Here is a 141,564-nt window from a genome sequence, read left to right on the forward strand (position 1 = left end):
AAGATATCTTCAGAATAAATTCGTATTCGTCGTCGATAGGCTTCACTTCTAAAATATTACTTTCAAAGTCAGTTCAGAACTAAATACATACATTGATATAAGAAGGTACTCTTTTAAATATTTTTTTTTTCATTTTTAACGAAGTACATTCAGTCAGCTGTAGCAAATTAATAAATTTGAGTATTAATTACTAGCCTTTGTGCTGAACGACGCGCCTAATTTAAATTATATTACTCGTAAAAGGGAAACAGTGGAATCGCATTAAATAAAGGATAATTAATTGCTTTATGACGTATCTTTTAAACAAGCATATTATGATTTGAGTTTTTTTTAATATATAGGTAAATATGCACTTTTACAAATTAAATTGATTAAAAAAAAGAAATATTTCGTCAGGCTTTGAATGTCATCTATCAAATCCAAATACTGCGTTTAGAATATTAAACCATGATTACAGCTGGATATCTTATAATAATTTTTTTTTTATAAATATTCACATTCACATGTTGACAAATGTACAGAAAGTATTCTCATTTTATTACACATCACAAAAGAGCTCCGTACTTCATATTACGACTCCGAAAGAAACTTTTTCAAATAGAAATCAAAGTTATTTCATAAAAACCCGGTTCGGGAGTGTTTTAAATCAACAGAGCAGGCAAAACTGTGCCCAAATCTATTACTAACTTATCACCGATTCGTGAATGAGTTTCACAAAGTTCCTGGAGCCAATCTTTTCTTATGATCAAATGAAGTTGAGGTCTACATTTTTATTCCAAGAAAGGGTATTGGCAGAATAAGACGCGAAAAATACCCAAAAATAAAAAAGTTTGAACAAGAGGCTTTTTATGTTAGTAGCTGTAGCTAGTTGGTAGCATTTAAAAAGAACATTTGTTGGCTAATTATTATCCATACTAATATTATAAATGCGAAAGTAACTCTGTCTGTCTGTCTGTTACTCAATCACGCCTTAACTACTGAACCAATTTGCATGAAATTTGGTATAGAGATATTTTGATATCCGAGAAAGGACATAGGCTACTTTTTATCCCGGGAAATAGGATAGGTTTAATCCCGGAAATCCCACGGGAACGGGAACTATGCGGGTTTTTCTTTGACTGCGCGGGCGAAGCTGCGGGTGGAAAGCTACTTAATTATAACATTAAAAACACATTATTTTTATAACATTCAAGTTTATAAAAAATATATGTTTCATCTTAAATGAACACAATTTAAAACAATATAACAATGTTACAACGCTTTAATGGGACACGTGATGAGCTCCATGGCTTTAAAAGCGTCGTTTATGTGAGAAACAGAATCAAGTGAGCATGTAATTGCTTTAGAAGCCTTTCTCGAGTTGCGAAGTTATCGTTTTTTATTCCTTACGCCCTTGTTTTGTACCAAAACATGGAAAAGGAGTGTAAAGGACAAGTCGTTATTTCTTTGCTACCAAGAATTTTGTAATTATAATTTTAACACGGATGGATGGATTAATGACGGACACATTTGAAGTGTAGATATATAAGTGTTTGTATAATGAGGTATAATATATTTTAGATCTTTTATTCCTCATGTTCTATTTTCATTTAAGACCTAACATAAATAACTGATTATAATTGCATGAAAAAACCAATCCTAGTAGAGATTGAGTGGGTATACTTTTTAGGTACCTATCTACTATAATTCTTCTAATAATAATAAGTACATACAATCTTCGAAAATTTCTTTCAACTCTATTTAAGAATACACTGACTACCACAACCATAAAAAGTAAACACGTAGGTATCCCAGTGAATATGTAACTAACCGGATTGCATTTTCGCTTACAGTATATCCCTTAGTATATCCCTTTCATTACTATTCAAAACAGTAGGTACTTGAAAATTCCGCTTGTAGGTATCCGAAACGCTCAGGTATCCATAACGCTCCATTTTCATACAAAATGCATACCTAAAGTAGGGAACACATTGACAATGTAATTCTATGCCTTTTTTAGGATAAAGTACGATATTGCTTGTGTTCAGCATATTGTTATTTTCAGGTCATTCGGGCAGGATACTGAAAATATGAGCACAAACCTTTCGTGGAAAAACAAACCTCAATTGAAATAATTCACAATCCGTGTTACCCTTAATTTATTTAGTTGTTGGAATTTTTGTTCATTCATCAAATCCTGCTTGCAGTTAATTAAGTTGCCGAGGTTTCATTACCCAGTAAGTTTCAGTTTATGTTCTTGAGCGGCGGGCGGCAGATCCCTTAGTCGGTTGTGGGCTCTGTAAATTTGCAAAACAAGGGTTATTCCAAGATTTCACATGTTCTGTATACCTACGTACCCCGTTAATGTATTTTAATTTAGCAACGCGGATTTGGGTCTGTTTACTCGACTGATGTGACATTTGGTGGCGCGTCCACCATTTTTATTTTTCTAATGTCCCATTTTTTGCCGCGGGAAGCGATGTGTTTGTTCAATGGCGACTTTCCCGGGAGACTTAAAAGAATAAATTTACATAATATTTTTATAACTTAGCCAGAGAAAGATTGTCTTTTGCAAATCGTTCGTTCAAACGGTTACTTTTATAATATTATTGTAAGGAGAACAAAAATGGATTTGAAATGAGGAGATATCTATACTTTTATATATTCGGCCTCATTTCGCCGGGTACTTAAACGGCCCTCCAATTATTTAGATGGTGGGATTAAATGCCGTTTCGCACACCTGCCGACTGAAATTGAAAATCGCTATTGTGATTGCTTTCTAGTAAAATAAGACTCTTAAGGTCATAATTTACATCAATAACAAGAAATTGCGTTCGGTTCTGACTACTAATACCACCTCTTTGTTAAATTAAATTTAAGTCTGTGCTTGTTCGTTTAAAGAATTTACTTTGTCTCGTATAAAGTAATTTTCCTTGATTTCTAAGCTCTTTCTAATAAAAAATACTAAACTTGAAAGAAACAAGAACTTGTAAAGTCAGTATCAATTTCCAAGATATCTTCAGAATAAATTCGTATTCGTCGTCGATAGGCTTCACTTCTAAAATATTACTTTCAAAGTCAGTTCAGAACTAAATACATACATTGATATAAGAAGGTACTCTTTTAAATATTTTTTTTTTCATTTTTAACGAAGTACATTCAGTCAGCTGTAGCAAATTAATAAATTTGAGTATTAATTACTAGCCTTTGTGCTGAACGACGCGCCTAATTTAAATTATATTACTCGTAAAAGGGAAACAGTGGAATCGCATTAAATAAAGGATAATTAATTGCTTTATGACGTATCTTTTAAACAAGCATATTATGATTTGAGTTTTTTTTAATATTATGGTATTTGAGGCTTAATTTATATTAAAACACAATGATGATGCAATCACTTTTATTTGACACAACAAACTGAGTTAACTGACACCCGATCGGTGACATTATTTTTATCTACCCTCACTCATATACTACAATCCCTCCACCTTTATTTACAACTTAATAACTAGGTATTACAGAAATTTACGTTTTTTACGTATACGCAAAGGATATCTACGAGGTGTCAACTGATCGTCACTCCGAGGGTCTATAGGGGCGGAAGGAGAACTCACGCCAGTAGTGACAGAGCTTCCTTCAGAATCTGAGCCAACTGGTACCGATTCACTCTCCTCCTCTACCTGCTCTTGTTGAGGAGCTGGCGATGACAAGACGTTTGAATCCTGAGGAACCCCATGCAATTGCGGTGGATCTTGTTCCGCATCATGCTCCACAGGAACTGAAGATTCAGTCAACTCATTAGAAGAGTAGTCCCCGAAACAACTCACATCATCAGTAACATGTTCATTGTATTTTTTTGAACCCTTATACATCAAAATTTGATCTATATGTTTGCGAACATAGACATTTTGTTCTGGTACATAAACCAAATACATTCTTGAGCCAATGTTTTTTTTAATTATACCAAATTTATATGTATGTTTGGTTCCATTTTTAAAAAAGTGTTTAAACAAAACTTCATCTCCGGTTTTAAATATAATTTTACGATGACCCCCATAGGCGTTACTTTGTGAAATCTGTTTAGCAAGAACATTATCCTTAATGACACTTGACAAAGACTCTGAGGTTGGTGAAGTGCCACCAGCCACCGTACTACGTTCACAAAGTAAATCTAAACGACAACGTAATTTACGGCCAAACATCAACTCTGCGGGAGAGACACCGGTAGTGCAGTGAGCCGAATTTCTATAATTAAATAAATATTCGTATAATTTATCAACCAACATTTTTGAGCTGCCTTCGTTTAAAATCACCTGAATGCTGCGTTTAAATGTTTTCACAGTATTTTCGGCCTGACCGTTAGACGCTGGGTGGTACGGTGCAATAGTTACATGTTTTACTCCATTGCGTTGACAAAAATTTTCAAAATAAGCTGAAAAATTAGTTCCATTATCCGTCACTATAACTTTAACTAAACCAAATCTACTAAACATTTCACTGACTCTCAATACCACCGCTTCACTATCTGTCGTTGACATAATAAAACATTCTACCCATTTAGAATATGCATCAACTGCTACTAAAAAATTTTTATTGTTCAACGAAAACATATCTAAATGAATGCGCTCCCAAGGACGCTCGGGGTAGGACCAATGAGCGAGGGGCGCGCGCGGGGGGCTGCTACGAAAAACATTGCAAATACTACATGAACCAATTTTCTGCTCAATATGCTTATCGATGTTAGGCCACCACATACGAGTGCGCGCTTCATTCTTAGTTTTAACGATTCCAAAATGAGAACTATGCAATTCATTCAATAAACGTTCACGTAAAATGGTAGGAATTACAATCTTATGGCCGCGCATAATGCAACCATCTTCATATGAAAGTTCATTTCTACACATAAAATACGGTTTTAAATCTACGTCCTCTAGCTTTTTAGGCCAACCGTGCTTAATAAAATTTATAATTTTAAGGAAAATATTATCATTTTCAGTGGCGCTCTTAATTTCGTTAAAAGATATAGGTTTTAAAAACAAATTCGCAATAAAATTAACTAGGGATGTAACGATACATGATTTTGCCGATACGATACCGATACCGATATTTGTAGTAATGTATCGGCGATACCGATACCGATACCGATATCGATGGCTTGGTAGAAAAATAAATAGTGAATTATGCATAAAAAGTTACCAACATTTAACAGAGACAACTGTTAATCGTATTCTTTTAAATAAAAATGCCAAATCAAAAAACAACAAAACCATTTATTTTAGTATTATTATTTTACGAAGTCAGTTAAACTTTAAGTAATACACATACAATCAGTACCTAATAAAAGTTTACTATTCTGCCGTCCTTTAACTAGAAAGCCGTTAAGCCCACGAAGTGAGTTTCGAGTGAATGGCAAAAAACACGGAAATCGTTATTTCTTAAAAATTATGACACTTACAATAATTATTGTGAGATACATCGATCGACATTTAATTATATATAAATATTAGTTTTTACCCAGAAACTGTTATAATTTATTTTTAAATTCACTTTTTCTCGTTTAGTTCAGCATAATAATCTGAAAATTTTAACTATTTACTGGACAAGACGGCCGTTCACATACCATAGCGACTTTTTAGCTAAGTAATTTAGTATTTTTATTTTCATTTTGTGATTTTTTTTTATTTAGTAATAAAATGCTTACCTAAAACGTCGTTAAGCTACTATAACTACTTTTAAGCTATGACTTTCGTTTTAATTTAAATTTCAAAAACTTTATAATCAGCGTTTAAGGGTTTTTGGATGCTTTTGTACTATGATTCTATATAGTTGTACTAAATTTTAATCTTACTAATGTTAAAAATTTGCTGCTGTCTGAGGCTTTGCTCTCGGGAATTACATCCTCTAGGTCAACCATCAACCAATGGAAAGGAAAAGGATCAAAAGCTTTTAGGTTTAAGTATTAAGGATTTAAACACTATCTAAATTAATGGTTTTAGCGTCTTATTGTGAGTAACAAGTATTTTAAACTCTTTTACTAAATGACTCTTTTAAGTTTTCGATAAAATTAACCTTTATTTCTCGTCATGTTCACGTTTATTTCATTACAGTGGCTCATTAAGGGGTTAAGATTGAGATAAATCTTCTCGCTTTTCTTTTTTGGAACCGTATATTCATTTAGAATTGCAATTTTAACGTTATTTTATAAATATTCTTCTGCAAAGTTAGTCTGCGAAGGGGTTAAGATTGAGATAAATCTTCTCGCTTTTCTTTTTTGGAACCGTATATTCATTTAGAATTGCAATTTTAACGTTATTTTATAAATATTCTTCTGCGAGTCACGGATATGTGAGTACATATAGAACCACAAACATATAAACATAAATCGTTTCCTGAAAAAAAAAATTAAGACTTGTGCACAAGGTTTTTGAAAAAATAAAACCCTGGTTTCAATAGGGCTTCAAGCTCTTACATGTGGGATGCTCTTAATAAATAATGTAGAACCGCTTATCAAATGATTAGAAGACTCTTTCATCCACATTCAGAAAATATAATATACCAGAATATGTGGAAAATAGCAGGAGGTAGAAAACTTTTTATTTGCTACTATGTAAAAAATACAAATCTTAATAATCTAATACATATAAAGATAAGAAAAAATAGCAATAGTTGCAAAATGGACTCCCCGTCAGCGGGTCAAAGGTAGTGTACTCCTAACAATTTTTGTATCACCATCTTTAGTACATTGCTTGACAGTCGATTACTAATTCCACCCAAGGGGTAAATTACATAATTAATAAATAGCTTTAAAAATTAAATAGTACAGACTGTCTTTCTTCTCTTTCTCGGTTACAGAGACAAATCAGAGTCTAACAGAGAAGTACGATTGAAAGTTCGCACTGTCGTAACCATTACCTACTAAATTTTCGTAACTTTGACTTGTTATATTTTCCGTAATTTAGCTGCTAGAGTGTTTAAAACTTAGTAAACCTGATCAGAAACAATACGTCTTGTAAAAGAAAATCAAAAACAATCGGTACTCTGCTTGGGAGCGACATTATTTCATCATCACTCTCATCCCCAAAACTGATGCATCACCAGAATCGGATAACTGCCTTTTAGCTTAAAAATGAGGGTTAGCTGCTTTGTAGCTAAGCAAAAAAGTGTTATTAGAATTTTTCCTAAATAAAATTACTTAACTAAAAAAGCGTTAAGGGCGAGTAACTGCAAATAAGGTATGGATTTCCATTGGAATCGTTATATGAAAGCATATCATAAAGCAGTTATAGTCCTTTTGCGTCCCTATAGTCAAGTATAATCTGATAACGTACTTTTAGTCAAGTAAAAAGCTAAAAAATAATTATTAAATCTGGCGGTTAAGGTACTTTTAAGGAAATTTAGCGAAGTAGTGTTGGTTAGACGCTTTCAAGTTATGGAATCGCTGAAAATTGTGTTACTTAACGGCTTACGATATTTTCATATATTTATAACTATTAATGCTAGAGAAATGATTCTTAGACAGAAAGATAGAGAATTCTGAACTCTATCACCCTACATTTAAAACTGAAAATTGACCATTTGAGGGTTAACGGCTTTTTAGTTAAAGGACGGCAGTATTGGTAGAGTTTTTTCAGAAAACAAAGTGCGCACGCGCGGGCGGCCTCCCGCATCGTTCATTGGGCGCGGATTTTTGAATTATTTGATATCAAAAAAATTGGATGTTTGTAAAGTAGGTTTACGATCGAGATGTTTACGTGATAACATAATGCAGTGGCAGCGCTCGAGATGAAACGGGAGATCGGTCCGTCTCTCTCTCGTTATACATGCGATCGCGCTCGTGAGGTTTTGGTGTGACACAAGTTTATGAACATGTCACCCGACTAAAACGATTTTAAAAACGTTATCACGTTAAAAATTAAAAAAATTCAAAATTATTTATTTCTTTCCTTTACATAAACAAATTTGTGATTGGAACACTCCTAGTAAGCAAATAAAATGCTTGTGTCAGGAGGTTCCGCTCTTCCTTAACACTATTACAGAAACAGAAATAAAACAATATGAATAAATACAATGCAAAAACATAAAAGAAAAGAAATAATTTAATAAAAAAATATCGGTATCGGTTGATTTATTATCGGCGATACCGATATATCGGCTTGCCGATATATCGGCCGATATATCGGTATCTGTATCGGTATCGTTACATCCCTAAAATTAACGTATGAACACGAGTCGGTTGTATTTAAATCACATTCAGATTCAGAAGGAGTTTCTAGAACCGATCGAGACAAAAAATCTGCAACATTGTTATTGCTTTTAATATATTCGATATTAAAATTGTATGCCGATAAAAACAACGCATAACGCTGCAAACGGTTCGCAGCGAGTTCGGGAATACCCTTTTTTGATGCAAATATCGACAACAAAGGCTTATGATCAGTTCGTAAAGTGAAAGGAACAGTACGACCGTACAAATAATGATGGAATTTTTTTATTGCAAAAACTATAGCAGATGCCTCTTTCTGAATCTGCGCATAATTACGCTCCGCGGGCGACAACGACCGCGACGCATACGCCACGACCCGCTCAGCGCCGTCCGGCTGCCGCTAATTATCCGGATAATTATCGATGTACAACACTTTGTTTAAAGTTACTGAAAAATCCCCACAAATTCTTATATTACCGTCGGGTTTTAAAACGGGAACGATAGGTGTTGCAAAATCAGAGTAATCAACCTTTTCCAAAATACCTAAATCAAGTAATCGATTTAATTCCGCCTCCACTTTAGTTTTCAATGGAATCGGCACCGGTCTAGGTTTAAAAAATTTTAATTGACTCCCTGGTTTGATTTTTAAAGTCACTTTATATTTATTAAACGTACCTAAGGTATCACTAAAAAGTACAGAATATTTATTTAAAATCTTATCTGCAAGTCCGTTTGATTCTAAACTGTTGTAGTTACACGAACTAAACTCCAAACTAAAAATAGAAATAAAATCACGGCCTAAAAGTATCGGTTGGTTTTTGTGTGTGTTTACAATAAAAAAATTAATCGGTTTAACGATATTATCATAGGTAACGTTCATACAAATATAACCCAATGGGTTAATTCTAGTCCCGTTATAACAATTAAACACCACACTACTCGGTTGTAACAACAGTTTACGTTTAAAATATTTTTCATAAATAAGATATGGCAAAACGGATACTGCACTACCGCTGTCGATTTCACAAATAAACTTTAACGAATCCAACAACACCGAAAGACGCATAGGTTCTCCATTTAAACATTTAATATTAAATAACTCACCAACTTCAGAGTCCTCGCCGTGCATTTCTACATAATTATTACGCTTAACATTAACGTTACAAACTCGTTGTAAATGCCCTTGTTTACCGCACTTATTACAACTATAACTTTTAAAACGACACTGCTCTTTTGAATGGCCTTTACCACCGCACACTACACATAACACTTTCTCACTGAAGCTGGGGCCCCGGGCCGCCCTCCCGGGGGCGCCGGGACGGACGGCGAACACACCAACCGGACCTCGTTCAACTCCCGGCTGCAAACTCGCCGATGATGCCGAATCAGCACTTTGCAATGCCAAGCGGGCACACTGCACGCTTAATGCCATCTCCAACGCCTTGTTGAAAGACAAATTATCGATATTCTCAGCGAATAACTTTTCTTTTTCTTTGGCATTTACTAGACCCAATACGAATCTATCACGTAGTGCTGTGTCCAATTCGCCCTTGAAGCCACAATGTTGCGCTAAATGTCGTACTCGCGCCGCCCATTCAGTTAAATCTTCCCCTGGTCTTTGTTTAGCCTTATAAAACAAATATCTTTCAGCAAAAGTACTTCTCTTCGAGATAAAATGATCGTTTAACTTCTGTACGAGTGTGGCGTACTCGATGTTTTCTAAATCCGAAGGAAATACTAAATCTTTAGCGACGCGATAAGTGTCTTCTACCAACGCTGTCAACAACAACGCGCGGTGCTTCACCCCGGCTTTGTCTGTATTTTCATCAATGCTGTTAGCCGTGCAATACTGCTTAAAACGACTAATGAATATACTCCATTCTTGCGCGCGGTGGTCGAACGTGAGATTGCTGCCAAATGATGCATTTCCAACAAAAGACATATTTCACTGTATTCTTTGTACTTTTTCACGTGTGAATTACTATATCCTCGTCGCCAATTATGGTATTTGAGGCTTAATTTATATTAAAACACAATGATGATGCAATCACTTTTATTTGACACAACAAACTGAGTTAACTGACACCCGATCGGTGACATTATTTTTATCTACCCTCACTCATATACTACAAATATATAGGTAAATATGCACTTTTACAAATTAAATTGATTTAAAAAAAAAGAAATATTTCGTCAGGCTTTAAATGTCATCTTTCAAATCCAAATACTGCGTTTAGAATATTTACCATGATTACAGCTGGATATCTTATAATAATTTTATTATTCATTTTTTATAAATATTCACATTCACATGTTGACAAATGTACAGAAAGTATTCTCATTTTATTACACATCACAAAAGAGCTCCGTACTTCATATTACGACTCCGAAAGAAACTTTTTCAAATAGAAATCAAAGTTATTTCATAAAAACCCGGTTCGGGAGTGTTTCAAATCAACAGAGCAGGCAAAACTGTGCCCAAATCTATTACTAACTTATCACCGATTCGTGAATGAGTTTCACAAAGTTCCTGGAGCCAATCTTTTCTTATGATCAAATGAAGTTGAGGTCTACATTTTTATTCCAAGAAAGGGTATTGGCAGAATAAGACGCGAAAAATACCCAAAAATAAAAAAGTATAAGAACAAGAGGCTTTTTATGTTAGTAGCTGTAGCTAGTTGGTAGCATTTAAAAAGAACATTTGTTGGCTAATTATTATTAATTATAACATTATAAACACATTATTTTTATAACATTCAAGTTAATAAAATATATTTTCATCTTAAATGAACACAATTTAAAACAATATAACAATGTTACAACGCTTTAATGGGACACGTGATGAGCTCCATGGCTTTAAAAGCGTCGTTTATGTGAGAAACAGAATCAAGTGAGCATGTAATTGCTTTAGAAGCCTTTCTCGAGTTGCGAAGTTATCGTTTTTTATTCCTTACGCCCTTGTTTTGTGTGAAACATGGAAAAGGAGTGTATAAGACAAGTCGTTATGTTTTTTTTTACTTACTCACAAGAATTTAGTAAGTAATTATAATTTTAATATTGATGGAGTTTAAAAAGTACCTATGTGAATGTTTCTAGATATATTTATCTCTTTATTCCTGATTATTTTTCCGATCCAAATATCGACCAATAGAATTGCACCATTCGACGTCACGTGGTACAACCTACATGGTATTATACTGATAATTTTTTGAAAATTTTCTCTGGTCGTTGACGTCAAACTGACAGGTTCAATTCAATTGTGAAATAATTGGCCGACATTTGGGACGGAAAAATAATCTCCCGAATACCACACGAGCTTCAAAATTATGTGGCATTTCCCTCAAGGTTCCCTGCAAACAAATAAAGTCGTCAAGTTTTTCAGGAAAAATCACTCGCGCTTCGCGCTCGTGATTTTTTAACCTTGACTAAAAACTTGACTCCTTCATTTGTTTGCAACGAACCTATCGGAAAATATCCGATAATTTTGAAGCTCTTGTGGTATTATAAGTGAATATTTTCAATGCTTAGATGATACATGAAAAAAAAAACTTATTCCATTTAAAGAAATGTATTTTTTCTATTTGTAATGTATTCTAAACCTTCTATTAGTTTCAAACAGCGTAAAAGCTATGTACCTACCTACCCAAAACATAAAAAGTTAACACGTATCCCGCGCCCGTGAATATGTAATAACCGGATTGCATATTCGCTTACAGTATATCCAGAGATGAATATTCACCCATACTAAGGTACATTATAACATTACTATTCAGAACAGTACTTGAAAATTCCGCTTGAAGGTATCCATAACGCTCCATTTTCATACAAAATACATACCAAAAGTAGGGAACACATTGACAATGTAATTCTATACCTTTTAACACGCTTTTATTAGCTTAGCCTGTATGTTTGTGTGTAGGCTCGATTTCGACCCACTATAGACGGATAGATTCAATTTAAACTTTGAATAAGTATTTATCAAGGATCGATGACAATACAATAATTTCATGAGTGTATGCGTGATTTTTTTAACAATATTATTTATTTAGGACAAGGAAATTTTGCTTGTGTTCAGCATATTGTTATTTTCAGGTCATTCGGGCAGGATACTATGTATGTGTGTAACTCGTGAATCTCAATATTTGCTGACTGGCTCCGAAGATACAAGCGTCATTGTGTGGGATTTACATACGCTTGCCATTAAGACGAAGATTTTGTAAGTATCTTTTAAATTGTATATTATGTAGGTACCTACGTTTGTAATATTTTTAATAGTTCATGCTTCTGGAGGAACAATTCTGAGTCTGACTGACTCTTCTCGATAGAAGTGACATTCGTAAAAGTTTACACGAATAAAAATCTGTTTTTCAAGCATATTGTATAAAATCCTTGTTGTTCAACAAAAAACAAGAAATATTTTGCTCAGATTTTTATTCAATAGAATAGGAATAAATTCGAAAACATACTGAGAATTCATTGAACACATCATATTATGAAAAAATGAAAACATTTTGAATGAAGATAACACATTTTTACGATCTCCTCTAGTGGCTAAAATAAAAGCTTTGCAAGCTGATGAGCTTCATAATTATATTGGCCCAATTCATCTTAACCTGAAGTGATTCGTCCAAAATTCTCAAGTTATTCTTTCTGATTATACTAATTAGTAATTATTACCGTACTAAAGACAATGTAAATTTGCATTGTTTTCAAAATAAAGGTTCCTTTATTTGCAAATTAAGTGTTGTTAATCATTAACAAGGCTACAAAGACGGTGTAATTGAATTTAGACTTCAAGAATGTTCCAGACTGTTTTAAAATCTAAAGTTAGAATAAGGTTATGTTGCTGACAGTTCAGACCCTCTTGTTTGCTGAGGGTACACAGCTGCTACGCTTTACTTTGCTGTTAGCCTTTAAAGTGTTTCAAGATGTATATTAATTAGAATCTTTCACAGTAATTTGTTATTTAATTTATCACTTATTTCCTATGTGTAATATTTTATAGCTATGATAATATTATTACACGTAATATTACATTATATTATTATAAATTAGTCTAAAATCCAATATTACCGCAATGTTTACTAAATTAAACCGTTCATGAGTTAAATTCTTAATCACATGTCACATTTGATTATGTATTATGTTGTAAATTCTTGATTATTATATCGTCTTTAATTTAATAACGATATTCTTAAATTAATAAACTATCAGCATCAAATGCAAATATACAGTTCTTTTGTATATTATAGATATTCTCGTATACTTACTGGTACTTACCTATCTATTGAAATTATTTGTAACACTCGTATTATAAATAATGTCTCATTTTTAATTAGAATCAAATAATTAAAAAAAATTGGTTGTCTGTAAAGTCGGTTTACTGACGATAGTTGAACGTGACAACGTCCGATTTTGCTTCTTTGTCGCTCGTTCCGCGCTCTCGCTTGCACTTCAAGCCTTACATGGAACGCCTCAGAGCGAGGTAACGCCGCATGAGTCATGTTTTCTCATGCGTGTAGCCGGCTCTATCGAATTATAAGACGTTGTCACGTCAAAGATCGTAGTAAAAAGTGGTACTTACCTATTATTTACTTGAAAAGTTAAAGTACCAATTTTTCTATAGAGAACACATCGCGCCAGTACTATGTGTCGCGGCCATCGTCAATAGATCGTTAGTGATCAGCGGTGGTGAAGATTCTGCCGTCATCATTACCTCATTGGTCGACGCGGCATTGGTAAGCTAACAATATATTAATTATATTATAATTTATGTGTTATATATTTAGTAATTTTATTTTCCTTGACTGATTCATAAATATTTATATTTTTTTTTCTCAAGTTTATATTTATATCGAGGATGAATGATGCTAAATATAACTCGTGAATGGTAACTATGATGTAATTTATGTAAATTTGCTGACGTAAATAAATTTAAGCCCTATGGCACCCGTTACACGCTCAATCCAGATCACGATCCAAGTCAGGTGACGGATTGACGAATCTTTATGTGGATCGTCGCGACATTAGATGGTCAATCCAGATCATATCAGTCCACTGTTCGACATTGTCAAATGCACACGCATTCACAACCACTAAATGGATCTGAATAAGAACAAAGCTTGTGCAGCAATAATTATGTTGCCTGTTCTTTGAAAAAACGCGTGTAGAGGAAACGCTGGGTTAAACCATGGCTACTAAAAACATCTACATATACACATTTGAACTTGTTAGATGAAATTTATAGTACGGAAGAGGAAGAGGATTACACAAATTACTACAGGATGAAGGAGGCATGTTTTGATCATCAAATTCAAATTATTTATTTATTTGTCAGAATTGTGGTAATACAAGGTCACATGATTTAATTAATAAAATAGTCCACACAATTCGCCAAAAAATTGGCATACAAATTTTTCACGATTACATTGCAGATTATATAAATATACATACATTGAATAACATTAAAATTAACACGTTTTTATTAATATCACGATTTAAAAAAATAATTTAAAGAATAGAAACATTTTTCCGCTAACCATATTTTCAATTTTCTATGCATTAAATTTTTTGGAAAAATATCCGGCGTTTTCGACGTTGATGGCACTTGCGGCCGGGCCATCGTCCGGGAATATCGTCGTTATTGTCGTCCGACTCCATCGCGCTCCGAACGCAGACTGACGTAATTTGACAGCATGTTACATTACACGATCAATCTGGATCTCGATCAAAGGATCGAGATCGTTGATTTCAAAAAATCTAGATATTTTCTGATCAGATTGTACGATCCGTCAATCAAATACATTACACAGTCAATCTGGATTGAGATCAATGATCATGATCAAGGATCACATTCTAGATTGAGCGTGTAACGGGTGCCTATGACCCTTCACAACAACTGTTTCACTCAACCGGCTTTATAAAGAAGTTAGTAAGTTTTGTTTCTTGTCAAACTGAGAAATTGCTTTTAATATTTCCTCTGAGGTTCGAACCCTCAATCCTTCGATCATATTCGACTTAGAAAGTTGTCTATTGAGTCTTTTTTACACGTATATATTTATTGTATTTTCCCCACCTTATTTTTGTCTAACCTACATAATCAACTAGAAGAGAAAAGTATTTACACTCATTTTCTATTTTCCAAGATAACAAAACTAGACCACCACCGCGGACCAGTGACGTCAGTTAAAGTGATACAAGATGGCGAGATCCTCGTCACGGGCTCCCAAGACGGCACCGTTTGTACCTGGAATGTGGACAATTTTACCCTCCTTTCCACTATATCTGCTGGAGTTCCAATACATGTGATGGATGTTACTGAAGATAATGTCTTCCTTATAACACTGCAAGGAGAAAATGAACTGCATTTGAGGACTTTTATTACGGGAACGTATCTCCACCCGCTCAAACGGCATAAGGCTAAGGTGAGTTGGATAATGGTATGAAGGATAATACAGTTTATGTCTTAGGGAATTTCATTTCATATAGATGGCTTTTTAAGTAATGTTCCACAAAGATGGTGGTTAAAATATAATGTTTTTTATAACAATATAATGTATTTTATATATGTATTGCGTTTTGATTGACGATCCACAAAAAGGTTGGTGATTCCATCGAGATATATGTACTAGAGGGGTTATTCCAAACAAAAACATTGCGCGCGGCCGATGTGGTGGGGTACGTGTGGAACGAGCGAGGCGTGGCTTCAAGTTCAAAGATTAAGCAATGCGCGCAGATGCGACACATTGTGCAATCTGTTTACTCGGTATTATCTGGTGGTACTGATACTAGGGAATTAATAAAAAGAGGATTATATATTAAACTATGTATTTTAATTTCCTTTAAATAATATCAATTTAGTAAGCTTTTGTCGTTTTGTGTAGTAATCAATAGTTTTATCAGTTTTTGCTTCATGATGTAATCGAATTTTGGAGTATTGGTTTATAATAGCCTTAATTAAATGGATACGATGATTCAATGTTGATGGCGTTTACGTATAAGAAACTCACATTTTGAAAAATCTCACGTGAGATTCGAGGATGGGGGAGGGGTTGAATAAATTCTCACGACATCTCACCAGGGGGGGAGGGAGGTGCAGAAAATTTTAAAAAACACCTCACGTAATTTATGGACGCCCCCTTACTCGATCACAATTTTTGTAACTTTACTATAAACGGAACTACATTTAAAAATATACTTTATTTATTGAGTTATAAGGTTGCTTCCATTCTGTTTATTTACATTCTCAAAAACATCAATCGCCTCAGAGGTGGCTTGCGACAAAGGCGGCTTGTGTCAAAGGCCTCGGCGATATCATTTAAGAACATAATATTATGTACTTTAGGCAAACTTGTAATAAGATCTATTTTACTTTCTTATTAGTCCATTTGACAAGGATATTGGGTAAGATACCTATTGGAATAATTTTATTATTATGTATCTACTTAATAAATCCGCGAATAAAAAAAATTTTTAGTCGTGAATATAGAAATTGGGTCGAATAGGAAGCGCGATTAAGGAACTTTTACTGTATTAGTTTCTGTGAATGTTGTGTTTATTTGTAATTGTTGTGCATAATAATTTATAAATCCTATTGGAACAACTGTTGATTAACCTTTTTTTAATAAATAAAAATAGGTAAATAAATAAATATTACTTAATATAACCTACCGTTTTACTTTGCGTAGTCGGGTAAAAGTATAAATATTTAGATACTACACCACGGTAATCTTTCCTAGTAGATATTGTATATACAGTTGAACCTCGATAACTTAAACCTCGGTAACATAAAAACCTCTGTAACTTCAAAAAAAAATGTGTTCCCTTCCCATCAGAACCCAAAACCTCTTTAACTTAAAATACGCAACTTCTATAACTTAAATAAATAATCTCTGTATTGGCCCTCAGTAACTTCAAGAAATGTTTCCACAACCTCTATAACATAAAATTATTTGTCAATGAGTCATTTTGAAAGAGTGTCAAAACAAAAGGTTTCGGTATTTATTGCTTGCACGTGTTTACTATGTATTGTTAACGTAAACAATACATTACCTATTGTTTGCTTTATCGAAATTCTTCAAAGCTTTGCGGCGGTTAGCTTTATGACAACAACTTACTTACATCTTAAGTTTTTGATTGTTGTCCTGGAAACATCACTTTACTTACTGTGTGATAAAACTAGCTTAAAATGAGTCCAAAAAAACTAACAACCCTCACCTATGCTGATAAATTAAAAGCTATAGAAGCAGTGAAAAATGGATAGACCCTTGATAACTTAAAACCTCTATAACTTAAAATATTTTGTGTTTCCCTTGGACTTTAACTTATCGAGGTTCTACTGTACATAGTTAAAAAAATCCAGTTACATTTTTTTAACAGACTCATCGATAGTGTCACGTCTGTGCTGTTAGTCTATGAAAAATGGCGCGAAACGCAGAACGCGTGGTGATTTTTCGCAAAATGATAACAATATTAGTAAAATGCATGACTTACTCATAATAAGGAAACTTACTGGTGAAAAGTCACTCCTCGGGCTTTGTTTGTATTATGGGAACTTTTAAAACAATATCTAAGCAAACACGAAGGCATTTTGAACAGAGCAATAACACGTGTTGACGCGGCAAGCGGGGGGCACAGTCCGACACAGACTAAAGAGACTTGTGATTCTTACCTCTAGCTCGTGTTAAAGAGAGTGTAGTAGCGATCGCCTCTCTAGTACGTAGTACATTCTATCTCGATGGGTGATTCACGATTAGGACTTGGTTTTGCAATACTATAAATAGACGTATTGTGAAGAGTCGGTACTTCTATTATTATTTTGTGTCTTCTATTTTATTAACGAAAAAAAGGAGGAGGTTATCAATTCGGCCGGTATGTTTTTTTATGTATGTACCTACACCGATTACTCCGAGGTTTCTGAACCGATTTACGTGATTCTTTTTTTGTTTGATGCGGAATAGTGTCGAATTGGTCCCATAAAAATTTTATTCGGATGGGCCCAGTAGTTTTTATTTTATGAGCATTTTTGTCTGATCTCGATGACTTAATTGAAATGTAGCAAATAACTTTGATTCACTAAAAAGTATTAAATAAAAATAACTATGTACTTTAAAAACAACCGACTTCAAAAAATAAAAAAAATGATATCATTAATTACTACATATTATTTAGATGTGCTATTTATTAAATAGGTTTGAAGTCGGTTTAACAACGAAGTTATTTTTAATTATCAAATCCTCGTAAACAAATTTTTAATGTGTTGTCAATCCGAATACGTGACTTCAAATGGTATGGTAATTTTGGAAATGGCCTTGAACTTTAGACAATAGGCCGATTTTTACATCACTCTAACTAAAAGTTTTCTCTTACGTAGTTACTTGATTTGTTTTTGTTAAGAGCCATTGTTCCATTTTTTTGGAAATTCAAATAAAATAAGTTTCCTAATTTACTTACACGTGACTTAGGCCTACTCGAATATTTTATGATTTAATGTATGTAAAATCAACGTTTAATTATTCACAATGCGCCATCTATTTATCTATTTCTAATTATATTAAACATAATTTAAACATGGCATTGTGCCATTTATATCTTTATATGTAAAAATGAATCGCAAAATGTGTTGGTAAGCGCATAACTCGAGAAGGGCTGAACCGATTTCGATAATTCTTTTTTTATTAAGTATATTCCTTGAAGTACGAGGATGGTTCTTATGTAGAGAAAACGTAAACATGTACCACGGGCGAAGCCGGGGCGGACCGCTAGTAGCAAATAATTAAGCATTTTCCTAAGTTTCATTAGCCTTATTCATTGACATTGTACAAATATAAAGGTGTCCCCGTTTATTGAATTAACGTGGTGTTGACGCTACCCAAAAGGAACGCTGGGGGAAAATGTTCTAATTGAACCGAACAATTTCCTCATTTCTATTGAAACAAAGTATATCATATACATTATAATAGATACGTTTACGAAGATAATGGTTTAATTAACCATAGGTCTTTTAACATAATAATATATCTAGGTAATCAATAAAAGGAGATTCCCATTCACAATTCACGTGTACAAAGTAATAAGGGTAGAATGTTACACGAATAAAGAAAATAAATTTATCTTTAAAATTCGACCCTTTGTGGCCGTGGTAATTGGGGATCACTGAACTGCTTTACCTCTTACTTACACATTGTTGGAAGAAATAAATTACTGTCGATTTTCAGTAAGTGCCCTGAAGCCTTTTGTTCTATTACATTTACCAATATACCGTTTACAGCTAAAGCTATCGACATTTCTGTCGCTACATTGATTTAAGACTTCTATTTTTTTAGGAAAAATGTACGATTGTTAAGTTTGATTGAGTGCCTCTCCATAATCCTGACTAAAACATTCCCTGTGACTGCCTAACTTTAACCAATAAAGTACTGTATGTATGATTAGTTCTTTGTTTCTTTTTGGGTCAGGGAAACCCGAGGCATGTAAATACGACTATAAAGAACTTGTTACAAAAATCCACTCACTTAGAATTAAAGGGTTCTTTTATTCCACGACTGTAATTTACATTTCAAATGTAAGGAGTTTTATTTAAGAAAGGTATTATTAAAAAGGGACCTAAGAGATGATAATCTGATAAATCGGAGTAATTTATCTTATTCAATTTTGAATGAGATTTAATTCAACATGATACCTACTAAAGCCTTATTCAAAAAACAGATTCTATTTATTTTTACGACAAAAATTTATACTAGCTATATGCCAGAAATTTTCATCACTAAATTTTTCCGAAAAAAAAAATGATATTCTTTTATCTAAGTACCTAATAAAAAATCATGATTAAAATAAATGCTTTGCATAACTGCTTTGCTTTCTTTAGCATAACTTTAAAAGAGTTTAATTGGCCTTAATTACGTAGATATCGCAGATGAGCAGGTATAGGTACTTTACGTAGTAACTAGAAGTCTGCGGTAAACTTTAATTAGCATCTGTCACTTCACCATTAAATATTTGAAAATATACATTTCTGACAGTTTGTTTTTAATGAAGAAATGTTTCTGATCTGAATAATATAGATTATAGGTTTAGTAAAGTTAAGGGTTTATTTACGGAAAGGAAAACATTTCCGGTCGAGGGATAATTTATGTATTGACATAAATTAAAGCTCTTAATATTGACATAATTCTAATTGACACATTGTATGTTGGTAACTTGACGTTTGATAGTTACCTAATTATTGTTAAGCTAACTCCAAGTTCGTAGAGTCGTGATCGGTGATCACAGCCGCACTTTTTGAAAAAGAGTTTCACGATATCTATATCTCCTAAACTTGAAATACTACAGAAAAAAATACAGGACATTATTTTTAGAAAATTGAATTGTCTACAATTTTGTTCCCATTGCCTTGCTTACTAAGGCGTTTCCAAGAATCGCTTGCTACTGAATACCAGTAATTTGTGAATTATTTGGAAAATGTATCTGTACCTACTCATAACTGTTCAAACATGCATTTGCGATTCTAATAAAATACGCATATAAAGATTGATTATAACGCTGCTCAGGTGAAATGTTTCTGCGTGGCGCACGATTCATCCCGCGCGGCAGTAGCTTGCGCAGACCAGCGTATATACGTGTACAGCCTGCACAGCGCACAGCTGCTGCGCACACTGGCCGCCGCGCACGACGTGGCCGCGCTCGCCATCGCCGACCAGGACCACTTCCTGCTGGCCGCCGGTGAGTGCACCTTGTGTGTATGGGGATAAGGTCGCTATTCGCACCACGTGTACAGCCTGCACATCGCACAGCTGCTGCGCATACGTATAATATGAATAAGGTCGCTATTCGCATCCACATAATTTGCCAATCTTCAGTTATTTTGGTGATTAGTAACTGAAATGTTGTGCATTTTCCAACTACCCTACTAATGCAAAACTTCCTAAAAGAGCCATGGCTATCAACACATGACTTAAAAATTACTCATTATTGTTTTGTCTGTCCTTTTATCACTGATATTTTTAACACAATAGAAACCATTATAAATCCTTGTATTATTTCATGCAATTTGAACAACAAAAAGCCGGATCTTGTATTGTCTTGAAAGGTTTTTACCTACTAATGGAAAACCACGGGCGCCGCCGGCGGCCGAAAAGCCCCCACAAAGGAAATACATATTACGATCCACATTAATAGAAAGAACATACATGATACTCCATTATACTTTTTTGTTAGCAAAAATTTCTTTTCAAAAACTTTGAAGAAATAATTATCAAAATATACGTCTTTCTTAACTGCAAAAGGCCATTGAATCTGCTGCATTGCAGAGAAATGTCCCGAATTGCTGACGGTATTATCTCCCTGGTTTCCGGTGCCAACTTATCGAAACATGCAATTTGTGTAATCGGCTTTTAATAGAGGCTTTATGCTACAATTGAGAAAACAAGATATTGAGGCTAAAATCCGAAGCATTATTGTTTTTAGATTCTTTTTGTTTGTTTATCTTTCAGGTCACATCGAATTTAGCCAGACAATGAAAAAGATTATTATAAAGAATTTTTTCTGAGTCTGTTATGAGTTATATTTTGTCTGAATGTTTTTTGTAAGACGTATATTTAATAATCCTGTGTTTCTAGGTGGCAATCGAGTGACAATATATTCATTCCACACCGAAGACAACCTAACTAACTTCAGGCCTACGAAACAAATGAAGAGGCGGCAGACTAAATCTACAACGAATATCTCACTATTGCAGGTACAGTAAAATATAATACAGTATGTTAAGATCCTAGTATACCTAAAGTCTAGATATTATAATTCTAGATCCTATCGTCTTTTGTTGGTTATTCGCTATTACGACTTATTATGTATCTGTATCTGCTATAATTATACTACAATCAGGTGAAATAAAATTAGGTTTATAATATTGTTTTTAGTTTATCTCTCAGACGTATAGTCTATATTCTATTGTCACTTATTTATAATATACTTAGTTCATTGTTCGCATACACTCTACAAGATTAAATTATGCATCGGGGTCAAGTGTCTAGCTTGAGACTACTTGATCTGACACTTGACCTCTTATTCCCTGGCATATTCATAAAGTTTGATATTCAGGCACAGACAACCCTTCTGTGGCTAAATGTAAATATACTTTTGTTTATGATTTATCAGTGGTAGTATAATTTATATCAATAATACCATTATCAATTTATGAAGAAAAAATACTCACTTATGAATTCTACCTAGTGTCGTGTTTCGTTTTCGTAGTGTACCTACTGTTGCTATTAAAAAATAAAAGGCCCTAGCCTTAGGTATACGTTATAATGAACTAGCAATTTGGACGTATTATACAGCCAAATTAATCGACGTCTCCAAAACCAACAGATTCTCGATTCATAGCATTTTTCTGCAATTGGAATATAGTCAGGTGAATTCCAATTTATAGGTGATTCCTTGCAATAAGTTTGCAACATAGAAATATCATCATAATATATGTATTTCTTACATAGCTTTCTTTATGATAAGGTTCAATTTACCCACTGGGTTTATTTTATTTTAGCTGATAATAATGAATAATAAATAATGTTGAAAGAAAACGGGAATTTTCTCATATTATTATGATATATTTTTGGGTTTTCTTGTCTCCGGGAGCTTAAGTATACCTGACATGTTATCCTAAATCATTTATTATAATATGAAAAGAGAAAAAATATTCATCCTTTGTTCTTGAGGCGGATTTGAGGCCGTAGATATCACATTTAAATCCTACCTATGATTCGACACTCGACGATACTATATTTTGTATTATTTTTTGAAGTTTAAGTATTTTTATCAAAGGATTCTTAAGAACCGCCTTATTTAGACCAAAGACTTTAAACAAGACCTAATTTTATAATTAAATTGATAATCTTCATTTCTTCTAAAATTGCAATATAAATGCGAAAGTTTGTTTCGTATGTATAATTTTTGTGTCTGGAGCGAAGGCTAGATGGCGTAATGAAAAAAGTGGCCTTTTTACCGCGTTAAAATGTCATTAGCCGGGTCCAAGCAAGCAGCCTCTGCACGAAGCAATTGCTGTGCGAAGCAGCTTCGTCTATTTAGTCAATGCGAGGCTGCTTGCTCTCTGTAAACCCGCCTAATGACATGGGAACTTTCTTTAGAAATCCGGTAGAAAAATTATTCAACTTTTCCGATACAAAGCTTACTAGCTTTGTAATTTTTATTGAAGTGAAAACTTCTTTAGCGGCGTTGAGCACTTTTTCTGTAATGGGTATAAAATATTAAACTCACGTCAGGACACGTGACCTGATCGAAAAAGCGTAAGACGGATACCATTCCAAAATATCAAACATGCTCAACGTTAATAATCAAGTTTTCACTTCTGCCGGCACTCCCGGAGTGCAACCCGTCTTTTTTTAGTATATTTAAGAGGTGCATATTTACAGGCGGAACAAAGTGAGCTGATCCCAATCAGTTGTCTCGAAGTATCCCGGGACGGACAACTCGCAGCAAGCGGTTGTGCGCGTGGTCTCGTGCGAGTCTGGCAACTCTCTACACACCGCTTACAAGCGACACTTAGCGCTCATATGGGACACGTTACTTGTGTGACGTTTTCGCCTAATAATCTGTTGGTGTTGAGTGGATCGGAAGATAGAACGGTGGTGGTCTGGCAATTAGCGGATAATTCGCCCTCGCTGACGTATAAGGTAAGAAATTTGCAGGAACACGGAAACTTGGCTCAACTTGCTAAGAGAAACTCCACGCACCGCTTACAAGCTACACTTTGCGCTCATATGGGGCATGTTACATTTGTCACGTTTTCGCCTAATAACTTGCTTGTACTAAGTGGATCAGATCAGATCAGATCGGACGTGGTAGTCTGGTAATTGGCGGATAACTAGCCCTCGCTGACTTATAAGATAAAAAGTTTGTAGGAACACAGAAAATTACCATAGTATAAAGAGAACAAGTAGGCCGCGTACATACAAATGGCGCGATGTACCTTTGTTCGAAGATAACTTACTTGTTTTCTTCATACTATGAAATTACCTTATCTTGGTGGGACAGTTTCTACTCATTATCTTTAAGTGACTTTTAGCCAAAAGAGCGTTTTTTAAAGATTACTTAAATATGTTATTAATTATTATTAACTACTACAGGAATAAAATTTTATTTTAATTTAAAATTGTCGCTTTGAAATCAAACTGATTAATTTCTTTTTATAATTCAACTCTAAAGTCCGATAATAAATCGTCATTAACGTGCGACGTTGTCTAAGCTTTTCAGTCTTAACTCTGAGCTTTAAAGCCACTGAATATTTAAAAGAATTCCGTAGTAAGTTCTTTCGCTAAAGTACCACTTTGCTAACAGCTTGGCTGCTTTTTAAATAGCTTAAATTTATTGTAGTAGGAAGTTTTAAGTCCTGTCGGAAAAACTATCTTCAGACAGTTCGCTCGTGGAACTTTACACAAGCGTAGTTCGCGCGTCACCGCAGGAAGGAGTTCTGACATTCAGAAAAGTTTGTTTAACTTCTTGAAAACAATTAAAATTTCAAAGGGAAATAAAAGTTAGTAAAACTGGAAAATATGCTGTCTTTTTAACTTTTGCGCCTTTGTAATGTTCTATTGTGAAAGTTACTTTGAATCATAAAAATGTATCAAAGTAACATTATATTCATTTAATGAGGTCACAAAGTTACTCTTAAGTATATATAAAAAACGCTTTCTTCTATTATTCAACAAAATAGAACCTCACCTCTTTATCACAGAATGTGGAGCATTTCAAAAATGCTTTATGTAAAGAATGATTCTTGGCGCTTTCGAAAGCCACAATAAAGGAAGGGCTTTTTCGGGTCGTTAAGTGTTCCTTTGTTGTAGCTTCTAGTGGCAGAAAAATCGTTTTAAAATATCCTTTTACCTTGCTTCTATAATACATCATTTAATGATTTTTAGTTGGTAGAGTTGAATCATTAATGTTTTCTATATATTATAAAAAAGTTTTTAATGTGATACAAGATGAGATTTTCGGGTTAATGTTACCACAGGGTTGTATATTACAAAGGCTTTTAATTCGACCGTAGCCGTAGGTCACTTGTTAATTACTATTACTGCAGTTGCGGGAACTCGTGCCTGTAATAACCGCCAATTTGAGCATTATTAAAGTTTGGAATTTCTGAATTACCTACCAGTTTGCTATCTATGTATTTGTAAATTAAATTACATGGTAAACTTTTAAATAAGTATGTAGGTACCTGAAGCTGAATTAGAAAATGTATGATCTCGAATTATTACATATCCGGAGCAAAATGAGGAAGGACAATTGGTATTTTATATAATACGGCAGAGTCGATTCCGAATGGGCATTACTGGTTATTTATAGGGAGTTTATAAGGATATTTTATGTAACTTATATACACGTGTTGCTTGCTCATTCTCTATAATTGCTGTACTCGTGTACATCACGGTCGAATAATCTCGAAGAGTCTGAACACTGGTAGGAACATGTGCCATGTAACTACAGTTTATGTCGTTTGGTTGTTTCATCAAACGCATCAATTTGTTACGCAGCCGCCTATGTGAATACCGACTAGTTTGTAATATCTAATCGTGTGTTTATTTTTATTGCATACTTCAACTGGTTCATAATTTCAACTATTTTCTTGTACGATGCTATGTTATAATTTTTAAATAAAGTATTTGGAAAATTTAAGTTAGGTACCTACATTATTAATGTGTATGGACTGGACTCTGGAGTCGACGATTCATGTTTCCATGTGACCCGCCGAGTGATGTTATACTTTAGGTTACTTAATTTTTTAGTAACTCCATGCAACTATTCATATCACAATACAACCAACTGTAATTTAAAAAAAAATGTGTGCGTGTACTAGTGTACACACGTAAGAAGTGAAACTTCTTTGTGACCTTATTTTTCAAAAAATAATTTACTATATGCAACTTTACAGAAATACGTTGAATCACGCGTGGTACGGATAAAAACAAGATGGCGCGTATCGAAAAAATGTTACACTAAATATTTTTCCAACCCCGATAAAGAAGTTTCACTTCAAAAAGTACAACAGTAATTTCGTGTTAAAATTACACGTAATTATAACACAGGGGCACACAGCAGCGCTCCAATCGCTCGTAATGATGTCGGACAACCGTCGCGCGATGTCGGGCGACCGCGCGCGGCGCGTGCACGTGTGGCTCGTGGACTCGGGCATCGTGCTGCTGTCCGCCGCCGCGCCCGCCGCACACGTGCACGTCACGCTCAACATGAAGTATGCGGTGAGTGACGTCACACACACACACACATACAGTAATATATCACACTAGGTACACTATGAAACACATCACATTGTACACATATAACATTCGTTAGCATTAAGTGCCACACTAGACACTATCTACACACTACACATGTTGCGTAGGACATCACATATCGCTTATAAAAAGCACTGCATGCCATGACAGACGGATCATTTATATTCGCCAAATAGCAGATATTACATATCTACTGTATTCCTCAGGCCACATGTTATACACCACACTCCGCATGCCATATGCTAAATGCCACAAGGCTAAATCCGTACGCCCCACACCTCATGCCAAACGCCACACTCCGCATGCCATATTATGCTAAATGCCACAAGGCTAAATCCGTACGCCCCACACCACATGCCAAACGCCACACTCCATACGCCATACGCCATAGCCACACATCACAATATATTTCACATGCCACTTCGCTAAACATGTAAGTATGTAACACGGTAACACCATAAGAAAAACATTACCAGCTAAGAAATACTGTTATATAGCACAATTATTACAGTTTAATTCCCGCGTGTGATAAAATTACACTAGGTATATCGTGTGTCAGGATTGTTGTGAAAGATTGTCGATAAAAAGATCATTCTTTTGTTAGAATCCGATCTCAATGTAATAAAGAACGAAAAACAATCTAAATATTTACACGCATATCTGCAGAGATAACGAAAGGGTGTTGAATAAATAGCAAAATACAAAAAAATCTCATTCTTTACTTCATTGGATATTGAATCGATTGAAACGTGCCTCTTTTGAGATTTCGTTAGGATTTGTTTTAAATCCCATCGCGTGAAAAAATGTTGTCACTAGCAAAACAATTTACGCTCCCCTAAATTCGTTATTTAGGGTTCAATCTTCGTTCTCGTGATAGCTAGATGCCCGAAGATGTAAAGAAATAATAAGCCCTTTCCCAGACAGGGAACAATTTGCTTCTCAAATATCTTTATCGACTTCTGAGAACAATAAGTAGATTTCTTTTGCAAGTTCCATCAATACATTGGATACCAATAAAGTTTTCTCTAGCAAAGATGCTCTTGGAGGGTACTTACGTTATTTTCAATAGCATCCTAGAGTACTATTAAATCTAATGATATCGTATTCTTGATGTTATTCAATTTAGATGTAGAAATTACGCTCTTGCAGTTTATATAGTTGTAGTGCGGGACTTTGTTATGAATAATATTTAGACTATACAGTTTACTGGCTCTCTATCATCTTGGACATACTCAACTTAAACCATAAATGTATAGATAAGTTCCTGCTTAACTTCCTGCTTTGTGAAATAATTTTTCGAGTGGTTCAATCAATTCACAGATTATATGTATTTTGGATATTGATATACATGTATAGATTATGATAAAAAACATTAATGCGATGCGATAAATATTGGAAAGCACGAGGATCCGACCCTGTTAGCCGTGTAGTGGTGTGGTATCGGTGTAGATGCTTGTCGACATTAATGACAAGTGTTACCATATGTATATTGCAAAGGAATATATATCGAACTCGTACATTGTTACTCTTATATCTCGTACATATATATTTAGAACTAGCAATCTTTATAACTAAAAAATTGGTTGTCTATAAAGTCAGTTTACTGACGATAGTTGAACGTGACAACGTCCGATTGTGCTTCTTTATCGCTCGTTCCGCGCTCTCGCTTACACTTCAAGCCTTACATGGAACGCCTCAGAGTGAGGTAACGCCGCATGAGTCATGTTTTTTCGTGCGTGCAGCCGGCTCTATCGAATTATAAGACGTTGTCACGTCAAAAACATAACTGTATACAGTTAAGTATCAGTATAATTTCTATCCAGGTGCTATCCGAAGGCGAGAACTCAGTCCGTATCTGGGCGCTCGCAGAGGGCGATAGTGGTGAGGAACGACGCGGGGTGTCCCACGCGGAGCGCGTCACGTGTGTCGCGCTCACTGCTGACTCGCAGCACGTGGTCACGGGCTCTATGGACATGTCGCTGAAGGTGTGGAAACTCGACGGGTGCAAGTTGTCACAGGTGAGTTATTGGCTCAGGATTGTACAGGTAATGTGTTCAGAAAGTCTGGGCGCTCGCGGAGGGAGACAGCTAGTAGATTGGGTCTTGACTCTTGGCAGAATATTACAAATTATTATTCTCCTTTTTCTTTTCGTTTATTTTCTTATCCTAATATTGAGTCGTTTGGTAAGATATTGATGGACAACGTTGCTTAGTAAATAAATGATGTTTATAAAAATTAAAAAAGTATCTACCCGAAGAGGAGTATGTGTTTAAAAGTCAAATTATTATAGCTTAAGCAGACTGACAGTTTGATTAGAATGGAACTTTTACAGAAAAGTAGAATGTAATAACGATACATGTCGAAAATCATGTCTTAAATTCTTAACAAAGTATAACGTTGCTGTTAATATAAGCTAAAATGGGTAATCTGTATATTTATTAAATACGTTATACATTTAATTAAATTAAGTAAAGACCTCCGCATAAATGGTTCGAACAACGACAATGAACAGCGTGAAAATTAATTAATAGGATTACAAAGGTGAAATTTATAGAAGCTTCTTTGATAAAGTATTAATAGATAGAGAAGCCAAGGATTTATTAAAAGTAGTGTTGGTATAGTAAATTTTGTGAAGACGAACTGAAATTAAATAATAAATCATTTTTAAGTCTTTATTATGGCAACTGGAAAAATATGAGCCCCAACAAATTTTTGCCAAATCACACCACTTCATAAAGGTGTGACTTAAAATGGGGACAAAGAAAGTTCATACAAAAGTTCAGTTAGTACGGTGTCACCTTGGTTAATATCAATTTCCAGAAGAATAGTTATTCAACCAAATCGATCAAATAAAATGAGTGATGTTTTTTTTCAGGTATCGTCATTGCTTTTATTACTTAATTATAATACTGTATTTTTGACAAAGATCTACAGTACGGAAGGAAATCCATCAAAAATCTTGAAAACACATCAGTGACTTTAACTCCTTAATGTGCTATAAAAGACAATTCACTGCTTCGATCATAAACTGCACTCTCTCGAGAATTGTTCAAGAAAAATGGAGATATCTCAATCCTTTTCAACTGGTCGAATGAATCCAGATTACTAGAAATCAGAGTATATTTCCCAAGTCGGACACGTACTACTTAAATATTTATATGCTCCGTTCAATTATTCATTTTAGTTAAGATTGTCTTGCTAGAAAAGCACTCACATTTTTCCTGCAATCTACGACTTACCCTCTTTACTCTTGTCTTCTTATTTTACTATCCAAATGATTTCAAGTCATAACTGAAAGTAACAAATTCTATTCAGAATTCTCATATTCTTCAAAAATAGCGTTTAAAATTTATTCTTATTGTTTTGCATGAAATCTGTTTTTGTGGGTTAAGTTTTTTAGTCCTTTTATGAAAAGTTTGAAATACATTAATTCTTTCAACAAATCTAACAACCTTGAGATTCTGAATTGAGGAACATTCCGGCTGTGTGTAGCCGGGCTTAGATTATGAATTTGGATTATCTATACATTTCCTTATGTGATAATACGGAACACACACACCGGATTTGATAATTATGTGTGAGGCACTACCGGCAATCATATCTTGAAAGACGAGTTCAGACAGGGATTTGGGTAGTGTTAGGCCAGCCTTACATATTATTATCCCACTTCTGAAAACTTAAGTATTAATATCATTTTAGGTGCTAGTAGGCCACTCGGACATAGTGACCTGTGTAGCTGTGTCCATCACGAACAAGACCCAAGTGGTCTCTGGTTCGTGGGACTGTAACCTCATTGTTTGGGACATCAACACTGGCTCTGATGTGCATCTCCTATCAGGGCATTTGGGCAAAGTGACCTGTGTTAAGGTCACTGGAGATGGAACTATTGCAGTTTCTGGTGAGTTTATTTTTGCTTTTATGTTGTAAGTGCGGTTGTGTTAGGTATAGATATTTTTTTAGGGCTGAATGCAGGAATTTTTATTTTGTGTGTAGGTAGAATGTAGGATAATTAAAAAAATATTTTGTCCCATTTCGAAAGATCATTTGGTTTAAAAGTGCATCGATCTAATTCAATTAATCTAAGTTATAACTTTATAAATATATTTTTGGAGGTAATGTACCTCTGTCAATTGGGATTATCACCATCCGCAAGTATCCTATTACCTGAATTAGCTCTAAAGATATATCCTAAAAAATGTTCAAGCTTAATCTACCAATTTGTGTAGTATAAGTATTTTGAATTAAATTTAGTTAGCAACCACTCTCAAAATCGAAACAAGCAAAAAAATCCGATTCAAACTTTAGAAAAAATGAATAAAAATATCGCGACAAAACTGAATTTGAGTTAACGAGACGATAAATCTTTCATAACTTTTATTTCTTAAAACTCTTGCGAACTGTAACAGTTAAAACGTTTTCTTCGCCTCTTTTAAATCAAGTAAAAATTTATAGAAACAAAAGTAAGGACATTTTAGTTATGAATTGGAGCATAAGGATTATTTAAATATGAAGTTTACACATCTTTTTTAACTATTTTGGTTTTGAGTCATATTGAATGCTACATTTTTTATGAAATGTATAGGTAGGTATTATTACACTTCGGTCATAGTTCATAAGTAACGTATAATGGCCGTAAGTATAGCCTACCTAATGATATTTGCAAGGAAAGAAAAATGTTGCCATTAACGATTCCCACTAAGCTCACCTTAGTTTTATGGCCCTCCTTAACGAATCATTTCTTGTAAATACGCAATAAAGCAGTAGGGGTTATAAATTATACCCCTGTCACGCCACTCATATGCAATAAATCTACGTCGATAAATAATGTTTTCTTTCCTGTTCATATTAAAAATTCCCATATATTTTTACCAAATTCCGGACAAAATTTTATCGTATATCTAATAAGTATATCTAAACGATTCATATTTAAATTTAGAAGGTGGAAGTTTCTTTTGATAAAATCTAGACGGAAATATTCATTCACAGTGAATCTCGGACTCATTTATTTAATTTTCTCGCAGTCTATTCAACGTCGGAGAAGCACTTAAGACCCTTACATCAAGGGTTAATTTAATTCCCTTGAGAATCCTTGATAATGTTGTAGGATTATTATAAGAATGTGCAATAGCAGATATTTGTAGTAAAATATAATAAGCCTCTATAGACCATAACATACAATTCATTTATTTCCTTTTATAGATATTATTATGACTACAGAGATATTTGTATAAGATTTTATTTTCATGAAACGTATATCCAATTATTTATTATATCATATACCAACTGATAGAAATCTGTTGTGCTAATTATGTCATAAAGATATGAATTATAATAATATTCCACTGTCGCGATGAACAAAATATTTATTTACCAAGTCATTAATCGTGCCTATAGTTGTTAAAACTCTAATTTAAATGCTTATTAATTATTATGAGGATCGTATTTACAAGTCAAATGAAATTCATGATCTACTAATTGAAGTTCAATAGCAAGCGCAATATTTATCTATTGTTTGTGCACATTTGGATTTGTACTCTATGTATATTATATTTCAATAAATTCATGATCACATATTAACATCACTATATTTTTTGTGCGTCAAACATTTAGCTATAGTATTTCTAATCATAAGAACACTCATAATTGAGTAATAAATTTTAGAAAAAGTTAATGTTGGAAATCTGGGTTCAATATAATAGTCGATCAATTATACCGAATCCATAAATAAAATAATCTTAAATTTCTAGAATATTCTAGCACTCTCATTTCGATTAAGATACAGTACGTTGCGTACGACTTACAACTGTAAACATTAGTGTGAAATGGAAATACTCAGAAGTGAGAACTAATTCACATATTACGCTCTGGGTAACATTGCATAGCAAAGCAGTAAACGGGTCAATTATTCAAGCATCTCTAGCCATCTTGTGGTTATGGGATGGACTATAAAGCACATCCCGACTGAGCTAAGCGTAATTACTACATTGTCCAGTGTAATAATTACATTTCGATGTAAGTTAGTTGGTCGATAAAGAGACTGATATTGTAGGAAGCAATTGGATCATAATGTCATTTTGCAATCCATGTATAATATTATTAGTATAAAGCATAGCGGAAGCCTTGGTTAAGCATTGGCTACGATTTAGGGATGAAAATTTTGTTTGGGGGTAAACTGCATTGCACAAACTGTACATTGAATAGGTTGTTTAAGTATTTTGATAAATATATTATTTTATTTTAATATAATATATTTCGATGTAACTTAATAATAAATCAATTTTGACGTCATACGATGCTACTTCTGTCTACTTGACCTTTCATCATCGTGATAAATATTTCTTTTGTCAAACCAATATTCCAAGTATAAACGTTCTGAATTATTTAGGTTATTATTTTTAACTAGCTTTCCACCCGCAGCTTCGCCCGCGCAGCCAAAGAAAAACCCGCATAGTTCCCGTTCCCGTGGGATTTCCGGGATAAAACATATCCTACTTCCGGGGTAAAAAGTAGCCTATGTCCTTTCTCGGGTATCAGAATATCTCTATACCAAATTTCATGCAAATTGGTTCAGTAGTTAAGGCGTGATTGAGTAACAGACAGACAGACAGAGTTACTTTCGCATTTATAATATTTGTATGGATTAATTGTATTACCAGGCGCGGAAGACAAAACGCTAATAATATGGGAGACGAAGCGCGGGCTCGCGCTGACGTCACTCGCGCTGCACGTGCCGCTCCTCGACCTGCAGATCACCAGCGACTGTTCGAGAATTGTGGTGCATTTGTTGGATCGAGGTGAGATTGGATAATTGATGGGGTTGTTGAAGTGAAAACTTCTTTAGCGGCGTTGAGCACTTTTTCTGTAATGGGTATAAAATCTTAAACTCGCGTCAGGACACGTGACCTGATCGAAAAAGCGTAAGACGGATGGATATCAAACATGCTCAAGTTTTCACTTCTGCCGGCACTCCCGGAGTGCAACCCGTCTTTTTTTAATTAGATGTATGGATGATTTGATGGATGTTTAATATTAAGTATATTTTGTCGGAAGTAATGTTGAAGAGAGGAAATATATTTTTTTAAGTTTGTTGCGAATAAACTCAAAGTGCTCTCATTAGAATTAAATCAAGAAGTGAACTGATTTCAATTTTTATTTTATCATTAAATAACAGAATAATATGCGCTTAAAATTTAGCTTATATCTTAACCAAGGCATGTGTCCCGGATTAACACGGAAGTTAATCCGGTACAAGCGGCATTAAGAAATTTCAGAAAAAATACTAATATCAATTTGTTCACACAATCACTTTTGCCTTACAATGAACAATCAGTTACTTAATGAGCTCGAAAATCTTAATATTTTCATCAGACCTTTATTTTTCGAAGATATATAAAATTTCTCATTTATCCATATACTAATAAATCTACAAATTTCCAAAGCTATTGAACAATAATATCCAACAGGTTGTCTGCCGATAATCTGTTTGCACAACACGCCGGCCACATACGTCAAGATACCGACTTACGCTGCGCCCACTAAGGACGTTGATGGTATGTACTTATTGATGTTTGTTTGAATGAATGAATGAATGAAAAATTCTTTATTGTACACCAATTATGATATATTTTATAAACTATTATATTGTTTGTATGTTTTGCAAACACTAGAAAAGCGATGCTACATTATTCCTGCAGGAAAATGGCTATATTATTTATTTTTTTTGTTTTGAGCCTGTTACAACAGGGGTCGGAAAATGCGACTAGTAATTTGCATATTTCTAATAATAAATGATTTAGGTACATAACTAAACATAATATTATCTTAGACACAACAATAGTGCCAATTTACAAGCCTTTAATTTAAATGGAATACCAAATAAAATGCAGTTTTTATACGCTATAGATCCAATATCGTCGGGGTTCGAATGAAAATCGTATTAACTCGATTCCATCGCATGTCATACACGATGATTGGAAAGGTTAACCGGAATTTTCGCACACGCTATATTCCGCTCTAACTGTAAAACAGAAAATAACATTTTTTTTTCTTCATTCGGTTACGTAAAATCGAATAAATTTAAAATATAGTATACTAGCTGACAAATTTTGTTGTGCCAGGACACCCTAATTGCGTTAGGGACATTAAAAATAGTTTACGACCTATAATTCTAAGAGCTGTACCATATAGGGTCTACTACATAAAAATCATAAAACAGTCGTCGATCCATCAAGTCGTCCTCCTAGTCGTTTCTAAAGAATTTGGTTAACACTGTTGCATGAATTACTTTATAAATATCACAGTACATTTATTAAGTCCAATTTTCCCATCTTTTATCATAATTCGAGCGAAACCCGTATGGAAGTTACTTTATAAAGTGGCAGCAAATTCAACATCAATATTCCACTGCGCTTCATTAGAAAGTTCCGTGAGTGCAATTTGCTCCGTCTTCAGATTCCATCTATTCAATAGAATTTGATTATATATTTTAAGTTCATTTTAAACGCAGCTTATTGATTTTCTCGGAACCCATTTAAATATCATAATATTTTATCGAAACCCTACAACATACATACATTCCTTACAATCAGGGTTGCCTGGAAGAGATTGCTCTTGAGCAATAAGGCCGCCTTTTCGTGCATATGTGCCCGTGTGTTATTATTGTATAAAATTATAGTCTAAGTTTGTTTGCCCTGGTATGTATGTACAATAAAGCATAAATAAATAAATAAATAAATAAACATGCTGGTAGATTGAAAATCATGACACAATTTTTAATGAACTCTTCGAGAAAGCACATGTGATCTATATTTAGTAAATAAAGCAATATGAACCTAACGTCTACCTTTTTCCAATTTATATTCATAAAATTATAGACTACAGGCCCGTGTTGAAAAAATTATGGGTCATTTGACCCACCAGGTGACCTATCTAGAACGATATAAGAGCATAAAATAATAAAATTCAGCACTATGACGTCACTTGTAAGCTGTCCACCTAAGTGCAGATGAGAATTCGAAGGTTCAGGTAGAGATTTTCTCCCCTTGTCTCCATGATTTTTGTACGGCGTTGCGAAATAATTGATTAAAAGTAGTATAGAAATAGTATGACACAGATGCCGTACAAAATCAAATGACCAAATTTACCCCGGCAACTGTCGAAAAATAAAAATAAATTCCGACTTTGTGGACCACCATTTTTGTACGGCATCTGTGTCATACTATTTCTATACTGCTTTTAAGCCATTATTCCGCAACGCCGTACAAAAATCATGGAGACAAGGGGAGAAAATCTCTACCTGAACTTTCGAATTCTCATCTGCACTCAGGTGGACAGCTTACGAGTGACGTCATAGTGCTGAATCTTATTATTTTATGCTCTTATATCATTCTAGATAGGTCAGGTGGTGGGTCAAATGACCCATAATTTTTTCAACATGGGCCTGTAGTCTATTACTTGTTTCTCAGAAATATCCTTTTTATAACATTTATAAAAGGAATCTATACTTTTATATCCGCATGTCTGATCGCTCTCAATAATTCACAGAAACACGATCGATGCATTGTATCCTAAAACAATAGATCTGAATCGGAAAATATGATTCCCTCAGGAATATTCTTCTTTGTATCTTTACTTATCATGATACTGGACCATAATGCATTAGGTACACAAATCCCAATGGAGTAAAAACGAATATAATAAACTTTTGTTACAAAGATAAAAGAAGAAGTTAAAAAAAAATATTTATTTTACGGTAAGCGAAAAAGCAAATGTCAACAGTAAATCGATTAATGACGTGAAAATGTATTGTTCCAATTACCGGCTTATTGTCGTCAAGCCAAATGAGTCCCATAGTTATAGCAGGCGGGTTAATGTGGTCTGGTATGCGAGACCGCGTAAATTGTTCTATACCACAAAATGTTTGAGCGGTTGCGATGCAGTACGTTTTTGGAAAACAAGCCATTGTTTAAGGCTTTTCAGCATTAATGAAGGGGATTTATTAAATGTTTTGTTATTTGTTTCTATATGGAATACTTGTTTGTTTTGATATGTCGAGCGTTTGAGAGCTATTGTAAATAAACCATCCAGGGAAATGTAAACAATGCCCTGAAAATGCGTAGATATTATTTCAAATACCTTCATTATATGTATGAATACAAATTTTAAAGAGAGTTTATAAACATTTTCTTGTGTTATTTATATCAGTTATACATTTCTCCATATTTTTATAATCTTTTTCTATATTTTGTTGAAAATATTATCTGTTCAAATGTTAAATAATAGATTAGGATATAATAATTTCAATATATCCTTTCAACAGAACTTCGTCCGCTAGCTCCAAAGCGGCCAATGCGAAGATTGCTCAAGAAAGAAGTATCTCTGGACACTTACACTTGGCAGAAGAAATACGCGCATCTTACATCGGCTGCTATGATGGCGCAAGTTGATGAACGACTCAAACGGAGGTGAGATACTTATTATTAGTTTCATTTTATCATAAAACATATATACAAAATAATCAACTAATGGATAGTGACTGAAATATTTAGATTTTAGAAGATGCCAATGTATTTAGGCATCGTAAGTCTGCCATCTTCTCTTATTTGTATCCTTTTTGTCCAGCAATAATCTCATCTTTAATTGAATTAAAAAATGTCGTCCAAAAAACTGTTACTATAGGATTGTTCAAAAAATTATGAGCACAATTAGTCACGAATCACGAACAAATAACACGAATTTATAATACTAAAATTACTTAGAAATAAATTGTAAATAATTTGGAAAATCCAAAAGTGCACGCCTCATAATTTTTTTTTAATAAATATTTATTAATTATTATTTTTGTTTATTTAATAACAATTAAACCACATCGAATCAGACCCTGAAAAATGAAAGGGTTCTATTCCTGAGCATACTCAAGCGTAAGAGAAAAAAAAAGACTCGATTAGTAAAGTATTTCGGTCGCTATCGTGTTAACAAGAAAAAGGATCCGCACATACAGACACACGGACGTCCAAGACAGAACTTTTTTAAACTGTTTTTTAACTAGTTTAAATAACAAAAATGACATCAAAAATATCATGAACGTTAAAAATAGTGTTTTTTCTTAATATGTGTGTGTATGTATTATCTTACAAGTGCAATGTATGATACATAAAGACATTTTAAGTTTGAAAAATCAGATGTTTTGCGCGAAGTGACAGTAGTACCCACCTCAACGCTTCGCTTATGAGGCGTGCAATAGTCCGGTAATAAACGTCAAACGATTCGTATTAGCATCCGCATGTAATAAGGAAATTGTGTAGGATGAGATTGCAGGATACGGAGATATAGGGAAATACAATATGTCTTACTGATCGTGGATATAGAAACAAATTTATACGAATATATTTTAAAGAGAATATGTTTTTTTTTTTGTATTTGGTAGAATATCTCTAAAATTAAAGTGCAGATTAAATAATATATCGAATTGAGATAAATTTGTTTTATTTATTTTTGTAATAGATAGAAAAGTCTCTAAAATTAAAGTGATTACGAACGACTAAAAAGTTGCACTAGCGGAAAACTGAATTCTCGGTAGGAATTGATCGGCTTCATTTTATTTTTCATTTTCATCTCGGGTTAATTGCAGACTAGCCCTGATAAACGGTTAATCTATAGAGAGAGCAGGATATCGTCGATATAAAACTAGGTATAGGCACAGAATACATAATAGTAGCTAAACGCTACAGAACGGACACTCTCCGCCTCCCGCCAAATTTAAACACTTACCTCACCCCGCACGATCGTGATTAAAATGGTCCACATTTTTCTGCAAGGACGACGATACGCAACGAAGATTGACAACATTAATCAAATTGACTTAAAGTAATTTTATTATTTTGGATTTGTGATTATGGTTTTTCGTAGAAAATGGTTAGATATTGTGCTGTTTACGGATGTATTTCATCAGAAAAACGCGAATTTTTTTTTATGCTAGTCACAAATGTGCCAACCATAAAGCGTTAACACACACATTTGCAGTCTCTACAGTGTGACTGTCAAAACGATAATTTTGTATGGAGTGTCCGGGGTGTGGTATAGGTTCAATATTGGCAGATATTATAAATAAATAAGTTCTAAGCCTAAAAGGGGATGAGCCGCATTTCCTCATTTTCCATTCTGTAATTAAGATTTTTAAAATTCAAACAAGCTAATGAAAATGTCTCATATATTATCATATTTTCCATTTGATAACAAAATTAGTAGATGGAAGGCTTCTAATATACGAGTTTAATTTATTTAAAATGCATACTCACGTGAGATGAGAGTGGTCGGCTAAAAAGTTATCTTTTGGGAACAGATTGTTAATTTTTTGCATTAATTTTTGCTCAGACATTTTAAACCTATGTATAGATATAAAATATTATATAAAAGTATATTGCGTACACATTTGAAACATAATATGAATCGAATATAAGATAGGTAATATTAAGCAAATACCTAGTTATGTATTTTGAAATGAAACGCTACGTGGACTTGTAAGCACGGCTTTAAATTGAATGTTTCCTTGAATGATGATACAAAAAATATCTTAAATATTGAATTATTCAATATTTTAAATATAAATTCGTTTTATAAAAATTAAATTTCCCATTACACGTCCCGCAAACATCAAATGCATAAGTTAAACCAAGCTATTTTCGTTGACCTTTCTTTCAAGTAGTCGGTCATTGGCACTACAACTTTCGCGGATCAATTACGCAGGCTATTTCAGGAATAGTTTGATGTTGTTTGGAAAATTATTGAACATTCTATAAGTTATTTTGTTTGTAGGTTCTGTGATAGTTATAGAACACTAGCTTTCCGCCCGCGGCTTCGCCCGCGTTTTCAAAGAAAAACCCGCGTAGTTCCCGTTCTCGTGGGATTTACTAACAAAAACCTATATTATGTGTTAATCCAAGTTACTCTCTATATGTGTGCTAAATTTCATTGCAATCGGTTCAGTAGTATTTGCGTGAAAGAGTAACAAACATACACATACACATTACACATCTATCCTCACAAACTTTCGCATTTATAATATTAGTAGTAATTAGTAGTAAACCACAGGACAGTTCTTTGGCATATTAAGATAATATATATTATGTAGTTAGATGTAAATGACATGTAATGTAAAATTATATTGTATATGGACATGATTTTAAAAGAGCAACTATGGAGTTTCTTCCCGGTTCTTCTCCATAGATACTGCCTTCCGAATCGGTGGTAAATTTAAAAAATGTAAAGACGATTTAAAAGTGCTTCTAGAAGAAGTCTAATTGAATAAATAAATGTTTGAGTTTGAGTAGGATTCTAGAAGAAATTTTGTTTATAGATTCTCCGTATCAGCTTCGATGGAGGAAATATCTAAAATACAGGAAGCGAAGGCGAAGGATCTTGGATCGCAGGTATGTTTATTGTGAATGCTGCTGTAAATTTGATACAGTTGAATTTAATGATGATTATAAATTAATGATGATTATTCATTATACATGTCTTAAAGATTTTTCAATTTTCACGGGTTGTTATGTTCAAACATAATATGTAAAAGTAAAGTAAAGTAAGTAAGTAAAGTATGAAAGTAATTATTGAAATTTAAAGCATGCTTAAATATGCTGCTGGATGTAGTTTTCATAGAATAAAATTCAAATTCAAAGATGTTTATTTGTGTAACAACTTGTAACTACTTTGTGTGTATTCACCGAGATACAAAAGAAATGTTGACGCAAAAACTACAAATCCATATTTAGTAGGTACTAAAAGACGTTTAATACAAGAAAATTATTTTTATGCAAATGTTACAATAACAAATGTTTACACAAGATTACAACAAACATAATATTAAGTATATAATAAAAATATAATATTATGTTTGTTTGTCGGGTTTTCCTTCCTGACGCTATAACTCCAGAACGCACGAACTGATTTCCACGGATTTGCATTCGTTGGAAAGGTCTCTGGCATCTCAGGTTTGTAGCAAAGAATATTCAGGAAACATTTCAACAGAAAAGCGGGAAAACCGGGAAAATCTTTTTTCACATACAGCGCCTTATGTAAAATTTCGTTTGGTATTTAAACATAAAGTGGCGAAACGGAGTTCGCCGGGTTCGCTAGTAATATTGTATATTTATCTCCAAAAATATAAATAAGTAACATTACAAATAAAACAGGTGAGCTTAGGGCCGGAACAAGCGGCACTCGCTCAGTCGCAGCACTTCGATCAACTCGAAGCGCTCTGGAACAAGATCTCGCCGCCCAGACGACGATCCAACAAGGTAATTATATATTTTAATCTATTTTGGATGAGTTCTATTGCCTCTATTTAGTACCTAGCTACAAAAAAAAAATACAAAAATCTTTATTGTTACTTAAACATTTTGTAGATAGTACAATGCACTAATCTCCACACTAGGATTCCCTGTGTTGTGGAGAATAGTCTCTTCCAGCTTACATCTATTTACACAGTTTACACAGAATTAAATTCTTAACAACGAAAATACATAATACAATATTCTAGGGCCCTTTTAGTAGGTGTAAAGGCAAAATGGACTGTTTTCTATGAGCTATAATTGAAAATATTGAAGTTTTTTCGCACTGAAATTTCATATTAGACAAATTTCCATATTATGCCTCTAAGGGATGTGGATTTTCGACGAACGATAAATTTTATTTTTTTCTTATTCAACCTGTATTTTTTCTTTCCTTTCGTTAATTTTTTTTATCCTTCAAAATGTTCAAATATTTGTAAACTGCTCTTATTATTACGTATAGATTTGGCAAACATAAAAATAATTAGGTAAATAAATTGCTTAAATTCAAGAAAAAAAAAGCTCTTTCAGAAATTTTCCGTCATTGAACACACACATGATTCAAGCAAACGCTAATTATATTCAAAATACAATTTGCCTAACGATATTATTTTCACATAATCCTAAACTATTTTTTCCAACACGTAATATTTGCTTATTTTCGCTTTTATTATTCCATTATTGTACTATAACTATGTACATACTTAATACATCGGCTTAAACTTGGGTATATTTATACCTAATAATTGGGATTTCATTGATTTCTAGGAAAGTTATTTTTTTTTAATAATTTATTACGTAAAATTTTTAATGCCCTGGAAACAGTATAGAAATATTATTTTTGGACCCCACAGCCATCCATTACTTTAATTCCTTAATAGATCCTTGTAGACTTACCGCTTCGAAACCTACTGAAATTACGTTAATTAAAAATGTGTCAAAAGGTTAATTTCAACTTCACAGATATTGCTGTTAAATATTGAGCCATTAAAATTACGATTAATTAATTTCTATAAATATTTATAAAACTACGCTCTTTGTCAGACATGGTGATTTTTAACATTATTTATTTTATGTGCACTTAAAGTTTTATTTTATGAAAATTATAAAACGCGTGTACCCTAGATCTCATAAAATAGCCAATAAACTACTACTGTTTCAATTGTATTTATTAAACTAAAATATATAATAATAAAATTAATATTGGATTTACGGTGATCAAAGTGTGTAATTTTTGTTAATATTCAGAAAATTTCTTTACAATATTATTATCTATAAACGACTGACGCAATTTTAATATAATATAGTCGCTGATTTCTAAATAATTATTTTTATTATTCTCAAATAATAGATAACAGGAAAAAATAGTATGTCTATAGTGACCTCACTAATGAATATTTTTAAATAATAAGATTCTTGTGACGCAAGCAAACTAATATCTATATTCTATAAGTTATGTTATAATTAACCAGTCAAAACGGATATATTTTGTTGCACTTGGGATGAATTCACGCGTGTAGCTTTATTTGTAATATGCTATAAAAAGTAATAATGTCTTTAGTTTTTAAGTTAAATATTTAATTTCAATGTAACCAATGAAATGTAAAACCATTATCATATTGGGAAACTGTAATGTTAGTGTGTGTGTGTTTTTTAATAAATACATAAACTTCAAAAAAAGGAGGAGGTTTTCAATTTAGCCGGTATTTTTTTAGTGTTGATATTATAAAGCTTTCTAACATCTGCTCATTTAAAATTGTTCACAGCACCTGTCTTTTTGCATATTACCTAAATAGTTGAGCTATTAAAAAGTATTAAAATGTTATGTAACATGATTTATTCGAACACACATTGAATATATTGTCAAATTATTGCTTCCGATCTTTTATAAGTTGTACAGAGTTTTACAAAGTTTGAATCAAATATGTCAATTAAAAAAGATGTAATTAAAGTTTTGTGCAATACAATAATTTCATGAATTTAAGCGTGTTTTTTATATATTAATTATTTTATTATTATTTTTATAGACTCGTGTAGTGTAGAACATAATATTATAATATCGTTCCTTTTCTAGTCGCTATCCAAACAGAGCTCTCTGATCGAGCGGCTTGACTCGTCTGATGAAGAGCACACTCCTGTTGAGGAGCAAGGTAAGGCTATACGTACACTACATTAAATAAATGGATTTTTGTGTAAATGTAGGTAGAGGTAATTTGTAAAGGTTTTGTCTGAATGAAGTCAAAGCAAAATTAAAATAAAGGGCAAGATAAAGGATATCTAAGCTTGCTATAAAGAGTTTGCAATATCGGGAATTTGATATAATAAATAAATCGCATTTGAAAACCGTTAAAATGTATTTAAATTGTTGACATAATATAGACTTAGTTTATCAGCTCTTAACGTGGTTACGCTACACTGAAAGGCAAATTCTTTACCATCGAATATAAACCGATGCTATAATTATGTTAAATTTAGCACAAAAAGATGTCAATAAAATGTTCCGTAATGAGACGTAGGTACTTAGATATGAGTCCCACGCCACTCCCACACAAAACGAGAAGGTCTTTATCGTTTACGGCAATTAAAATCGATTTATGTACTTATAATTGTGGTGAATTTTCTCATTTCAATCATACAAAAAAATATGTAGCTTGTGGTATATTTTTCTTTGTAATATTCATTCAGACAATGTGAAAAATCTATAATAGAGCTGAGATAATAGAGAATATCAAAATAGAGAAATCAATAATTTTTATCCCCAATATTATTATTTGACTAAAATAATATTAAAATTATTAATACTAGGCTTTACATTGGAAATTAACTTAATGAGGGATAAATTTAATTCATACCTAGTTACTATAAGTTGTTTACAAATCTTACGAAATAATTAGTAAAGGTCTTTCAGTATTAATTTCGTATTGATACTTCTAGTGCTACTTCACTACACAATGACATCTAAAAATAACTTATCTGTACTAGAAGATTTTATAAATTCTCAAAAATAAATAGTAGGTTCAAAGCAGTATAAGCTTCTGTCCTGGTGTACTTATAAAATATTACATGAAAATATAATATTGCGTCGCTTCGCACTTGTACTATTTCCAAAGCTTCTGTGAAAAGGGAATTCCAAGTATCTCCCTCTATAAAGGTTAATTAACAAGCTTAATCCATCTAACTATTGCTTTGATTTATGTACAAATTATAATTCCAACTCTTCTATTGCAGAACATATGGTGGAGTAAAACAACATACGAAACATTTTTAATTTATTTGGTACCTAATAAGCTTATTTTTTGAGCTGGTCTCAACGTATTTAATATTATATTTTGTTTAGATAAGTTAAACGAATTTTAATCGTTATTTACTTTTATAGTACAACTTTAGTATTATTTGAAAATACGTTGATAATTACTGTGGTATATTTTCAATTGTTTTTAATCGCACTTATCTCAGAGCTTACGGGCTAAATGTATCTAATCGTAGTTTGTTGAATAAACATAGAGTAGGTACCTAAAGTAATTCTTAACCTCCTAAGCCTCTGCAATGTGATCTTATAGTTCTAGCTTCTATATTGGACAAGTTTCTTTAACTTCATTTTTACATGTTTCTAAATGATCAAATACATTAATTTAGGTCTGTGCTGTTTTAATTATTTCTTCTATTATTGAATGCAAATGAAAGCATTAAAACGAAGTTACAGAAACTTGTTTTTACTATTTAGAGTATGAATGTTGATGTTATCTACTATAAAACTTAGAATAATCGTAATGTGCTATATTCAAAGTGTATTTATTGTTATTTTATATTTAATTTATTCTTAAAAACACCGATATATACCAATAATGTAAGGGATGTTTCAATAGATGATTACTTTACTATATGTGTGACTATCCCGTAGATATTGCATTTCAAGCATTTCGCTATAACTTTTAATTTCAAATAAATATTAAATAATAAGCGCTACGTTAGTTAACCCTTCTTATATCGAACTAGTTTTCCAAACTGTGATCCCTTGTTAAGACTTCTAAGTAAGTATCAAAGCAAGTTACCCTAACATAAGTAAAATAACTTATACTCTAGTGATGGTCTAGTGTACTTATTCTATGTACTTACCTTTTACACGTGTTGTAGGAATTAAACGTCTTCACATAAAACATTAAATAAAACTAGAAACACAAAGTTTGGGTTAACATATTTGGATGTTTTTACAGATAAACAATAAATTTGGATTTATAAACATAATAATTATGGGCATAAACAAATCATTTATAAAAATTAAACTTGTTAGACTGGCAATTGTTTTTCTCGTTTCCCTCAAGGGTTGCTTGAAAACCTGGGGACATTAATTCATAACCTAGATTGGATTAGCCTAAATATAACCATTTGTTGTGAAAGTCGAAATGATTTAAAGGATGAACAAATGTTGTTGGAAGTGCTAGATCAACAACATTTGTTGATTGGAGTGTTAACAGTAAGCTTATGATAAATAATTACAATAATTATTTCTTAGTTTGTTTTTTATGACGCATTTTTTTAGTTATGACGAATTATCACCCAAAATGAATAAATTTATTTCCATTTTATAAATAAAAACCAATTTTTTTTTAATTCAGTTATACCGTATATACGTTACTCAAAGTTATTATCTACTATTTACAAAACACGTAGCTATTAATTATAGACATAAATCCCCATAAAGTTTTTCAGTTTATTAAAGTCCTGATTCATATCATTTAATTCCCTCTTTGTTTGATGTTTTTAAATATTTAAAAAATTGAAGAGAACTATCATAACATGTTCTAAGGCCGCGTTTCCATCTGCAAGAAAACTTCCGCAAGAAATGTCCGACAGCCTGTCTGACAGCAGCTTGCAAGTCCAAGACCGCGTTACCACCTGCAAGTAGACTTGCAAGCTGCTGTCAGACAGACTGTCGGACATTTCTTGCGGAAGTTTTCTTGCAGATGGAAACGCGGCCTTAGAAACAGTCTTGAGTAATTTTTTTCGTTGTAAGTACTTTATCTTACATAGAACAAGTCTTCTTTTTACGTTACTATAAATTACGTTGTAAAGTTTTAATTAGGTATATTTTTTATTATAATTATTATTGTGTTAATGATGAAATCACATGAATTCCATATTGATTTAATTTTTAATGTATTCAAACTTGTTTGGAAACCGAGTAACTGTTGACGAGGAAGTTTTAACTTTTATGTAATATTCCATACATTATATTGAATTTATATTTTATTAATAATTAATAATAATAAGATATTATCTTCTATTTCTGTATAAAAGTTTTTGTATTAAATATTTGTTTGATATGGGTTGACTCTAGTTACATCGACTTTTTGAAAATTTAATGTGTTTGTTTGTTACATATACAGGGTGTCCCACTATCGGTATACTAAGCGCGAAGAGACTTGTAGTCTTGCATACACACTGATCACGTAAAAAATACTTAAACAACAAAATAACGCCAAAAATTGTTTCTAAATTTTTCCTTAAAATTCATGTTTTGTTATCTAGTTTCGCGCAGCCGGCATATATCACTTCTCTAATGTGAGCATTCTGTCTATGAAAACATAATATTAAACGATAGCTCACGTGCTGGTGGCAAAGTTGGGCGGGTTGCTTGTTAAGCCGGGTATCCACTTAGGTTCGCCGTGGTTTGCAAACACTGTGTGCTCCGCGAACGTGAACATGTACAGTGTACACACAGGGGTGTACACAAATTTTAGAAATTCATCTGAAAAAAAATGCATCTGGAATTTTATAAGTATATTTTACGTACTCAGCGTATGCAAAACTATAACCTCCATTGAGCTTAGAATACCGACGGCGGGACACCCTGTAGGTATATTGATTTCAACTTTAGGATACATTGTTATTAACATATTATCATTTTATACTTTAAATGGATCTCAACAAAGTTGTGAAATATTTTTTTGTATTTGTTAATACATCGATATCAAACAAAACTTTGCGAAAATTCTTTTAGTAGTTTCAATTTGTATTAGTGGTTACCTATTGTTAGAATACGCAATAATATTTTATAAGTAGTTGCACATCTCGTAGTCTATAGCATTAGAGCTGCATTCTCTTCGGAAAATAATGATTTTATTAAATTGTATATCTATGACTAATATTGTTTTTTGCTTCAACTTTCTAAACTGACACCTAAAAGAGAATTCATTTGTAAGAACAATATTTTAAGAACTTCACATCGTGTAGAAAACATCTTTGATATTCAAGCAAAGATCAAAAGATCCCAAGAACAACTGCTACATCGAAATATTTTAGAGAGATAAATCCGAGTGGATTATGGAAATTTTAGTTTTTTTTTCAAGCAATTAGCGTAAAGATTCTGTGTTTTCTGTTAATTTAATACATGTGTAATATATTTATTTAATAAACCAAATGTTACCTAAGTTTATCATTATTTAGAAGTAAGAGACATGTTATTTACCGTAGACAGAGAAACCAATAGACAAATTGATAGTTTATGTCGCATTCACACAAGAAAAAGAGCAACTTATGCCGGTGTTGTGTAAAGAAATGAGAGAGAACGATAAAATTTTTTGTTTCACCCAGCGTGCCACTTTTTTCAAGAAAAGAAACCTACTTTGCTAAACAAAGTTTGACAGCTAACTATCGTCTTCCCTAAAAATATAGTTTTTACATGTTCTAAGTTACGTAATTCATGGTATGTTTGGTTTTTAATGATTTAGACTTACTGTTAATACCTTATAAAATAATACCATGGTGCGGTGTAGCGTTAAAGGGTGTTAAAGTGATAGTGGAACGAAAATGCCTGGATTGTCTTTTCACTCGTAAGTATACAACTCTTTATCAGTTTATAGGCCTTCATGATATTTCAGCGTGTTAATATATTGTGTATCACGTGCTGTTGACTTGAATACATTGTTTAAAAACCACAAAAATAACAATTATAAATTTTAACCTAAAAAATTTTGTGTTGCCAACTTTTCTACAAATTGTTACCCACTATTATGGGTAATAATAATATATATTCTGCAGTGTGTATTTAATTAAATATCTGAAATATTCAATGGCTTGTTCCAGTTTTCCTGAACCGGATAATTTACGACAAATTTGGATTGTAGCTACAGGATGAACAGATTGGAAACCAAAACCGAAGGTTAGAAAGTATTACGGCAATCACCACCACCGCGACGCTGCCCCGCCGAAGACAATGGACACTCTTGGTTCCAACTTCCAACATTGAACCGGAGGGACGTAGTTAATTAAGTTAGAGATAATTTAAATGTAATTTTTTTATTACAATAAATTATTATTAAGTAAATTTCGTTTTTTTTTGCGCGTTCGCGGGTCGGTCAATATAATTAACGTGTGTATCTGTTAATACTTACGAAAATAAACATTCTTTTATTTTTTTATTTTATTTTATAAAAAATAATGAACAATCGAGTTTTCATCTACATTATCATTACATACACATTTTTATATGGGATTATGATAATGATATATATTATACATACTAGTGGTCCACCCCGGCTTCGCCCGTGGTACATATTTCGCAATAAAAGGTAGCCTATGTCCTTTCTCAGGTATCAAAATATCTACATACCAAATTTCATGCAAATTGTTTTAGTAGTTTAGGCGTGATTGAGTAACAGACAGACAGACAGAGTTACTTTCGCATTTATAATATTATATAGTATGGATTATATAATATATAGGTATGTGTATATACATAATATGTATTACCCATCTAAAAGTAATATGTTTATTATATACTAGCTGCGCTCCGAAAACCATACATACATATGTACATACATAATTACAAACATTTTTTCTTTATAATATTAGTATAAACATGTAAGTATGTAATGTGGATATCTCATTATTATCCACTTATGTTATGTGAATAATGATATTGAGAGATTTGTATCTTACAAATTGCGGGGTAATTTTTCCCTCACATGGTAACCCTAAATATTGTGACGTATTCTTTTTTATCTCTTTCTGCGACACGCATTGCCGGTGTCTATTGGATTCTCTGTCTACGTTATTTACTTTTTTCTTAGATAACGCTATTATTATATTCCAACGAAAATATTGTTGTTACTCTTTGTGTGCTCTTTATAGGGAAACTGTGTATCCTTGTTGACTATTTGTATGAAATTTTATAAATAATTGAATTTTCCTATCATTCGAACGAATTTTATTTTCGACCTGTCGTGATGTTATACCTGAAAATAAATTCTCTGTTTCCTATATGCTGTTTTATTTTTTCACCTATGTAAGCTGATAAATGATAACATAGAGATTTATGTAGGTATGTGTAAAAAGTTACGATATACTTAGTATGAACATTGAACATTAGTAAATTGATCAGTGATTACAAATGTTTTGCAATATTTTTTTAAGTATTGTATCGTGGCTATGACGCTGCACATTTGTACCTTATACATATTTCTACATAAAGAGAAGCTGTTCAAAAACTTCCTCTAAGGAAGGACCTCATTTGACCAGACTACCAATATTAATAAAACACCTAATATCGTATTTACGATCAATTGACAGTCATTTAATGTATGGAGTATCAAGTACTTACGCCTAAACTTTTTGGTAGCTCATACTTCTTCAACTGTTTTGTATAGTCTGGTCCTTGGTTTGGTCTATTTTATTATAGCAATTTTATTACTATTTTAATATAGCAATTTTATTACGTAAGTACTTAGGGAAAATATAGATATTTACTACTTTTCATGATTCATATATCAATAACTACAATTTGAGTACACTCACGTGTTAATTGTTAAGAATAATAAACAAGGTTAATGATATAATAATGAGCAGCCTTATCGGAAAGCTGTTAATAATATTTTGAAGAGCTATCTTATCTCTTAAAGATAAACATATCAGATGAATTAACTTCGAAATTATTACTCATAGCTACCCAGAAAGTGCTTAGAGAAGCTCATCGAAGTTTCAGCATTAACCCTTAAGTGAAAATGCAAATTTTATTGCGCTTCAGCAGGAAATGTTTAATTAAAACAGTAAACCTTGCAGGGTTCTTTCAATTTTGAAGAGCTATCTTATCTCTTAAAGATAAACATATCAGATGAATTAACTTCGAAATTATTACTCATAGCTACCCAGAAAGTGCTTAGAGAAGCTCATCGAAGTTTCAGCATTAACCCTTAAGTGAAAATGCAAATTTTATTGCGCTTCAGCAGGAAATGTTTAATTAAAACAGTAAACCTTGCAGGGTTCTTTCAATTTAAATGACCATAATTGAAAAAAGGTTGGCATACAGCGTAATATGAAAGAAAACTGTTAAAAATGCGCCCTAATACATCGATAAACCAGTGCAGCAGTTGTGAATGTTATGAATATGGTATTGTCCCGTTTGATACCTGGACTCCCGAAAGCATTTATCGCGTGGTAGCTATAACTCTGGGAATGTGTCTATCGACAGTCGCGCTAGTGCTGCTATTAATCACGTCGTACTTGTTCACACAATGGAGAAAGAATTACAAGAACCAAGTGCTCATTCAGTTTATGATATCGAGATTTATATACACGCTCCTCAGGTATTGTTACGATGTTCTGAAAATATGCGAGTTTTCTTTTTATTTTCCGAAATATAGTGAATTAATGATTTTAATTTATACAGAAGCCACAATGACCATCTGGATGTTTATCTTCACTAAACAGATGTATGACAGTTTTGTAAAAGTCTTCAATTTACGATGTACGAGCATAATAAAAGTCGCTCTTGTTGTTTGGATTCTTCCCTTTATTGTCGTTATTTCACTTCACTGTGTATGCGTTTTATATTTAAAGAAGTTAGTGATATTTTTAATAATATACTTTGTGATCATGAGATGGCCATTACTAATAGCTAACGCTTTACTTCTCGTGATGGTGCTGAGGGCAATTTTAAAAAGGAAAGTCAAGAATACCGATAAAAACCTACGCATTATCACAGTCATGGTGATACTTTTATTCAGTTTCTGTTTTCAACAAGTAATTGTAGATATTCATAATATTATGTACATTATACGAAGAAACCACTTTTACACAACCTTATATTTCATTGCTTCAATTGTAACAATATATCACTGTGCCTTTTCGATATTTTTTTGGCTATTCGGAAACAAAAGTACGGTAAAATTATGGAAATTAAAAAGAAAGTCAATTAAAAAGCCCTTTGTAGCGTCTGCAATAGTTTCAAGTAGGTGTTAAAAGCCTTTTATTGACTGGGTAATTATTTTTAAAACTCTATATTTATCATTTATTCTTCAATACTGTAAAACGACTTTTATATATTTTTTATGTACTTTGCACAATCAATATAACCATTATGTTGTTAACATAAATTACATAAAAAAACAATAATCAAGATTCCAGTTTGACGTACGGTCAACTTTCTGTACGTGCGACCTATACAATACCTATAATGTAATTAAGTACCTACTTAATAAAGTTATCAAAAATATTGTGATGCATTTTTTATTTATGGACCTAACCTACTTTGATTTAAAGTGAAACTAACGTATATCTTAATGTACCTATCATTACAACCTGGCTGAACTAAATACATCGATCCCCTAACGTGAAATAAATTGGGCGCAAAATTAGTTCGAAACGGACCTTCAGTTGGCTGGTTGTTTAACAGGTGATTACGTTCCTACGACCTTGCACACTAATTCAATTGGTACGACATTAGTTAGATCAACTTGATTAACGAGACCCCCGGGTTGTTCAGTAAACAGATACATAGGGGAGAAAGGATTTCAATTAAGAATAATTAGCGCTGCATTGAAAATCGATTCTTGCTTATGTTTAGTTATTAATGCCATTTAAACTTTGTTAAGGGGGAAATACGATTGAAACTTCTTCTTTGATTTCTTGTTATTAAATTGATAACCAAATGATTTGTAGATAATTTGGGTAGGTACTTTACAGAAAGTATCATCGCGAATAAATTTCTTTTTTACAGCAGTGGTGGTTTTGAGATTATCTGTATAGAGTTTAATCTCGCTATTATTGCTCTCTACATTTTTATCGAGTTTCACATCGCATGGTAAGTTAGTTATTTATAGGAGAACCTTCAACTCATCCTTTTTGGCAATGATGGAATCGCGGTGTGTCCCTACAGACACATAAAACTGAAAGAATAGAATAAATTCGATTGCTCTGGCGGGTCACGAGTGGCTGAGTTGGTCAGGCATCCGCCCCGGAATGGCGCGAAAGGATGCGGGTTCGAGTCCCGCCTCGTGATCGAATTTTTTCTATTCTTTATAAATTTATAATGATGGAATCAATTAATTAATGCATAATTTTATGTTAAGTACGGTCTACATTTCATAGAGTTGACGGCTTAAACTGTCTGGAAAAAACGGGATCATAATACAGCCCCTATATAAACAGTTTCAAAACAATGAAAGTAACTACCTTTCTATATCACTATTTGTATAAATATGTAAAATGACTTTTTTGTTTCGTGACCAAACTTACCATTTAATAATTAATATGTTTACTGTTATTTTTAAAAACATAAATATTTACAAGTATAATTAAATTTTCCCCTTAAATTATAAAGTCGTGATTGAAAAACATTTAAGAACCATAAACTGTTTAACTATTTTGACTATTATTATAATACATATTATATGGCATCAAGTATTTTTATGAGCTTTAAAGATATCAAAACAGTGATGGTTATAAATGGATTTATTCCAAAATAATACATAATATCAACAATTTCCTCGGTTCGTTTATACCCTATGTGAACGTAAAACGTTGAACCAACTTTGAGGCTACAAAAAAATGTTCTTAAAGAAAAATAATTCGTATAAATACGAAGTGGTCCGTCTTTTCATGTCATTTGTCAGGAAGCCTTAGTGTAGTGTAGTCAAGATGAATTTATTACTTATAGGGACGGTAGTAGTGTTGTGGTACATGTTGTATAGGTACAGGAGACGCCGGCTGTACAAGCTAGCTGATCGCATACCAGCGGTGCCTGCGGATGTTGCAGATTTCCAGTCATTTAATTTTGTGTACAACCTTAAAGATAGTAAGTACTCATTTCTAGAGCCTTTCGTGATTGCTCTATTTATGTATTTTTTTGTTGTTCTAATTTTACGAAATATAAAACGAGAAATGCCTTAGTTGATTTCGTTTTATTCTATATTCTGGACCAAAGAGATAAAAGTAATATTTAATTTTAATTTAATTATCAGTTAAATATAGCCATTTTTTATTTCAAAGGATTTTTAAAGAGTGATAGTTATTATGGTATTTCACGAATAGTTATTATGGCACAGTGGTTAAAGCGAAAGCGTGGAACCCAAGGTTCGTTTCCCGATGGAGACAAACCAAAAAAAGGCCTAATCTAGCAGGACACAGGACCCTGATCATCTACTTGTCTGTGAAAAAAAATTATCGTTGAAAAGGATACTTACATAATGCATTTGCCCCATAGGCATAATACATTTAATATGGGTATTTGTGTTCGTTTGTTTTTGGACGATAGAAATAAATAAAAAATTAACCATGTGCGATTTTAATCATAATTATTAAGTAAGTCAAAAATATAAAAGAACTTATGGTGTCCGTTTCGTCAATCAAGTTTTAAGGTCGACGATATTATATTCATAACAAAAACAACACATCAAGATCAAAGATATTTTTGTCTAAACTGGTTATTAATAATTGTAAATGTATGAAAATATTATTCAAATTTATATAAATATTCTGCCCTTTCCGTGGGTTTTTTATTAATTTTGATTAATTTCAATAAATTATGATAATCTTATTCATTTATACAGGTATATTGATTGATCTCTTTAAAAATATTGAAGACCAAAATAACCAATAATTTGCTTAGATGATACCGACACGCACTTTTACCACTTATAAGCTACGCCATAATTTTTTTTTAATTAAGTACCACATAAAATTATATTTTTGTTTTTAGCTATCACGGATCAAATCAAGAACGTGTCATATTCTACCCAAAAGATTGGAGGCTTATCCAAAATCTGGGTAGGTCCACTGCTTTATGTAGGTAAGTTAAGAAATAAAAAAAATTGAATAAATAAATACGCGTAAAAATATAAATGTTAAATATTATGACAGAGTAAAATTAAAATTTTCAGTTGCAACAAATGTGAACGATGTGGAGTATATACTAAAAAATTGCTTAGAAAAAGCGAACATATCGAAATTTTTAAGATACGTGATCGGTAATGCCGGAATTTTTGCACCAGGTAATTATTTTAGTGTATTTTTTAAAGTGAATAGAATATATTTTAAATTTAAAAAATAAAAAGAAATAAATATAAACTACTGACTTAATATAGGATATATGTATTTGAAACATAAATATTATAGTTAATTTTTACGCTTTCTTTCAGTGTCAATATGGACGCGACGTAGAAAAGTATTGATAACAGTATTTACGCCAAAGATAATTAACAGTTTTATGGATATCCTCATAAAACAGAGTGAGGAGCTAGCGAATCAATTGTATGAACAAAAAGCGGTTGGGAACGGACCGTTTCTAGCTTGGCCATTTGTTTGCTCCTACACTCTGGATTCTGTTTGCGGTAAATATGATTTGTTAATTGAGCTCAAACTTTTTAAATTGTACACCTCAACCTGCATGTTGGTTTTACAATTTTTATCTAAACTAAGTACCTATTGTTATAAAGCGTGCTTAAATATTTTAACCTATTTACTAACGAGACTATAGTCAATTTTTCATTTTTTTGTTTCTGTTTATGATTTTGCAGTACTTAGTTTAGTTTACGTATATATTGAGTTGACGACTAAAATATATACCTAATATTCTTTTTGTAATTCATAGTATCATTCATTTAGATTTTAGACCCTATTCCAGGAGTTCACAAGGTACCGCTTTGATTTCCGGATCATCCTCATCGCGTCTTTTTCATTTATCTTATAGTACTTTACCTTTCGCTATTTCCACAGAGACAGCTCTCGGCATCCGAATAAACTATCTGCGGAATCCAAATAACGCTTTCATGAAGGCTACAGCGGATCTAATGACGATGACTACAGACAGGCTGTTTCGGGCTTGGTTGTGGCCAGACTGGTTGTATAGGTTTTCACCTCGATCCACCCAGTTCGCCGATGCTTTGAAAATTGTATATGACTTAACTGATGATGTGAGTATACAATATACATATAGATAGATTAAGTAACTATAGAGTATAAGGTACATAAAAAGATTTATGAATAAAAATATTATAACTGTAAATTAGGAAAAAAATATTTTAAGGCCACATTTGAATGAATTTGAGTACTTCATCTGAAGTATGTAGAGCTTGTGGGAAAATTGCAATTTATTTATTTTTTCGAGCATGTAACACTATTTATACATCATAACACTATTTAGCGCGTGTTACTATAGAACTAGCGTCCCAAGCTTTTAAGGAGCTTACTAGTCGTTTGTTTCTGAAATAATGTATTTTTACAGATTATTAGAAAGAAGAGAAAAGAACTCGATAATGTAGAAATAAACTTGGATAATTATGAAACTGTTTTTGGTAAGTTCTTTCAAGTTACGTGTATCGAAAAAAACTAAACTAATTGAAACTAATGAAAACTATGGGTCAATTACTTTTTAGTCATAATTAATATGTCTCGTTAAGAAAGGTCCTAAACGTTCATCTGAGAATGATGAAAAATCTCCGTCTTCTGGAATATAAAAATAGCATCACGTTTTAATAAAATTTTCCTCATAATTTGATTGATGATATTAATTTTAGGTCAAGGTCAAAAAGTGAGATGCTTCCTAGAACATTTGATAATTTTATCGAAAAACAATACTGGGCTTAACAATGTAGAACTAAGAGAAGAAGTACTTACGCTATTATTCGCTGGATCAGACACTTCATCAATTGTCATTTGCAATACATTAACGTTACTCGCAAAATATCCCAAAGTACAAGAGAAAGTTTATGAAGAGTAAGTGAATAAAGATTTAATGATACAACTGTAAAACTTTAGCTATTAAAAACTTCAGTACCCATTTCAAAGCTATCCAAAGATATGTCCATAAAAATATACGAGACACTTACTTGTTTGAAATAGGTGAAGGCAGGTTTAATGGAATGTTTGTGACGGTATTTAATATTCATTTTTCATATTATGGTTATTTACTTGCTCATATTTTTGACTCATTCAACCGAAGAACTAGTTAATTACATGCTTATGTTTAAAACCAAAAACGCGAATATCATCAACAATACAACACAATAAATGAAATAGTTTTAACCAATATTATGTATCATCATCAGGTTAAAGGAAGTGTTAGGAGATACTGGTCGTAGTGTAAGAAAGGATGACCTAAAAGAGGTTAAATATTTGGAAAGAGTAGTCAGAGAATCAATGAGGCTATATCCACCAGCGCCGTTATTAGTGAGACAAACTACTGAGGAAACGAAATTGCGTAAGTAGTGAAGCAAACCTTGAACTGCAATGTTTACAATATTAACAGTCACACAACAGATTTATGGAAAATTTGGAAATAATGCTCACTTCTGACATAAATTTAAATTCAGTTATACATAAAAATCATGAAGAACTATATGAGAACTATTATGTTATAGCAAAAAAATAGCGTTATAGAACTGTTTAAATGAGTAACCGTGATGAGTCATTTTCTTTGAGCAAAAGATATGAAACAATTTTGTGTATTTCTAATAATAATGAATTTCTTTTAACAGCTTCAGGAGTAACCCTTCCAGCAGACACCGGTGTCATAATGCCGATTTGGGGAGTCGGCCGCGACAAGGAAGCTTGGGGACCAGACGCTGACTGCTTCAACCCTGATCGATTCCTCCCAGAGAACAAGACTGGACCTTTCCTGGCGTTTAGCTCAGGCCCACGGAATTGCGTTGGTGAGGAGATTCTATACTAATTTTAGAAAGAGATTCTTCTTTGAATACTTAAAAACTATTAAACCGACCTATAAACAACTAGATAACTGCTACACACTATTAGAAAACTACTACATCTTAACGGAGTAACATAAGCTATATTTTATTTATCTCGGGTTAGATTGAACGACACCTCTACAAATGACTGGTTAGATTAATTATTGAATATTTTTAATACAACAATGCATTCGCAATCGCTTCTAAAACAAATATAACTGAAACAACACATGTTTGAACATAGATTTAAGATTTTTGAAGTAATTGCAATTTTTATTTCTCCAGGTTACCAATACGCCATGATGTCAGTAAAGTTGGCGCTCATAGCAGTTCTACGACGATACAAAGTGATCGGTGAACAAGAATTGGGACCAGTACCGAATATTAACAACCAATTTAATTTAGTTATGAAGGACAAAGATGGCTACCCCCTGACTATGGAAGTCCGATGATGATGCAACAACATTTAGATTATTTTTAGTATATTGCTTGTCAGAATGTATGTGATATAATATAAATTTAAAATAATTACAAACTTTATGTACTGACTTTTCATTTTCCCTTCTTTCTATAGTTATGTAGGTACTCTATTACATAACACGTAGGCTTAAAAACGTAACAGAGAACAAAATAGTTAGGTACTGCTGCTCGTGTACGTATCTGCTAAAAATAATCTATAATTGACCTACCTATCGTCAAAATATTCTCATTCTTCTAAAGTACCTAGTTTGTGTATAAGTTGGTCTACGTTTTGACAATACAATATTTCTATAGAAAAGAATCCACATCTTAACCGAGATAACATAGCCACCACCACAGGCCACCACCGAAATAGGTAACACCACTCTATTAATTACAAAATATTAAAAGCCACCTCAATATTATTACATTACTAGCGGTCCGCCCCGGCTTCGCCCGTGGTACATATTTTCGTTTTCTCTACATAAAAACCATCCTCCTACTTCAAGGAATATAATAAAAAAAGAATTATCGAAATCGGTTCAGCCGTTCTCGAGTTATGCGCTTACCAACACATTTTGCGATTCATTTTTATATATAAGATTATTGAAATAACACTTATCCTATATTTAAAGGGATAAATATGTAATACATTACTTACCCATAATTATCAAATTGAAGTGCATGTTCGTATACGTAATATTATGACTTTTAAGAAGTCGGTTATAAAGGAATCGAATGGAAGTATCCAGAAGAAACCAGATCGTATAGATTATAGATTTCTCACGATCCCCTATCACCGGCTAGCGGGTCACAGAGATTAACGTTCATCTCACTGTGATTGAACCTAACACGACGCCTGCTATAAATCTGATAGCATTTACTCCAAGAAAACTAATACCCCTATACTAAATCAAACAATACGTGGAACCTGCCTACTATCTTTGTTTGAATACGTAAATTAGAGAGGGTTCTGTTCCTAAATAATGGACCTATTGAATTAATTGTTTAGGGAATAAATTTTATTTATTTCTTATGTTCGTTTAAGCTAATTTTTAGGGTTCCGTAGCCAAAATGGCAAAAACGGAACCCTTATAGTTTCGTCATGTCCGTCTGTCCGTCTGTCCGTCTGTCCGTCTGTCACAGCCGATTTACTCGGAAACTATAAGTACTACAGTGATGAAATTTGATGGGAATATGTGTTGTATGAACCGCTACAAAAATATGACACTAAATAGTAAAAAAAAGAATTGGGGGTGGGGCCCCCCATACATGTAACTGAGGGATGAAATTTTTTTTTTCGATGTACATACCCGTGTGGGGTATCAATGGAAAGGTCTTTTAAAATGATATAAAGTTTTCTAAAAAACATTTTTCTTAAAGTGAACGGTTTTTGAGATATCAGCTCTCAAAGTCGTAAAAAGTATGTCCCCCCCCTCTATTTTTATAACTACGGGGTATAAAATTCTAAAAAAAATAGAGGTGATGCATGCTAATTAACTCTTTCAACGATTTTTGGTTTGATCAAAGTATCTCTTATAGTTTTTGAGATAGGTTGATTTAACTGTAATTTATTATATTTGCTGCTATTTATCTTAGACATAAGTGTTAAATAGTAGTATTATCATGGTATTAAACTTCATAGACCTATTATTATATTACTGTATATATTATATAATAGTATTTATAAATAATTAATTTACATTTTCGTAATTTAATGTACCTACCTACGTCAAACGTACGACAATTGGTGTGTTAATCAAGGTGGCGCAAAAGTGTCCAACAAAGTGTTGGAGTCGAGACAATAGGATTAAGTTAAGGATAAATTCTCTTTCTAAAATTTGTTGGGGATTGGAAAAAGGGGATGTAAGGGAGCACAATAACACCTCAGTGCTCCAATAGTCAACCTCACCTTCCCGCGGTGCATCCTGTTGAACAACGGACGAGGCTCTGACGACCGACTGATGGCGGTATAACCATCCAAATCAGCATAACAAAATCTAACAGGACAGCAATGGGCAGCAGCATTGCTGTTTCGAAATGTTATGCACTGCGGTCGCCAACCCGCATGCCCAGCGTGGCGACTATGGGCATTTACCAATTATGGCAAGCTATTCCCAACCACGGCCCCCAGTTCCCGGTAGTTCTACTATTCCCGGCTACGGCGGCGGTCGTGGTAACGGTAGAACAGGGGGTGCGAAGAATCCCCGGGTTACGGTAGGCCGCCAAATCCAACTGACCCTTGCAACGTATAACGGACGCACGCTACGGCTCGATGAACACCTTGTGCAGCTCGAAGAGGAGTTAAGTAATATAAAGTGGCATATTCTTGGGTTATGCGAAGTCCGAAGGGAGGGAGAGGACACCATAACTCTTGAATCGGGACATATCATGTACTTTAGAGAAGGAGACCGCCTTTCTGAAGGTGGTGTTGGGTTTCTGGTCAACAAAGTCCTCTGTTCCAACATTGTAGAAGTCGCAAGTGTGTCGCCCAGGGTTGCGTACCTCATACTTAAGATCTCTAAGAGGTATAGCCTCAAGGTGATCCAGGTTTACGCACCAACTTCGGCACACTCTGACGAAGATGTAGAAAAAATATACGAAGATATATCTAAAGCCTTACATTACACCAAAAAGGCACACTACAATGTTGTGATGGGGGACTTCAACGCTAAAGTGGGAACGCAAAGTTGCAGCGAATCGGCGATAGGACCGCACGGTTTTGGAGTCAGAAACCAGAGGGGTCATATGCTGGTCAACTTCCTCGAAAAAGAGGGACTGTATTTGATGAACTCTTTCTTCAAGAAACAGCCCCAAAGGAAGTGGACCTAGCAAAGCCCCGATGGTAGGACCCGTAACGAGATTGACTTTATCATTACGGACAAAAAACGCATATTCAGAGATGTCTCAGTGATCACAAGGTTTAATACGGGCAGTGATCACCGGTATCTTAGAGGCACTCTGAATATCAATTGCAAGTTAGAACGAAACCGATTGATAAGGTCAATACTCCGGCCCAGTCCACTTCAAACCGTTGTTGAATCTGAAACTTTTCAGTTAAAATTACACAATAGATTCGCCTCCTTAGAACCCACAAATGACGTTGATCAAAAACTCCAACAACTCATTGATATTCTCAGGAATATCAATGAGTTGTTGATGTAGGTGTGGATGAAGGTAAAGGGCTGTTCAAAATAAAATCCACCGGTAAAAGGTCTAAACTTTCGCGGGGGACCCTGGCTTTGATGGACGAGCGACGCGATAACCCACAATCAGCTTTGCCAGCCCAAAGGCTATTAAACAAAAGGATATCCACGATGGTTCGGCGCGACCTTAGATCCTATAATACTCTTGCAGTTGAAAAAGCAATTGAGCAAAATCGCGGATCGAAAGTGTTCGCGCAAAACCTAGATAGATCTTCACTGACAAAGCTGACAACATCTACGGGGAGCGTCTTGACATCGAGGCCGGAGATTCTCGCGGAGGTTGAAGACTTTTACAGCCGCTTGTACACTTCGCACAAACCTAAGCCAGTACCATCCAATAAAGACCCCAGAGCTACCTTAACTCGCCATTACACCGATGAGCTTCCCGAAATCAGCCTAGACGAATTGGAGTTGGCCCTGAGGCAACTTAAAAACGGAAAAGCCCCTGGAGATGACGGAGTAACTACGGAGCTTGTAAAGGCAGGTGGAGCTCCTGTCCTAAAACAACTAAGAGACCTGTTTAATTCTGTCCTCTTCACTGGGAGAACTCCGAAGGCCTGGAGCGAAAGTGTCGTGGTGCTGTTCTTTAAAAAGGGGGACAAAACCCTCTTAAAGAACTACAGGCCCATATCACTTTTGAGCCACACCTATAAATTGTTCTCAAGGGTCATCACCAACCGTCTCGCACGAAGACTCGATGAGTTTCAATCTCCGGAGCAGGCCGGGTTTCGCAGTGGATTCAGTACCATAGACCACATCTACACAGTGAGGCAGATTGTACAGAAAACAGAAGAGTACAATCAGCCCCTGTGCATTGCTTTTGTGGATTATGAGAAAGCTTTCGACTGCATCGAGACGTGGTCTGTTCTGGAGTCCTTGCAGCGCTGCCAGGTAGACTGCAGATATATCGAGGTGCTGAGATCTCTGTACGATGCCGCAACCATGTCCGTCCAAATCCAGAACCAGCGTACCAAACGTATCCATCTACGGCGAGGCGTGAGACAAGGCGACGTAATCTCGCCGAAATTGTTCACAAACGCGTTAGAGGATATGTTTGGGACGCTGGATTGGAAAGGACGAGGCATCAATATCAACGGTCAGTATATCTCGCACTTGCGATTTGCCGATGACATAGTCATTATGGCTAAATCGCTGCAGGAACTCAAGCAGATGCTGAACGAACTAGCCGAATCCTCCTTACGCATCGGTCTCCGCATGAACTCAGACAAAACGAAGATCATGGTCAACAATCATGTTTTACCGGAGCCGATCATAATAAATGGAGTCTCCCTAGAAATTGTTCAAGAGTATGTATACCTAGGGCAAATGCTCCAGCTAGGTAAGAACAATTTCGACGGTGAGATCAACAGGCGGATACGGCTGGGTTGGGCGGCTTTTGGAAAACTCCGTCGAGTCTTCGCGTCGTCACTACCACAATGCCTCAAAACAAAAGTATTTAATCAGTGCGTCCTACCTGTCATGACCTACGGAGCCGAGACGTGGACACTGACAGTACGACTGGTCCACCAACTTAAAGTCGCTCAGCGTGCTATGGAGAGAGCTATGCTCGGTATTTCTCTGAGGGACCAAGTCCGGAACGAAGTAATTCGCCAGAGAACGAAAGTTACCGACATAGCTCAACGGATTAGCACGCTGAAGTGGCAGTGGGCCGGTCATATGTGCCGCAGAACGGACAACCGCTGGGGCACACATGTACTAGAGTGGAGACCGCGGCTCGGCAAACGTAGCGTAGGACGCCCTGCTACAAGGTGGAGTGACGACATCCGCAGGGTTGCTGGGCAAAACTGGCGACAACGAGCAAATGACCGGGCTCAATGGCGTGCCATGACTGAGGCCTATGTCCAGCAGTGGACAAACATGGGCTGTTAATGATGATGAAGGATAAATTCAGGGAAAACAAACCGAAGTGGCAACATTAACCAATTTCTTTTGTTTAATACACATAATATACCAATTTAGGTCTTGGTTAATAAAATTAATTAAGAGGTGAAGGCCACAGTTAAAGGCAAAGTGACGTAATTAATCTTGTCGTAGATCTAGCTTGTCTAATTAAGATATATTATGTAGGTAAGTTATTATTGTGTTCAATTAAAATCAGTTTTTTTTTAGTTTAAGCTACAATATGGAAAACCTATAGGCTAAGCAAAAACTATATGTAGGTATATATAATAATATGTATTTTTGTAATTTTTTTATGGTTAACTTTCACTTTTTTTTTAATACATGATAGGCAGGCTTTTGACCTCTATATACCACTTTCCAATAATCTTTCTAAAATAACCGAGCGTTAGCAGCAGTTAGATAATAAACCGTGAATATCGCTCTATTCGGACATAGACAAATGACTAAACGAGGCGATATCGAATAACGTTGGAGCCACATCGGTATCATCTCTCAAAGCAATTACAAGCCGCCACTTTCGAGTACAAAAGTTCTGAAAATCCGCTCAGCTTCTCGAGCTAAACATTGTGTAGCTTTCTCAACAGTGGAAACATTTGAAACTTTATCTGATGAATCTTAGTTTATAATTATTTTGCATTGTACATTAATATGTGTTTTTTTTTTTGTTGTATTTTGCACAAAACTGACTCGTACAATTTGTCTACTTTCCAGAATAAATTAGACAGGGATATAAAAGCATTTATAAAAATATAAAAACACACTTTTTCACACAATTAGGTACACATTAATTATTATCTTTAATTTACAAACGAAAAAACAAACACGTATTCGAATACCGTGTATTTTTCCTTCGTTGCATTTCTCGATAAAAATAAAAAACGGACGGTTGTAAAAGTGTACAGCAGTGAATGGTTCATTTGTTTTTTGTCAACAAACCAGATTTTTCCAATTAGCATTCGGTTGTAGCGAAACCCACTCTAGGGCTTAGCGGAATACATGCAAATGAAGTATTCAAATGTTGACTTTAGAACGGACGAACGCATTGTTTTCATTCGGTTGATTTAATTTTGAAAGCAACTTAATTAGGTTAATATTATTTATAATTTTATTACTATTTAATGATGAACAAGTAACATTTCTCTTACTCTTATATTGGAGCAATACGAATAAACTTATAGCCCCTAATATGTACTCTATTTGCGTAGATATTAATTGACTGATATCTACAATCTAAAACAATAATGTTATTCTCCTTGATTCTACCTATATCACAGACTAAAATCACAATCATGAAACTAAAAATGACCAACTATTTTACTGTTAGTAGCTACTGGTATACATGCAAATGGCCATAACTCGTTTGCATAAACTTTTAGTGCAGCTCTGAACACAGATGATAAATTGTACAATATAACCATCCATTTCATTCCTACTTTGAGTGTAAAAGTTCTGGCCATTTGTCATGTCTGAATATTTACTTTTTGAAATATAAATGTTTTGTTCAACAATACTGTGAATAAATGTTTGTTTAAAATATTGGTACAATTGTACGTAATTAATTAAAACCGATAATCGAAACTTAATTATTGTCAATAATAAATTTAAATAAGGCTTTTCATTTTATTCTACTGAATAAATATAAACTGATTTTAATTAATAAATATTAGCTGCTTCGTACCTTTATGACAATAAAATTCCTCCCCGATAGATTTAGCTCGATTCACGTCAACGCTTTATTGTGTATAAAATTATTACAAACAATGAACATCAATTACAGAAGTTTAAACGCTTCTGGGCTCACAACTAGATCAGCGCTTTTGGTACTAAATCAGTTGAAATGAACAGTTGGGAAACTAGGAACTAACCGAGATATTTATCGCCTTCCGAGATTCACCAAGTTCGTGACCCGATTCCTTTACTATAAGCAAATAAAAAGGAAAAATCTTGGTGTCATGCTCACCGCTTTACTCCCAATAAAATTCCCCGTTATTGACCATAACCGTTGAACTAAGAATACCTAATAAAAGCATAAGATGGTATAAAAATATCCATCCAATTAACCTTTTATTAGCCTCGGGAAATGGAAAAACTTAGTTCGTCGTGGTGGACCCTGGGGCTTGAAATAAAAGTTTTAATTGATTGCTTCATGCAATTATCTCAAGACAAGAACAATGGGCGATGGTTGGATAAATATTTTTCATAACTCTATTAGTATTTTCCATTTTATATTTTGCCAAGTTTTGGGTTAAATTTTGTCGGTTCTTAAGATTAAAATAAGGTCAACGAGGCTTTGAAGATTAACAATAAGATATCAAAGGCTACAGTTTAATATTATATTTAACATAATACAAACATAACAATATGTACATACACATGAAATTATAAAATATATCCGAAAATTTTATAGTTTTATACAAATTTACACACACTTTAGTACCTTTTAACTATAGGGAAAAATAACAATACAACTTTTAACGGTATTCTAGTGCAACTCTATAGCCATCTTTAGCTTTCATCATAAGAGTGAAGTCACACTCCATCGTTGGAGCAGGGCCGCTTTCCTCTTCACCGACGATTTTGAACCTTCGTAGTATAGCAATAAGCGATATTTTGACTGACATCAAGGCATACTGGTAACCTGAAATTTTCGTTTCTTATTCTAACTATCGATAAGTCTTTAAATCTTAGACAAATACTTCGGGGACGGAATTTGAAATACGTATCTAGTATGAGCTATGTAGTAAAAATTCATTTCTATGACAAAAAATGAACAGCCAGTGATAACAATTAAATATGTATTATCTAATAGATTTTAAACGTGTAAAGGATTATGAACTCAGTATATTGCGAGCTTTGATTTTTCTACGATAAGTGGAAACCTCAAATATAATTTACTTACATATTATTTCTTTTATTGTTGCCTGCGTATAATTGGGTCCTGGCCATTCCATAATAGGATAGTAATAGAGAGCATATATTACATAGATAGGGATTGTTCCCAGGGCTTTTGTCAGTTGACTAAGATAAATGTATGTTTTTTCCTTACACAGAAATAAATTATCAGAGTCTGTTTTGTGTCCAATAATGAAAACAGGAACACAACGACTACAATAGATAACTATCAGCTTATATAAACACAGAATTAGTGAGACAAAATGTTACCGAGGCAATTTCTTGGCCCTGCACTAAAGGGAATCGTTGTTGGACCATATTCGGTATCTTCAAGATGTCTTTCAGGTATGAAACAATCAGCATCTGGACCCCAGGACGCCGGATCCCGGTTTATTCCATAAATCGATACCAATACACCGGTTTCAGGAGGTAGGATTATACCAGAAGCTGTTTAGAAAGACAAAATCATTAGGTATCGTTTTTGCAAACTACTCTTCGCAAAACTATTAAGACATGAAGGTGTTTAGCATAATATAATGAATGGGTAAGGCTTATGCTTACGTAGTTTGATTTCAGAGTCAGGTTTACGTGCCACCATCGGCACGGGTGGAAATAAGCGCAATGACTCTTTTAACACAGCTCCTAAATATGTTATTTTATGTAGATCATCCGTATTCAAGAGACGGTCAGAATCTCCAAATGCTGCTTTAATCCTAAAATAAAATATTACAGCCTATGATATATAAAAAAAAAAAACCAGATACGTTACCCGCTCTCTATTTTGGCAAGAAAAAACTCAGCTAAGTGCCCGAGTTTCACTTAGTCACGCACCATTCAGCGTCGTGGCTGGACGTTCTTTTTATTTTTTAATCGGCAGTTGTTATTACGAAGTACATGAGTGAGACATGTATTATGTCTCGTGCGTGAGAGTGAAAGAGAGAACAACTGTATTGGTGATAATAAAATAATAAAAAAAATAAAATAAGTAATAGTAAGTAAGTAGGTATGTATTAATCACGCTGTTTTTTAGTGCAATGATGTTGGCGTATGCCGCGTCTACTAGTATAATAGGTCATTGATTACAGCAGTTTGAAAAGAAAAAGTAGTAAAATTAGAATTTAGTTTTAACCTAAAACCTTAGAATCATAAAAGGCAAACTGTTTTTTCTTCCTTAAAATAACATACTAAACTCACTCATCGTAAACTTTTTCCTGGATTTTAGGATATTTAGCCAATAGAAGTAATGTGTTGCATATAGCTATAGCCGATGAGTCTGTCGCTGCAATTAATAGCACCAAAGTTTCTTCACGTATATCCTTGCTACTAAGAACGTTGTTATCTAATAGAAGAAGATGCTCCAAGAAACTACTAGGTTGATTTTTTGTTGCTTGATCTGAAATATTTTAATTTTTATGAAAATAATACGATAAGAGAAAATAAAATATCAATTCGGTATTGCTACCTATCTACTGTTACATAAAAAATAATTAAATGTTTTAATTTAAGCCGTAGATATATATAACATATTTATAAGTACTAAAAGGGCCGATTTTTCAATCTTTGGTTAAATCTTATCCGTTCATTATATTGCTGGTTCTTCTCTATAGATACTGCTTTCCGAATCGGTGGTAAATGTTAAAAATATGTTATGACACATGATAGTATTACACAATAATATACAGAAAGTACCAGATTTTTTAAATGGTTGTGTAATATGATATTTGACGAATAAGATTCGACCGATTCGATTCGAATACCAAGGATTGAAAATTCGGCCCTAATCAATATAATTTTTATCACATACCGATGGAGTTATTATTGTTTCTCTCTTTTTTCTCTAAATTCGCGCGTGTTTGAGCAATAATCTGGAGAATTAAATTGTAGGTAAGTATATTGTATTGGTAGGTAACTAACAAGTGAATAATCAACATAACATTACAATTTTAATTGTAATCGTACTTTATGCAATACGGTACTGTAAGCAATACGGTAGTTATTGTTCTGGATTATGAAGTTTCTTTCTCGCAAAAAAATTAAATGTATTTCGACCACGCGGGAAAAGCCGAGGAAAGATAGTTTATCGTTATTAAAAATGAAGTACAGAATTTAAGTGAAATGTATAAAAAATAAGTGGGTAAAATACACCAATAAAGTTACCTCATCAATTGTCTCATGTGCTATGTCTACATAGTCGTAGAAAATCTTTCCCTGGGACGTCAAGTTATAAATAAAATCAGGCCATAACCAAAAGTGCATCATTCTGTATGTACACAATTGAAATCCCACTGTTATAGCCTCTAAATAAACCTCCAATGGACGTTTTGCGTTTTCTATTTCTACTCCAAATATTGCTTCTGTAATCATAATATAATTCATTCATTCAGAAGTTCCATTCGTTCACAAAAATACAATCATCTACTAACTACTTAAGTAAGTACTTAAGTAAGTGTAAGCTGTATCCTGTAATTTAACTGTATCCTATTCAGTATCTATAGCCTTTATAAAATTAACATTATATCTACGTATTGAAATATAAAAAAACAGCGCCAAAAATGAATCAATTTTAAATCCTTTGAGATAATATCTATGATTGACTCTGCTAATTTATATTCTTAGTAAGTTATAAGTATTACTACTGTACACAATTTAAAGTCTACATTTATGTTAATTTTTTAAATTTCAATAGACTTCTTTTGACTAATATTTGATAAATTGAAGGAATATTTTATAATGCTTTTAGTATAGGTAACGTAAGAACTGCATTAAAGATAACTGCATATAATGTTTCACGTTTCAGAATAACACACAAACCTATAGGTAAATTAAATAATTATAAATAAAAACAAAATTTACATACCAGCACTCGACTTCAAGGAGTATCGGTTAATGTAAGGCCAAAGACTGAATACTCCAGTACCAGCAAAATTTGCTGAAGACATTTGCTCCACAATCCTGAGACTTTGCTTTGAAACCGTGTTTACAAAATTGTTTATATTTTTCGGAGTGAACGCAGAAACCGTAGCTTTTCTACGCTTTTCCCAAATAGGCACTAAAATTGTTAGTTATTTATTTCTTACACATACATTGATGTATCTCAATTAAGAGTTACTATCAAGAGTTGAATTTACAATAAAATTATGGGCTTTTTTTTAATATATTTTAAATATATCATATATATTATATACCTGGTGCGATTACTGTAGCCTTCCCGAGACATGGTTCAATCATAAGCATAATCTCATCCTTTTCCAAGCAGTTCTTTAATACAAATTGCGAATCTTCAAGATTAGTCATATCTGAAATTTATTATTAATTAAAGGAACATATAAGAATATAAATCCAGATACCTACATAATATGTATAAATTATAGCTACACTTGTAATTAATGTTAATTATATTTCATTGTATCAAGTGGTTAATTACCTATATAATTAATTAGGTATATATTGCAATTATGCAATTAACCATTTAAATTTGTTAAATCATTTATTAGAATGTGAATTAGAATGTGTGAATACTTACAAATATAAAGCTTTGGGCCAAGCCACAGTTTGGCATGGCCTCCATTCATGTGACAGAAAGGAGTGTAATCCGTAATTACTCGCATCATCACTGTAAAAAATGTAAAATATTAACTAGAAATGCCAAATTCTACTGTTTTATCTAAATAATTTGTGAGGTTAATTCTGTTTATTTTATTGAAAATATAAATAAATAAACACAGCATCAGATTAAACATTGTAATCGTGCAAGAAGGCACTTCTTCTGAAGGCATAGGAAATTTCTTATGGGCTGATCCAATAAAATATAAAATAAGTGTATAATTAAGCATGGTGACCGTTGATATACAGTCACCTTCAGTCAGTCAGTCTGTGTTCCCCGACGAGTACCTACAACATGGAGGTCTTTAAGAAAAGAGTGATAACGGGTACATTACATACTGGGCACTTACCATTCTGAGCATCGAAAGAAAATTGAAGTAGGCCAAGAAAAGAATTAATGTCAGGTGGCTCCGGGATACGGGATGCTAACTGGTATAACCTTCGACGTTTGTATCTAAAGACTATATAAAACACTAACAAACCCACTAACAAAGCTATGAAATTCATTTTGTACGTGCGTACAGTGCAGTGTGTAAAGTGTGCACTTTCCTGGATTTATCAACAATGAAGACGCAGAGTTGTAGCAGTGCTATTTAAAAGATCATCGAATTAACATATCTTAGTTAAAAATCAGCACTCACTAATTATTTTTAAATGTTTCAATACAATAATTATCATTTAACTGTATAAGTAATGTTCATAAAATCAGGGTTACCTAATACGTTAAATTTTATTAAATAATAAAATATGGAAGTTTAACATCGCGCTGCGACCATTTCACCAAAAATAATAATCCTTTCAATGCTTCAACTTAAAAAAAAAACTATCGTATAAAATGTAGATGCCACGTGCACTAAGTCCGCGTTCATAATGAATGATGCGTGCGTTCGGGTCAATTGTTTACGTCAAACCGCCCGATTTTTTTTAAATGTACATTCATTAAAGCACTCATTAGAACATATAAACATGAACAGATAAATCATTCATTGAATCTATCTTGCCGACAGAAACGAAGTGTTCTGATGAAAACGCCGTTTTCCAATAACATCGGAATTAGGTACCTACCTATTAGGGTAAGGTTGCTCAAGTCGTACCCCCTAAGGTAATTATGCTATAATATTCACGACAATTGAAATAATACAAAATAATCCACATTTACAGAATCTTTATTTAGTTGTCTATTATTAAAAAATCAAAGAAACTTACAATGTTAATATTAAAATATATATTTTAACGTTTTTCAAAAACATACCTTCGGTACGATTAAGGCGCCTAGTTGCCTAATTCGTACCACATACAGCCTAAGTCGTACTTAGAAAATACACTTTAGTGAAGATATAATAAACTATATAGAAAAATTCTTAATAATAAGAGATCAATTTTAAGTAAGTTAAAATTACAAATAATTCAGTCTAAGATTAACTTAAGCATATTATTTGGTAATTATTTTAGTGAATAACAAAATCTTAGACCTAAATAGAAGTACGAGTAAAGAATTTTGAACAGGTACGACTTAAGCATACTTATCTTTGAGGTTGAAAAATAAAATTACTAACACAACCTAAAAATTTTCTCCTATTTGAGTATGCCCAAACGATTGACAGATAAGCATTAAAAATCGTTGTAAACAAAGACAAAATATAAAGATAACATTCCTGCCGTAAAAAGCTTATGAATGAGTCGTTAATTTTACATGAAAAGTGATAAAAAACTTCCTTTTTGAATTATTTTCGCTGCACGAAGCCGACCGCCTGACCACTTGTTTACGCTTGCTCGCGCGACTAAATAGTTCACGTTAACAACACTAGATGGCCCAATTCAATGGTATCAGACGAGATATTGGTGGGGTACGACTAACGCCGTGGTACGACTTGAGCAACCTTACCCTACTTAATTTATTTTTTCTTAAATTAATGCAGCTGATAATAATAGCTTTCATAGCTTTTCTTTGGAGATTCGTGAGATGGCTATATAAGAATTTTTCATAATATTAAGTCAAACAGTAGAATTATAAACAGTTAAGCGCGTCACACACGGTGAAGATACTATAATATACTAGCGGTCCGCCCCGGCTTCGCCCGTGGTACATATTTCGCAATAAAAGGTAGCCTATGTTCTTTCTCAGGGTCTATAGATTATCTGTGCCAAATTTCATCAAAATCGGTCAAGTAGTTTATGCGTGAAAACCATACATACATACATACATACAAACCTTTCCTCTTTATAATATTAGTATAGATTACATTAGTAGTTACGCAATGACAAAAAGAAAAATGATGGTCAAAACGCTGATACCGGAATAATACCGGAATAATACCGGTAATATACCGGAAATATTATAGTATCTTCACCGTGTGACGCGCTTTACTCGAGAAAGATAAAACACAAGTATTGCAGAATTGTAATGCAGAAAGTATCTGAAAATTTTCTAAAATACATTACTGATAATATTTTATATTATATGAGTTAATCGACGAGTTCATTAGCCTGTGTACTGTGTAGGTTACATAAAAAAGAATTATACATATTAGCTGCTCCTCCCGGCGAGAAATATTTTTGTAAGCTTCCTGCCTTCCTAATTATTAATATCCGTCAACCTTTCTTGTGTTATAAGTGGTGTAACTAAAAAAAAATACATATTTATAGGCAGGTTATCGTAAGTAGACAGATATCTATAATATGTAGATTATACCAACTGTTGAAACATTTAGGTACTTTTAAAGTCTTTCTTTCGAATTGGTTTTATACCTATGTAACATCAATCAATTAATTTCTTTTAAACATACCTATATTGAAAGTTTATTAATCACTAACTAGCGACCTGCCCCGGCTTCGCACGGGTGCAATGCTGATACGTAGTATATTATTATTAGTCTGTGCTGATACTAAATACACTACAGAAAAACTGTGAACGTTGTATATAAAAACATAGCGGCCCGCTCCGGCTTCGCATGGGTATAAAATAGATAGCCGGGCGGCCGGCCGGTACCGCCGCAAACGCTACGTCCCGCAATTTTTAAATCTGTAATATCTTCGAAAATATTCACTTAAATCATACGGTGTAAAGGGCCATATAGATCTATATTAAATGAAAAATGTATTCAAGGTAGTTAATTGGTTAAGGATTAATGCTGTATTGGTTAAAATCGCATCGAAAATTAGCCATTATTTGTCGTAAAAAGTAAATGACAAAAAAAAGTTATTGTGGGTTATCCATAAGAGATAGACATATACCATCGCGGACTTTTCTGTAGACCTTTTCAATGTGTATAATACTTAGTACATTATTTTGATAAAACTCGTAGGGTTCAGCCTGCGTTTGCAATGTAAGCGGAAAAAATGTAATTTTTTACGACATCACATTAGAAACCTCAAAAATAACAGTACTTCTCCACTATTTAATGGATGTTATTATACATATAAACCTTTCTCTTGAATCACTCTATCTATTAAAAAAAACCGCATCAAAATCCGTTGCGTAGTTTCAAAGATTTAAGCGTACAAAGGGACATAGGGACATAGGGACAGGGAAAGCGACTTTGTTTTATACTATGTAGTGATGATAGTGATAAATATTTAACGTCAAGTCGTCATTATTTTCTGTCCGGCATTAACATACGTTAACGTCTAGACATTGACATTGACCTTAATTGCCTGGACTTTGTTTTGTTTGGAAACTAATGAAATTAATCACGGTTGTCGTTTAACGTCTACAACAAACGTGCATAGAGCTAGAACTAGAGCACGCGCATTCTTTCGCGATCTTTAATTTGTAAGTGAAAACTTGTATTCAGTGTTCAGTATTAGAACATTGCATATAGTATTTTCGTAGGCACTAAGAACAACGAAAGAATGCTCTACACCTGTTTTCACTAAAAGAATTTGACAAAGTGGGGTTAAAATGAGCATTCGCTCGTATGATGTAAATGCACCGTGTTAAACATATTATCTGTTTGTAGAGAAACTAGTGAGCCAGTAATTCAGCTTACTCCATTGTTAAAAACGATATTATGTCATCTATCAATCGATTATGGTAGATTTATTTCGATCACTTGGAAATTTAGGAATGAAATTATCCTACTGATGCCTTAGGCGCGGGACATATACAAGCGGCGCGGCGCGCCTCGGGCGCGCTGCCGGCGCGCCTCGGGCGCGCTGCCGGCGCGCATCGGGCGCGTTGTTGGCGTCCGAAAATGATATTTATATAGAGTGGTTAAATGCATTTTCTTCATGCATAACTTAGTAAAATTATGTTTTTTGTGCTAAAAGAGATTAACATTAATTTGAAAGTAACGATTTTGTTTTGATAATTCCTTGTAAGTAAATAGCGAGGATAACCCCACGATTGCAAATATATCTTTGTTGGAAATGTTGGAATTTACTTGGAAAATTTTATAGTACTTTTAAAGTAATTTTAAAGTAGTACTGGTGTAATGATGGAAGAAAAGAAGGTTAAAATAACACAAAATTCATATTGTACTAGCGGTCCGCCCCGGCTTCGCCCGTGGTACATATTTCGCAATAAAAGGTAGCCTATGTTCTTTCTCAGGGTCTAAAGATTATCTGTGCCAAATTTCATCTAAATCGGTCCAGTACCTAGTTTATGCGTGAAAACCATACATACATACATACATACATACATACAAACCTATCCTCTTTATAATATTAGTATAGATAAAATATGGTTTTCAAACACAGGTTTACATTTAAACCATATAAATCTTATCATTAAAATCTCAGTTCAAAAGTATTTACAGTACTGATCATTCCACAATATTATTACAATTACAAATAAATAAAAAACACAATCAAAATCAGGATTATCTTTATTTCTGACATTGTAAATACATGGGAACTTTCATTATGCTCTTCTTCATTTTCACTTTCCCTTCTGCTATCACCTGTGTAAATCATTTCATCGATTAATTCAATTCACCTTTAAAAACAAAACGAAGAAGGGTATGTAATAGCAGCTCTATATAATTCCACACAGAGAGAACACATTTTTGACTGACAGGCTACCGTCTCCTACCACCCGATTTGTTTTTGATTGTGTATGACCGTGAATTGACCTCTATTTGGATGCGATGGGGGAAGCGCGCCTGCGGTACGCCCGCGGCGCAACCGTGGCGTGCCGCCTCGTCGCCTTTCCAAAATTCTTTCATACAAAATGTATAAGAAGGACGTGGTGCAAAACAGATTCAAGAGGTGCGCTTATGGCACGCCCGCGCCCGCGCCGCTTGTGTTTGACCCGCGCCTTAGAGTTCGGCTGCCGCCGACAAGTAGCGACGGCTGAAGTAGCCTCTGCCGTACACAACATGCCATTCGTCTGTTAGAAAACTTAAATATCCTTTGTCTTCCAATGAAAGTGCCTCCAGAGATTTATGTTTCTCCACTAATCCACACTTGAAGAATTAAGTACCTACTTACCTATAATTCGAATAACTCAGGTAGACAAGAAAAAAATTATCTTGAATAGGTATCCCGCTGCAGATATTTAGGTATAGGTATCTAAGTATTTTATGGTAGATTTATGAGCAAGCTTGTTAGACTTATTCTATTGGATATAAGGGTTTATAGTGTTATTGTACAATCTAATTTTCAGCTAGTAATGATGTTGCCATCGATCCACAATTAACCCGCACAATTTGTGCTGTAAAGTGCAAACTTGTGTTGATTGCTTATCCAATTTTACGGTTGGTTACACTGAGCTCTAAAGAGGCGGCCATTTTCAAACGCTTCAGCCGAAGAATTTTTGTTTAGATAAAAGAATTTTCATTAAGAAAGACTTATTGACTAAATTAACACGAATTTTTTCAGTTAAATATTAATATTTTATTATATTTCTACAAAGTCAGAATAAATCTTTAGGTGCTCTTATAGTTTATGATTTAAATAATTAACTAAAACTTCATCATCAAATACTCGCTTTGAACAAAAATAGAAAAAAGGGTCATTGAGTGTCATCGATTGTAAAACAAACTGTTTTTAAGGGCGATAGGGATTTTATTTAAATATTTATAAGACATAGTACCTACGACATAATGAATTTTACCATTACATCTTCAATATGTGTATTTTACAGTTTATATTAATTATTTCTATAAATTCATTCAAAACCAACTCTTCTATAAGCTCTACAAATTCATTTTCATTCTGCTCAAAATCAAGTTCGTATAATATTATTAGTAAGGCGATGTACTTACACAAGTCATTTACTTTATGGTTTGAGAAAAAGTCAGCACTATTTGTATCTCTTTTCTCCGATAACTCACTGAAAATAATAAAAAGACGCCTGAAAAGCTGCTTTCCTTCTTTCAATCAAGATTTATTATAATATCTTTGAAACTTACGGATCTAACACACTTTTGTTTTATAAATAATTTAATATAACTCATTGATATTCATTTCGTAAAGTCTGCCTCAATTGTTTGAAAGATTCAGAAACATAGAGTAGAGTGTAGGTACTCCTTAAATTTAAGCAAATTATATAATTCTGTGTACATGTTACATAGCAGTATTAGCTATTTCCTACCTATTATTTTTGTTACGTTTTATATTAAAGTAAATCTATAAATCCATACTAATATTATAAATGCGAAAGTAACTCTGTCTGTCTGTCTGTTACTCAATCACGCCTGAACTACTGAACCAATTTGCATGAAATTTGGTATAGATATATTTTGATACCCGAGAAAGGACATAGGATAGGTTTTATCCTGGAAATCCTATGGGAACGGGTTTTTCTCTGAAAACGCGGGCGAAGCCGCGGGCGGAAAGCTAACAATTAAAATAAATGACTTGTACTTGGCATACTTAAGCTCTAAAAAAAAGGCTTTTTTACGGTTTTTACTTTTTAATTAATTCTAATAGCACTAAAAAAACTATGCATTATTAATATATTTATCCTTAGCGTGTATAGGTAAACCAGAATCTGATGGCAATTAGGGAAATCAAAATTTTGAGTGTGCAATACTAGGGAAAATGGACTGAACGATCTTGATACTGTTGAAATTTATATTTATTATTTATGGCATTCAAATGCTTTATAAATATAAATTTATAAAGAATAGAAAAAATTCGATCACGAGGCGGGACTCGAACCCGCATCCTTTCGTGCCATTCCGGGGCGGATGTCTGACCAATTCAGCCACACCCGCCAGAGCAATCGAATTTATTCTATTCTTTCTTAGGTAGGTCTTTGATAGGTAATACATATTATGTATTTACACATACATATATAATATGTATATGACCCCCTCCTTGGTACAGTGGTTGACGCGTGAGCGTTGCACCGAGGGGTGCTGGGTTTGATTCCCGGTGGAGACGACGAAAAAAAAATGTCTCGGTCTGGCAGGACACAGAAGGCTGATCACCTACTTGTCCCTAAAGAAAATCGATCAGTGAAACAGATGTATAATACTGTCTTTGGCATATTATGTAGTTAGATATAAGTTACATATAATGTAAATTATTGACATTATTTAAAAGAGCAACTATGGAGTTTCTTGCCGATTCTTCTCCATAGATACTGCTTTCCGAATCGGTGGTAAATGTTAAAAATACTATGTAATGACGATTCGAAAGTGCTACTAAATAGTAGTCTAATTGAATAAATGAATGTTTGAGTTTGAGTTTGAGTTTGTATATATCTGCCCCTTACCCCACTTGGGGACATGGGACTTCACTCACTCACATATAATATTATGTATTAATAATACACACATTACAAAATTGACTTGGAAAGCTTACAAATACTCCGTCAAGAAATATACATATTATACATAATATCATCCAGAACTGGAAAAAGATTCTAAGTATTCCACTTCCATTTCTAGATCTTCGGATGAAGATGACGATAAAGAAGTGTTTATAATAAAACGCTCTTCGATTATTACTTAAATATCTTGTGTCATATAATCGTTTTCGATTTTTCTGACGTGTTCACAGCATTTCAGTTATTGCCCAATTTCAGAAAAAGCTTCTTCCACTAATTTTTTGATATCCGTAGCAGGTCTACATTCTTCTCAAATCATTTCTATTGGATTAAGTTCGGTTGTTTAAGATTTAAAATATTTTTAATTTAAAGTATCATAACGGGTAAGTCCATTAAGTAAAGGTAAGTTAATTTGACAACCAATTTGATAGTTGTCAAATAAAGTTGCCACATGAAAATCGTTGTTTTATTAGATACTAGCTGTTGCCCGCAGTTTCGCCTGCGTGGAAAAGATAAATTTTCATGGTACAAACTTTCATCCCCTATTTGATACCCTTGGAGGATGAATTTTCTAAAATCCTTTCTTAGGTGACGCCTACGTTATGACATCTACCTGCATGCCAAATTTCAGCCCGATACGTCCAGTGGTTTGGGCTGTGCGTTGATAGATCACTATATCAGTCACCTTTGAGTTTATATATTACTAGCGACCCGCCCCGGCTTCGCACGGGTGCATTGCCGATACTAAATACACTACAGAAAAACTGTGAACGTTGTTTATAAAAACATAGCGGCCCGGCCGGCCGGTACCGCCGCAAACGCTACGTCCCGCAATTTTTAAAACTGTAATATCTTCGAAAATATTCACTTAAATCATACGGTGTAAAGGGCCATATAGATCTATATTAAATGAACAATGTATTCAAGGTATTTAATTGGTTAAGGATTAATGCTGTATTGGTGAAAATCGCTTCGAAAATTAGCTATTATTTGTCGTAAAAAGTAAATGACAAAAAAATGTTATTGTGGGTTATCCATAAGAGATAGACATATACCATCGCGGACTTTTCTGTACACCTTTTCAATGTGTATAATACTTAGTACATTATTTTGATAAAACTCATAGGGTTCAGCCTGCGTTTGCAATATAAGCGGAAACAATGTAATTTTTTACGACATCACATTAGAAACCTCAAAAATAACAGTACTTCTGCACTATTTAATGGATGTTATTATACATATATAAAAATGAATCACAAAATGTGTTGGTAAGCGCATAACTCGAGAACGGCTGAACCGATTTCGATAATTCTTTTTTTATTATATTCCTTGAAGTAAGAGGATGGTTTTTATGTAGAGAAAACGTAAATATGTACCACGGGCGAAGCCAGGGTGGACCGCTAGTTATACATATAAACCTTCCTCTTGAATCACTCTATCTATTAAAAAAAACCGCATCAAAATCCGTTGCGTAGTTTCAAAGATTTAAGCGTACAAAGGGACATAGGGACAGGGAAAGCGACTTTGTTTTATACTATGTAGTGATATGATATAGATAAAAATGCCATCAGATTCTGGTAGACCTATATCTACTACACAAGTACACGACGTCGTTAACTAATCATTTCATCTTCTTTCAAATGAGACTTTATAGCCATCTTTGGCTTTCATCATAATAGCGAATTCACAGTCTATCTCAGGAACAGGCCCCGATTCTTCTTCTCCAACCACTTTATAGTGACGTAATATAGCAATTAGCGATATTTTGATAGACATCATGGCGTATTGATATCCTGAAGAAAGTATAATAAATTAACCTCAATAATATTTATACCTACTTTATATGTTCATTGATTCGTCCTGCAATAAAAACAATCGGTGCAATAAAATCAATGAGCGTCGCTTATTTTAACTAAGATTTATCAAGAGGACGTATATAGAAGCTTTAGAGCTTTTATAAAACGCTGTTAAACCCTGTCTCGAATAATTATTGTTATCGATGTTAAATAAAATTTCAGATAGCCACACGTACATGTAGGTATAATTTAATTGACTTAGATATCTTATGTAATTTTAAATATATAAACACGTATATTGTTAACACATTGTAAAATATGGAGGACCCAGTATGATAAGATAATATCGTTTTAAGATAGATTAAAAAAGTACTTGCCAACACAATTCCTTGGTCCTGAACTAAATGACATTATTTTAGGAGTAGTGCCTTTAAGATATCTATCGGGATCAAAGCAATCAGCATCTGGACCCCACACTTTGGGATCTCTGTTTGCTCCCCAAATAAATACTATAACACCAGCATTTTCTGGCAAAATGACACCAGATGCTGAAAAAAAGCATATAATTTATAAAAAAAATCTTGCAGTAAGAAAATAAAGAAAATAATTTCTTAAGCGAAATTTCTTGGCGACGATCTTTGAACCTTGTCAAAGAAGTTTCACTTCTGACACGTTCTTTTTTATGTTTTCTTTGTATCTTCTATTCATTTAATTCGTAAGAGATTAAGATAAAAGACTCAATACTTCTTAATGTCATTTTTCATCAATGAGATTATAAGTAACAATTTTTTTTATAACTATGAAAGAAAGAAAGAAAGAAAGAAAAAACGTTTATTTAATGACACATAGCCTCACACATACATAATGAAAAACAATTTATACAATACTTATATGCTACAATACTTACTTACTACAATACTTAAAAATACACATTGAAGTGTGTACATAGTCTGTGAAGCATGATACCATTAAAAGGGGAAATCACTCGGTGAACATCTATGGTATTTTTGTAAAAGAAAGGTATGCTTACGTAATGTTGTTTCCTGGGTCACGCTTCGGACAATAATAGGCACAGGCGGAAAAAGACGTAGAGTCTCTTTTAGGACCCTATCTAAATATTTTATATTCTTAAGGTCATTTTTTACTAGAAGTCGATCAGAATCACCGAAAACTTCTTCCAACCTAATTAAATTAAATTCATTTTAATAATTTAAATATTCGTTCAAATTAATATAGTAAAAGAGAATATAAAACACCTGTATACTTACTCTGCATATACTTTTTCTTGGATTTTAGGGTATTTTGCTAATAGCTTTAATGTGTTACATATAGCGACCGCCGAAGTGTCTGTTCCTGCTAGCAAAAGAACTAAGAGATCTTCACGGATATCCTTTAAAGCAAATTCGCCTTCGTTCCCTGATATTATAATAAGATGATCTAGAAAACTTTTTAATTCACCATTTTTATCCATACCTAAAAATAATACAAGGTTTGAAATAAAAGATCAGCTGTGTACAAAAAAAAGAAAAATCAAATAGACATGTGTTAATCCTAAGAAGGATTTGCTTACACAGAAACAAAAAGAATATTTAGAGCTCCTCCTACCAGAAACAATATTTCGCATAACAATCCTGTACACAGAATTAAACGTGCCGCCTGTATAATAATTTAAACCCAGATTGTGACATATTCTTAGGTAGTTTAGATGTCTTTAAAAATAACATTTTATTTATAAATTACTATAAGAACATATTTTTTGTATTTGAAATAGTAGTTGTTTTTTTTTCTCTGTTAGAATTTTTTGTTCTTAATTTTAATTTATTCCTGGCTTATAGCTTGTAGTTAAATTCATAATGTAAACAGTTTTTTTCTTATATTTTTTAGTCAAAGTGTATGGTGTTAATTGGGTTGTGGAATTTATATGTAGGTATTATAATGTAAGAGCTAGATATGAATAATTGATCTGCAATCTGTTACTGTACCTATTGATAAAAAATAAAAAATAAAATAATTAAATAAAATATATTCACATTTACTTAAAAACACTCCTAATAATGATAGTTCGCAGTACATACCAAAAATAGTTTGTTCATTGTAAGCTCTTCTATCATAGTTCTCTAAGCTTTTATATTTGTTCTGAATTATCTGGAAAATAAGAATAAATCATAGGTACTTTTTTGTTGTTGTTTTCTTATAACATGTAAATTATTTACTAAGCAGCGACAAAGCAAATTATAAGTAAAGCACCTAATATTTTATGTAGTTTTTATAAAATATATTGAGGGTTTCTATTTAATAGCAAATATCAGTCAAGTGAATTATATATTATAAAATAAGCAGGCGTTTAGTTTAAATTTTAAAAGAATGATATTCGTCGCCTAGTACCCACAACACAAGCCTTAATTGAGCTTACTGTGGGACTAGGTCGATTTGTGTAATAATGTCCTATAATATTATTTTTTTTTAAGCTATCACATACCTTGTTAGTTAAACTGTATATGATATTGGAATACTTTAAGAGATCCTTTGACTGTGAAGTTAAACTATAAAGCCAATTTGGCCAAAGCCATATGTGCAATACCCTCTCGGTGGCTAATCGAAATATTTGACTCATGGCATGGAGATATTCGGCTATCTGATCTCTTGTTGTGTCTAAATCTATACCTAATGTCGTCTCTGTAAACATTTTCCATCACAATATAATTTTCATAAACTATATTTTCTCTAGAACAAAATCAATCGACGAATATTAGGCTATAGCATTGATAGTATAGTGTTGTCCTTATGAATCACATGGCCTGGATCCTGGGTTCGATTCCCGGTGGAGACGAAGAAAAAACGTCTCAGTCTGGCAGGACACAGAAGGCTGATCACCAACTTGTCCCTAAAGAAAATCGAACCGTGAAAAAAATGTATAAATAATGCATCTTCCCCTTACCCCACTGGGGATACGGGACTTCACTTTTAAGAATCACTTACCAGTCACCGTTCTCAAAGTATATTGGCTAATATATGGCCAAATACTGAACTGTCCGCATCCAACGAGATTCTCCGAAGAAATCTGGTGAACGATTTCTTGACTTCGCTTAGAAATTATATCCACGAAACTGTTTAATACTTTTGGGCTGAATGCAGGTACCAAAACTTTTCTACGCCGAGACCATTCCGGTACTACAATAGGTAAAATAGTACTGGGTTTTAATCTAATTACAAATCTACACTGGGTCACATGTTATAGGTATAATAGTTTTAAAGGGGTGAAAAAAGTAAACATTACCTAGCCGAAACGTGTTAGTTTTCAAAAATATTCGACATTTTAAGTTTTTGGAAATTTGCCAAATTCTTCGGGGAAATGATAAAAAGTGATAAAAACGTTTAATCGTAAGCCGAACCAAAAGAAGACGCGGTTTAATATAATGAGATTATTCATATAAGAATAGATTAGGTAATATGGAGTCTACATCACATGATACTTTACCTGGTGCGATAAAAGCACCATTTCCAAGAACAGGTTTTAACAATTGCATGACGTCGTCCTTGTGCAAACAATTTTTCAATAGATATTCTGTATCCTCGGAATGGGTGATACCTGAAATGATACATAATATACTGTGTCCCAATGTTGGTGTACTAAGCTTAATGGGACATTTAGTAAAAAATACTCAAAAAATCCTGATGCATTTTTTTCTATTTGATGAATTCTTTAAAAATCTATGTGTCCCGTACACATACACAAACTGCACTTACGTTTAAAATTATGATTTCATAGACAAATGTGACAAAAAACATTATATACCGGTTGCGCATAATATGTATTTATAGGTTTAAAGATTTATGTTATTACACTCTACTCACCAACATAAAGTTTTGACCCCAGCCATAATCTAGAATAGCCACCATTATTGAAGCAAAACAAAGAAAACTTCTTGATCATGGGTATTATTACTGAAAATAATGAAAACGATGGGAATGTTATAATGCAACATTATATTATGTTACTAATATTTATCCCAGAATTAATAAATTTCACACTGCTTCGAAAACTGGCTTTCAATCCACGCCATCTAATGTATGCTATTAAACCACTATTTTTTTGAATTGGTCAATTGATTAATTTTCTTAATTATAATTAGTAATATTGGTTAGGTTTACAGTATTAGGTGAATAAATCGGTCTGCATGTCGTTATAAAAAAAACATAAAAATTAATTATTTAACTATATATAGATATTAATGCTATCACCAAACTCATTTTCCCCACTAGTACAAAAATTAACCCCAATAATTTTATTAAAAAATATTATAAGCTTACGATTTTCAGCATTGTACGTATATTGTAGTAGACCAAAGATTGAAAACTTATGCGGAGGTTCCGGTATACGGGAAGCTAATTCGTACAACCTTCGACGTTTGTATCTAAATAATATATAATACAAAAGAAATCCCACACTAACAATAAGCAAGTTCATTTTAAACTGATTTGTATTGAAATGATCGCGTCAGATTAACAAGCTGTATTTATTATAAGGTTTTTAGGGTTCCGTAGTCCGACAAGGAACCCTTATAAGATCATTCAGTCCGTCCGTCCTAGTCTCTCACAGCATAATAATATCTTCTACGTTTTTGGATCGATTTGCATGAAACTTGGTTCAAGGATAGATACTTTGGATATGAATCTCAATTTTAAAAATAGAAAAATGAAAATTACCCTTTTTTAAGGGTACCTCCCCGTACATGTAAAGGGGGGCTGAATATTTTTTTTTGAGCGCCTTAAGTAAAGCGCCTTAAGTCTTGGGCCTATAAATTTCAAATCACTCTAGTAAATAAAGTGGTGCGGAAACTCGTAATTAAAGTTTTGGGTATCTTATGGTGAATACTTGAAATTAAAAATAAAATAAAAATAAAGACTTTTTATCCCAAAGAACTGACAATAATTATGCATTTGCGAAAGTAAATAATGAAAAATTTAGAATGACAATAATTATGCATTTGCGAAAGTAAATAATGTTTTATTGGAATATGACAAAATATGTTCTTTGGGAAAAGTTGTTCAGTTTTATGGGCTCATTACAAATATTATAGGGATTTTGTTACATTCTGTATACGTAAATATGATAATTCATATAATTACACAAATACCACAACAAAAAAGTTTGTCAACAAACAATTTGAAATAATTAATAAAATAATTATCCATTTACGTTATTTTTATTTTCTTTCTTGCTGACCCTACCATACGTCAGTGTCAGCTTTGGCCGCCATTGAAGATTCGTTTCTTTAATGAACTGCGTAATATACACACATTTTACTTAGAAATAGAAAGAAACTCACGCGGCGACAGACAGAATCAAAAGGGCGGCCTACGATTGAGATGCGCGGTGCGGTGCGGTGCGGAGTGTGGGAGGAGATACAAATTCACCTACTGTTACTGTTGTAAGAGTCAAGAGTTCAAGAGTCTTGGCGGATTTAAACACAATGGATTTTTATAATATTTATCATTTTCCATCCTTTTTAAGAACTCTACCTACACCAACCAAGTCTCTAACTAGCAATACCTAAATGTATTTAGTATGAATTATTTCAATTTTGTGTTAATATTTTTACATGAAAAGTGATTCTATAAAATAATCTACGTACGTCCTTTACCTTTGGGTAAATTGATAGGCAAAGTGTGGTTCATATTATTAAAAGTAAATAGGTATCTTAAAACTTTTTAATTTAAAATAATGCTTAATTGTACGTGACGCACTGACGCACACGCGCAAAGTCAAGGACCCTTTTTTATCACAACAAAGGGGGAATATAAATATTATGTACCTACAAGAAATGTATTCAAACACTTTATTCTTTAAAGGCAGTGGGTCGACACTTAGAACATCGTTTTGGTTAGGCTTACATTATCAAGTAATTTGAAACTTCATTCCATTGGTATAGAGTTCATATTATTTTGTACTTTTCTAAGGGCTAATCATGAATATAGTATGCCACCATTTAGAAAAAATAAAAAAAATATTTCTAAGGTTGGCCTCTCCGATTTAATAATATATTAGTTTTAAAATTATTTTATTTTTGATTATTTATTATTATTTCTTCTTTTTTTTGTAACCTTATTTTTGTACATTTCAGTTTTAACTTGGTATTTACATGAATAAATTATTTCTTTCTTTCTTAGATTTCTTGTCATAGACAACTTGATGTTGATTTGTCGTTTGAAATTTGAACTCAAAATTTTATTGTTTACTAGCGGTCCGCCCCGGCTTCGCCCGTGGTACATGTTTACGTTTTCTCTACATTAGAACCATCCTCGTACTTCAAGGAATATAATAAAAAAAGAATTATCGAAATCGGTTCAGCCGTTCTCGAGTTATGCGCTTACCAATACATTTTGCGATTCATTTTTATATATAAGACTAGCGGTCCGCCCCGGCTTCGCCCGTGGTACATGTTTACGTTTTCTCTACATAAAAACCATCCTCGTACTTCCAGGAATATAATAAAAAAAGAATTATCGAAATCGGTTCAGCCGTTCTCGAGTTATGCGCTTACCAACACATTTTGCGATTCATTTTTATATATAAGATATTCCGAAATTTTGTGTCAGTGTTTCGGGTCATTTGTAACAGGATGGCGGTTCTACAGGGGTACGCAATGACAAAAAGAAAAATGATGGTCAGAACGCTGATACCGGATACCTTAGATACTGTAATATAAAATATAACAGTATCTTCACCGTGTGTGGCGCGCTTTAATCGCCTTTCTATATTATTAAGATGACATATTTTACTCATACACACTTCAGTATGAGAATATGCTCTATGAAATGCATTGCACAATAGTGTGCCCTAAATTCAACAATACAAACAAACACAAAGCCTGAGAATATTGTACCAACGTAATATTATTCAATGCTACGAAAAGGTTAATGAAAATTTTGCAAAAAAATTCAATACTTAAGTCGGACCATCATACATTAATTTAACAGGCCATAAATTGAAAGTGTTAAAATGCAAGTAAAAATGACGATTAAAGGAGAATGGGCAAATTGGGCCTGAAACTTTGGCTAAGACCAATACACACGAAATATTGTTTTTGTGCTAGATCATTACACATAACTTACGAAAAAAATAAAATAAAAAAATAAATCAACCGGGTTCTTGTACAGTCAAGACAAAAAGTTTTATTTATTTGGCTATTATTTTGCGCACAATAACGGTGTTTTTAATTCGAGTGAAGTAAATATAAATCTAAATGTCACTGAAGTGACTGAGTTTAACCACAAAAAACGTCTAACTACGTTGAATTATAATAAACACGGTATCTAGGTACCTGTTACAAAACATAATATTAGTGTATTTCGGTTATTAGAAGGCTTAAGATTAGTACGTATTTGTAAGTGAAAGTGAATTGGAGTAACATAAAGATATTGTCATTGTCTTATAACAGTTATTTATTGCAAACAATATTATACACAAAGAAATAAAACTTGATGTGACTGTACAAAAACCCGGTTGATTATTTTTTTATATATATTTTTCCCGTTATGTATGTGTTATGATCTATTATAAAAACAATATCTCATGTGTATTGGTCCAACTCAAGGGTTCAGGCCCAACTTCCATAGTAAAATGCCCATTCTCCTTTTTATTATAATCAGAGGAACTCAGCTTTCTGTTGAATACAGTGAAATTCATTTCGATATTATCTACTGCTGTAAATCTCACTTTAATAAAAATATTTCCAATGAGAACGAATATCTTTGATACTGCATACTTCTATAAAAAGCATGGTTTTATAAATAATACAACCATATTGTGTATTCTCTAATTTGCATGACACCAGGGACTTGATCGAGTGCCTCCTGCCTGCACTTCAATGTACTCAGTTATTCCGAGGCTGTGGTACTCGAAGATACTCATTTCCACAATTCTACATATTCTACAATTCTACATATTTCCAGGTATATTATACGAACGAATGTATATTACTGTTGATTTCCGTAGCCCATAACTGATACGTCTATTTTTATTCCATAGTTCTATATTTATACTAGCGGTCCGCCCCGGCTTCGCCCGTGGTACATATTTACGTTTTCTCTACATAAAAACCATCCTCGTACTTCAAGGAATATAATAAAAAAAGAATTATCGAAATCGGTTCAGCCGTTCTCGAGTTATGCGCTTACCAACACATTTTGCGATTCATTTTTATATATAAGATTATGTATAATTTGCATTATGTTTTTCTTATCGCGTAAGTTTTTGAAGATAATTAATCAAAACTATACAGTGTGGTATCTAGCAAGTGCTATTTGTATTTGTATTTTAAGAATCTATTAAAATATTTTTTTTTAATCATTATATAATTAAAAAAAAATTGAAACGGAAATATAAATTATTTAATTTAAATATATTTTATAACTATAATTTAAAATAACTATGACAATCTATTTAGTCGTACTATCATTCCTTCCTGTGTAGCTACCATTGATAGGTACCTATCCATATTTAACTTTGAAATCTCCAAACACAAAGGGACTTTGAAAACATCTTCAAGGTCTTAAAAAAAGCATATAAAATAAACAGTTTTAGCGCTTTTTTATTGTTAATAATATCATAGTTAAACTACGGGTAGAACGAGTTTCACGTTAATACCGTAAAATGTAGATGATAATCTGGGCTTATAGGATATACCTTGTTTTTAATATGTTTTGTCACAGACATGTAGTGTTTTGTAATAAATCTTAGGTTTAATAATTTCGTTCATTCATAAGTCAAATTTAAATACTTATATTAAAATGGACACCATATTTATAATATTTAAAACAAAAAACATAATTTGAGGAAGGTCAGTTAACTCTGTGTTTATGACTCAAAAATTTACAAAATATCTATAAATACATTCGTAAACATATTCATTATTCATAATATTCACAGGGACAACAACATTTTTTTGGTTTGTACATTGTGCTGTATATTTATTTATTTATAAATAGAATAACGGTGGTTCTTCCTTTTGCCAATTTAGACTACACAAAAAAATATTTAAATACAAAATATCCAAATATACTAAATATACCCAGATGTTTATTTACCTATTACATGCTATTACATGCGCCAAGATCCTCTGTCGATGTATCAATTATTTATAATGATAATATATATTATAATTATAATAATATGACGTAAATAGGCATGTATAATTATTTCATTAAGTAATTTAACATTCTAATTTGAATACCACATGACTACTTAATATATATATAGATAAATAAACATTCATGTATTACTGAAAAATAACACATTATTGGCCAGTTTAATTCGCCAAATAAAAAAGTTAAGTACTTAATTTGGTAATTATATTAAAAAGCCTAAATTTCAATCCATAAATACTAAGGTCGATTTATGTTGTGAATTCAAAGGTTATGCGCGGTAGTCAAATGGATATTTATTATTTACACATTCAAATTAACGATATAACATTTTAAAAATTTCATTTCAAAAAATCATTTTAATTAGATGTCCAATAACATAGAGTAAATAAAAATAGATATATTAATTTAATACATTTTGAATAAATATTTCTTAGGGTGTTTTAAATAGTGTGCGTTTTTCGTAACGAATGCACGATTGCCCCGTACGCGTTTTATCTGGAAGTGACCTTTCCATGCACTAAAATATAGTCGTAAAAAGAAAACATTAGCTTACTAATAGAATAAATGATATTAATAGATAAATTAATAAAGAATTTAAATCACAGCATTCATTCATGTATTCCACACATTTTCGATTTCCTCAGATTTTAAGATTTTCCTATCCAGAGTGTTCATCTGACTGAGAATACATAGATAAGGTAGTTAAATTTTATAAGAGACAATTAAGAACATTCAAAAATAAAGTGTTGCGTATTTTTTTTTAACAACGAATGCCAATATCACGACATCGTCGCGGACGAAGTCGCGGGTAACAGCTATTTACTAAATAAACATGAACGACTCTTATTCTGTGGCTCTCACATCGTGTTGAATTATGAGAAAATTGTATTTATTCATTATATCTTATCTTGTACTTGTTTACTATAATTGAACGGTAATTTAATTATAAATAATAAGCAGTTGTTAAGAAATGATGTACGTGAACTAAGGGAAAATAAAAGATTAAAATTTGCATTTGGCTAATAATGAAAATAACCGCAGGTAATTGTAAACAATAGATTTTTTTCACTTAGGCAAGTAATTATTTATATAAGTACTACTTATATTTTCAACGGGTCATAGTAATTTCGTTAGAAGCAATGATAGCTTAGAGGCTAAAGCCACTTGCAGGTAAAACAAAATTTCGAAAATAAAATTTACTACTTATTCTTACGTCTATCACACCGCATTCGTACATAATAATATTATCTGAAGTAATACTCTATAACTTCACTTTTCCCTCTGCTGTGAGAAAAAAATCGCTCATGTTGTCATTTTTTTTATTATTAGATACCTACCTACCAAATAATATTATTCATTATGTATAGGTATATACATTACTGTATTATTGTGTTGTGAAATTCTATGATGGCGCTCATGTAAATTATATTATAATGAATCATTATCATCAATGACAGTGATTATATCAATAAAACAGATTGTTAATAATTATGCGTACAAATTAATTAAAAACATACCTATATACAAAGGTCACCGAATTGGATTCGCACGGTCAATGTAATGTTTTTCAAGACCAATTACGATATTATATAGTAATTAAAACATTTCTGGAAAGTAATATTAAAGCAAAGGAGTAGAAAAAAATATTTATAGTGCACAGGAACGGCTTCAAACTCGGGCGCGAATGGGCGGTGAACATGGATAAAATTATAAGTAATTTATTGTATTTTTTTGTTCCTACTTTTTAGTACTCCGTTCATGGACCTACATACCTCTTTTAAAGTTGGCTTGCAATATCGAAAAGAGAAATCAAATCATAAGACTAGATATGTGTAGAATTTATACTATAAGTTAATTCAAACTAGGTATATTATATTTAATCTGCTAATCGATTTCTTTATCCAATTTTATAGAGATAAAGATCAAGTATATAAATCAGTTGTGATACAAAATATATCCATTCATCCTCTCCACACATTTGAGTTTATAATATAAGACAAACTAGTAGGATATTATCACCCTATAGAGCCGGCCCTGGAACTTGAAATATATTTGATAAACTGAGATTATATAACTGGTTTTTCGAGGACAGTAATTATACTGTACTGGTAAATCGAGCAGGGTCGAGGTCGCATTACTTTTACTTTGGTGAAATAGAGATTTAAGTAATCATTTATTTGTTTATTTAAGTAAAAAATGCATACATATTTTCTAAGGCCAATTAATATTTTTCACATATTTCTACCATTAATTTTAATATCACAAACATGGAAGTTTCAATCATAGACAATAGACGGATGTTACTTTCTAAATTAGGCCCATTGAAAAACTTCAGAAAACGTCAAATGAAATATTAATAGGTAGAGGCAGAGCCATGGTAGAGCAAATATTTGGATTTTTAACGTAACGTGTTTCAAAAACTAGATAGGTACTCCATCGTTTAAAAAAAATATTTTTCCGCTAGCTACATGTTCATTGAATAACATAGGCTAACTTTTTTTGCAAATGAATATACGTTCGTGTTTTATTAATTTTGGCACTGAATGGCAAATATAAGCTATTTGTGAAATTGTATCATTTAGATTTAAATCTATTCCGCGCATAACAACAAACAACTGAGTACAAAATTTGGCCTCCATCGCCTAATGTAAATATCCTTCAAGAAGTACAAAAACCCTTCTTGTGTAACCTTTATATTTTTTTCTTTGACTTACTAATGAGTTTAAGTAGGAAATGTTATTCCTACGTAGCGTTTGATAATAGTGAACACTTTTTAGATGTATCCTTCCATATTATATTGTATTCAAACAGAGAATTAAGTTTATTAAATTATATCACATTGTAGTACAACTATTACTAGTTGTAAAAACTCTAACGCCCCGAAACAATTTAAATGCCTTATGGTGATATTTCTAAAAAGCATTGCAAGAGTTTTTCTTCATAATAGTCAACATCATAAACTCCAGATTTAGGTATAACTATAACATCAAAGAGTTATTAGGCACTAAGACCAACAAGATATAACCATAAAAACAAAAGAAGACTGCAACATTTTGTATTACATAATTACGTTTTACCAATATTTTTTTTTATTTTTATTTTTATGTGCCTACTTAGTAGTTGCACCGCTCACGATGATATCGAATCTATTGTCACCACTCCCATAAAAAATACGATCAGCTGGCTTTGGACATGTTTTTTGGGCGTGTCAAAGAACATGCACACATTCGAAAAACATATTAACTATTAAGCCTCCATTTGTTGCAGTGGGGTAATTATTATCAACTGATTTATTATGAATGTTATTTGAGTGAATAATCCAAACAAAAAATATTAATTTTATAATTAAATTTCATTTCTGTATTTCTGTATTAAATTTTATTATAAATAAAAGAGCTTTTAACTTTTTAACCGGCAGTAAAAAAAATCAATAAAAATAATATTTAATTTTAATTGAATCTAATTTTGAATACATTTCTATATATTATAAGATAACTCTTTTTGTTATCTGTAGGTAAAACAACTGTTTAATTCTCTGGGAAATAAAAATATGCGCAAATATGGGAACAGTCACGCAAAGTTCCATTTTGTTGATTTTTTTATGTAAATTTATTAATGAATAATGAATTATATTAATAAGATGTGTAATTGTAATATACAATTATAAGTACCTACATGTACGTAAAAGTAATCATGAATAATCAAGTTTTTGCATGGCAACAGAATATTATCTTCAAAAACTAAATATGCAACAGTTTTTGTACCTGAAGGTTGGTTGAGGTGCGAAATGTGACCAGTGATATAGTTAGACGAAACCTCCTTCCTTGGTCATTTGAGAGGCAGCAGTGGTGAAGTGTGGTTACAATGAACGTCTATCTCTTTGCTGTGATTGTGATTCTGTGGTACATGTTGTATAGATACAGGCGACGACGCGTGTACGAACTAGCCGCGCTTATCCCGACCGGCCCAGAGAAAATTCCCTATGTGGGTGCACTACAACATTCATATAATATTATGAATAGTAAGTATATTATATAGCTACAATTTTTATCTGTATAAAAAATAACGAGAGCTATCATAGATTTCGGTAACTTTTTCAGGAGCGATGGTCATTAGTCTTTACGTATATTTTAATTATGTATTTTATCAAAACAATTTTTATATAAGTAGCATGTTTTATAAACTTTTTGATACATTTTTAACCAATATAGGTAGTTTTTAAATCAAATTATTTACGATACCCAATAGCCTCAAAAATCAATAAAGTCTAATGATTATAAAATTATTTTATTTTATTTAGGTAATAAGATTTTTTCCACACAAATAAAACCGATACGCACTGTTAATACAATTTTATTTTATTTTTTACTTTAGTGTTTTGTTTATTTATCCTTCTTTCACGAGCATTAAACCAATTCTTTCACGTCACAGCGGAGCGATTAAATAAGATACATAATATGAATTTTGAGGATGATTGTGTCTGTACGTAGTTAGGATAGTAGAGATTGTCGTAAGCTGTCGCGGTGAATTTTTCTGAAATACATATTTCGAAGCCAGGATTTTTTTTATCAATTTTATGCCATTCTAAATGATGCAAAGACACAGTGTAAAGATTAGAAAAAAATTTGTGTCCAGTCAGTTCTTATAGTCAGCGCGTCATGATGCGTTTGCTAGGTAGCTATAATTTTGTTTAATATTTTCAATTATCTGTTTTTTGTTGCTTTGGTACAAAGTTAAAATTATATATTTTCAATATACGACAAAATATGGCTGCTAGTTAAAAAATTCTACAAAAATGAATTATACGTAACTAGATACGTAAAGGCAACTAATCCATTGCCTAGTCCCGCAACATGCATTTATATTTTATTCCCAGAGAACATTAATTTCACCAAAAAACTTAAAACGTAATTCAGATCTTGTATTATTAAACCATTTTTAAGAAACAACTGCTGTACAAAAAAAATAAGGAAACAAGTTCCTAAAAAATATATAAATTAAGGCAAGTATACGTAAGTATTGTCAATGAAAATGAATATGCATAATTCAAATGTTAATATGTATGACAAAACAGAATACAATTAGGTAATAATACTACAAAAACGTATTTTAGAAACAAAAACTGGATAGGTCTATTGTATACGATTTACGTAAATAATATTCAACATGTTTTAATAAATTTAATTTTTCATTTTATTATACTTACTTACATTTAATATAGATAATTTACATAACAATAAAGGAAGGTGAACAAAAAATGTGTAATGTAATGCATATTTTCAAATAAGAATAAGCTTTCAACATAATATATTATCCATTTAGTTGCAAGGGTTAAATTAAATAATCTATAGGTACTAATACTATAAACCTGAAGAGTTTGTTTGATTGTTTGAACGCGCTTATTTCAGGAACTACTAGTCCGATTTAAAAAATTAAAATTATTGCTGTGTTAGACATGCCATTTATCGAGGAAAGCTATAATCATACCGCTATGACCAATAGGAGCGGAACAATGCGAGTAAAACCGCGGGGCACAGCTAGTTAATTTTATTATTCTTATTTATAAGAGTAGATTGAATATAGAAAATATAAAATAGTAATTATTGAAATAAGCCAACACAACCGATTAATAAATTTAGAAAATTTGAAAAAAAAAATGTTAACTTATTCGCTTTTAAACTTCGCACGTGTTTCAGGATGTTACTTAGATGTAAAAAAATTATAGTCTAATTTTTTTTTCTAGATATAATCGACTTGATTCACAAGTACACAGACTTCGCCCAAAACAACGGAGGTTTTGTCAAAATTTGGATCGGTCCGATGCTATATGTGGGTAAGTTTTGATATTATCATAGTTACTTATAAAATAAAAAACTGGTACACAAGGTAATAATAATTTTTATTTAACATAAAATATTATAACAAAAAGTCTGTTGCATCATCACTAATGATCTAAACGCATTTGATAGATGGAACCTTAAAGAAGGCCTCGAAAATTAAAATTGATGGCGGTAAAACTGATGAAATTTAATATGGGGAGAAGCGTAAAAGGTGAAATATATTAATTTTTAAAAATAAAGTTAGTAAGAAAAATAACAATATTAAAATTAACAAAAAATAAGTGTAACCACACTAAAAATGATAAAAAAGAGAAGGCTTTAATTATTTTGAATATAACATCTTACATAATAATAACATATTCAAATTCAGATACACTTTTTTGATTAATTATAAGGAGGAACAAAAATAGTTCACTGATTTGATCAAATATTTTATAGGTATAACAAATCCCGAAGACGTAGAGTTCATTTTAAAAAATTGCTTAGAGAAGGCAGATATAGTGAAGTTTATCAGGAGTGTCGTCGGTAATGCTGGGATATTTGCACCAGGTAAACGGCTATAAAATATTTTCACTATTTGATTATTTTTTGGAATGATATCTTAAATTAAAATGAATAATGAATGTCATGCCTTTAAATGTTACATCTGGTTTAAATTTTTTTTGAAGATTTAAAGGCATCTGGATTAAATGAAACACTGTAAATCCTGTAAGACCATTGAATGACTAATGATAGGATGATGCTTAAAATGAATTAACTTTTCAATAATTAATGAAAATAGGAAAAATATCCGTAACAATATCAAAATAGAGTCTATAATATGAATGTGTTAAATTAGTACTAATTGCAAAGAAACAAAAAATAGTATTTATTAATTATTATGTCATTCAGTTCATATTCTTCATTATAATTTAATTAAGCTAATGCCTTAGATTTATCATACAATTAATTTTTTTGCTAAACCATGAGAATGTGTCTGCCTGTAGAATTCACAAACATAAAATTTAAAATCATGATTTTTGTTATATAAGTACTATCTATAATAATATTATAAAGCTGAAGAGTTTGTTTGTTTGTTTGAACGCGCTTATCTCGGGAACTACTTTTCCGATCTGAAAAATTCTTTCAGTGTTAGATAGCTCATTTACTAACAGGAGTGGAGCCACGGGGGTGAAACCGCGCGGAGCAGCTAGTAGTTAAATAAAAGACAATTTATTATATATTTGTTTACTGATTTATGTTTATTTGTTAATTTTAGTATTAATATGGACACGTCGCAGGAAACTTTTAATACCGGCATTCAGTCCCAAAATTATCAATAGTTTTATGAATATCCTTATTAATCAAAGTGAAGAATTGGCCAAGCAATTGTCACGTCATAAAAAGGTCGGAACCGGGCGATTTGAAGCTTGGCCATTTATTAGTGCGTATACCTTGGGCTCTGTTTGTGGTAAGTGTTTTCTTTTATAAAAGATCTGAAACAAATGCAGGTAAAAACCTTTTCAATAAAGCAATTTACCAGACGAGAATTCGAATAATCCAAGCGTGGAAACTAAGTAAATAAATAAATATTTTTTGACATTTTTTCACACTCAGCACGATGATCCCATACTAATATTTTCGCTTTTGTTATTGAAACCAAATTGCTGATAAATATCGATGCATAAATAAATAAAAATTTTTATTTTAAGTAATTAACACTCAGACCCAGTCTCACTCACTCAGAGCAAACGTCATCACACAAATATTTGCCCTGGGCGGGAATCGTACCCACGACTTCTGGCTTCGCATACAGTTTCGCTACCGGTCAGTCACTTTATTTTTTTAGTTAATAGTTTTAGTAATTAAACTTTTTACTAAATCAAAGCATAAGCAGAGATATGAAAGATTGTTTTGCAAAGAATAATAGACTAAACCATCGTTATTTCTGCAATCCATACTAATACATACCTACATATAAATGCGAAAGTAACTCTGTCTGTCTGTCTGTTACTCAATCACGCCTAAACTACTGAACCAATTTTCATGAAACTTGGTATGGAGGTATTTTGATACCCGAAAAAGGACATAGGCTACTTTTTATCCCAGGAAAATGACGCAATTCCGGAAATCCCACGGGAACGGGAACTATGCGGGTTTTTCTTTGACTGCGCGGGCGAAGCCGCGGGCGAAAACCTAGTACATAATATATTCATTCAATTTTCATGTTGATGATGATATACCGAAGAATGTGTGAAAACGAATTTATAAATAAATAAATAAATATTATAGGACATTATTACACAAATCGACCTAGTCCCACAGTAAGCTCAATTAAGGCTTGTGTTGTGGGTACTAGGCGACGATAAATATAATATTTAATAAATACATAATATATAGATAATAACACCCAGACCCAAGAACAAATAATTGAGTTCATCACACAAATATTTACCCTGACCGGGGATCGAACCCGGGTCCATCGGCTCAGTAGGCAGTTACTTTACCACTGCTCCAACCGCGTCGTCAATTAAATTTATATTTAATTAAAAAAAATATATATTTAATTCTTTGTATTAATTATAAATCCGTTTTCATTAAGATCGTAAATACTTAAGCTACGAATTTAAAGTTTATGTTATTCTTTGTTTACAAACAGAAACTGCTCTGGGCATACGAATTAACTATCTTCAGAATCCTGATAATAAGTTTCTAAAAGCCGCTACGAATCTGTTTGCGCTAATTACTGACAGAATGTTTCAAATATGGCTTTGGCCTGACGTGATTTACAACCGTTCCTCTAAATCAACTGAATTCTATGAAAATCTGAAAACAGTGTACGACTTAACCAATGAGGTAAGTTATTTAGTTCTATGTAGGTACATTCGTAATAATGATTATTTTAAACAAGTTGTACCTACTTAATATTATATCTTCTTATGTACAAATTTCAGATAATTCAGACGAAAAAAGAAGAACTCAAGGATGTGGACATACAATTAGACAGCGATAGCGTTATTTTTGGTATGCTTATTTACTAATATAATATCCATTCATTCATTAATATGACAAACGTTTAAAACATCATCAATCGTACTTTCAATAATACCTATCAAGATTACAAAATCTTTATTCAAAACCAATTACAAAATTTTAGGTCAAAGTCCTAAAAAAGTTCGATGCTTCCTGGAACATCTAATACTGTTATCGAAAAATTCGGGTGGCTTCAATGATGTAGAGCTGAGAGAGGAAGTTATAACCTTTCTTTTAGCAGGAACGGACACTTCGTCTATAGCTATTTGTAATACACTGACATTACTAGCAAAGTATCCTAAAGAACAAGAAAGAGTTTATCAAGAGTAAGTATCTTCTTTTAAAGTAATATTTAAAACAGCTTTAAAACGTATTATAACTGTTAATTAATTTCAACAGAATAGTGGAGGTTTTAGGAGAATTAGATCGTCCTTTAGTAAAAGATGACCTCAAGGAGTTTAAATACTTGGAAAGAGTAATAAAAGAAACACTTCGGCTTTTCCCTCCAGCGCCATTATTGATAAGAAAGGTTACAGAAGAAACAACAATGCGTAAGTATCTACCAAATAGTAGAATGAATGTCCGGCTTTAACACAATAGATCTAGTTAATTATTTTTTGTAGGTACTTATTATAATTAAAGTGTAGGTACCCATAAGTAAATACACATACTGGAAGTCAAATTATTTTAATATTGTAGGAGAGCCCAAGGGAGATCGTCCTTCACCGATCTGATAACCAGATGAGACGTATTTTTTATTAAATATTTTTTACAAATATGCCTATATTTAATTAAAAATAGCCATGACCACTTTTCGATAGGTAAGCAATTGCATATTTGTTTATAAAAAATATTTAATAAAAAATACGTCTCATCTGGCTATCATATCGGTGAAGGACGATCTCCCACGGGCTCTTAAACCATAAGTTTATTTTGCTAGGAAGAGAAGAGATATCTAGGAATTGAATAAACTAAGTATCATCATTATAACTAGATATGGCTATTTGTATTTTGGATATAAATCTCTGTAAAATTACTATAATTACAGGAAATAGTTTTTGCTGGTATTATAATCTGACAATTGATGTCATTATGACGTAGGTACGCATCTTTAGCGTTTAGTATAACCTGTGGTATAGACAAAGAAATAATAATAATTAGTGCTTATCTTGGTGCTTATTCATTAAATAAAAATATGAGTTACGTCACGTGGGTATGAAATGTAGAGGCTCAGACAGATTTATTTTATAGGTGACTTTGTGAAGCGTCTTTGATTAAAAATAACGTTTACAAAGAATTCCCCATTAAATTATAATTTTTATAACAAACGTTTTATTGTTCTGTGCGAAAACCCAAATTCTTGATCAAGTTTTTTCCTTTCAGAGTCAGCGATAGTTCTTCAATTTCTAATTTTGAAATTATAAAGAAAACAAAAATAAGATTGATGTTTTTCCTCTTTTTAAAGTTATTCGTCTGTTGATTCAATAAAGCAAACCAAATTTTGTTTTAAAATATACTATTTTATTTCCAACAGCTACAGGGGTGACTCTACCAGCAGACACTGCTATCATAGTATCAGTATGGGGAATCAGTCGAGATAAGAAACATTGGGGACCAGATGCAGATTGCTTCAACCCGGATAGATTCCTGCCTGACAGGAAGACAGGCTTGTTCATACCATTTAGTACTGGTCCACGGAATTGCGTAGGTAGGCATGAAATTCACTTTTTTCATAGGTAGGTATGAAAAAAGTGAATTCCTGTGTCCCCTTATCAGGAAATGAGGCGGATGCATTATGCATGTGTGCCATTGATTGGTCATTTGTATTGAGTTTTTTATTATTAATCCCAACAGGGAATCGAACACAGGACCCTTCGGCACTACGCTCAATCAAAACACAACAATATCTATACAGCTGTTTATATATGGTTAATCAAGTTCTTACTTTATTGTAATTGAATTTGATATCCCTTTTCAGCTGTCCTAATTTACCTCCAATAAAATTAATTAATTTGTGCCCTTCCGCATTTTTCTCAAATCTATCTAAAACGGGTATCATTAATAACAATACAGTAAATAGAAGAAAAAAAATATCGGAATTTTAAACGTGCGTAGGTACAACAAACCGTTGATAAAATTTAACCAGCCATAAATGTAATGTTATGCTTATTTACAGGTTACCAATACGCTTTAATGTCAGTAAAAATGGCGCTTGTTGGTGTACTGCGGCGATATAAAGTTGTTGGTCAAGAAGAAGAAGGTCCTGCTCCAAAGATAGACACTAAATTCAACATAATGATGAAAGCAAAGGATAACTATCAAATAGCTTTGGAAGCTAGATAATATTATAGTTCCAGATAATTCATAAGTGAAATTACAATAATTTAATTACACGTGCAATAATTAGAGGAAAGTCACCAAATATGGAATAGTATCCTAATATGGAATTCCTTCATTTCTCTAAGACTATAAGTATGAATCGCAACATTCGACCATCTTATGTTTCATTTGGTGTACTTATTATCGCACTAACACCATCGAGTTAGTTGCGTGAACGGTTTCCGTGTGGCAGGGGTGTTTTGTTTTGTTGCCATGCAGAAATTTTTTAAGGTAAGTAATAAATGAGTATTTACCGGCTATTATGTTTGTTTACATAAGTGTTATACTATTTAGTATATCGGTATTATGTTTATTTCCCCATTTTGTGATCTTTTGTCTTTAAAATATTGTGAATTGAAAAAATATTTAGAAGAGTTTGAACGAGTATAAAAATCCAAATATGGACAGTCGTCGGTGTCTAATTATGGAATACTATAAACTTGCTATTATTTTTTTTAAAACTGTATGTAATGTTTGTTTTTAGAATGCCCGGTTCACAATCAACCTAACGAAAAATCTGGGATGAAGAAAAAACGGCACAATCTATAAAATTCGTCCGAGAAAAGAAAATGGGGTATTTGAAAGCGGCACAGGATTTCCAAGTCCCTAGGACAACTTTATTTAATCATTATATTTCTATTTCTTCTTTCAACGTTATTAACTTTATTAAGAGAAACAAACAATCGAAGAAAAATAAGGATGATAGTGAAGAAGAAAGACTCTGAGGAACTAGACGTTATCCAGTTTGATGAAGGTAGTGGAACATGATGAGTTGATGGACCAAGTGCCTTCTGACTCTGCAGATGCAGAATGTAACACACATGCATCAGCAGAGTCAGGAGGTTCTGTTCAAGACTTTTTTCCATGGATGAAAGTGGAGAAAGTTGAATTTAATGCTTGATGTATGGGCTCTGAACACATTATGATATGCTGGTCCAGATGGATCTGGATTTGTGACTTTTCCAAGTAATTACGTAACTTCTTCCATTTATCACAATATGTTACATTCATTTAATTGATCTCAAAGATATTCATTATATTTTTGTTATTGTTATGTTGATTTATGCTTATATTCCATATATGGGTACCTATTCCATATTTGGTTACTCATTTGGGATTTTCTTTTTTGTGTAAGATTTTAATTTGATTACTGATATATTTCGTTAAATGCTGTTAATTATTACTTATAGATGTATGACTGACCATTAAAAACAATAAACTGATTTAATTTATGCAAAGTTTTATTTTTATATCCCAAAAACAAAATGGTATTCCATATTTGGTTACTTTCCTCTACTCATTTAAGTATTTAATGTAGGGAATAAACTAAAGTTTTATGGTGTCTTGCGCAATTAAGAAATCCTTAGAACTATTGTTAGCTGTTAAGTATTTCTTTAAATATAATAAATGTTGTTTAAAGAGGCATCTTGTTTTATTGTCACCATACATTTCATATACTATGTGAGGTGACTAAAAAGTTCACCTTAGATAGGTTGGTACCTATACGAAGATGCCATTGCATTGCAATCAAGCTGCTCGCCCAGCCCACCCCTGTCAAAATGTCCTTTACAGTCAAACTGTCTACCTTGATCGGTGGTAATAACTTTAGGACAACCGAAACGACAAATTCATCCTTCATAAACTGCTCTAGCTACCGACTCCGCAGTCATGTCCTTCACAGGGCAAATTACAGGCCACCGCGTTAAAGATTTAAAATATATCTAATAATTATCCTTATACCTATAACCGAAGCCAATCAAACAAATCCCAAATCACTTAAATCAGCTCTTTAATTAGCCAATCCATGGTCCAGCCCAAGTCCAGCTTTTTTATTAAACATTCAAATGGCGTTATATTTTGACACGATATAAGTAACTAGCCGCTCCGCGCGGTTTCACCCCCGTGGCTCCAGTCCTGTTGGTCGTAGCGTGATGATATATAGCCTATAGCCTTCCTCGACAAATGAGCTATCTAACACCGAAAGAATTTTTCAAATCGGACCAGTAGTTCCCGAGATTAGCGCGTTCAAACAAACAAACAAATAAACAAATAAACTCTTCAGCTTTATAATATTATTATAGATTAAATATGTGTAACACATAAATATGCCTTTGCACTAAAATGCTTTGAACACAATATTATGTAATTTTTATTACAATATTATTATTAAGTAAAACACGTTTAGAATTCTGACCTCTACAGGTGTTAGAAAAAACATGTAAAACAAATTCAGGTCTTAACCTGAACAAAACCTTTAGTATAATAATAATCTACCTACGTGTAGGTAAGTAATATTTTCGTTTGAAATGTGAAATGGTTTTATTTGAAACTACATAATTCATAATGTACCTTAATTATTTTTATTTTTAACTCTAATAATTATTATTTTAATCGCTTGAGAATCATTTCTGAATCGCCAAGCAAACGTGAATTACAAAATATTTATCTGAAAAAATACTTTGTTGCGAAGTGGATGTTAACAATTATCTCAAGTAATTTGTATCTTATCTTAGGTTCAAGTGTTATAAACACTGAATAAGTATTATTGAGGTTCTAATTAGGCATTGTGCATAATGTTTAAATATTAAACATCTTGTCAGCACTCTGCAAACGATTAATAATAATTTGTATATCTTTACATTGTTGAATACGAGTTCGGAAGTTTAGGTAGGTATGTAAGTAAATGCTAATGAGGCATTAGAATAATTATTTATTACAAAAGAATGACTATGAAATTTAACACTATAATATTCCTATCATACAAAATCTATTGTTATTATAAAACCCATTAGACTAGAGTAGATAATTTTTGAAACAAAAAAAAATCGCAGTCGGATGAAACCCATTAGAAAAGGAGGGGAATATGATAAAAATGTAAGGAAAAATAAATTACGGTCAATCCGAGTTCGGGAAGCGGGAGGGGGGAGCTTTTAAGAGAAAAAAATGGTTTCTCTCGATTTCCGACAAAACTACAAGTCCTATAGAAAAAAGTTCAATGGCAAAGTTGTAGGTAATTAAAAGTTCTACAACTTTTGAATTCACAATTTTTTCACATAACCTCAAAATTTAGGTGAAAAATTCAAAAAACCAAGTTTTTGGTCTTTTATTTTTATCTACTTCAAAATTTATTTTTTTTCTACGAAATTTGGTGGAAACTTACTTTATTATGTCCCAAATACACTGTAATTTATTTGATTGAAAATATTTATTTTTTCGCCTTATTTTGAATTAATACCAAAAAAACAACCTAATTTTCAATCGAAAAGTCACCCGTCAAAATTTCAGTTTTTTTCAAAAACTTGGGAAGCCTTTTATTCATTGAAATCTCTACTTTAATATGGTGTAAAAAAAATAAACACCACCATAGGAAAAGTTCTCAGGAAATGCATACAAACAGTCTGAAAATTAGCTTTTACTAAATCAGGCACACTTCTCGAACTACCTGAAATGTTTTTATCGACATCATTTTGCTTTTGAATATGCTGTAAAATATTAAACTTATAACAGATAATTATTTTTCTTTTGAAATATTACCGAAAAGCCGATACAAGAGAAGATATAGAGTTCAAGAAGTGTGCCTGATTTAGTAAAAGCTCATTATCACACTGTTTGTATGCATTTGCTGAGAACATTTACTATGGTGGTGTTTATTTTTTTTTACACCATATGAAAGAAGAGATTTCAATGAATAAAAGGCACCCCAAGTTTTTGAAAAAAGCTAATATTTTGACGGGTGACTTTTCGATTGAAAATTAGGATGTTTTTTTGGTATTAATTCAAAATAAGGCGAAAAAATAAATATTTTCAATCAAATAAATTACAGTGTATTTGGGACATAATAAAGTAAGTTTCCACCAAATTTCGTAGAAAAAAAATAAATTTTGAAGTAGATAGAAATAAAAGACCAAAAACTTGGTTTTTTGAATTTTTCACCTAAATTTTTAGGTTATGTGAAAAAATTGTGAATACAAAAGTTGTAGAACTTTTAATTACCTACAACTTTGCCATTGAACTTTTTTCTATAGGACTTGTAGTTTTGTCGGAAATCAGGAGAAACCATTTTTTTCTCTTAAAAGATCCCCCCTCCCACTTCCCGAACTCGGATTGACCGTAATTTATTTTTCCTTTTATTTTCATCATATTCCCCTCCTTTTCTAATGGGTTTCATCCGACTGCGATTTTTTTTATCTTTTCATTATTTTCAATGGCTTCTACCCCAGTCTACATGACCCATCAAGATTTACTTATTTTTTCCGTTGCTAGAGTGTTTTTTTTACTTATTCCATGGTTACAAGATGTCATTACATTTACAAAATAAAAAAATCTTATACATAGATAACTTGCGGCCAATTTTATATACGCAAGATATCGCTTAATCCACATTATGTATTAGTTCTTCCTCCGCTCCTTCGCTCCTTCATAAAATAAAAAAAAGGGTAATAAATGAAAAACAGTTATAACGTCGTATTATTTATTCCCGTCTGCGTCCCAGCCGCCCGCTACAGTCGCGAGCGGCGTGTTTCTTTACGTACACGTAATAACGCTACTTTTACCAAATTTTCGAAATACTGATATTATCTGAGGACCGTGGGCCCCGCAACACAAACATACCGCGAGGGTCAACGTGAGAGGCTAACTTGTATATCTATAAACATCTATCAATACAATCATTATAAACATACACAAACCATAAAAGTAAACGCTATTTACAATATCATCTTTATATTTATAAATAGTTATCTTTTCGTTTATTGCTCTATAACATTTATATAGCATTTAACCAATTGTTTTAATACATTTTTATAATTATATTTAAGACAAATCAGAATGAGTAAGGTGAGAATTGTGGTATGAAAAAATAACATCTTTGGCACGATCTGTCATTTCTATTGAATTTACAATAGTTGTAGAATAAGAGAAATTAACAGAATTAACGTAAAGTGGCTTTCTCAGAAGGAAGGCAGTTAAGTACAACACGAAACTGGTATATAAGTAAAACAATTTTTCTAATTCTGAAAAAATATATATCGAATTCATCTATCTATGAAATAAATATTTTACCTACAGTACAATTAGACTTGAATAATTCAAATCCAACAATTCACTGGACTAAAAAAACATATCACCAGTTCAGCTTGAAACTAATTGACCAATAAACATGAAAGAGCACAGAGCAATCTGTGAAACATCTAATACTTACATCGCAACAGAACAACAGAAGTGAGAACAATGAAACTACCGTCGTCCACAACATATGAACATATCTACAAATGCCAAGTGACCTCTCAGGTGACCGCGCTAAAGCCAACCGAAGCCGCCGTCACTACGCACTACTGTCGCGCGGCTACGCGCCGTCGAGCGACACTTCAAGTCTTTAACACTATGTTACTCTATTTGGTTGGTGCTATCGGATTCTGAGGACCAAATAATAATAATAAAAGTGAAAACTTGATTATTAACGTTCAGCATGTTTGATATTTTGGAATGGTATCCGTCTTACGCATGGAATATAAGGACTAAAAAAAAATCCGTCTTACGCTTTTTCGATCAGGCCACGTGTCCTGATGCGAGTTTAAGATTTTATACCCAACGCCGCTAAAGAAGTTTTCACTTCAATATACGGGCATTTCTTCGCAACTCGACATCAAGCGCTTATTTTGCGTGAGAGAGGGAGGTGGGGGGAAACCAGCTAAAACTGAAACCACCCGAGCTCCTCCATGAAGCCAAGCAGCTTGTGAGGGCTGCCGAAAGCTTCTGAGGACCACTTTGTAACTAACTTCAGTGATAATTCAGACGAATTTGTCATTTGATGCTAAAACTTCAATGAGCTTGAAAAAATGTAGAGTCGAAGCTTCACGATCGTTTTCAAACTCATTTTGTGACCAACTTATATAACGATTTAAAACTGCTCCAAAAAAAAGTCTAGTCAAAGTCTCACGATCGATTTTTTTCTAGTTTATAACGTATTATAGTTACCTGATTTTTTTGTCAGAATATAAAATATTAAGTTATTTAAGTGTTCATAAACATCATGTATTCATTTACACCACGGAGACCATGTGCGTCATTTGTAAGCTTTTTATGCTCAAATCTGATATGATCTTAGGTATTACATGTTAATTTTATTTGTTTATTCTTGTTTACAAATATAAAAGAAGTAGGATTGATAATAATTATGTAATACGGCTATGTATGAATATGATTTTAGATCATGCATATTAAATTATGTATAATAATAATTTAGATTAGATATAGCAAGTGGACCCATTAAGATTCCGACAGCACCAACTTAAGCGTACCACGTGAAATAAATTCAATGTTCGGTAACAATATTAATAGCTTTGTCTAATATTAGTAACAAGTATGTATAGTGAACAGTTAAAAGCTATCAATTTTCATATATTAAGCTAATAAATGCATTATTTTTTTATTTTATTTTATTATATAATGAATATGGCAATACAATCTACTTCACGTGGTTCCGTTTTAACTCACGAAGGCGATATCATTGAGATTAATACATTTCATCGTCAGATTCTATAAAGATTTCAAAATCATATTGTCTTCGCTTTCAACCTCTAAGGCAAACCTCAAACACACAACGAACCAAATTCCAATAGTTGCGAAACTGCTTCTTTGTACTTTTATTCACTGTTTGTTTGGCAGGGCCTTAAGACATGACGTCGTAAATTATGAGAATCCGTACATGAATTCCAAAGTTTTCTTACTTAATATAATATTTCGTATTCGTTGATAAGCACGTAGTATACAACGTCTAAAACCGACTAAATCAGAAGACATCAAGAGCGTAACAGTTAAATAAATACAAAACATTGTAACAAAATGTATAGCAAATATAGGAATTCATGAACAGACTTACATTTATATAAAAGGCGAGGTTCCAACGCAACTTCTAGTATATATCACAAATGAGAAAAAGGGTAAAATGGTAAAGTATCAAAAACCTTGTGTCCCATTTCAGTCGTGTTCTTTGTGCAACTCTATATTATAAAAAACAGTAACAAAACTTCGTCTTGAAGTGTTGCTCAAAAGCATCGAGTAACCAAAGAGCCTCCGACAGACATATAAATAAGTGTATTAAGGTAATAATATGCGTAACTATTTAAAATGGACCAATCATGGCAGTGAGATTTTAATCAGTGCTGTCATTGGTCGATTTCCATCACTCTTATATGTCTAGCAGACGCTAGTTATAAGAATAGAGATATTATTTGCGAATTTCAAATTATCCTATCAATAAATACATTTATCTAATTCTCTTTATCAGACAGATAATAAACGTTTAACAATATTTTGAATTTATCAATATAATATGAATATTTAAAAGTCCTACAGCAATATCAATTCGGAGAACATTATTAATTATTTCATCGAAGAACTGTAAATAAATATCAGCATTTTATTTATTGTATCGTTGAAATTAGTCATTTTCAATTCGCAAATACGATCCCAGATCTCGAGATTGCGACCGATCTTTAAAGGAAGAATCCGTTCCTTCACAGAATTAGCGACTCGTAAAAATGCTTCACTAACACTATTTTACTTTAATATATAGTTATATGTATAATAGTTATTAATTTATTAATAATGAACAAGGAATATTTGGAATATTTTAAACTTTCGTAACAGTCGTGCCTCTAGACCCATAAACGTGACGCGATCGCTCGTCCTACGATGGCCGCCCACCGCGACCTCTACGAGCTACTCTGATATGGCCTCAGTCTCTAGACATTCCGACTTCGTCCTGTACACTCCCTGCCTGCCTACTGACTTGTGTCCACTGTCGACGACGGAGTTCGACGAAGTGTTCGTGTCGCATTCGAGTGTAGTGTTGCTACTCGTGTCGATGGTGCACGCAAGTCTCTGATATGTGGGATGGGGTGTGCGGCGGGCCGGCCGCCGGTGCGGGACCGGAGCGGGCCCGCATTCGATACGTACTCAATTATATACAATGTACAATACATCACCGTCGCCGCGAGGGCGGCCGGCGGCTCGCTCGCGTCTCGAACGCTCTCACATAATGTACACCATAACTCGCTATATATAACAAATTCGCGAACGCGCCCGCTCGAGACGACGCAGCGTCCGGCGGAATCGTAGCACTCTTTCGATTCTTTAAAAAAATTGACTAGGAAAACGTTCAATTCGCCGGGAGCCCTACGCGTGCGCGGACGAGGAGAATATGTCGGCGGCGCGCCAGGCCTCCGCCTCCTCCTCGGCGTCGTACTGCTGCAGGAACGGGTTGGTGGAGCTGTAGCGCGGCGAGTTCAGCGTCACCGCCAGCCCGGCCGACGTGCCCGGGATGGCGCTGCGCGGCGACTCGCGCGACCCGTCCCGGGAACCGTCCCGCGACCCGTCCCGGGACTCCCGGGGCGTCAGATCCCGGGGAGTGCCGCGCGGCGAGTCCCTGGGAGACGCGCGAGGCGACGCTCGAGGCGAGTTCCTGGGGGACGACGACGGCGCCCGCTCCGGCTGGCGCAGGATCGACGACACGGAGCCGCCGTGCTTGATGGTGTCGGCCGGGCTGTGGCTGCCCGAGCTGCTACTGGCCGAACCGGGAGACGAGACCGTCACTTGCCGGGAGCGAGGCGGAGCGGGCAGAGGGCCGCGTAGAGGCGACTGCGGACGATATTGGCCGGCCCTGACTGATGAGAGAACCTGGAACCGAAAGGTCACCGTTATCTCGTTGATGATGTGCAGCGATCGTAGGATTTTTATTACGTATCTATTAAAATATAAAGAAAAATGCCTCTACTTATAATAATAGGGAAATAACCAAAAAGTATCACGCCAAACAAAAAAAAATCAGAAGTTCCATTGAATGGAGTGTTTTAAAAAACGTAAACGTTAAAACATATCATACTATAAGTATCCTCATTACCTAGCACGCAATTAGCTTTAATGGTAAATTTTATGAGCCAGGAAAAAATACTATAGTAGTTAAGCTAGCATTAAGTTGTGAACTTATTTAACAATGGGTTGCGTATTTTTATTTTTAACACAGATAAACCATTTTAGATGGCAGTTATATCACAATCGTTACGACGACAGCTATTTTCGTCTTTGTTGTAATGTAGTATTAAACTTCGTCGACGCGATAACCGAGTCAATTATGAGCACAATTATCTGAACCGCCTTCAAAAAGAGTTTACCTTAACCTAATGTTTTTAATATTTAATGCTGCTCTAAACTTGTTTTACGTCAGTGTGTCTTGCAACTATGTCTACTACTACATGCCATAGGGATTTTAAATACTGCACACTTACTTAAACCTGTCGACAACACATTATTTTGGTTTTGAAAGAAGGCCTGCGCATACTGACTTGAAACCCCAGAGGTCCAGCTAAACTATTAGAGATAGAGAGTTGCTGCGTAAATAAAACGTGATGGGAAACTCAGATAGTTTAAGGAAAATCGTTTTTCACTTGACAGAAACACAGCCACTCGCAAAATTTGGCGGTTAGCCACGCACAACAAGACAATCAGTGTTATCTTCCGAATCATTTTTATTACAAAAAAAAAAGTCCTCCGTTGTGCCATTGTTTAGTGAAATTTTGAGAGCCTGCTTAGGCATGCTGTGGTACGCAGCTAAACGCAATATAATAGCAACATTAACAAATAACTTTACCTAACTTTAAAAGTAAATTTCATGCACAGCATTCAAGATTTTTTTCATCTAGCTTGCAAAGAACGTATCGTTCTATTTCCTCATAGGTTTACTGTTTCTATGGAATCATCCTGCCATGTAAATGCTCTATTTTGGTAACTTTCCGTTTACCTATATCTAAAAGAATACATAATATGTAGGTAAGGGCTAATGATGATACTTTCATGCATTTTCTTTCATATTTCGTACTTTGCTATCTCAGTTTGAAAGAGGTGGCACGATTTGAAATGAAAAAATAATGAAATGAGAACGAATAATTACATGAATCGGAACTCAGTATGAGTAATGCAAATAATAAAATTATTTATTATTGATTAAATAATTCAAGTTTTTCTTTTATAAAATGTCTTATTTTCTATGTTATGGAAATTTGACCTACGCTTCTTTCTCTTACTTAATGATTGAAAATTATTTATACAGTAGATCCGGCTCGGGGTATTATATCCAGATATTAGTACCTATCAAAATATTTTTACAGAATTCAGCACACATTAAGACTGTGATTAAGTCATAAGTAAAATATTTTATAAACTCTTACTCAAAATATGTAAACCTATTAGGTATCATCAATTAAACACACAAATCTCCTACCTAAAGGAATAGTTTAAAATAAATTGATAAAGAAATCGGCAGGTGGCATATCTTTGAGTTTTAATCAATATACATATTATAAAATAACGTCCAACGTCCATTTTAAAATAACCAATGAAACGGAACAAATTTGATTTAACAGTTCCAATGAAAAAATACCTTACTGTCCATAAAATTAAAGTGATTTTAATAACCGAGATTCGAAATGGAGTCTGAATGAAAATATACTTTATCGCACATACACATAAAGTCCATTTTAATATAACCAATGATGCGACATGTATTTCGGAAAAGTTCTAATGAATACGTTACTGCACAGTGCACATAGGTAAAAATAAAGCCTATCATCACATAATCAATCAACACAAAGAGCTTTTTCAAACTTGAGTTTGAATGAAAATATACGTTACGACACATACAAATAAAGTCTATTATCACATAACCAATCAAACACAAGGCACATTTTCATATTAGAGTTCAAATGAAAGCATACCTTACGACACATACACATAAGCAATGATAAGTCACATTTGTGTAAAAGTTTAAATGAAAAGAAGCCTTACGACACATACAAATAAAGACTATTATCCCATAATACGTACATGTGCGGGCGGCGAGCGGTCTGCCGCGGGCCGAGCCGAGTGAGCTGGCTGCGGAGATGCTGCTGATGCTGCCGCTGGAGGCCGATATGGACTGACTGAGGGCGGAACTCGGCCTGTGGGGGTGGATATCACTTTAATTATTATTTGAAAGGATACGTAGTAGAGATTTAGGTACCAATTCTTTTTCTTCTATTAATTTATCACTGCATAGTATAAAAGAAAGTCGCCTTCTTTGTCCCTATTTCCCTATGTATGTAGTATATGTATGTAGCTATGTATGTGTCTTTAAAACTACGCAACGGATTTTGAAGCGGTTTTTTTAATACAGTGATTTTAGTTTGTATCTTATAAGGTTTTAGATACAACTTGCGAAACTGCGGGCGGAAAGCTAGTTTTGTAAGAAAATGTTAGCGGTACTCCTTCCGCCATTAAGCGAAGCCATTATTGAAAACAATAAAAAATGCCGAGATTTTATATAAACATGATCCATATGTACCTGGGGGGAGGGTGGCTGAGGCCACTTGCGATGCACTGGCTCTGCTGCCACGCGGCCCGAGTGCTGGCTCGCCGCGCCGAACTGTCTACAAACATACATGCGTTAAGGTGATGCTTTACACGTGCCTTCAGACCGCCCAAATCGAATCAATTCCGACCAATTTCCCCCTGTTACCTTGAAACTTAAAGCCGATGAGAGATTTTGTTATAATAACGTTAGACGTGGTGTCCATTGTGATTTGTGACGTCAACGTCGATAGGTAAATTTGGAAAAATCTGAAACCAGCAGTACTAATTATTGAGAAATTTGGAATAAGAATTACTGTTTTATTTTTACCTCTAATACAATTCACTTTTGCATCGTTTAGAAATGTTTCTCAAGTAACTATCTTAAAAATAATGCCAATATCTTTTTTTTAAAGTAGCAAAATTTGTTTACACACATGAATAAATGCAAACTATCTTAAAAATAATGCCAATATCTTTTTTTTAAGTAGCAAAATTTGATTACACACATGAATAAATGCAAACGCAATAGATGATGACATTACCTGAACGCTTCGGCGCCGGCCAGATCTGCAGCAGACACTGCAGAACATGTATCGGTCGCTGGTAATCCATTTCAGACGGTGGTTGGGACTGTAGCATCAATGGAGGAGCTAAAGCCACCGCCAAATGCTGTGGGGACATTTTGTTCCTATCTTGTGCGGCGACCACCAGTGCTAGATGGTCGAGAAGGAAGACTAACGTCGCTCTAGCTGCCCGCGGTAAGCATTCTACTATCGACGCCATTAGTCTGGCGTTCCCTTCTTTGTCGTCTGGTAGACAGACTCCTGGAAAAACATCGAGAATATTTAAGTTGATTTCAAACTGTAATAGAATAGAAATTAGGAAGTATAAAAATAGAAATATGATTGAGAGATTAATTCATTTATAAATAATATGTATTATCGCATTTTTGTAGATTTTGTAAAAACAAACTTAGGTATTGAATTTTTTTAAGAATGAAATTTTTATGAATGCTTTGAAATAAGGAACTCGTCATTTACCTAGAGCATCTAATGTCATTTGGAATAAACAACGGCTGAACAGCGGCTGTGGTAGTTCTCGTAAATAGTCTTTTAACACTCCGGTAATCACATTTATATCGGGAACAGAGTCTGGGGTTAATTCGACGCCACGAGCGTTGCGTTCAAACGCCTCGCGGAGGATTCGTTTCTTTGCCGCGGATCCGCAAAGACGGTATAGGCCTGGAAAGGAAAAATATAAGTTGAATTAATAGTGAGTTGAGTTTATTTTTATAAAAATACAAGTATTCAGATGGTTTTCGGATCGAACAATGGCGATGGATGTTTTATAGGGATACTATCAAGTTACGATACTAAGCCTAAATGTTTACCAATAATTTCCTCGACACACCGTCTCACTATAAACGGTACTAGTGGTGCGTGGTTCGTCCACACTTATAGTTTTAAGCTTTTTTGATACGATTGGTTTTGAAACGATTTGAGCTCAGATACTTGGATGATATATTTACCAATAATATCCAATCCGCGTCGCTCAATCTCCTCTACACACCGCCTCACTATTAATGGTACGGGGGGAGCATGACTCGGCCGCACTTCCCTCGCTATAACTTGGTCGAGTTCTGCACCGAACAGTGGGGGTGGGGAGAGGCGCGGGGGGGCGGGGCGGCGGCGGAACAGTTCGTGAGGTTCCGTGTGACGGACACGCACGTACAGCGTGCCGCGGGGTTCCATCTGTGTGATATGGAATGTTATTTGGCATTGATTTGAAAAAACAAGTGAAGATAATAATAATTAGTAGCATAAATGAAAGTAATAAGAGTTATTTTTTTCTTGAGTTTTTGAGTATTAATTATGTATAGGCAATGCCCAACAGCTATAAAGATTTCAAATCGTTACGGTTTTTAAATTTCTTTCCATTTTTCAAATTCTGTTAATTTCCCTAATACGGTTTTTTTGTGCTATACTGATGAATAAACTTTATTTCTTACATTCTTTATCTCAAAGCGTTTAACTAAACATTTATCAACAAAAATTTATTAATTTTTGCAAGTATTTCAAATTGCTAAATCTATAACATTTTTAATGCTTCAAATCTTACCCTAATAGCCAACTGATGCGACGCAGAGCGTGACAAGAGATCCGGCAGTGTGACCGCCCCGCGGTAGCACAGCTTGTGTCTGTGCTGCGGGTCCCACGAGTACACTAGCACGTCTAGCTGTCTGTTGTCCACTAGTTCTAGCTCGAAGGACTCGTCCCAGTCGAATTGGAGTTCGCCTGTGCGTACCTGGAATAGAAGTAGCATGTAATTTTTCATAGCAATAGAAAATTTGCGACAAATAGCTTGCAATTCAGACCAGATTGTGGAAAAATTTGTCACCTTAGTCAAAGAATTTATTGTTCAATTGACAAAATTTATAAAAGGAAGGTAGGAAGATATAGAGTTTCTTGCCGACTCTTCTCTGAATGTTTCTTCTTGTCTACTGTTTGAATCAATGTTAAATAATAAATTTACATTACGACGATTTCAAATTCAAAAGTCTTGAATAAAGGAATGTTTGAGAAAGAAAAAGTAAAGATTTGATTAATTCATGTTAGCATTTTTTTAACGAATAACTTACCACAGTCCTAGCCTTATGCACTCTATCGCATTCCAGCACACAATACAGGTCGCGGGGTGCCACCGGTGGCTGTGGTGGGGCCAATGGCCCCGACGGGGGCGAGCCCGGGGACGACCCCGAGGGGGCCGGTCTCAGCCCTCGCCCCGCTAGTAGATGCACCCACAGCATCCCGGACACGCCGCCCGACAGCCGGGATAGACCCGTCATAGATGTGGACAGACCCCCCGCGCCTGGCTTCTCTATCTTGTACTTTAAGAACTCTGGAAAAACACGTTTGAATAAACCACCGAAAAATATATTATGTACATAATAAAACACATAATGCAAAATTGTCAAGTAATAAGTGACAAAAAAGGCTCTTATTCAAAATTTAACTACATTAAAATGTATTTGCTGAATGTATTTTTAAATTCACGCTCTATTTTTATATATTAAAGCAATTATAGTGTTATCGGTGGAGCAATAGCTGTTTTAGGTAAAATAAAATAAATTAATAAATGTAGAGAAGCACAATATAAAATGCAACTGATAACAATACTAATGTCAAAAAATTTAACATAGATGATAGATAAGACGATTGATAATATATAATACAAGCTAAAACAAACGTAATACCATTAGGATTGATATCCAAATGACGTTGATGTCTAGATCCCGGTGTAGGAACCGGGCTAGGGTTAGGGCACGAGAACTTTGAACCTAGCTCGAGCAATTGTCTCACACGACGTGCTGAAGGAGAACCACTGGCTGTAGGTCCTGTAATGTTATAAATGACTTAAAAATAGTAACAGATTAAAAAAAATGTTAGGTACCTACATAATATTATTATGGTAATGTGACTATGCAAATACTATTCATGATTTTTTATTATACTGTTACAAAACTTAATTTAACATTAATAATAATTGGTAAGTACGTTAAAAATATATTTTTTTTTAAATTTAATTTTCTCATGAATACAGCATGTGTTCAACAAAATACAGTTGCTTATGGATTATGTTCTTTTTGATTACAAAGGATACAAAATACTACTAACCAAGTTGTTGCGAAGACAGTGAACGTGCAGGCAAATGTCGCGGACGTTCAATTCGACGACCAGCCAAACCAAGTGTAGAACCAAAGCGACTGCCTGTTTCCATCTGTGAAATTATCAAGGTGTTAAAAAACCACCAAAGTTTATTTAAAATTTTAAGGAACAAAATGTATCTAATACAATGGAAAACAGAAATTGGGTAACATAAATAAAGTTAATTAAAATACAATGATTACATCTTGTTGACGTGATGTATAAAATGAATTTAAAACAATGGAAAATAATACAGACAGACCAGTATCGACGAGAAATTCGCTATCTTGGGCAAAATCTATGATAAAAAATTGGTTGTCTGTAAAGTCGGTTTACTGACGATAGTTGAACGTGACAACGTCTTAAGGCGGATTGTGCTTCTTTGTCGCTCGTTCCGCGCTATCGCTTGCACTTCAAGCCTTACATGGAACGCCTCAGAGCGAGGTAACGCCGCATGAGTCATGTTTTTTCGTGCGTGCAGCCGGCTCTATCGAATTATAAGACGTTGTCACGTCAAAAATTGAAGCTCAAAATATTTCATTATACTTACATTTTTAAGTGCATCATGTATATTCTCAGCCGAGTAATGCGTCGGCAGTCTTGGGCGCAGACTTTCATAGAGCGCACTAGTGGAGGGAGCGCGGGAGAGCCACGCGCGGTACTCGTCCGATGTGAACACTGACGGTGAGGACGGGAGACGACCTGAATTTGTTAGTATATCATATGCAAAGAGAATGGGGGATTTTCGGAAAAAGTCTTACTAATGTAAATGAAAAGGTTGTAGAAAAAATGTACGCGATTAGACCAAAAATATGTCAGATTTTAGAACCATTAAAAGCTGTTATCGCTGTGTAGTTGATCTCAAATTCAGATATACTCGTAGTAAGTTCAAGGTATTCTTAGGAAGATTCAGTTATGTGCTTACCTCTGGAAGAACGAAGATCCAGACGTGAAGATAAAGGTTCGGGTTCATCTTGAAGTACACTACCGGCTCGTCTGGACAATCCCAATCTACAAAGAATGTAACATTATTAATTAAATACCCAAAGTTCTACACTCTCTATTAAAACGTCCTCACCTTTGGCCAGTTCCTCTGACGTCTCTTGGCAAGGAATTAAACTTAGAGCTTATATCCCTTCCTAACGTACTGCTTCTATATCCACTCAAGCCAGAATAGTACGGAGTCCGTGTAGGAGCCGTAGCTTCTGTATCCGACGAGTAATCTAAGCTTCGATTTCTTCTCGTCGTACCAAATTTGCTTCCATATGACGATAATCCAAGGCCAGTAGTTCCATATCCACCGCCGAGAGTTGAACTCAATCCGGAACCGGTTAAGCCAGTGCCTAAGCCAGAACTTAGGCCAGTTCCAACTAAACTCGAGCCAGTGAGGCCGCTTAGGCCAGTTGATGACAATCCTGAAGGAAGACCTGGTCCTAAGCCAGACCCAGACAAGCCTGTTCCTGTTAAACCAGAACCAGGCATTCCAGGCACTTGCATTCCAACTCCACCATAGCGTTGATATCTCGATAACGTAGATGCTGTGACAAAAACATCAATTGATGTTAGGATAATTTATGCAAAGTAAAGGAAATAAACTTACAGTTTATTTGAACTTATTATTTTTATACATTTAAATGAATTCGAAACCACGTCTTTTATCGTTCAGTGGCACTAAGACAAATGAAAAAAATATTATTTATCAGATATCTGGTACAATAGTTTTTAAATAGATAACACAATATTTACCACCAGGAGGTCCAGTAGCACCAGATGCTTTCAAACTAGAACGCAACAGAGAATGTCTGCCGAAATCTGAATGCGTTTCAGCGCGTGGAAGTTGTTGTTCTGATCCTGATCGCGGCACTCTTCCTCCAAATCGAGTACTAAAACAAAAATGACATAGCAATTAATGCTGAAACTCCTAGTTCATGAAAAACATCAAACTTATTATAGTCTTTACGACTTCGAAAACTTATTCTATACAGATTTTCGCCAGCACTTTTAACAATACATTTTTGATTACAAAAAAAAAGACGTGTGGCACTCGGGGACTACCGCGGTAAAGCTATTGCATGCTATGCCTTCAAGCCACACCTCCGCGCCCGTCGGAGTGGGGAGCGTGAGGTTTTTTCGTTACGGAATTTCTCGATTCGGTCCCCGCGCTCAATAGCTTAACAAAAACTATTTAAATAATTATTATAAAATAGGTAGCATAGTTAAAAAAATATAAAATATTTACGTACCTTGCACCATCCGATGGGTAAAACGAATGAACCTTCTCAGCTAAGCTTTCCAAAGTATTGGGGTAGGACCTTTCATAGGGCACAAAGTGGGTCGCTGTTGACTTCGGCTGCTCTGTTATCACCGGCGGTGGCGGTCGATAACTGTTCAAATAGATTACAATATATTGAAAGGCAATAAATAAATTAATAATATTTCTGTGTAACAAATAGACATAACTAAAGAACTGTGAATGTTTGTAGCAAGATTCTTATGGTAACCTAATTCGAAGTGTCTGATAGTGAATCTACAATAAGTTCGTATCCCGTTGTATTTATGAAAATATTAAATGAATCAATATCAAGAGTCTTATTTTACAATCTCTGTATTAATTCAGTCCTCAAATTCATAGAAATAAAAATCACTCTAAGACTTCTTACATAATCTAAATTTTCCTTAAACGTTGAACTCGAATAATATGCATATCTGACTTCGTCTTCAATTCTATAATTCTTTTTACTAAATCTTACCTCCAAGTAGAATGATCAGAAGGTGGTCTAGAATTGTAATACAAGTCCAACGGCGTGGAATCTGGTGACAATGCTCCAAGTTGTAAGCGACTTCTTTCTTCCCGCCCATCACCGACCGGCCGTACGCCCCCTGAAGGCCCAGATGATCGGAGTGTTCCATGCCTGAGAAACCATTAGTAAATAACTAGTGGTCCGCCCCGGCTTCGCCCGTGGTACCTACATGTTTAAACTATCCTATCTCTCAAGTTGGATCGAACTACACAATGGTGTGCGAATTTTATTATAATCGGTTAAGTGGTTTATGAGTCCATTGAGGACAAACATTGTGACACGAGATTTATATATATTAAGATATACCTAGATATACGTGCAATAAACATTTGTATAAAAGAAAAAACATGAATATATGTCTGGATCTGTGTGAAATCAACATTTGTATCTAAAGTGAGAAATCAGAAAAGGAGTATATTTTGTATGATATCAACATCTATAATATAGCAAGTGAGAAAATAACAGTGGAATGCGGAAACAACCTTGTTTCCGCATTCCACTGTAATTTTCAGCTACCTAGCTGATAAACTCATTTTAACTACTAGGAATGTACCGTGACCGGGTCGTCAAAATAGTTCTTAGTATAACTTTGCCAAATAGTTTTACAAGTACCTCGGAGAATACCAAAAATGTTTGATAAAGATGTACTTAGGTATATTTAATCACATTATAAAATGAATTTTCTCCTAATTATTCCTAATTAAGTATAGTGCATTAAAATTTCTGAGTTTTTCTCGTTTTTGATATTTTGGTTTTATGGCATTCAAATGCTTTATAAATATAAATTTATAAAGAATAGAAAAAAATTCGATCACGAGGCGGGACTCGAACCCGCATCGAATGGCGCGAAAGGATGCGGGTTCGAGTCCCGCCTCGTGATCGAATTCTTTCTATTCTTTATAAATTTATATTTTCTCGTTTTTTTAAACCGTTTACACAAAAAATATACTAAATTAAAGCCGAACTTTTATACTTACTGTGAATAAAGTCCATCGACTCTATCCCGATCTCTGTCATCATCATCCCGACAGTCCCTTTTCAACACCACCACTGGTGGCGGTTTGTGCTCTGAACGCGGAAGAGACGGTGATCCTGGTCCTGATTTACCTGGATATGTGACAAAATTTATATTTTATTGGCAGTTCTTTTATATTTGAGGAAAGTTTGATTTGGAAAAGGAAAGTCAATATAGGCGAATCCATACAAAGCCTCGCGAAACAGATGTGGAGCAGCCTAATACCGTTCAAAAATTTGTTTTCTCTGGTAGGTACTAACGAATACAAAGCAGGTATTTTAAATATTGTTTTGGTTGTATATTTACAATGTAGATTAAGGGAGTCATTTAATTTAGAGATTATCATGTATCGAGATTATCATGTAAGCAACTTATTCAAAACCACATATTATTACTGCAAATAAAATCTCGCTGATTGCACAAACTATGATTGCACAACTTAACACAGTTTGGTTAGAACAATTAAATAAAAAGAATTTTTGAACTAAATATGAAAGGAATTATTCATTTAAAAATATTGCAATAACAGTGTGTTTCTAATTTGAAAGTAAACGAAACATGTTTTAATTTTGCGGCCTCGTTTACATTTCACTGCACTGAACAAAAATGTTACGTTCTAATATAGAGTATAACATATAAACATGTATTTATGCTGTAGTTTTAATGTAAGCTCATAATTATTTTGCTATTTTTAACTTTGAAATCTACGAGTCCCAAATTTTGGTTAACAGGCTAATGGATATTTAAGCCGAAAAAACGCATTAATCGTTATGTTTCACAATATTGTTATTTTCACAATAATACATAAATAAGTAAAAAACACAATATATTTCAAGGAGGACAACGAAAAACGAATAAAAAGGACCAACATAAATCTAAAAAAAAGACGGGTTGCACTCCGGGAGTGCCGGCAGAAGTGAAAACTTGATTATTAACGTTGAGCATGTTTGATATCCATCCGTCTTACGCTTTTTGGATCAGGTCACGTGTCCTGACGCGAGTTTAAGATTTTATACCCATTACAGAAAAAGTGCTCAACGCCGCTAAAGAAGTTTTCACTTCAAAAACTTGTATGGCAAAGTCTATAAAAGTCACAATTAGTTCATACCTTTCCTTTGTCGAGTGCAAAGCAGGAGCCGCCTGGGTATCGACATGATGATCACAACATCGTCCAGCGACATACGCCTAACATCCACCAGGTTGACCGCCAGAATCTCGTCTCCCACTTTCAGACACCCGCTGTTGTATACCGCAGACTCTAAAGCTATTCGCGATATGAACACTCCGTCTGTTCTGGTGCCCCCGTCCCCTTCCCGAATGTATAGCCCTAAAGTTTGTCCTGGTCGCTTTACGATTTCAACCAGTTGTACTATGTGGCGTCCATCCTGTGGACATTTTATTAGTTATTTTCCAACAATAAATTCGAAATAGACTTTAAGAATTGTTTGGCTGAAGGTTTATTCCTACACACGACTTCAATGTGGTCATATTTCTACATAAACTATGAAATTGGTGATTGAGAGACATTATAGAGCTATATTTGAACCCATTATTGCTATCAAATGCTAGATCAAACCGATCAAACCGCAGAGACATCAATTAGATTGCATAACATTGGCTGGATGTACGAGCTGTGAGTGCGCATCCTACCAATTCTAGGCTAGATTGGATTCGCATTCCTATTATCTAGGCCAAGCCAAACAATGGATCTGTCTGGTGAGAGCTCTTTCATCGAGATCAGTACTAGGTTACGAGGAAAGTATTCAGGTCAACAAAGAGGGCGAAATTACCTGTTTTTAAAGGGAATTAGAATATGTAAATATCGATGAATAAATTCCCTTTCCACGCGCCTCTTTGAGGAGGTAATAAATGGTTATATAAGACGGGAGGATATATTTGAAGAAGAAAATTGAGGTGTAATCCTTTGTGAAGTATGAAGGCTTTCTTAATTTATGTTTGGCAGTTTTATTTCTGAGCACGCAGGTATTGTTATGTATAAAAAATGCAAGCTCTAAACTTTTTAATCACATTTAGTCGTCCGTTGTAATAACATCTTCTAAATGTGTAAATATTACTGAATAAATATTACGGTAGAGTGGATTTTAATGAAAAATCGGCTGACATAGTGGAAAAGCGCCTAACGCGGAAAGCTTCCTTGTAGGTATAAAGCTTGAACTGCTTAACTGTATACTTGTTACTTCTCCTTTATTTTCCACAACAGCGTCTAAATATAAAGTTTAATTATCTAAATATTTTGTAGTGTACATTTTATGGACATACCTGCAAGGAGAAAAACTTTTTGGCGGCTTCAATGTTGTTTCGTCCAACTTGTCTCAGCTCAAGGATCCGAACAATCATCTCACCGCGGCGCTCCACCGCCTACAAACAAAAAAAGATTAAATATTTTACACTACAAACATATTATAATATTTTATCTATATATATGTATTTATTAAATATTATATTTATCGTCGCCTAGTACCCACAACACAAGCCTTAATTGAGCTTACTGTGGGAGTAGGTCGATTTGTGTAATAATGTCCTATAATATTTATTTATTTTATTTATTTATTATACCAGACGGAGCTGAGACGAACAGCTAGTTTCAAATATAAAAAAATATGTGTGATTTAAACCGTGATTTTTTTTGAGCTCTTTTAAATTACTCATAGCTGTTAAAAAAGTGTTCTCCTTATTTTAATTATAGAGAAAGAAAGTAACTCATTACTCAATCGTAAATAATTTAAAACTAAGAGTGTATTAAACATTTAAGCAAGAAATCCTTACCTCGAGCGCCGCGGCCGTCGTTGCGTCGTGATCGTTTTCAACCATCTCAATCTGCCTGAATATTTCATTGCTAACGCCCGATACCTGCCAATGGATTAAACGCTTTAATGAGGAAATTCACTAACGTACTTAGTCTGTATCTGTTTACAGATAATTTTATCTCGTATTGGCGGATTTACAAAGTAGAAGTACCTATAGTGGAAAATTTGTGGGAAATTGATCTGTTATCTTACAGAAAATGAACAGAAATTAATCGAAGTGTCTACTATTTTTTCTAGACGAAAATCGATCAATAAAATGCGTCTGCATACGTACCTACCTATTGCATTTCACATTGTTTTAATTTCTGTAACAAAACAGATCAATCGAAAGAAGCACGAGCAATCTTCTAAGTCTATTTACGTTTAGAGATGCCTGTATGCCTCGCATTGTACTTTTCTACATGCGTTACTTTAATTAACAAATCAGATCAATCAAAAGGGGGAAGAGCAATCATCTAAATTCTAAACATTTAATTCCTCGCATACTTTTCTATCACATACCTTCCTAAAATCTGGCTGCAGCACGCAGGGCGGCGCATGGTTGTTGCGCGCCGGCTGCAGCGGACCGGCTGGAGCGCGGCCCGGCGACGCCGTGAGATCCGGCGCCGCTCGCCCATTCTCCTACACAATGTTATATAGATTAAGATTTAAGTATAGGGGATCTAAGTAAAGGAGAGTATTGTACAATATATAGGTTCAATAGCTTTGGCTGGGTTGAAGTTAGGCGCAAGTCGATGCGAATGTAAAATAACGACTGTATTAAGCGCCAGGTGACAGTAGTGCTAAATTCAGCCGGGCCAAGTAAGTATACTTATGAAGTAACAAACCTATTTTTCAACTTAAAGGCTAGTAGATTATCATCTGTATCAAGATCTGCCTCAATGCTGTTCGGAGAACATGTAGAGTGAAAAATTGTATAATCTTGTTTAGTTAAGCATAATATCGAACGATATAGCTATTCATAGATATAACTGATATTTTGTATGTAAATGTTTGTATGTTGTCTATCATATTTTAAGAAAGATGAAAATCAATGAAAAGCATTGCACATTAAGGATAGAATAACCGATAATCAACTGCATTATTTATTATATTTTCAGTACTTCCAATCATGCGACAGCCTCAGTGCAATTCGTAATTCAAATAGTAAAATAATTTAGTTATAGTTTCAGTCATAAAAGTCGAATATTGCATGCTATTTAGCGAACCATTAAATGAATCAGACTATAAACCCTTGAATAGTATATTGAGCGAATAACGTAGTCTTTAATTTAAAAATAAATAACATTTAACTACCTACACATTTCTAACAACGTCGTTTATTTCTGTTGGCTTTATATTTGATATTTAGGTATGCCACATATCCACAAATTTTCCTTTATACATATAATGCAAGCTAAGCACCTAATTGTTTCAAGATATCGTCGTACATCAGAGGATTAAAATAAATAAAATTGCATTGTTATAAAGTACATAATAAATTGCCTACATTTTCAAATCATATTTTTCGATGCAGTCGAATCATCGAAACGAGAAAGATAGGTATAACACGATACAGTTACACCAATGCACTGCTTATCATGTTACGTATCTCCTCTTGTACCCGTATAATTCGTGCAAACATTGTACACGATAGAATCAATAGTCGAACTTTATCTAATCTCCTATGTCAGAGGAATGCAATATAGTGGAACACGACCGTCGGAAAAAGGGCTTGTAAACGATAGCTGGGAAGTAGGTCGGACTTTGTTGAAACTTCCGAGTCACAGTTTTATAATCCTGAACGAAATCAGAAACTTATATTATTAACAGAAATCTAAGTTTTGTTGAGCTGATAAAGGTGCATTGACAATGTTTTTATAAATCAGCTTTCCAAAGACTTTACTCGTTTATTATCCTTTGCGAATTTCCGCATGAAACGTTGAACGATAAAACGTGATAGGTTCTTTAATTCCAGCAATTACCTATTCCCAGAATATTAAGAGGCATAAATTAGTAATTAAATCTATAACTAATATATTATTATAAAGCTGAAGAGTTTGTTTGTTTAAAATTTTAAAAATTCTTTCGGTTTTAGATAGCCCATTTATCGAGGAAGGCTAAAGGCATATCATCACGATAAGACCAACAGGAGCGGAGCACTGCGTGTAAAACCGCAGGGCACAGCTAGTCATTAGCTGTAGCGTGTAGCGTAGACACACTTTATCGAATTAAAGAAATATAATATTGTAACTTTTTCAAAAAAGCTCTGCACTCCTAAATATAACAGCTCTACACGCACGAATTGCGAATAAAAATTCTATGCATTAATAACGAAGTATCACATGTAAATACCGAGATACATACAAAATACACAGAACTGGTAATTAACTTCCAAAACAAATAGACAAACAGAAGTTAAACGGTGACAAATTCTAATATAACTTTGAAACTGTGTTATTTGTCAAGCTTGGGGCCATTTACGAGATAATTAATATACAAGGGGGTCCCCATCTTCCTTATTAGAGAAAACAATATACCACAAAACCAATATTTAGACTAGTGACTTTCTTTCAATAAGGTAATATACAAAAAATTTTAATACCATTATTAATAGATAGATAGACTTAAAAATAAATAAAATGTTATCATGACTCGGCATCCTTTATGTTTCAAAAACATAATGAAATACATAACAAATTGATATCAATTTAAAGCCTTATTAAATAATAAATAAAAAGCTTTTCATTAAAAAATCTAGTGTAACGTTATATGTACATATCTTGAAAATATATTTGGCAATGAGAGCTTTCTATTGGGCTAACCGTCAGCAAATCAATTCACTTTAAAACAATGAAAGAGAGACCTTAACACAATAACAAGCTATCAATGGCCCTGATAGGAAAGTAGGTCAAAGCATATTTTATTCCTGCTGTTTCTATGAGTCTTTAATACCACCATTTTAAAAGGCACTTTTTCGAATCGCACAGAAAATATGGGTAACCCATTTTCAAACAGTCTTGATTACTCATTCAACTGCAAACATATCGTGGATTTAAGTATAACCGGGAAATGAAAAGCTGTACTCAATATTACATACCACGCTTTTATAGTTTCACCGTCATCCCTATATTAAACAATTAAAACCAGCTTTTCAGCCGTCATGCAGTAAGCTTTTGATCCAACGCGTAAAAATTTACATATAAAAGGGGACGAAGTATCAAAACGTGTAATAATCGAATTCCAGAAAATACTCCAGTATAGCAAAAACAAGAGAAATTTCTGTATCAGTAATTACTTAATAGATAATTCCGAGAATGCCACCAACCGAGGGCTCTTGAATATTTTTTATCTTATAAAGCACTTCCAATTACAGTTTTGTTACCATGAGAACGTTTAGAATTAGGCGGTCGATCGAGTGCGGAGTCTGGGTGGGGTGGGCGGCAGGCGAGGAGGGCCCTGACCCACTTAAAGCCGCCCTCGCGTACGCATGAGGTCACTGTACTGCAGTTGCAAGCTTCCGAACGCCGCAAAGGTGACTGTACGTTCCAATGAAACATTTTCACCACAATACTGAACTATCGAACATTTTTCCTAATACCATTTTATATCTAACAGTAGGGTAAGAATAAATAATTTCCACACACCATACAATGATGGGATTTTTCACATACCTATACACGAACAAGACTATAAAGAATATATTATCTATACCCTCGTTATACGAAGCAAATTCCCTCCTGTCGTCCTTCTGTCCCCCTTTGAGTCCCATTCCTTGCCATGACCTACTTTTACAAAGAAGTTACAGTGCAATCAAAGACGTCTTGATACATTGTACAAAGATGCTCTACATTTAGTGGTTTTTTTATAGAAAATATAAAATTGCATATTAAGTTATTTCACGTGTTTTATGCCATAAAATAAAATAGCAATATTAATTATCAACACCATGAAATCAATATAGAATAAAGAATTCAACGTACAATTTCCCAAAATAATTTTATGAGTTTTCTCCCAAATTTTAACCAAAACTTCTTAAAATTACAACAATTCGATGCATCATTAGCTAATTAATGTCTCCACTGCGCTAAATCCGACATACTATTGTGGTACTATGAAGTTAATCCGGTACACGGTCCGAAAGCCTGCCGATTAGATGATGTCATTCATGTAGCATTCCAACTGTCTAATCATGCGATTAAGTACGAAAAATCTGTTATATTCCATGTTTGTTTGCTTTCAAGGCTATCGTATATTTTTCAGAACAATCTAATCATATTATATAAACTAAAAAGTTCATTTAAAATACGACATCGGTGTCAATAAGTTACTTATTTTATACAATCTGATTAAATACTGAATTTAGACAATGACTTTAGGTGTATAAAATTATGTAAAAATATTTGATGAATAGTTATGACTTATAACTTCTACTTTATACAGGGTGTAATCGTTAAGTGTGCACAGGCGATTATTCCGTAACTATTGAAGATATCAAAAAACATTAAACTGATATCGAAAGTACTTTACGTAGGTAATGAGTAAAATGACAATAATAACTTTTTAAAAATAAAACGGGAAATATCAAAAAATTTTACATCAATCACTCCCATACATTCAGTATGAGATATGACTATCCCAAACATGTATAATATGAAAAATTTTGGTTCTTTTTTTGGTTTTCTGCTTAAATTACTTCGTAAAGTTTAATGAAAATTCATTAGAAACTGTATATAGAGCTGGATGTGGAATAAAATGGTATTCCAAAACGAGGACGTCACTTCGAACATTTGATTTGAATACAAAATGTATGGGAAATTAAATACTCATTAGGTTATGTACTTTCGATATCATTTTAAAGTTTTTTGATATCTGCAATAGTTACGGAATAATCGCCTGTGCACACTTAACGATTACACCCTGTATAGTCTCGATTAACTCTTCTTCCAAATATTAAGAAAAAAACCGGCCAAGTGCGAGTCGGACTCGCGCACCGAGGGTTCCGTACAAATAAGTTTAAAATTATTAAAAAAAATATATTATGTGATGTAACTAAAAATTTATGGTTTTCGTAATTTTTCCTTTATCTATGCTATAAGACGTTGCTTCCTACCAAATTTCAAGATTCTGAGTTCACGGGAAGCACCCTGTAGGTTTTGATTCCCTTGCAAGTGTCGAAAATTTGCGGCATAAACGGCTGTATCTTTTGATTGCGTTGGCTTAGAAGTTTGATTTTTTCACAGCTTCAAGGGACAGTAGACCTGAGTAATTGATATAAATTTCAGCTTCATACTTCCACGCATTCCTGAGAAAAAGGATCTTGACAGACGGACGGACGGACAACAAAGTGATCCTATAAGGGTTCCGTTTTTTCCTTTTGAGGTACGGAACCCTAAAAATTATATTACATATATTATTTTTTGTTAATATATAAGTACATTAGCGTATTAAAGCTTTTATAATACTTGTATAAAAAGCTACTTTGTAACTCTGAAATTACTAAAATGACACAACAATTTTCGCGCGCCTCAATTGCTCGCCAAGAAAGCAGAGGACCAAACGCAAACAATAAAAGTTAAAAATGTGTCAGCAGTCAGCCTGTCGACATACTTTTGGTTGCATTATGCGAAATAAACATTAATTTCGAAATGCAAGTTACGGAAATATTAGATATCTTGTGGTATAATATTTTACATTAAGAATGTTTGATATGAGGAAATCACTCCCATGGTACCTGCCTATAGAACGTAGATCTTATTTTTCATAATTGATAAATATCATAAGATCTTCCAAAATGTTTTGATAAGTAATAGTTAAGAACTAAGTACCTAACACACAAAGCCTTTATTATTATTTCATCAATTGCATATCATGCCTCTAGCATATATTTAATCAAAAAATATTTCATTATTAGTTCATATCTTAAGTCGTAATTACACTCAATGGAAAAACGAAATAATCCGACAAAGAATATGAATTATTACACAAACTGAAGAATATTGAAAAAACATTTTACTGAGGTTTTGGGTCAAGCTTTAACAGGGATTCGGTATTCAGAGTATCATATTATTATCCAACGGGATAATTCGTACAAATGCGAATAAAGGGTAGAAGGAATTTTTAATTCTCAGCTGGAAACGTTAAAGGCCATGGTTATAGGTGCAAAAGAATATAAAATCCTTGTCTCTTGAGAAATTGTCCAATCTTTTGAGAAGTTTTACGCGTGAATATAATTATTTCGTAAAATACCTTTGTAGATTTCTTTTTTAATTCTAATGGTGCAGACGCGTCAGGTATCAATGTGTGTTTCGGTAACAATTTTTTTAAATTAAGGTACGATATTTTACTTTTTGTTGAGTAGAACCAATATATTATGTAAAAATTAAGACTCCTACCTCTATTTACGATTATTATATTAATTTAAATATATATATTAATTTAAAATATACGGGAGTCATTTATAAAATCCTTTTGTAGGCATAGTATCGCAATAGGAATTTTTAAGTACGTTTAACACCATGATAAACGAACGTTTAAGTACCTACTGATATCGTGAGGTATATTAAAAGGACTTATCCTTATAACTGATTAATATTCAACGTGGTAGTCTTATTCTGTAGGCACTAAGTACAAAATTCAAAACATTTAATATTTCAAAATCTATATTTAATTTAAATAGTATATCTGAAGTAATAATAAAAAGTACCCACAAAGCTATTTCTCTAAACTCTTAACTGTAAATTATAGCAAAAGTATGCAAATTCCGTGCCGGAACCCAATTTTAGCGTACAATTTAACTACAAAACTATGAAGTTCTCCGCCAGAAATCTAGACCAGTATTTATAGAATCTTAGACATTATATAAAACGAGTCTCCGGCGGCACAAACGCCGGCGGGTCGATGGGCGGCGTACGCCCAATCGATACCGTCGTACTACTACCTCAATGAGATGCGCGCGCCGCCGTTCCTTACGTAACGCGCAGAAACCGTCACCTGTTGCTTCATACTACCACCCAGCTAAACCCGACCGAAACGAAAAGCCTCGCCCACTCTTTGCCGCGCTTATTTAAACGCCGTCCTGAATTCAGGCGGGTAGTCGGTGTCATTGCACCGGCGCAACCTTCGCTGCACTCAAGGGTGCATAGTAGCGGCTAGCTGGCTTGATAATGATCTTCGTTAGCTATTGAAGAATTGTAATGAGTATGTAACGATCGCGATGTCTATGAACTATTAATTAAACATACTATATCGCACGCTAGTTTACCTTTCACGAGCAGATTACGTTACGTTTAATGGTTTTCATGAATAAAATTGCTATTACGCATTTTCATTAGCTAACCCTTTACGTGTAATGAAACTACGTTATGTTACACTACGTTGAACTACGACAAATTTATCACGTTACGTTCATTCACTTTTTATGACTTCACACACCCAATACAACCTGATTAAGGCTACACCTACAAAAATAACTTATAAATAACATATAGTATTTCACGTAGGCTTTTTAACGTTAATGTAATTAAATTTAATACAGTATATTATGACATTAAAAGGTCAGAGTATCGTCTATTTTCCCACGCTTTATTTAAATGTCAACGAATTACCCTATTAAAGCTTTTACATTAAAGGAGACTCCATTCTATTGAAAATATAATGAGCACAAAATTTAAATATAAAACAAAAACACACAGAAATTTGATCACGCTTAATGATATAAAATATTTCAATTCATATTTAAAAAAGAGGAAACAACAACACAATAATTCACACTTGAAAAATGAAAATCAAGACAGTGATTTTCATCACCACAGATTTTTTTGTTCACAGGAATATGTACCTAATCATAAGCTCAGACATCGAATTATAAGAAGAATATGTATCTAACATTAATTTAAAACGATACATTATCCTATTTCTCCACATACGAACTTAAAACCTTTCATCAGCAAACTTAATTCACAACTTTTACTTCGCGAAATCTTCCCTTTGACGGCTTGCAGTCAAAGACTGAGCTTTATGATCTTAATATGTCAGAGAGGGGAGCGAAGCCTCGTCAAGGCTACCTTGTCTAGACATGGCGTTTGAACCAAGCCATTATGCCCCTACGTCTTCGTATTGATGTCAACTGACATCTCTAGGGGACGATTAAACTGAACACTACGAGCAACTGACGTATTAACGCTTTCATATTTCACCTTTGAATTCTAAACGGAATAGAAGTGCAGAGCTTTAGATATATAAACATATCTATCCCTATTATACAGTTAGGTATTTAAACTATATTAAGGTAAAAAAGCTGAAACTCTTGTTTGTCAGTTTGGTTAGTTGGTGAAACGCGCTAATCTCAGGAACTACGGGTCTGATTTGAAAAATTATTTCAGTGTTAGATAGCCCATTTATCGACGTAAATCATCACACTTAGACCAATATTATCTACCCAATATAAACAAGTTAACAAAACCTATTTTTAAACAGATAAAAATTAAAAACTATAACAGAAAAAAACGTGGCATAAATAATATTAGTCGTGTCAATAGGGTGGGTTTTGTCGCATGTCTGTTCAATTTAGCCACTGCAATTTGTGTGCAAATTATTGCCACTATTGTACATAAAATAGCGAATTCATGTGAAATTAGTTCGTTTATTTTCATTAATATTTAAAGTGAAATTCGTTCCAACAATCGCAAAAATTACGTCGATTCAGCTTTAACAACATTTGTTATACTATTATAAATTTCCAGGAACATATTTTTAACATTTATAAACTTCACATAAAAACTTAAACCTGAAACAACTCATAATTTTCAAACACCTTGAAAAATTGGAGGTTGTCAATTCGACTGTATTTTTGGTTTTATTAACGACTGCGAGAGCAAAATTTATTTAGCTTCTAATATTATAACCGAATCTTTCATAGATTCGGTTATATCAGAAACTAGGCACTTACGAAGTTGCCAAACTTTCCAATCTTTTACAATAAGAAATAATTGTCACAATCCCATAATACTTTCAGGGAAATGGAATATCATGCATGGTATTGATTGATACATGGAAGTTGATTAACATCTATTAAAAACTGCTTATTTGTTTCAAAGCCATAATAGATTATTTTATTATGTACATGTGTTGCAGTTCCAAGAATATTTCATACACCAACTATCTCGATCGTAGAGATGACCTCATTTTCAAGTCAAGTTATAATTTATGATAAAAATTCTTAAAGCTGACTCAACGGATTAAGCTGATTGAAATGGCTCAATATTTATTGCATGTTATAAATGTTCTTTTCCATCGTAAATCCATAGACTAGAAGTAAAACTGTTTTCATAATAAAGATTCAACTTACAAGGTTCAGCCGTCTAGACAGGCGCCGTCGTTATGGCACCCGAGAAAAATGACGTCACACCTCTATTAATACCCTCAGGACATGCCATGGCATTCAATGGACCTCATGACCTAGTTTACATTACTTGTATACTGACGATAGTTATTGGGTCATAGAATCATAGAGATGTTTTTCAATCAACCATGATAGGGTGAGAACAAGACTAATATTGCGAATTTTTGCTCTGCCAGCTTTCAGTTATTACAACTGGCAATATTGTCAGGAATAGTTATTTTATTAATGAGAACATAAGCTATGGAACGATAAAATTATCGGCGTATTCATGTACTGTATGCAAATCGTATATCCCATTAATACGATACAATACGATACGACATAGATAGAGACAGAATATTTATAAGAAATCCACAACCAAGAATGTTAAATGCTGAACTGTCGCTGCTATTTACCAGACATAAAAGCCTTTCGTTCGATGAAAATAAAACGCAATAGTGACGCATCCAGTTGAATAACCTGTAATCCGATCTAGAAACATTGAAGTATCGGTGTTACAACACTAGGAAATCGTTTAACCCTTCGACATTATACTAGACTCTGTATCGCATAACACTACCTATTAGGCATTTATTGATCATGGCAGACAATACAATGCAATGTTTTTTCTTATATTTTCCACATGTATTATGTCAGAACGAAACAATTATAAATTCTTAGCATCCCTGGAAACTAGTTACAATGTAAAATATACCATTTTAAAAATTACTCAAAGGACAAGTTGAAAATTCAACGCATTCACACCTTACATCTTTGACAATAAAGGACTGCAAGCGAACCTGATAAAAGTCAACAGTAATCCGGGACAGATCAAAAAGGAATTTTTAAATAGTGAGAAGAGGACTTACACTACCGACAATGTTTGACGAAAGCTTCTTTTGCATAGGATTATTAGATAAGCAAAGGGAATATCTACTATTCAGGACGTTTTCACGAAAAACGAATTTTGATTCTGTACTTACAAAGAGTTAACTTATGTCTGCCATCGAGTGAAATAAGAAAGAAGCCACATATGTATAATGAAAGTAAAAAACCCCGTAAAGTATAGCGCATAGCTTACGTAGCTACACATCACCCCTTTCTTCCTGATACCCTAGTATTTCAGGGAATACCAGGTCCCTTTCTAAAGCTTTATTGGTTATGACTCAGCTAACTCCTCTTTGTTTCCTACTAATGATTCATTCCATTGTTTGATTCTAATGGAACTGATAAATACCTATTAAAAATTAGCCGTATTGTTTTATAACAATAAAGATTGTTTTCATAATTTGAAATGGGTTTTGGTTTTGATTGAAAATTCCGTGAAAATTACCTAAGTACTGGTAAATTCAAATTTAGAATGATAAAATGAAGAGTTCGAATTTTTATTTGTTGCCAGTCACTCCTGTGTAGATAATCTCTAAAATCAATTCGGTGTAGGTATATTGAAAATGTGAAAACATTAAAATCTAATACTTACAGTAATCATCAAATGCTAACAGCTTTTTGGCCAAAATATGCAATAGGTATAAAGTTATATTATAAATGCCTGCTACCTATTTTTCAAATTTGGTTTGGATTGAATGACAACGGTCCATTAATTTTATTTCGTAGCAAAGAAGTAATGCATAAGTTTTCCTAAATCAATTTCACAGAGACATCGTTTAAACGTATCTAAATAATGAATGCAGATATAATGCTATTTTAAATCAGATTAATCGACAAATTGCATGTTGTTTGATATGAATGAGTTTTGGTAGAAAAGGGGTTATTATTCTTGTTAACACAACGACAGAAAGCAAACATTTATAAAAACCACCTATTTATCTTTGACCTAGTTTTATGCGCTTTAGAAATAAAATGGGGATGTAATATCTATTATGATATCAACATACGCGAATAAAATGTAAATCTAACGTTTACGAAATAACATGAAATAAATTTAGGTTATAGAGATTTGGGCTTCGAAATTCGTAGTTATTTGGTGCTAAAATCACACTTAGGTATTAATAAAGTTCTCTCACCATTTTCTAAAATCGACTCAAAGTGACTAAAAGCACTTAGCCGACACGTCACGTCTCTCCCATTAATAAGCTTATACATTAACATTAAAAGTTCCTTGCGTTACTTTAAGTGGCAACTTTGAAGGGTTACCTACTTCTGATTAGTTGGTATCGGCCCAGATGTTTCGTGAACTATAATTTACACTTATTTTTATACTTAGTTGTTTTACATAAATTCTAATAATTTTGTAGGTAGGCGCAAAAAATATAACTTCGTTTCTTACCTACGATTCGTTTAAAAAGTCAAACTAACGAAATCAAAAGCTCGTTTACTACTCGATATTTGATAAATACAAATACTAATGAAAATATTATAAAAAGGAGACGGTCTAATTACTACCTATAATGGCCTTTTACTTAAATATTCTACTGTCAGTTGTTTCGTAATGAAATATTGGTGTGTTTAAGAATATAAGAGTACGCAACATTCTCTATGGTAAGAGGAACAGAGAAAGAAACAGGGGCGACCCATGGTTGAAACGCCCATGTGTTGTATAAATATAATCAACATCCACTAACAACATAAGGTTCTAGTTTCAATCTTCAATCTATTTGCTTAAAAAATCTTAGATACAGTGGAAATTGTAATCCAGCACTCGTAATAGCTTCCTGTCAAGTTTGTCATCCTGTTGGAAAATTGTCGTTAAACGTCTACGAGGTAAATAGCACTTTACTTCAATGTAAATAAAGATGATACTCCAGTGAACCGTATCAAAGCTCATTAGAGCCGCCTACGCCCGTCGGTTGCAGACGGACACGCCCTTTCCGAAGATCGCTGGATACGATCTGATGAAAATCACTCGTTCACATCTAAATACGTAATTCATTAATCGATTTCGAATTACCAAAAGGACCTTTATTTCAATCTACTTTAATGTCCAAATTGAAGTGTTGTTAGATTTTTTATGGTGATTGATTTAGTTGGATGTTATTGATTATTACAAATTGTTTTTTGATGAATATTGTTGTATTAAATATAACAAGTAAATGAATAGGTACAAATACAGACATGACATAAAAACCGTTTGTATTTCTCTATCTACCCTCACCTTTCAAAAGTCGATAATACTGTCACTATTTTTGTTTTCTTTTTTTTTTTGGTGTTTTATCATATACCTTTAACTTTGAAAAGACATGAACAGAGGAATATAAAGCGGTGACGGCGTTCGTTTGAAAAGCTCAAGTACTCTTAACAGTTTTAGATCGGTTAACTTGACCCACTATTGAAAATATCGGCCTATACAATTGTATGGTAAAGCAACCTTGAGAGGCGCTATTGAGTACGTTATGTAATCATCCCTTACAAATGACCTTACACTCAAATATTCATATTGATTAGATACACTGATTTCTAAATAATTCGTTTTGTACTAATGATTTAGGAAATCGTATAAAAAATGACTATAGAAAGTTTTAATATGGATGAAAGCTTAGATTTTATATTTTGTCGAGCTTAAAAATTAATATCTTTAGAATATAACAAAATACATTATCGAAACGGTTATCTAGGTATTTTGTTGTAAAATCAATGAAAATAACTAAACCTTTAAAATTACAGCTAATAATTCAAAATATAGATACTATCAAGATTAATTAAAACACCGATTTCAAGACAATGAAATTATTGAATACCTCTTTTCATAACCAGCACATAATATCAACCAGGTAAAATGACATTGGGCAAAAAAATCAGGCACCTTACATCAAAGATTACTCGGTAACTGGCTACCCAGTACCCTGATACCATAATTGCATTAATAAGTCAGAGCTCCCGTGAAGCGAGCTATCAAATTAATCCTTAATTGCAAGATAAGCGCCCTCCGTCCGCGTTTTAAGCGTTATTCGCTCTAATAGCTGACCTTATAATTATTTTATAATGTAACAGAATACTTGGAATGCAAATTGGTCCTTAAATCGTATTCTTTGTAAACCTTTTAGGTAAGCAGAGTCAACGTTTACAGCGAGATAGTTGAAGTGCTCTTGTTTACTACAATATTAACATTTTAAACTTATTAAACCGATTATATTATGTTTATAGAGTTATACATTTCAGTCAAAATTAACACGTTGTTTTCAAGACTCATTTGTTATTCGTAAACGAGTCATTATCTAAAAAAAATACAATTATTTATTGTATTATTTTCTTCATTTAAAGTTTGTTTGTTAAAACGGACTTTGCTTAATTATGAAGATTAAAACGGACAAAACTTCAGAGGCGAAAGCTCACGTAATTATTACTTACTATAGTACATTATACGGATACGATTGTTTTCTTCTGAATTTATTATGAACAAGACCTCAACGCTACCTTGGTTAGCAACAAAAATGGTCATTTATTATTTAGTATATGAAAATGAACCTTATAAATAGCAAAGTGCTTTAAAGGGGAATATTGTCAATACGTTACATACATTAACTTTTGCTTTAGAAGAGAGAAAAAAAGAATACTTTAACATTATCAAATCAATACTTTGTAAAAAAAAAGTTTATGTGAAGGGTTAATTACTAATCTGATGCGACAGTAATTTTCTGGGTTGTAGGTAAGTATTAAGATAGATTATGTAAAAAAATACATAGTAGATATTCATGCATTAAATTATACCTAAACCATCAGTGCAATGCAATGCTAAAATTAAACAGTAACTCCAATAAAATCAGTGCTTTAAGTGCATTTATACAACTCCATACAAATTGCTCTATAAAAGTATGTAAAAGTATGTATATCGAAAAAACGACTAAATTGCGTGCAACATAAATCGAACTGCTATTAACACAAAATTCAAAACTTTACCAACGGAGCAAGCGCCTAATAACACTAAGTGGCACTCCATACATTGCTATAGGCACAGCCACCGACAAATACCCTACGCATAAAGAATCGCAAAACAAAACGTTTCGTCTTAGCACAATGGTCCCTCACGCTTCACCACCCTCTGCTGTACCTCCGCGTTCCCCTCATCCTGCCTCCCTGCGAGCAATGCCTAATGAGAACAGTTGGAACCTAAAATTTGGTGCCAACTCGAACTCTGGAGGACTCTACAGTCGAGAGCCGGAACGCGCTAAAAGTGGAGCAAGAATTAAATAAATCAAAGGAACACGGACTGAGAGAGACATAATTGCCTTTAAGGAAATGTTATGCGCATTTCGTAAGAGCTCGAGTTAAAAATAATATTGGCATATCTCGAAGCCTCAAAGCTCCTATACGGAGAGCGTTTCTTTGAGAAATCACGTGCACAAGATTTTAAAGAATTATATCCGAGACTGGTTTTTGAAACCACGTTGTATTGTACTGCGGAAAATAATTTTAAGTGAAAATAAAACTGTTTTTTCTCCTTTCAATCTGTTCCATTTATATAATATAATCTTTGTTATCGTTTAAAAGTCCCTATTGTTTTAACAAACAAAGCTCAAGCCGCCCTTAACATCTTACTTTGAAACAATTGTATCAATTAGAGAAGAAAATTTTTAGCACGAAAATCTATTGAGATTTTATCTAAAATATTATTTCTTATAAAATATATTCTTAATTTGTTGATAAACTAAATAGCATAGCAATACCTATTGAAATAAATATACAAAGATACAAAATATCAGACTACAAAATTTATTATTATGTTAATTTAAATTGTTTTGCTGGATAACTAAATATGTTATTTAACTGTTCTCATGATATCATTCATCACTGTAAAATGTTAATGCTAACCTAAGACCAAGAGATCAATTTCCAATTTTCAAATTGAGCTAAAAATCGACTATTCATCATTGAATATAAAGGTTAAGCGTCATTACGTCCTACAAAGCTTTGGCCTGGCAAGAGAAGCTAAGTGCTTAGGCTCACGGAGTCAGCGAAACCCTGCCACTCTAAATGCTAAGCGTAGGGCGCAACGCTTGTGACGACGGGAAAATTGGCACTTATGGCGCAAGAAATTAAAATCACACGCAAACTAGGTCGTAAATATCCATTAGAAAGCGACTGAGTGGAAAAATGAAGTAGACGCGTGCATTTTTTAACAATATTAAGCCAATGATTAATAGCTGTTATAAATATGAATGTACATAGAAATAAGTTTGTTTCTTTTCGTAGCAGCAGTAGCAATTAAGGATCCTGTGCTACGTTCATTTATTTTTAAATGAAATATTCATTATTAGTATGTATTTTGTGTATTAACATTATTATAAGAGTTTAACATTTTATGAATGTAATCGTCATATAGACGAAGAAGTACATAATTCAAGCATTGTATATTTCAATTACAATTAAACTGATCATCTCAGGGTACTATTTGATATAATCACAAAGCAGCTATGTAATAGTTATGTACCTAACTATTATAGTCTCAAATAATTATTACCATTCCCTTGAGGCTTTTTAAACAAAACCTGCAAGAAATACATGTTACATTGTTCATATCGATAGAATCTTCATTTTTTTGGCAATATCTCTTATATTATACCTATAAAAATCTCTGCAGTTTTATTTTCTATGAAATTCCGATGACCAATGGTTGAATCCGTATTATGTGGTTAGGACTTAGGTCACAGTCCAAGGTCTACATAACCAATGCAAGATTTGCTAACTAAGTATTCCATATTAATGGGAGCTTATTAACGATTTGACATTTTTAGCATAACATAGTTTTGCTAAGCGTCTAGACGAGTAAAATGCCTATGGGGTATTTTAATTTATTACCATGAAAATATGGTCTAGAATCTAGATATTAGACCGGACTCTCAGTGGAGTTTCGTTTGCAAAAATCGCGGACCTAAATCTGACTTCTGATATATATTGTATAGATCCCAGACATCCTATAGACAGATGTTGCCAACCAGTTTTGTGGTCCCCCTGCCCGCACCCCGGTAATTAAATATGGCATACAAAGAAAAAAATAAAAATTTCCAAAACAGGCCGTGTGGGGTATCAAATGAAAGAGCTTATTGAGTAGATCACGAATATATAGCATACTATATACATTTCTTACACTTTCTCTAAGATTTTTTAGAAAATTTATGAAAATGGTCCATTTTTGAGTTAACTTTAAACCACTATAGATTGAAAACTCATGAATATATTTTTTAAATTATTATTTTAAATAATTAACAATAGTCCATTGTTTACGATTCAATATTTCGTACAGTGAAATAGTTGCATGGGGGAGTGGGGGGAGCATTCAAAGATGGCGAGTATATTTTCAAGTTCATATAGTATATAGTTATTTTCATCAAATCCACCACATAGCTCACTTATATTATAGTACGAACTATTGAATCATAAACAATGGACTATTGTTAATTATTTAAAATAATAATTTAAAAAATATATTCATGAGTTTTCAATCTATGGTGGTTTAAAGTTAACTCAAAAAACCGGCCAAGTGCGAGTCGGGCTCGCGCACAAAGGGTTCCGTAGCAGCAAATATAATAAATTACAGTTAAATCAACCTATCTCAAAAACTATAAGAGATACTTTGATCAAACCAAAAATCGTTGAAAGAGTTAATTAGCATGCATCACCTCTATTTTTTTTAGAATTTTATACCCCGTAGTTATAAAAATAGAGGGGGGGGGACATACTTTTTACGACTTTGAGAGCTGATATCTCAAAAACCGTTCACTTTAAGAAAAATGTTTTTTAGAAAACTTTATATCATTTTAAAAGACCTTTCCATTGATACCCCACACGGGTATGTACATCGAAAAAAAAAATTTCATCCCTCAGTTACATGTATGGGGGGCCCCACCCCCAATTCTTTTTTTTACTATTTAGTGTCATATTTTTGTAGCGGTTCATACAACACATATTCCCATCAAATTTCATCACTGTAGTACTTATAGTTTCCGAGTAAATCGGCTGTGACAGACGGACAGACGGACAGACGGACAGACGGACATGACGAAACTATAAGGGTTCCGTTTTTGCCATTTTGGCTACGGAACCCTAAAATGGACCATTTTCGTAAATTTTCTAAAAAATCTTAGAGAAAGTGTAAGAAATGTATATAGTATGCTATATATTCGTGATCTACTCAATAAGCTCTTTCATTTGATACCCCACACGGCATGTTTTGGAAATTTTTATTTTTTTCTTTGTATGCCATATTTAATTACCGGGGTGCGGGCAGGGGGACCACAAAACTGGTTGGCAACATCTGTCTATAGGATGTCTGGGACCTATACAATATATATCAGAAGTCAGATTTAGGTCCGCTATTTTTGTAAACGAACATCTCCTTGGAGCCTGCTCTATATGTCATTATCATGATATTATACAATGAAGAATTAAAATGGGTTTCTTGCCTCTTCTCCGTAGATTTTTTTTTTGTTTTATTGAGAATAGGGAAGCGCTTCACCACAATCTCGCCTGATGTTAAGCTGAGATGTGGTCTAAGATGGAACGCGATTCCCTAGAAGGTACCTGTTCACTCTACGCTTGAAAAAACCTACTTAAAATGCTTTGAACCGGAGGTAAATTGTTAAATAAATAAATAAATTGTAATGTATTTTGACAATTAAAACACGCTTCTGCAGGACTGAAGGAAGTGGTTGAGTTTGAATGATTTTTTGAAAAATTATACCGAAAAATATCTCCCGCTGAATTTATATCAATACTATGTTTATATAACAAGAATTGAGATTAAATAAAACCACTTTTGTGTGGGAAAATTTAAGAGGAGCTTTGAATATGATGTCATTTAAGCTGATACATATCGTATGAGGTAAACCGTGGGCGAAAAGCGCTTGAAACCTTTTAGTTTGAACAAGCTGATAATAATTTGGAACTGTGAAAACTTATACGTAATCATATATACATGCTGGATGAGATTTGAGAGATTTTCGTATTAGACATGCGTGGACGCATAATTTCATACACAACTGAAATTTTGCCCAAAATAAAATATTATTATTATCTAAAATGTACAACGTCTTAAACTGTATGATAAACTTTTATAATATGTAATAGTCAAGTAATGGGAATCATTATTTTATGATCATATCTGTGGTCTACGAAAGCTCTACGACGGTGCTACGGCACTCTATTCCATTATATTTTTATATTTAGCTTTTAGCTACAGTAGTCATTCATTGGTAAATATCATCAGGTAAAATTTATTCATAGGAATTACATTAACAAATGGAGACGATTGATGACCCAGATAATTTATATTGACCTATTTAACTTACTAGGATTTTACTAGCGCAGCGTATTTCCTGTTTTATATCATTTTATCGTACTACCTACTCTAGTATGTTTCCTTAATAGGTAATTATCAGCGTAATTATTAATCTTAATGTAAGTAATTACGCTTATCTTAATTATTTTGTTTAAATTATACTTTCAGCATTGATTGATTGATTGATTTTCTTTCATAAAAATTGATTGAAAAGACACATTAAAGCTACAGTACTGTTAGTTTCTGAGTAAAATGAAATTATCTTAATATTTTAAGAAACGTCTCTTAGCGCACGTTATAACATCGACAAGATGGCGTGATAGGCCCATTCTACAGTCCATATAGCTCTCGTTATCATATTATATTATATTAAACATCTACATATACGATAATTCAGTCACCATTCAATTCCCGCTTCTAGCGTATGCACGACATAGGATATTTTTTATATAATCATGTATGGAAAAACGTGAATTAAATAACTAAATAGGCACTTAAAGGACTATAGGTACATGTAGTGTACAATAAAAGCATATAATTATACGAGAAGAATGGCACCACCAAACCGGCTTTTGTACGACATAAAAATTGCTCAGGAAACAATGGTGTCGAGGGTTCCATTCTCACATCCAGAAAATGTAGCAGGCAGGATTTAGCGAGGCCTTAGCTAGCGGGGTCGTCGAACGGCGTCGGCGTCCGGGCCGGGAGGGGCGAAGGTTTCGGCGCGCGCTATCGATCGTATCGCATACCTTCCTGCGGCCGCAGCAAAGCATCCTCCGAGCGCGCGACTGTCCGCCCGGCGAAGATTTCAACCTGGTCAATTTTCTCCACTGCATCGGTGCAGGTTAGCGCGGCGCTTGCGGGGGCGGCCGCGACGCCGGCAGCTCGCGCATCGCGGGCGCTTCGGACGCGGCCGGAGCGCGCGAACCTCTCTCGCGGAGTGCCCGCTCCACGCCCGCGCCTGCGCCCTGCGCGACCTGCCCTTACCCGACCCCCCACATTTTACTCCTCGCGATTAATAATTCCGACTACGATGCCAGTGCGTATGTGGGTTAGTTTTTTTGGCGATCGATGACATTATCCAGTGCGAGTCACTTCCGTGGGCTGATGCAAGTGTCTGATGACCTATAAATCGCCTATCGACGTAACAATTCGTTGAGTTTTTCAGTCACGCTGACCCCGAATCGGACTAGTTTTAAATATAGGCAGCCCCGACGATGCGAGACAAACGGTATTAAAATGGAGTGCTAAGCTAAAGCGGGTATTATTATTGATCTAGTCTATAATATCTCAAAGGCTAACCTAAAAAGCATAAAATCACTTTGTAGCACAATTCAAGATATAAGCGGGATAGAATTTAGTCTATCTACTCGTATTAACACAAAAATACTCACGAAATTGCAACAACGATTCATAAACACTCACACGAGCGGCACGGCTTATTCAAACAACTGTGAAAAGAATAGAACTTTCGTCCCTAGCAGATTAAAAAATAAAAAGTCAAATGTCAAACATGTCGGTTTGATAACGAGGTACGGTGGGTTTTTCATCCATAGAGCGCACAAAGAGTGAACAAAACCGCATGCGGGAGGGTCGCGGAGCTCCAAAACGAACTTTCGCTCGACCGTCCACTCGCCACTGAAATTAATTGAATTTCAATGATCTTTTCTGCGAGAGTTTCAGCTGTGATTACCATACATCATTCGTATTCAGATTTTTTATTTTCATTTTGTGTGTTGCATAGGTATTATAGTTTATATACGTTCTTATAAATACAATGAAATCAATAATGTAGCTGATATTTTTGATTTGTCACAGAATGTGCGGCTAATAGCGATAATTTGCATTCTTAACATGAAAATAATATATTCATCATTTCAATGTTATTGTTTCTAATGATTTTTAATGAAATGTAGGTAGTCAAAGAAAATGTGAACTTTAAATTTACAATAACACACGATTCACATAAAGTAATTCATAATCGTTAAATTGAATAGGTACCAATAATAATTACCGTATAATTTCATTTTAATTTCCACTTATGAGGAAAAATATTATACCACAGTATTACAATATTATTTCCTATTATCCTATAGATATTTTAATACTGTGATTATACTTAGTAAGGAAAATCAACCAACCTACCCACCTACCTTAATATTAAGTATAGGTAAGCAAGCTACTAGTTATTATTCTGTGGTATAAGGCCACAATTATATAATAATATCTAGGTATGCATCAATTGCTATAGGTACTGTCCACATCTAACAGTTCATTAGCGTGATCGTTTTGTATTTAAAGTACCTACCTACCTATACGTGAATCGATTTTCAGAAATGTTCAATTATGAATGAAATTACAAATAGGAGTTAGTATTTATTGAATCAGTTTCAAAATAAAATCTTTACTTTTGAATTAATTATTGACATTTTAGGCGGATAGAGCAAAGTTTTTTAAGTTTTTCTTAATGTGGCATGACTGT

General features: G+C 33.4%; 6 protein-coding genes and 1 long non-coding RNA gene across 7 annotated transcripts; 4 read left to right on the forward strand and 3 right to left on the reverse strand.

The window, feature by feature from the left end:
- The first annotated feature begins 12,286 nt into the window (after window positions 1–12,286).
- On the forward strand, window positions 12,287–47,280 carry LOC149904423 (uncharacterized). The gene is made up of 16 exons (XM_090107391.1): window positions 12,287–12,398; window positions 13,809–13,920; window positions 15,328–15,606; window positions 20,731–20,902; window positions 21,799–21,917; window positions 23,611–23,871; window positions 26,284–26,454; window positions 28,314–28,508; window positions 30,190–30,388; window positions 33,147–33,284; window positions 33,954–34,040; window positions 36,809–36,953; window positions 39,845–39,917; window positions 40,680–40,784; window positions 42,892–42,967; window positions 44,046–47,280. Exons 1-16 carry the CDS (start codon window positions 12,298–12,300, stop codon window positions 44,060–44,062), a joined length of 2,250 nt encoding a protein of 749 aa, XP_089963517.1. The 5' UTR covers window positions 12,287–12,297; the 3' UTR covers window positions 44,063–47,280.
- Window positions 47,281–47,283: 3 nt separating this feature from the next.
- Window positions 47,284–48,144, forward strand: LOC149904424 (uncharacterized). Its single transcript, XR_016457256.1, has 2 exons — window positions 47,284–47,650; window positions 47,904–48,144. It is a non-coding gene; the product is annotated as an uncharacterized LOC149904424 (long non-coding RNA).
- Window positions 48,145–52,712: 4,568 nt separating this feature from the next.
- On the forward strand, window positions 52,713–57,319 carry LOC149904425 (cytochrome P450 4C1-like). Its single transcript, XM_090107334.1, has 10 exons — window positions 52,713–52,890; window positions 53,794–53,883; window positions 53,975–54,085; window positions 54,233–54,424; window positions 54,810–55,006; window positions 55,318–55,387; window positions 55,610–55,808; window positions 56,141–56,292; window positions 56,570–56,743; window positions 57,065–57,319. Exons 1-10 carry the CDS (start codon window positions 52,734–52,736, stop codon window positions 57,229–57,231), a joined length of 1,509 nt encoding a protein of 502 aa, XP_089963460.1. The 5' UTR covers window positions 52,713–52,733; the 3' UTR covers window positions 57,232–57,319.
- Window positions 57,320–64,799: 7,480 nt separating this feature from the next.
- LOC149904426 (cytochrome P450 4c3-like) lies at window positions 64,800–68,553 on the reverse strand. Its single transcript, XM_090107053.1, has 8 exons — window positions 68,445–68,553; window positions 68,117–68,308; window positions 67,417–67,613; window positions 67,064–67,124; window positions 66,454–66,652; window positions 65,821–65,972; window positions 65,530–65,706; window positions 64,800–65,005 (listed from the first exon to the last, which is right to left on the reverse strand). The coding sequence occupies exons 1-8, from the start codon at window positions 68,551–68,553 to the stop codon at window positions 64,839–64,841; spliced, it is 1,254 nt and encodes a 417-aa protein (XP_089963179.1). The 3' UTR covers window positions 64,800–64,838.
- Window positions 68,554–77,881: 9,328 nt separating this feature from the next.
- LOC149904427 (cytochrome P450 4C1-like) lies at window positions 77,882–82,844 on the reverse strand. The gene is made up of 10 exons (XM_090107438.1): window positions 82,687–82,844; window positions 82,231–82,320; window positions 81,854–81,964; window positions 81,355–81,546; window positions 80,855–81,051; window positions 80,451–80,520; window positions 79,644–79,848; window positions 79,406–79,557; window positions 78,753–78,923; window positions 77,882–78,372 (listed from the first exon to the last, which is right to left on the reverse strand). Exons 1-10 carry the CDS (start codon window positions 82,841–82,843, stop codon window positions 78,206–78,208), a joined length of 1,512 nt encoding a protein of 503 aa, XP_089963564.1. The 5' UTR covers window position 82,844; the 3' UTR covers window positions 77,882–78,205.
- Window positions 82,845–91,371: 8,527 nt separating this feature from the next.
- LOC149904428 (cytochrome P450 4C1-like) lies at window positions 91,372–98,728 on the forward strand. Its single transcript, XM_090107352.1, has 10 exons — window positions 91,372–91,546; window positions 93,269–93,358; window positions 93,804–93,914; window positions 94,624–94,815; window positions 96,004–96,200; window positions 96,299–96,368; window positions 96,502–96,703; window positions 96,777–96,928; window positions 97,912–98,085; window positions 98,554–98,728. The coding sequence occupies exons 1-10, from the start codon at window positions 91,390–91,392 to the stop codon at window positions 98,718–98,720; spliced, it is 1,512 nt and encodes a 503-aa protein (XP_089963478.1). The 5' UTR covers window positions 91,372–91,389; the 3' UTR covers window positions 98,721–98,728.
- Window positions 98,729–104,972: 6,244 nt separating this feature from the next.
- On the reverse strand, window positions 104,973–120,528 carry RhoGAP100F (Rho GTPase activating protein at 100F). The gene is made up of 20 exons (XM_090106987.1): window positions 120,449–120,528; window positions 119,942–120,040; window positions 118,770–119,046; window positions 117,624–117,753; window positions 116,596–116,757; window positions 116,089–116,229; window positions 115,592–115,728; window positions 114,924–115,383; window positions 114,771–114,856; window positions 114,396–114,547; window positions 113,816–113,918; window positions 113,395–113,535; window positions 112,780–113,039; window positions 112,260–112,445; window positions 111,670–111,892; window positions 111,182–111,382; window positions 110,684–110,965; window positions 110,134–110,214; window positions 109,638–109,750; window positions 104,973–107,435 (listed from the first exon to the last, which is right to left on the reverse strand). Exons 1-20 carry the CDS (start codon window positions 120,491–120,493, stop codon window positions 106,935–106,937), a joined length of 3,780 nt encoding a protein of 1,259 aa, XP_089963113.1. The 5' UTR covers window positions 120,494–120,528; the 3' UTR covers window positions 104,973–106,934.
- Window positions 120,529–141,564: the final 21,036 nt, after the last annotated feature.

This window comes from Colias eurytheme, chromosome 11 (genome assembly GCF_061535395.1).
Source record: "Colias eurytheme isolate Ceu_HAF_F1 chromosome 11, ilColEury1 Martin Lab GWU primary, whole genome shotgun sequence".
In the NCBI taxonomy this organism is placed as follows: Eukaryota; Metazoa; Arthropoda; class Insecta; order Lepidoptera; family Pieridae; genus Colias; species Colias eurytheme.

Excerpts from the sequence above, each read along its gene's own strand:
- LOC149904423 (XM_090107391.1), top strand. The coding sequence starts at position 12,298 with ATGTGTGTAACTCGTGAATCTCAATATTTGCTGACTGGCTCCGAAGAT. Across the intron at positions 28,509-30,189 it reads ACGGGTGCAAGTTGTCACAG|GTGCTAGTAGGCCACTCGGA; the intron begins GTGAGTTATTGG and ends ATATCATTTTAG. Across the intron at positions 40,785-42,891 it reads CCAGACGACGATCCAACAAG|TCGCTATCCAAACAGAGCTC; the intron begins GTAATTATATAT and ends TTCCTTTTCTAG.
- LOC149904425 (XM_090107334.1), top strand. The coding sequence starts at position 52,734 with ATGAATTTATTACTTATAGGGACGGTAGTAGTGTTGTGGTACATGTTG. Across the intron at positions 54,086-54,232 it reads TGCCGGAATTTTTGCACCAG|TGTCAATATGGACGCGACGT; the intron begins GTAATTATTTTA and ends GCTTTCTTTCAG. Across the intron at positions 54,425-54,809 it reads CACTCTGGATTCTGTTTGCG|AGACAGCTCTCGGCATCCGA; the intron begins GTAAATATGATT and ends CTATTTCCACAG.
- LOC149904426 (XM_090107053.1), bottom strand. The coding sequence starts at position 68,553 with ATGACTAATCTTGAAGATTCGCAATTTGTATTAAAGAACTGCTTGGAA. Across the intron at positions 65,973-66,453 it reads CAGGAAAAAGTTTACGATGA|GATTAAAGCAGCATTTGGAG; the intron begins GTGAGTTTAGTA and ends ATTTTATTTTAG. Across the intron at positions 65,006-65,529 it reads AGGGCCAAGAAATTGCCTCG|GTTACCAGTATGCCTTGATG; the intron begins GTAACATTTTGT and ends CGAAAATTTCAG.
- LOC149904427 (XM_090107438.1), bottom strand. The coding sequence starts at position 82,843 with ATGAACTTGCTTATTGTTAGTGTGGGATTTCTTTTGTATTATATATTA. Across the intron at positions 82,321-82,686 it reads TACGTACAATGCTGAAAATC|TAATAATACCCATGATCAAG; the intron begins GTAAGCTTATAA and ends CATTATTTTCAG. Across the intron at positions 78,924-79,405 it reads GACCCAGGAAACAACATTAC|CATCTGGTGTCATTTTGCCA; the intron begins GTAAGCATACCT and ends GCTTTTTTTCAG.
- LOC149904428 (XM_090107352.1), top strand. The coding sequence starts at position 91,390 with ATGAACGTCTATCTCTTTGCTGTGATTGTGATTCTGTGGTACATGTTG. Across the intron at positions 91,547-93,268 it reads TTCATATAATATTATGAATA|ATATAATCGACTTGATTCAC; the intron begins GTAAGTATATTA and ends TTTTTTTTCTAG. Across the intron at positions 93,915-94,623 it reads TGCTGGGATATTTGCACCAG|TATTAATATGGACACGTCGC; the intron begins GTAAACGGCTAT and ends TGTTAATTTTAG.
- RhoGAP100F (XM_090106987.1), bottom strand. The coding sequence starts at position 120,493 with ATGGTTGAAAACGATCACGACGCAACGACGGCCGCGGCGCTCGAG. Across the intron at positions 113,919-114,395 it reads TACATGATGCACTTAAAAAT|ATGGAAACAGGCAGTCGCTT; the intron begins GTAAGTATAATG and ends ATAATTTCACAG. Across the intron at positions 107,436-109,637 it reads ACCGCTCGCCGCCCGCACAT|GTTCTCTCATCAGTCAGGGC; the intron begins GTACGTATTATG and ends TTTCGGTTCCAG.